General features: G+C 38.8%; 5 protein-coding genes and 1 long non-coding RNA gene across 8 annotated transcripts; 5 read left to right on the top strand and 1 right to left on the bottom strand.

Annotated features, from left to right (window-relative positions):
- Positions 1-3911: 3911 nt before the first annotated feature.
- On the top strand, positions 3912-28025 carry LOC582139. The gene is made up of 2 exons (XM_030992587.1): positions 3912-6293; positions 24493-28025. Exons 1-2 carry the CDS (start codon positions 5001-5003, stop codon positions 24505-24507), a joined length of 1308 nt encoding a protein of 435 aa, XP_030848447.1. The 5' UTR covers positions 3912-5000; the 3' UTR covers positions 24508-28025.
- Positions 28026-33914: 5889 nt separating this feature from the next.
- LOC590856 (KAT8 regulatory NSL complex subunit 3) lies at positions 33915-49000 on the bottom strand. Its single transcript, XM_030992585.1, has 14 exons — positions 48912-49000; positions 47691-48005; positions 46514-46684; positions 45479-45569; positions 44935-45018; positions 44250-44351; positions 43293-43430; positions 42333-42551; positions 41190-41261; positions 40425-40499; positions 39772-39993; positions 38263-38481; positions 37254-37683; positions 33915-36230 (listed from the first exon to the last, which is right to left on the bottom strand). The coding sequence occupies exons 2-14, from the start codon at positions 47909-47911 to the stop codon at positions 34273-34275; spliced, it is 4002 nt and encodes a 1333-aa protein (XP_030848445.1). The 5' UTR covers positions 47912-48005; positions 48912-49000; the 3' UTR covers positions 33915-34272.
- Positions 49001-50304: 1304 nt separating this feature from the next.
- Positions 50305-63164, top strand: LOC115927100 (protein MOTHER of FT and TFL1-like). The gene is made up of 4 exons (XM_030992576.1): positions 50305-50736; positions 51887-51985; positions 52958-53009; positions 62331-63164. Exons 1-4 carry the CDS (start codon positions 50464-50466, stop codon positions 62522-62524), a joined length of 618 nt encoding a protein of 205 aa, XP_030848436.1. The 5' UTR covers positions 50305-50463; the 3' UTR covers positions 62525-63164.
- On the top strand, positions 54187-59124 carry LOC115927103. Of its 2 annotated transcripts, none has more exons than XR_004065408.1 (4): positions 54187-54629; positions 56895-57016; positions 57664-57778; positions 58922-59123. It is a non-coding gene; the product is annotated as an uncharacterized LOC115927103 (long non-coding RNA). The 2 variants fall into 2 exon arrangements; XR_004065411.1 differs by lacking the exon at positions 54187-54629 and adding an exon at positions 56320-56341 and having other exon boundaries at positions 58922-59124.
- A 10986-nt stretch (positions 63165-74150) lies between the features above and the next one.
- Positions 74151-91062, top strand: LOC100888027 (centrosomal protein of 55 kDa). Of its 2 annotated transcripts, none has more exons than XM_003726330.3 (8): positions 74151-74277; positions 76359-76988; positions 78883-79185; positions 85120-85344; positions 86189-86416; positions 88940-89065; positions 89806-89919; positions 90478-91062. In XM_003726330.3, exons 2-8 carry the CDS (start codon positions 76386-76388, stop codon positions 90829-90831), a joined length of 1953 nt encoding a protein of 650 aa, XP_003726378.2. In that variant the 5' UTR covers positions 74151-74277; positions 76359-76385; the 3' UTR covers positions 90832-91062. The 2 variants fall into 2 exon arrangements, with proteins under 2 accessions (XP_003726378.2, XP_011676997.2); XM_011678695.2 differs by having other exon boundaries at positions 76364-76988; positions 90478-91061.
- A 6147-nt stretch (positions 91063-97209) lies between these two features.
- Positions 97210-111109, top strand: LOC592175. Its single transcript, XM_030992444.1, has 9 exons — positions 97210-97841; positions 98625-98878; positions 99559-99766; positions 100136-101007; positions 104580-104690; positions 106731-106863; positions 107143-107253; positions 108074-108226; positions 110314-111109. The coding sequence occupies exons 1-9, from the start codon at positions 97752-97754 to the stop codon at positions 110389-110391; spliced, it is 2010 nt and encodes a 669-aa protein (XP_030848304.1). The 5' UTR covers positions 97210-97751; the 3' UTR covers positions 110392-111109.
- The last annotated feature ends 9525 nt before the right edge of the window (positions 111110-120634 follow it).

The following is a 120634-nucleotide window of genomic DNA, read 5'->3' as shown; positions in this document are numbered from 1 at the left end:
GATGGTATCAAGATAATTATCCATTAAGAATGAATGGAGGGGGGGGGGGTAAATAGTAAGTGCCCCCTTTCGCCCCTGGGAAAAGCCAAAATATTAAATTCCAAACTGAATTCTAACTTATCTCATACGACCGCCCGCCCATATAAGAGTTATGATTTCCACTCATCGTTGCTTAGTTACTTGTTGATGCAATACGATTGTATTATCACGTCTATAACAAGTTTTCCTTGCACTAGTCTTAATTTCTGTAAATGACTATATAGCTTAGAGAATTTAATGCCTTGTAGAAATATCATTGATTTCGTTTACACAAGTAAGCTTTATGAGCATCAATGTTGTTTTCCCCGAGGGCCCTGTCTGCAATTATTATTACTCCAGACATTGCCATTTTTAAAAAAAAATTGCCCATTTATACCTGGGTGCATGGGGAGCGGAAAATATGGATTAATGTCTTGCCAAAGAATGTACTAAGTACCGGGCTGGGATTCGAACCCGTAACCGTCGATTGAAAGTCATGTGAATGAACCGCTATACCCATTTACACCTGAGTGGAGAGTGACACATATAGATTCATTCCTTGCAAGAGAAATTAATGCCTTGTGTAGAAATATTGATTTCGTCAACTCAGGGAAGCATCACCAGTATCAATGCTGATCTTCATGAGGACACTTCCTGCAATACTGCATTACCCACTAATAATGTACCCATTTACACCTGCCAGGTGTGTGGAGGGAGAGGGGCAAATATGGATAAATGTCTTGCCAAAGGAAGTTCGTTTCGGGCTGGGATTCGAACCCTAAGCCCTTAGATTGAGAGTCAAGACAGTGAATGAATCACTATACCACGATCATGTTTGACGAGACCTCCTTGTATGTGATGGATAAAGAGAGAAGTGTTATATTTCTAATACTATATCTTTCAAGTTATAAAGGAGACACTCCTCATTGTTTTATTTATTTAATAAATGGAGGAATTTTGAAAGCGTCTACATCATTCGGGGAATCAATGATGTCAGTGTTTCTAATTATGTTCTTATTCACCCCAATAGTCAGTCGTAGCTACCTCTCTTACGACAATAGTTACCTCTTTTCATGAAATGATTGTTACAATGGTTTATTCTTGGTGGATAAAGTTCATATCTTCAGAACTTTGACTAATCAATACTATTTCTAAGACTCTTTATAGATTGATTACTAAAGTTATGAGAAATATAAACTTTATCTTTCAAGAAGAAACTACACGTAATATTCTCACAATCATTTCATGAAGAGATAATAAAAAAGAACCAAAACAAAACCAGCCATTCCAGTTTGGGCAACAGTTTTGTCATTACCCTTGGTATATCCAGTATTAAGTAAAGCCCACGTTTGAAGACATACATAAATAAACATAGTTTAAAGGTAAAGACCAGTATTGGAAACGCCCCAATTTCAAAAAATGAAATGGAAGCTCTCATTACCAATCATGTGAAAGAATATGTTTCGACTAATACATGATGATAAAAAAAATTGCCGGGAAACTGCCTAATAATTCATATATTTGGTAAATTTGTTTCTCTCATGGTCTGTGAGAGATATAGGGTAGTCCCATATACATCTTTCTGTGTATAGTGCTTGTAACTTTACAAAGAATGGGCCAAATTTCTTATCATTTTGATGATTCCAGAACCTTGCAGATGCTAGATGCTAGATGATCAACCTTTTATGATCGATTCCACAACGTTTCTTTCACAATGCAATCGCATGACCATAACTGGTCTTTACCTTTAAGTAAATATTGACTATACGATTATAAATATTTCGCCCAATCATTTCATACGCCGTCATTTTGGCTATTATTATAATGTAGTCTATATACGCCAAAAAGCAGCCAAACTCATTGATAAATAAACAAACGAACACTGAGCAATGCATTATTACATCTTATTTCTAATCGAAGTATCGAGGGTTAAGGCCTTCGTTGGGTACGTTCTAACAAGAACTACACCCTTCAGTAGGTCTACCTACACCAGGAAAAAATAGATTGATTCAGAAAAAATGTAGGCCTATTTTTTTCCTTTTACAAGTAAATGTGGTATGATACCGTATGGTATACAAGGGATGGTGATAGTGGTAGACTGGATAAATGTATTCAATATGTTTCAGAAGCTAGTATAGTGATAATTGATAGATATGATCGCGAAGACTTTCAAGAAATCATTTTCAGGGTTATTTCAATACACTGTGTTACTGCCTGTAGAAACCATGTTCGGATTACGAATGTCATAAATCAATGGAGTACACTTAGATTGATTTTGCGATCTTTGTGATCTTATTGTTCAACAATTGGATTCAACCATAACTCTAAATCTCTATCAGGTCTTCATTTCGAATATAGTATCTCGAGCAGTATATTAAAAATGATAGTTTTATGTGAAATATTATAATTAGACGTATTACGCTTTGACAATAACGACCGTTTCCAATAACTATTGAAGAGCCTGGTGAGAGATCTTGGAACGAAGAAGAAGACAAAATAAGGGGAAATCACACATTCAGTCGTTACCGGGGCAACGCTCACCAAACGACCGGCTGGCATGGGCGATTATTATTTGCTCTCTCCGTGCTTGCTCGCTCGTAAGCCCCCCGAGCGAGCGAGCGGGCGAGCGATTTTCGACTGTGTTTATTACTGTCCTCATCACGAACGGGTCTATTGTTGACTGTTGTCACAAAGCGAACGAGTTGATTGCTTATGCACAGGTGTCCAAAGTAGAATCTGACTAGTCTGCGCATTCAGCCACGTTGAATCGCATGGCTCATGATTAATATTGCGTTTATTATTTTGTCAGTCGTGGATAGTATATAATAGAAAGCACAGAAAGGCAGTATTTTTACGATTTATAGGAGTTTAGACTAAAATGCTGTCATTGGAATAGCATGTTTATTAGTGATAGCAGTATCATGTTTGTTTGTCTAGCACAGTATTCTCTCTCACCCTCTTTTCAATCATTAATTTTTGAATTTTTAAAGAAGAAAAATGTCGGGTTTCTAAGCTTATCGTTATATAATGCGTATTACATTAAATTAATGACTTTGAGAATTACTAGCTTGCTTGATGAAGCTCATTAACAAAATCAGACTCGGGTCTGAGACTATGCATGTATCCTCAGATCATTCGCTGAGAGCGAATATTATCACAAGCACAATAAAAGGGGGAAGGAAACAAAAAGATGTGTACCTCCAGAGTGGACATACACACTCGAACTCAAATTATACGTCGAAGAAAAGATTACACAATGATCATATGGGATGCATATACACACTCGGTACACAGCTGGGTAGGGATCCTGATAAAGTGATTTCGTCGTTATCTAATGTACAAAGCTGTAACGGGTAATGGTAAAAGAGCACAAGATTAACTCGGGGTGAGATGATAAGCGAGCCAGCCAGCGCTTTGGTAATCAACGATCAACATAAAAATGATAACCTGTTATCTATCGCATTTATGCCCCCCCCCCCAACTCTCTCTCTCTCTCTCTATCGCTGTGTGTGTCTGTCTGTCTCTCTCTCTCTTGCTTTTTCCTCTTCTCTAGTATCTGTCGCTCATTCTCTCTCGTTTCCACCCCTCTCCCTCCCTCTCTCCACATGAAGTACGGTAATGAACCAGCGGAGTGTCGGGCTTTGGGTCGTTTGACATCTGGCGTCGACTGTGGCTGTGGCGACCTCGTATCAAGAGCCAGGGGGACTGGAGTATATAATAATCAGTGATCAGTTTCGTTTGCTGATCGACGGTTAACAACACTGGCTGGCCAGTTGTACTCATTTACGTCCTCAAATGAAGTCCTGGTCGTCGTGCTTATGCCGACATCGCTTCAGAATTTGACCGGTGCTTGGTTGATCAGGGAGAATCAAATTTTTTTTTTAAATTCATCTTTGATAAGCGTACGTGACTGTATATACTCCTTTGACCCGTTCTAGATTTCGAGACAATTTTAACTTAGTGATATTGAGGACTTCATTGCTGTAGCAGTGGATTTTAAACGCTAAGTAATCAAAGACTTCGAACCACTTGAACTGTGACTGTGACTCTGTGAGACGTCAACAATGATTTAAAGACAAATAATTATTATGTCAACGCGATATTATATTTACAACAATGTTGCAAACTTGCAATAACGAAGGAATGTATCAAGACAAGTCAAGGAGTCAATGTCTAGTGATTCATCGCAGATGACTATTATCTTCCGTGATGAATTCGTCGAAATTCCAGTAATGAACTCTCGCCGTCTCGTGTAAGAAAAGGTGGTGGTGGAAAGGGGGTAGTGAATGACCTCTTTGGAGCGGGAGGATCCCCCTTCAGGACCCCTCCAGTGTTGCGGCCAAGAACCCCGACTGGGTCGGAAAAGGGTAAAGCGGAGAGAAGACTTCGGACCCAGCTGAGCTCCACCGCGCCTGATAACAATCGGTGTATTGATTACCTCCGTGCATATTATGCGTGATTTGCATGCAACAAGCAAGCCACTGACACGGAACATCTGGGCAGGGAGAGAGAGAGGGAGAGGGAGGGAGAGAGAAAGAAAGAGAGGGAATGAAAGAGAGGGAGGCAAAGGGGCCTTTGCTAAGGAGTGTTGATTTGCGTGCGTGCTTGAGACCTCGTCTTGCCTTTATTCTCCCCGCTGACTGTCCAGCTATATCTAAAGCCAGCTCCGCTCCGAGTGTTATTTGTTCAGCTTTCTTACAACGATCAGTTTACTCATTGTAAAGGTGATAACAACACAACACAAGTCGGCCAGCTTGCGATGTGCTGTGATTTGGCTTCCAGACGCCCTTTTGCCTACACATAGCGAAGACTCTATTCTTGGTGCATCAGTGTTTCGTGTGTATGGTATAATCTTCGCAGGCTCACTTATGTCTCTGGACGTCATTACACGCAATTAGCATTTTTGACCAGGTGGGCTCAAACTCAAGAATGCGGAACTCGTGGAACCTTAGTCGTGTAATTGCAGCTCAGCAGTGGTAGATATGGCAGAGAACGAGGACGAGAATGATCGCGACATGGATCAAGAAACGACGAAAAAGGAATGCTCTGAGAAGAATGAATCGGAATCAGACCAGATTCTTCCTAGCAGTACCTGTACAGGGGCGACGACGAGCAAAGGGGCGGGGCCGTCGAGTGGCGCTGGTTCGAACAGCCGCAGAAGTCGTCGAAAGCAAAGTGATCCCCGTCGCGTCGGCAGCGAGATGGTGAAAATGGAAGTGGATCTGGTAGAGATTAAATCCGAAATCATAGACCACGGTGATAGCGATAGTCATGGGAAAGATCCGGAAGACCATTTCGACGACGACGACGATGTCTTTCTCAAAGTCAGGACCAATGCACTCGCGCCAATTCCCGACACTCCTTCGAGTTTGGAACATTTGGGAAAATCCCTGATGCACGATCAATCACGTATTCTTATTCAAGATCGAGATCGGAGGGATGTTTTACAGAGAACCGTCGTCAATGACGAGGACTGCCAACCTGAAGATCTTAGCATGAGCAGTAAAAAGCGTGATCATAAGCGTGTCGTCCTTGCAATACCGTCGGTTGTCAGACCAACCAAGGGAACTAAATCAAGGGACCTAGGAAGAAATAATTCTGTAAACTCATCAACCCATTCGCATACATCTCAGAACTCGTCTCATCTTTTTAGAGCATTTTCTCATGATTTACAGGCGGAAGAAAGCCTCGGCCTCGTTGGACTCGAGAGAGATTACTTAATGAAATACAGACACGATTACGACGACGACCATCACGACTCACACTCCCAAGTCAACGACCACCACCGTGAATATTCCACATCTCTGCCATTCGCGATCGCCCACCAACACAAAGTTCTTCTCGAACAGGAGTGCGATTCTCAGGATCTCATGTGTGGTGACCAAAAAGAAACAAACGGGAAAACATCTCCATCGACATCGACTTCATCGTCATCGTCGACTTCGCAATCGTCGAAGGCGATGGGTAAACCCGGGAGGTCGTACAAGAACTTGAGTCGTTCGCGGAGGATCGTCGCGAACGCTCGAGAGCGTAATCGAGTCCACACGATCAGCTCTGCCTTCGAGGGTCTTCGTCGAGCAGTACCATCGTACTCGCACAACCAAAAACTCTCGAAGCTGGCCATACTCCGGATCGCATGCAGTTACATCCTGGCCCTGGCCAAGCTCGCCGACCTCGACTACAGCCCCGAAGACGAGCAACAGATAAGCTTCGAGGACTGTGTCGATCTCTGCACCGAGACGCTGCAAGCAGAGGGGAGGTCGAAAAGACGGAAGGTAAGTGTGATAATTGGAAATGATTTCCTCTTCCTGGTCTCATTTAAACAATACAAACAGTATTTTGGAACTGAGCTGCAGTTTTGTTTTCTTCTTTCTAACCAATAACAACAAAAACAGATGTAACAAACAAACAATAACCACGATATTCCCTTGCAGATAATTACCGATTAAGATCGTTCAGGATTAGTGCTCATAAAATAATTAATACGTAATGAAATGAGGTAATTTGTACATGAGCAGCGTATTAGTGAGTATGCCTTACATGTTTATAGACATGACACACACTTTTTGCTGGATAAGCCAATACATCAAAAAGTGAAATTGTATATTTTGGGCCAAAAAGTGCAGAAAATTTGTCAACGGACATTCAAGTTATCTAGATATTATTTTTTAATTGGATGAAAATGGTTGTCAACGAGAGAATCTTCACTCTACCTGTCAGATTTCAAATCTGGTAATTTGTGTGACATATCTGATTCTCGAGAGCGAATGATCACTTGGGCGGAGTACAATATACCAATTCTGTATTTGAAATGGACTTTGAGATAAGAGATTGGAAATTGAAAGATAGCGCTTGGTATTAATTGGGAAATCTCACAAGCACACTCACTAATCCATTATTGTTATTAAGTATTATTTTAAATCGACACGTGCTAATTATTGCGTGAAACCTATAGGCTAAATGGGGAAACATTTTGGCGCATATAGCGATACAGCTTCATAGGCTTTAGCAAATTAGCATGCACCCAAGATTATTTTTGGCGATTTCGACCTTGTATTTATACGCCTCTCCATTCGAACCTTACTTCCCCTTTCACATTTCCCTCTCTTTTCTTCTACTTTCTGTGGTAATTTTCGATTAGAAATTACACCCATCCATGCCCATGCACTGTTCGCGTTTCTCATTCGAGCCCCTCGCTTATTAATCAACGACTGCCATTTATGATTCAAGCTTCATGCATGAATTCATCTCAATTTGTGTGTGGTTTTCTCAAAATCATTCTCCTCATAGCTCCCCTTGTCTCGTATTCTTTTTTTTTCTCCCCCTCTCGTTTCCTCTCTACTCGTTCATAATTTCTTCTCGATATTTTTGTTGAGCGGGGAAAGAGAATGGTTGTTTTTGAACATAGAAATGAGTGTGAACATATATTATTGAGGTAGTCTGATTCGGGCAACCTCTCCTATCTCTCCCCTCCCTACCCCTTCCCCAACCTCTTTTCTCTCTCGCTCTCCTCGTTCCTTCCCCTCTGTCGTTTATTATTTCTCATAATATTTCTGTCGATTAGGAGGGGAAAACGCGGGAATATAGATTTTGAGAGATGAAAATGTATTGAGGGTGATTACATGTATGTCGTTTGCTTCAGGCAATCTGTCTGTCTTCTTCCCTCTTTCCCCTCACCCTCTCCAGTGTCTCTTCATCTCTCAAATGCTCCCATTTCCCCATCTACTCCCTCTCTTCTTCGTCTCCGTTCTCTTTATCTGTCTCTCTCCCTCCTTCCCTCTCTCTCTCTCCATCTCCCTTTCATTCTCCCCCGCTCATTATTCTCTGTCTCTCTGGCGATGCTTCTTCGCTTGCTCTTTCCCTCCCGTCCATGCCGGCCCACTTCACAGCTGTTTGCCGTGGTCACCACTCATCCCGTATTCGAGTTTCTCGTCGCCTCTTGACAACTCTCAAGTCGGTATAGAGTGAATTGAGAAACTCCTCCTACAGAAATAACAGACGTTTCTTGACGCCATTTTGATCGTGATGTAGTGCAATTCTTCCTGTGAGTGTATAGATTTTAAAAGAAACGCATCTGGTTCTTGTTCGGTTTCTGCCTCTGATTTTCCTCGTTCTAAACAGGGATATTAAACTCACATATCCCTGTTCTAAATATTGCGCTCCTGTGTATTTTACACATTTTAATTCTATGCACCTCGAAAGCGCACATGTCATCAGCTCATTCGGTATCTTTGGTAAATAACCCGATATTCCGCCCTCGTTCTTCATGAAATACAACAGTTGGCCCATAATTCGCAAATGTCACATAACATACTGCGATAGTACATAATTTATTCATCATTCTTATAGAACCATAATAGATAACGATGCGGAAGAAGGAGTTGAAGAAGAAAAAAAAAGAATAAAGTAGAAAATCTGAAAGAACAAAAGAAAGAATGAATGAAAGAAGAAAGATAAGAATAAGACAGAGGGAGAAGAAGAAAGAAGGAACAGAGACGAAGATGTTGGCACTGCTGCTGCTGATGATTATGAGGAGGAGGAGAGGGAGGAAGGAGGATACTGATGGTGGTCACGAAAATGGCGATCAAGACATAGTGATAGCGATCAGAGCCTGACATTGTTAGGCCATAGGCTCAAAGATTCGTGGAATTTAGAAAAATGCTGAGAGTATATGCCTGCAGACCGGTATTGCTTCTAAGCACCATTTCACTCCGAAAACTGTCTGCATCTGTCCTGCTCTGCAACATGCCTAAACCAACTACAAAGCATCGTCATACAGAGACATGTTTAGTAACATGATCCCTAGTCCTACTGAACACAACATTCAAGTCAGCACAGTGTATTAATATCTCAATTGATTAAGTTTACTGTTCTAAAGGTCATCCCAGGCAATGCGAAGATTATAATCATTTTAATCGAAAATTTGCGAAAGCAGCTGTGTTCCAATCGACTGCAGGTACATCCACAAATTATTTTGATCATTAGAGCACTCTTTATGCTCGGAAAGAGAGAGAGAGAGAAACTGGGGTGGAGAGGGAGGGAGGGAGGGAAGGAGGAAGGGTGGAGGAGGGAAGGAGTGAGGGAGGGAGGGAGGGCGGGACGGAGGGGAAAGAGAAAGAAGAAGAAGAGAGAGAGAGAGAGAGAGAGAGAGAGAGGGGGGGGGGCGCCATACAACTTGTAAAGTTTGCACTGCAGTCTTGATAGGAAGTGCGTTACAGATATACTCTAATGACGATTTAAAGTGACGAAAATTGCGATTGTTTTGGTTTTGGTCTTCTTACGTTTTCCTTTTAAAAATCCGAATGCATTGTACTTTGAAATAATAAAAGTCAATATTCAAATGAACGACGGCGAGACAGCTCTATTCAGTGCCATATTATAATGACTCTGTTCTCCATCTATTTCTGTAACAAAACTGAAATGTCAGTCATGACAATGCTGGCTGTTCAAAAGAAGATCGTAGATCGTCCTTTCCCTTTCTGAGATTCATATCGATCTGCTGTTGTCAAAAGACGGTTGCTTGTTGAATGTTCGACTTCAAACCTTGCCCTTCAGCTTGTGGTTGGAAGAAAAGGTCGAGTTCTGCATGGCAACGATGAAAACTAATTTGTGAGCTATCTTATTCTTTGTATGTCAGTTTGGAAGAATATCATGATATAAATAATGTCCTCGTGAAGAAGATTTCTTTTCAAATGCCCACATGTTTGAAATAGAACGAGATAAAAGAGTACAGTTTGGACCATACCAAATTTCTGCGTGTTTTTCGGTAAGCTTGATTTAATTTCTTTAGTAACAATTTGATGATTAAAAACATTCTTTTGATTTAATTTGAATTATTTCTTCTGCATTCTATTTATTTATAAGCAAAATTCGTTAACATAACAAGCAAAAATTACTAAGGGTAAACTTTTTGACAATATAGTCTGTTGGTTACTGGTTTGCGCTTCAACTTGTGGTTGAACAAGAATAATGAATGATACCAGGGGGAAGAAAACTAATATGGATATGAGAGCTCTTCCCGACATCACACCAGTGAATTAAACATGCTATGCGTAGACTGTTGGTTTAATACTTGATTGCGCTTCGGCTTGTAGTTGAACTAGAACATAATGATAACGGGGGGGGGGGGGGGGAGGAGGGGGGCAAGGAAAAAACTAAAACGGCTGCCTGAGAGCATGGATGGTGATAGACTCTTGCCCAACATAACATGACAATCAAGGGAACATCTGTTTGGATGTTGCGGTCGGACTTGAACATTAATTGCGAAATGCAAATTGTGAGCTGAATCCTGCCGTTTGCTGACAGTGTGGTTCTGACAGCTGTATACCGTGTAGTCTGCTTTTCGTAGCGAGATAGAGAAAGAGAGAGAGAGAGAGAGAGAGAGAGAGAGAGAGGGGAGGGGGCAGTAGATGGAGAAAGAGGGGGAGGGGGTGTAGATGTACTGGGATGCACATCATGATCAATTTATGTTTCTAGTATAGGGGAGAGAGGGAATGGGGAAGGAGATGGGGGGGGGGCGCGGTATTCGACTTAACAATGTAAAATTCGGCACTCTTGTTGTGCAAAACCTGTCCGCAACCCCCGCCCCACCTCCCTAAGAGCGATACCTTAATTGTATTCACACTATAGCTCCTTGGTGGAATAGTAAAGTGTTGAAAGACTGATTAAAACTCATCACAGTTCGAAAGCTAGAGTTCTTTTACAATATAAATGAAATTAAAGTGAAACAGATATCGTCTGACGGTAATGATGATGACAAGGTGTTTCCTATGGACTGGGACAGGTGAAAAGTCTCTGTGATGTACCGCCGGCAACAACTTGCTCTGTTGCGAACACCCACAAAATGACGAAAGTGTCAATTTAAAATAAATATATGACTAAGGCCCAGTAAGGGTGTCTTTTCTCTTTAGAGGAAATATAATAATATGCTATCCATAATATGTTTGTATTACTGCCCCCAAGGAAGAAGGCACTTAGGAGAAAAACAGAAATTAATGATATTTTGTACACGACCAACGGGAGAGTTATCCGCGACTACGTCACAAACCACTGACCATACTGCTAATTTGAGATTCGCATAGACTCTGTAATCTCATATTTCAATTTTTTTTAAATTTTAATTATCGGTCCGATTTATTTTATACTTGCGCCATTCTGCTGATCTGATTTTTCTGCTTTTATTCAAATGAACTTATATAACATGCATTGCCCTTCTCTCGAATAATTTCGTACCACGTGAATGACTGACAGTCATGTAGGGGCGGCGGGAGTTTTTTTTTTAAGGGAAAGGGGGATATAGGTATAGGCAATTATGAAGCATGAAGCCCGAAACCTTAGCCTACTAAACAAATCTCAGCAAACTGTAGGCCTATCCTTTTACGAATTAATGAAAAAGTAGCCCCACAAAAAAGAGCACCCGAAATGGAAAAAATAGCCCCCAAAAGTTGAAAAAGTACCCCAAAAAAATTTCCCAAAAATTTGAAATGGAGCCCCCGAAATGAAAAACTTAATTTTTTGCCTGAGGTATAGCCTCCTCCCCCGGGGGTTGCGGCCCATGTAGAACTATAAATTGTCTTGTATGTCTCAGTCAGTGTGTTAGATAAATCAGGGTCTAAAATTGAAGACTAATATTTAGTTGGAGACTTGGACGCTACGAATCTCTTGGAAAAATGCGGAAACGAATGAAGAACAAACAGGAAATTGTATAGGCCGACGCTCGGATCTCCAGACTTCATGCAGTGGTCCGCTGCTATCTTCAATAATTACGTCCTTTCGAAATTTAGGGGGAGATTGCAATAATGTCGTCGACTTCTTAAAATATGTTATTGTAATGTTGCCAATTTGTCAGAGATTGTGTGTATGGATGAGCCGGGGTTATGATTTAGAGCGATAAAGACAAACGAACATCATTCAGGAAAATGATGTTTCACCCATACGTTCGTTTAAATTAGTTAGCATTAGTATACCAAAATGCTGTATCAGATATATTTACCTATTTAATCCTATGGACCAAGAATACCCAAATGATAACGGATATCATAATAATTTACTACGGTTATTGACATGCCAAACAGCTCCCACGTAAATCATTTAAAATGGGTGTCATTGATGTGATATCATTCTCAATTGCGTTGTCCAATTTTGTGTATCCTTATACTTCTAGTTCTGTGTCGTGGTATAGTGGTTCATCCACTTGACTCTCAATCCTAAGGTTGGGGGTTCGAATCCCAGCCCACCACTAATGTCAAGACATTAATCAGCATTTACCACTATCCACCAGGGCCCTCAATAAGAAGAGCACTAATGCTGATGAGGCTTCCCTGGGCGCGTTATTTTTTTCTTCTGCGGCACAGATTAGCCTATGGGAAAGTTTAGGGTTAGGGTTAGGGTTAGGGTTAAACCAAGACCTCTTTAAAAAAAAAAAAAAAAAGCCCCAATCTGTGCAGCAGAAAAAAAATGACGCTCCCTGGGCAAACAAAATCATTATTATTATTATATTATTTTTGTATCGCCCTGTCATGTACGGTGTCTTTAAATGACAACCAAGAAGAAAATTCGTGAGGCGGCTGGAAGCGAGGGTAGGAGGGGTCTTGGGGGGGGGGGGAGGGGAGGGGGATTGCCTGAAGATGGCATTTGAAGGGTCCGGGTGTCACTGGGGTATGTTAACGTGACTGTGAAATCATAGGCTAATCGTTAGTACTGGCAAGGGACCTCTCCAGTTCGAGCAGGTGGGGATGGGAGACCTAATTCACTTTTCGTTTCAACCACCCCCATGGACTCTTTCTTGCCCTTCTTTCTTTACCTACGTGTGTAAATATAGGCCTACTTGTCTCATGTTCTCCTTTCAAACTCTCTCTCAAATGGCACATCCCTCTATTCAATAGCTATCTGTGCATGCCTAAGGAATACACCTCCCTATTTTCTCTCTCCCCCCTTCATTCCCTCACCATCTGCTCTCTCCCTCTCCCATGCCTTCCACTCTCCCTCCCCATTCTCTTCACTTTCTCGCCATCTATCCCCTCTTCATTATGTCTCTCTCTCTCTCTCTCTCTCTCTCTCTCTCTCCTCTATCCCCCCTCTCTCCCCTCTCTCCCCTCTCTCCCCTCTCTTTTCCCTCTCTTCTCCCCTTTCTCTCTCTTTCCCCTCCACCCCTCTTCTCTATCCAAAATGCAAAAAAGGCAAAAAGGAAAAAGTCACTGATACTAATTTGTTATTTCATATTCATTCAACTTACCATTGCTTTTGATTTTATTAACTATAATATCAAATCTAATGGCCATATTCAATTTCAATCCATGCTTCTGTCTTTAAGTCAGGGATAACATGATCAAGGTATGATTATGGAAGTAGATTAAACGGTGAATCCAAACAGGAAGGACTGCTCTCTTCATCGATCTAGATAGGATATTTTATGCGAAATACATATAACAGTTTCGTCCACTACTCCACTCGCCTGAAGCAACCCCACCCATCTTATAGCTTCTTCCAAAGAGCCTCCATAATCTATACAAGAAGAATTGTGCTTTGCTTACAAAATCCAAATCGATGCCCTTTATCGGGGAGTAGCTTGTGAGTCGCCATCTTTGCAACGAGAAACCCAAAGTCGTGTCGCGGTGGCCAAAGGCAATTTTCGTGCACAGGTGTTCTCCGAGTCGAAATGCAATTTTCTCCAAATCGCCAATCCTCGGCTGCTGGCTGGCTCGCGCACCAAGCTAAATGAAAACGCATAATCGAACCAAATGTTGTAGCACATAGCAATATGCCCCGCAATTACATATGTATGGCGTCGTGCTATAAAGACTGGGGCCCTAGTAAGCACAACAGGAATGATTTGTAATAGATCAAAGTGAAGTGGTAGGCTATATGTTGTTGATTTTCAGCTGAAAATGGGCTTGCCAGTTATGGCAAACGATATTGGGTGATGAATTACAAGTTAATTAGATGATGCACTATTTGATGTAGTTGGCTGCATAGCTACAGAATATGAAAATGATTTGCTTGATGTACATGACCGAATTTAAATGATATTTCGGAAGGTAAATGTGAGATGTTTCATAATCATGTGTGGTCGAATCAATCCCACCTCCCTCACGAGTCACGAGCATTAACAATTCGATAGTGCAATAATGGGCATGATGTAAATACGTGTAGCTAAATCAACTGTCAACAAAATATATGCATTTTCCGTAGACGAAAATCAACCTGGCCTCCGTCTTGAATCTAACCAAAGTAAAAATCGATCGTTTTTCCCCCTGAGATGATTTCGAATGCCTCCAATAGCCCACCAGTCCAAATACGTGATAAAACTACTGTTATTGAGATAATGTAATAGCAAAATATATATATATATTTTTTTTTGTGTTTTTATTGGATAATCAAAAGAAATCACAATATGAACAAATAATTTTAATATTAGAAACAAATTCACTAAACAGAATAAAGCAATAACAAGAACGTAAAGTAAATGGTACAAATTAAAATCCCCAAAAGCAGACAATGGAAAACGTTACAAAGTTAACCTAATAATCTTCTCGGAACTACAGGCGTAACCTTTTGTTGATACTTGATTGACAGTTGGCTTTGAACCGAATTCCAACAGCAAGCAGACAAACATTATTCATTTATTTATTTGCTTATATTTATCCATTCATTCACTTATTTACAATTACATATTTGTTTTTGTTTTGGTTTCATTGTGGATAATTTTGAAGAAATTAATGATCATAATTATGCAGATGCCACCCGTAGTGCCCAAAATGTAGGCCTCCTTAGATCAAATGTTGACATGACCATGAATAAAATAGATAAGTTTAATTCTATGATCCTTGCTAGCCTTTCTTCTGGGGGGGGGGGGGGGGAAGAGCTCTTTTTTGCTAGGAGGTCGTTTCTTTCGAAGATAATATATTCATCTCCTTGTGATTATCCTTTGCAATTCTTGACAATGATACCCTTGCTAGCCTTCTTTTTTTTTTGGGGGGGGGGAGCTCTTTTTGCTAGGAGGTCGTTTCTTTCGAAGACAATATCTTCATCTCCTTGTGATTTTCCTCTGAAATTCCTGACAATGATATCCTCGCTAGTCTTTCTTCTTGGGGGGGGGGGGGGGCGGAGATGGGCTCTCAGTTTTTTCCTAGGAGGTCGTTTCTTTCTAAGACAATATATTCATCTCCTTGTGCTTTTCCTCTGAAATGCCTGACAATGATTGATGTGCTTGGTATGGAGCGCCTTGAGTTAATCTTGGAATCCTATACCGATGATGTCACTGACCTCCTCCTTTCTGATCGAGGATTATGGGGAAGAGTGGCCTAGCTACATGGGGGCACGGGGGCACCTCCCCTCACATCGAATGGAAGAGAGATATATATATATATATGTATATATATATATACATGGAGGTAGAGAGAGAGAGAAGGGGGGGGGGGGGCTATGAAAAAGAAGACGTTTGGAATCCCTCCGACACCCTTAAAAATACCATTTTACCGTATCTTAAGATTTGATGTACCAGGGGCAAAATCTTGTCCATAGACGGGGGGGGGGGGGGGGGCGTTGTATCTTGGAAGCCCACCCTCAAGTATAATCCCACTTCACATAGCATTTTTTATTGAACTCTCAACCGGGGGGGGGGGGGTTGGAAGGGGCGTTGGTTAGTCTCGTTCTCTGCTGGATACGCCACATTGCTCCGTAATGTTACCTTTGCTGTCAGCGTCGGGGATTTTGAAAACTTTCTCTTTATCCGATGTCCCCTTTTGCACATAGTCTGGCACCATGGACATGTTTTCATCGTTTTGGGATCTTTTATGTTTGTTAGAAAGTTAAATTTTATAAAGTCTACCACTTTTACCAATGTCGTGGCTATGAGCTAGTATTGTCATCATGTTATCTATGTAGTTCACTCACGGTTGTAAAAAAGTTTCAAAGTTTTAGCTCTTAGTTGTCACTATTGTGATGTTTTCTGCAGGAAGAGTACGAAGTATACGACAAATTATGTACCCTAAACTTCTGGACTACTGAAGCAATAACCTCTAGTTTGGTAGAATTATGAGGAGCTATATATTTGTCTGTCTCGTTACGTTTTCACCGCTTATAAAGCATTAGCCTTAAACACAAAAGCAACAGTTTTCGAGATATCATTGAACAGCATTGTGTATTCAAGGGCAGATTTTCCATCGAGTTACATAATGATGTCAGGCTTTTGAAAAGAGTTTCATTGCTTCAGATATTACCTCTTGAATTTTGACAAAGAATATTCAACGTACCTCGCATCGAATTGAACAAGTAACCTTTACCTGTGGAATAAACATGTACAGTGTACAGGTATCATTGACTTGGCTATACATGGATTTCGGGTGTAAAAATTATGTTTTTGTTTACATTTGTGTACACAAACACAATGTTCGCTAGCAGAGAGAGAGAGAGAGAGAGAGAGAGGGGGGGGGGGGAGGTGTGCTTGTTCGCGATATGGAGAACATAATTATACAAACTATTAACTATTATCAATATCACAATTTTCAATGTGTTGTGGTTTTTTATTATTTCATGGAAAAATGATTTTGCAAATGAAATCAGTGACAGACAGTGAGTGAATCATTTCTTTCCAAGATACCATAGTGAAGATAATAACTGATAAATACACTTTCTCCTAATCGGAACTACGATGTGAACATGAAAATAATTATGTGAAACGAACAATCTATTCTTTGATGGATCGATGGGAGGGGGGGGGGAGGGGTGGGGGTCACGATGGCTCATTTTTTGTAAGAGATCTTTTTTTCTTCTCGGACTTGTGCAACCCCTCCCCTAGCAAAACACCCCTCAATACTGCACTATATGCCAAATACATTTCGTTGGATTATATGGGAATGCGACCTTTCTTCAATCATAGCCGGAATGCAACATTACCTTTAATACCTCATTTCTCCCTGAATTTCCCCGAAAGGGGCACATCCCTAGACGATGGACGCCTGAGGGCTCCTTGACATGTCGTCTCGTCATCGTCATCCTCGTCGACCGTACAACGACAGCGGTAAACCCCGACACCCCCAGGGCGATCGAACGTTTCCCCGGTGGTCGAGAATATGCCATCGTGGTCTAGGAAAAAAAATAGAAACCCGATTGCATTTCAAGTCCATAGGTCCGTAGTCATGATCGTACCCACTGATTAATGATTTGAACAATCTTTTGGCTTTGGTGTAGCTGTATATATGCATTTTGTAAATATGTTATAATTCGATAACACTCCGTTATACAAATCGTGTATTGATAACTGAAATGTATTACTTATCAATGTTGAATATCCGAACGAAAATAAAAATTAGTCTGATTAATCCATTTTCTTTTAAATGTCTACATCCATGAATGTGTCCAAATTGCATTACCTTGGCTCTCGTTCTTTCGTTCAAGTGTCTGCCTTTGCCGTTCCGTGCCCAGAAGATAAATAGGGACCTGGTGGGATACCGGAAGACATTGTGATCTTGTGACCTTGCGGTGACATTATGGAAGATATTATCCGCAGCGAGTAGAGATGGTGCACACGTTGTGTGCGTTATCAGTGTGATAATATCCGTAAATTGCTAAGTGAGCGCCTATGAGACTTTCAAGTGCTTTTTATGAATCCAAATTTCTAATGGTATTGCAGAGTTAAATTTTAAACAAGAATATTGCATGTCTGCGTTACGTAACCATCTTGTTCGTCCTCTTTCATCTTCGCCCCATCTGTCTCCCTCTATCATCAATCTTTCATATTATCACCACTGATCTCTACGATTTTTTTCTTGTAATGTTCCCAGGTAATGTTCGTGGATATAATTATTATGGTCATAGAATATACACAAGATGGTGAGTTAAGATGACTAATAGCATCTTTGGTTGATGGTTAAATCATTGTCTATCTATTCTTCTGCACACCACCCTATCCGTACATCATTCTCCTCCTTCCCCTTCTCCCAATCTTCTTCCAACCCTCTCCTCTTCTATACGGCGGTATGGCCGAGGGGGATTCCACAGACAGAACCCACTTCTGCTTCTCAAGAATCAATCACGATTGTAGAGACCTCCATGAACCCGGTTGAGCGGCACACTCATGCCAAGCTTCGCCGGAAACTCGGCTCTGTCAAGTAGTGAACAGCTGCTCGAGGGGGAAGGAACCACTTTCTTTCTGTTTCCCCCTCTCTCCCTTGCCAAGACACAATCAAGACTTGCTTGCTTGCTTGCTTGTGAGTTGTCGTCTGCGGGGGAATTTGGCGCGAAAAGAAGAGTGTGGACAGAATGATGTGTGCAACATGGATGTTAACATGAGAATGTATTTTCTATGACGTCGCAATGAATGATTGGCGTGTTTTCTTTGCAAAATTACTTTAATTTAAATGGCTATCTAAGTGAAGCAGCCCTCCCCATATTTCTCATTTTCAATATGAAACGAATAGTGTATAGATGCCTACCAAACTCGACTCTGTCTATCTGTAGTATTGAGGACAGTGGGCATTTGCACCAACACTCCCTTCCCGTCGCTCCCTGTAAAACACCCTGTCGGTCAAGAGAAACTATCCCTATCATTTTTTTCATTTTAAAACACTTATGCAGCCGCCACAAATGACCAACATCGTTCAATATTTCATCATTAAGACCAGAGCTCGTGGATTGTTATGTACTTTCGAAGCAGCTCTCCAAAACCCACCTCCCCTCCTCCTCTCTCTCTATTACATCACCCTCAAACCATACAAAGCACACACCCCCGTCCCAAACAAATGCCAGGCAAGTTCACGAATGATCATACCAGTGGAGGATCCAGGATTCTCCGGGAGGGAGGGGGGGGGGGGTCTAAAAACTACGTGACAAGCTAAGCTGTGGTGTACCGGTTTGGCTAAAACATTCTATTACAAGCCAACATTAATAGGCCTATAATAATAATTAAATAAAAGAATACTAAAAGGGCATCAGCCTGCTTCTTCCTACTCCCCCTTTTTCTTTGAGGGGAAGGGGGAGCACATGCCCCCTTCGCCCCCTCCTTATTCGCCGCTACATGCCATAACTTTTTTCTCAAGTGTTTTGTGATAACCGCCGAGTGTTTTCTTACTCATGCACCGCTTCGGGCCCAAAAAATGGAAGCTGATTTTTCCTCTGGTTTATCCCGACTGATGGTATTGATTTTTCTGGGCTCCGAACAAGCCCACATGGTCCTAGCCGAGACTGGTCCTGGGGGCGGCCCTCGCAACGCGGCAGGGTCGAGGGTTGACGCAAGGTGTAGGGCGTTTTGCATATATTGGATATGAAGCATCGGAGGTAAAAGATTGAGCTGGCTGAATAGGCTGATTGATTGTCTGCAATATCTTGCCTTCTTCTCGTCTTCATTACGAGTTCAATTTCTAAACCATTGTAATCGTTGTTTCGATTCTTGCATTACGAAATAATTATAAAGCTAAAAATCAATTATTAATTGTAGAATCGATGGTAACCAATTATTATGTAAATGTCAAATGGTAAAAAAAATTCCCCCAGTTACACATTAAATAGGTTGAAAACGAAAAGGGAGTGTATTAAAATGAGGGGGCCGGGCTGAAATTATACCAGTTGCTTTATAGCCCAATTAAATACATGTAAGCATAACACTGGATAGAAACAGGGCCAAAAAGATAAGTTGAAAGTATGAAAGGAAATACTATTTTCAGTAACAGAGGATATGTTTCCTTGTTATTATTTCCTCCAGTAAAATAAAAATAAACACTTGATCGGAGTCAAATTTGCATGCACTGGACATCGACGTCTCCCTTGATAAACATTGTACTTAAGCGAGTTCACAGTAACGCCTGGGCGTGACAACTACGGTTGACCTCATCTCCCTGTCTATCGCGACCGAGTTTGAGGAATGTGTGAGGGGAAGGGTTCCCGCGGGACTCGTCAAATTGTTCCAGGACCAATCCTTCTTGTCGTCTGAGCCCCTCCTATCTCTCTACCCAGGTCATTTCAGGTCACGGCCAGTCTCTCTCTCTCTCTCTCTCTCTCTCTCTCTCTCTCTCTCTCTCTCACTCTTCCTGGTTGCGGTTTTAGAGCGAGCATCGGCTTCGTGACCCGATAAGGTCATGGCTCGTGAGGTTGGAACAAGAACAATTAGTAACCATGGCGCCAGGATGCTTGCAGATGCCGAATGCCTTCGTCATCTAGTCTGCTTTGGCAACCTCGGGGTTGGGGATCATGGTGGGATTAAACATCTTTCAGTTTGAATACCAGTGGCGTAGCGTTGGTCCGGTCAATGGGGGGGGGGGGGGACCCGTGGAATCCCAAGTCATGGGGGGGGGGGGGCACTAGTCTTAATGGCCATCGAGTGAGAGTCAGGGGAGGTTGCCGGCTGAGATAGTTTGTATTAGGTTCATGGTTTGATATTACTGTTTGCCGTCTTGCTTTCTTTCTTTCCTTTCTGATTCTACTAATCCCCTTCGTCATTCGATTTTTCGAGGGGGTACGGGCGGCTACGCCTCTTTTGGATGTTGGTAAAATACTTCAGCCGTGTGTGGAATACGCCATCAATCAGTATGTTGCCATTGATAATCGATGTTTGTAGAATTTACTCTACGATGTTTCTAGAACGGAAATTATTGTCAATTAAATCCAACCGGATAACAGTTATGATGTTACTATAAGGTTTAATTCTATAGACTAATTCAATTTCTCTCCTGAGACATAATTAAGCATCCAAGTGCGACCGTTACTGTCTCTCGTAAAAGATCAGTATTAGGTTGACCACCCATAGATTGCGACCAATTAGCAGACGACGATATAGGTCATCGATAACTCACCTGTCAATCGTCTGTCAAAAAGTTAGAGTAGGTCCTCAGATGTTTTAGACTTCTTTTTTCTCCTTCAAATCGAAATTACCACATTTTGCTGACAAGCACAGCCAAGGAGATCGTGTCGAACTCGAACTTTACATGTCACGAGTTTTCCCATTGATATAAATTGATTCCACTTTGTCTAGTGATTTCAGTTATTGTAAATGTAAAATATTTCACATTATTGCCCTGCACCAGCCCCTCCCTCTCATGCTCTCACTCACTCCCCTCCCTCACTCTCAATTGGGGGAGGGGTTCCCCAGCCCTCCCCCTCAACAACTTGTTTTATTTGATCTGTGACTTGTCTGAATTCAGAATACCTGACCCTATTACCAGAAATATCCAGAAAATCACCTATTATATTAGAAGACTTTAACGATCGCAAATTAATCTGTCCCAGCCTTCTAGCCGGAGTTTCTATCCGGAGTCTCTATGGTCATGCCATGTTTCCGAGATCGCGAGATGACTAATGAGATGAAATTGACCTAACCACATTGTAAGCCTTGACCCCTCGCCTATACTCTCATAATACGAGACGCACAGGTGGCAGACACTTGGCAGTTCATTTCCAATTTTCTCTTCAGCTCTACCATGGCTGAAAATCTTTGGGGACACATTTGTTTATTGGTTGAACTTCGGCCCGTTAATCCCCAAGTCTTGGCCTTGCCAGTTCATTTCGCACTTGTCGAGAGGAGAGTACATGTGGTGATACTCTTCAAGATCAGACTCTGGTGTTTGCTCAGTTTCAGGAGAATGTGACATTGATGGAAAATAGGTCTTTATTATCATACTTATGACACTTGATAGAGGCGTATCCAGATGTTGTTGGGGAGGGGGTGGGGTGAATTCTCACCCATTTCCGTTACCTTAGATGGTGGTAGTGGTGGAGGTGGTGGTGGTGGTGGTGGTGGTGGTGGTGGTGGGGGGGGGGGGTCATGAATCCGTAGCCCGCTATACGATTATCATCAAATAAAAGGAACAAACAAACGAAGCAAAGCAACAGAAAATAGAAAAATGCTTTCATGATACACAGCTTCAACTTCCGTGTTTGCTGGACATGCCAATACAAATAATGATTCAGGTAATATAACTTTTGTGGCTCATGACAATTATTTGTGTATCTACATTCCACCGTCTCACAAGATAATCCATAGTAAGCCTACGTCAGTAGACATCGTAAAAATATTAATCCCGTTTGGTGTGTTCCTGACTTTTCTCCAGATTTTCTCAATCGCTACAAGCAATCCGGTCATTAGATGTTGTGAATACCAAAACCGGAGGCCTTTCATTTTCCTAATACCTGTCTTAAGATTACAGGCCAAGGAATATTTTTATCATTAGAACGATATTATTTACATAGCCTATCGTTCAAAGTCATGTCCATCTTCATACCACTATCATCCGTCCTCGTGATTATTAAAGGAAACAATAGTATTGTAGGCAACTATAACAGTCATTATATCACTGTTACCCCGCCCCTCCTACCTTCATTCCCGTTATATTAAAAAAAAAATCGAGAAATGGTATGACATTGATCATCATCACCATCATCATCATCATCATTTTTGGACCCCATGGAAGAACTGGACCATTTTGAAAATGGTTCTGAAATGGGCTATCCAACCGTTTGTCTATACTTTACACATTTACTTACTTTCTTATCGTTTGAAATGTGTTTTATATGTATGTTTTTTAAAACTTGTATGTATATATGGATTTCGGAAATAAAAACAAACAAACAAACAATCATCATCACCACCACCACCACCACCACCACAACTACTTCAACAGTAACACCACCACCTTCATCCAAAGTATCACCATCATCATCATCTTCATCATCATAATCATCACAATCATATTCACCATAAATCAGCAGCAGCAGCATCACCATCATCGAATATCGCTGCCATAATTACATAACCAAAGCATTACGATCTTTATCAGCAACATATTCAACGTCGTCGTCATCATCATCATCTTATCAACACTTTCATTATTGACATCGTCGTTAACATCTTCAATATTATTGTCAATATAATTATCGTTATCATCATCATTCTCTCCATCATCATCATTACTTCTATTTCTGTCGTTATTGTCGATGTCGTCTTTGTCCTCGCCATCAACATCATCACTTCCATTATCTCTCATTTCTTATATAGGGCCTGCACTGCGCAATCATTATCCATCTAACCAATGCTCATCGAACCGCACTGGGTCAGGCATTATCTGTCATCAGCGAGTCATATCATCAAATCGTGCCATTATTCAATATTGCCCTTTTTCATCCGTCACCGTTTGATTACACGAGAAGGAGAGAGAGACACGGGAGCGCAGATGTATTTCGCTAATTTAAACCGCCGAACAGGTTCCCTGAATATTGTAAATAATGCGATGCGTGAGCGAGTGATGAGCTAAGATTGGGCTAGTGTATGGAGGAGGGAGAAGGATGAATTTCCAGTTGAATTGGTCTTTGCTGTGGCGTAATTTTGTAGCGACGAGTGTTCAGGTCGCCTAATTATTCAAGGTATATAGATGGGCTGTTTTTGTGCTGCCTGCTGCTTGCTCGCTGCTGCTGGCTGCTGGAGCTTTCGCCCTTTCTTCTGTTCGCCCGGCTGGCGCATTGATCGCGGCCCATCGCCCGGGGGACGGGGCTCGCACGCGATGCAAGAAAACATCTGTCCACATGGCCGCGTGGTTGCCATGACTACTAATGGTGTGCCCGCGCTTTTTCTCTTTCGCCATCTCTCTCCCTATCCATCTCGTCTCCGCATCGCTTTCTCTTGCTCTACATATTCTCTCTCACACTCCCGATCCTCCATCTATCCCTCTCTCTCTCCCTCCCTCTCCCTCTCCCTCTCCCTCTCCATCTCCCTTTTCATCTCGTTGAAAAGCTTTCTATTACACCATTCCCCCTTTCTCTCAACCTACTCTCTCACACATTCTCTCTCTCTCTCTCTCTCTCTCTCTCCCTCTCCTCCCCATCTCATTTCTATTTCATCCGTCCCCTTTCCACGCTTTCCAATCTCTGCATCCAAATTGCGCATTGTGATTTAAAGAGGGAAAGGTGTTTAACAATATATTGCACTGATAGATGGAAGGCAACAGTCACGTTCGATGTTTAATGAGTCTGATAGTGTAGCGATGACCTCATTCTCTTTGTGGGGTTAGATACACGATGTCGCAAACCATGTAGTAAAACTACTGTTCTTGTGTCACTACTGTAAGTAAAATATTCCAGTTAATGGCAGCTGAATGATTAACTACTTCAAATTATAGGCCCTATCAATTTAGGGATATACTGTGGATTTTATTATGAGGCTCTGTATTATTTTCTTATCTCCTAGAATTCTAGTTGTACCATAAAGAAGTATGGTTTATTTCGTATTGTTTCATTAAAATGCATCTAATTCAGGTCTTGTTGACTATAAATTCATCCATATTCAAATTAACTATTTATTCTTCTTCTTCCTCTTTTCCTTTGTCTTCGTCTTCTTTTCCTTTGTCTTCGTCTTCTTTCTTTCCTTTTTTCTTTATCCCTCATCTTCACCATCCCGCTTCCGCTTCTCTCTCTCTCTCTCTCTCTCTCTCTCTCTCTCTCTCTCTCTCTCTCTTCCTCCCTCCCCTTCTCTATTTTCTCTCTCCAATACAGGGTCCTATGGAGTGATGCGGAGGCGATGGAGGCCGCTGGAGGCGCTCTTTACCATCATCTACAGCTGGCACCAGGCAGGAGGAAAAGGAAAATCTAATTCCTCAGGCAAGACCCTTGCATCGAAGAATCATTGATCATAGGTTTCAAGCTCGCTGGTACTAATAGCATTCGCCAAGGAGATAAAAAAATTGCAGAACCAAGCCATTATCCCTACAGGAAGTGAAAGCATGGCCCTTCAACAGTATATCTCAAAAAAGTTTACAGTTTCCAATAGGTTTTCCCAAAATAAATATTTCAATTTTTGTTGTTGATAAATCTTGATAGCTAAGAGTCTTTTATAGCAAAGGACAGGAGGAACAGAAAATTTTATATATATATATATATATATATATATATATATATATATTGTTGGGGTGGGGGAGGGGTTGAATATTTATTGGGAGATACATTTTCTTTAACTTTTTGAGATGCCCTGTTATGTATTACAGGTGTACATTAATTGGCTATCTGAAATAAAATTTGGATAGAGAACAAAACCATAACTTGGCTCACAGAAAAAGGTGGATGAGGCTCTAAAAACTCTGTTCAACCATTAAGTTATGACTTTTTGAAAGTCTAGAATTCTAGGTATATGCATATGGAAATCAATATATAATTGACAAATTAGTTATAGATAAATGTTGATTTAAAAAAAACGTTCTGTTCGTTTTGTTCAATTCCCCCAAAGTTTAAAACCTGAACACACCTATACTTGGCTACTATGTTCGTATTGCCCTTTCAGGTGGCCCAGTCAAAGGAGTCATTACATTATATACCAGTGGCATATCCAGAAATTGATAAAAAGGAAAGGGGGCAAAGTGCCCCCTGAATACTCAATAAATCCAAAACTGTAGGCATATCGGGGCGGCTATGCCCTCTGCTGGATACGCCATTGCTGGCTGTCACGATAGTAAAATATTTAAACTGTAACCTCATGGTGTAAGTGTAGTGATCGTTATGTGAAGAGAAATGAACAGATACTGTAACTATATCGTGAAACATAATTATCCTTATGATTGGACCAATTAGTAAGTAATTGTGACATGTTGGATATTGGACAAGTTGTATTCATGGACGCCATTTAAGATGAAAGTGCATTCAATGTGTTTTTGAAAATATATTATGAAGTAAATTAAACGTATATGTGTGTGATCTTAAAGAAGGTAAATGGTGTTTTTCATTTACTTCATTTACACTGTGAATTCTTTCAAAATGTGATACTTGTTATTTATGTCTAATATTTGCTGTACACAATGTAATTGTATACCAGGATCATAATCCTTTAGACTGTATGTTTTTCTTTCAGGCTTTGTAGATTTATTTTGCAGAGTTATAATCATGCTTTAAAATAACAATTATTTCCTCTCTTTCTTGCAATCGTGTATACCAAAAAAATAAATCCGTATCTATTACTAATCCGGACTAATCCACGTTAGCCTATGCTTTTAGTACAGGTGAACTTGAGATATTTTTTTTCCCGGGGGGGGGGGGGGGGACCCGGGGTGGTCATCTTAAAATAAATAGTAGACCAAGTCTTTTCAACATGTGCAACTGAGTAGGCTGCTTGAGTTTGCAATGGGCTATGTTAACTTAATGCTCCATTGCATCATATTCGTAATGTTAGATGATATTTAATATAGTATCTCCTCCATATTTAGATATGGGGATTTAACTTGTATTTATGAGTATTGATTCAACATCTATGTCAATTGATGGTACTACAAATTCGTTAAATTATTAGTGTTGTACTTTTCTTTCAACCAAGTCATATTATGCACCAGTGCAGTGTACTTCTTTGGCACACTCCAAGTGATTTTGTTTTTCAGCCTGTCTTTTATATTTTTACAAACTACCTCTTTATTCGTTCTATTTTTTATATTTTCAAGTTTTTGTACGTCTTTTGAAATTTTGCATCTCTGTGTCATATTAAAAATGAGGAAATGTGAACTGTTTGTATAATTATGAACCCGATTAGATGAACACTCATGACCAAATGAGTCATATATTTCAGTGAACATATCTTTCAAAGAAAGTTGTAAATGTATATCTAGGAATGAACCGAGTTGTATTTTATAGAATAACTGCCACATTGCAAAATGGCAGAAATGTAATCATTAGACAAAGACCTTTGAGATATTTTAGCTCCAGATGGAGTGACGTCATTGCATTTTTGCATTCTTCAAAATACATTCAAATAATAACTCGTAGTCACGCTAGATATACGCCATTTCAATGAATTGTTCCTTTTACTAAATGCCAATTTGAAGAAATAGAGTTAACCTTTCATTTCATGAGGAACTCATGAGGAAAGGGAATTTTCTTTGGTGAAATATGAGTTCCAAAATGTTTTTGCAAAGTTACTCATAAATTATGTGAGGACTTCACGAAGTAAGCAAATGTTATGTAACATTCGACATAGTTTGAGTAAAACAACAATATTGCAAACTTTCCAAAAAGATGAAGTTCAAATCTTGCGCAAAGTTTCTTATTTTGCCCAGTTTCATAAGAGAACAGCTACTGCAATACCATTCTCTAATGTAATGTGTATAAAGAATACTTTATTAATTATTATTGCATAACTTATCATCATTCTGAATTAGATGAGGGATGGTAACATATTGAATGTCGGAAAGAATTTTATGCTACTCTCATTAATATTATTCAAACATCAAAATCCTTTAATATTAAGTCATTAAATCATGAACCAGTAACCCCTTCCAAGTCTTTGAAGTAATGTTCAGTCCCAGCTATTTTTCATATTTGTTTTGCATGAACTCAGAAAAACAGTAATTGTCGCACTCTGATGCAGATTGTTCTTCAGAAAATCAATGGGTACTCTTTAAAATTAAATTCACTGTTCTAAAGTTGGTTCGCCGTCCAAAATGACAGTACATGTATCTATATCATACGCAAATAATTATTTCATAGTCATGATTAGGAATTGAATTAATTATTATTAACTTTGGCTAGTGTAGGTTGAACTAAATAACATATTTATATGTATAATGTCCACCGCCCCCACCTTATATCTCCACATGGCATATGACCCTAGCACACGTGGCGTTATTTTGATTGCGTTATTATCTGCGCTAATAAACAATGTAAATGCATACGCCAATGATTCAACGCGTGGTTTCCATTTCAATTGGTGCATTTTACATTCAAATTTTGCACGGCGTCAATATTACATGCCGCATTAAAGACGGCGTCAGGCGCTGACGTAGTCCTGCGTCAACAAAATGACGCCTCGTGTGCAACGGATATAATGGTTAACCCATTGCCTACTGGAACCTGTTGGCTCCTGTATTAATCCTAGGGAAAGAGAGAATTCAGTAGTCGATGAGTTAAGATGCGTCAAGAATTTGATTGATTGATGAGGTGCCCATTGTATTGGTCACTATATGATTATTGTTTGTGCTGTCCATGGTGTCGTTGCATTGATTCATTCGTATTATCGAGAATAAAAGTACCTATATTATTTAATGACAATTGAACTCGTCTCATGCGTCTTTCCCGTTTAATTTTCCCCTTCCTATTAGTTCAGAATGGTTGCGAGCGTAAAACGGGGACACATTCGTCTGAAATATCGCCCCCTCTCTGTCTATTCCTCACCCTGTTATATTTTTTCCTTCTCTCTTTTTGCCTTCTCAGTTATGCTATTTTTCCTGTTCAACTGTTACTGAATAATATCTTTCCAATCTGTTTCCTCTCTATCTCCCCTCCCCGCTAATTTCTCAGTTGTGTAGTAATCTGCCTTTCTCACTAGATCTACCCTATTCCTTCTCAAGCTACCCTCCCCCCTCTCTCGCTCTCTCTCTCTCTCTCTCGCTCTCTCTCTCTCTCTCTCCCTCTCTCTATCTATCTCTCCCTCCCTCCCTTCCCCACTCTCCCTTTGGCTGTCTATTCATTATCTCTCCCTATTCATCTATTATATCTCCTTCGCCATAGTTGGGAGCGCATCACAGGGGCCTTATACCAGGAGGAGAGCGAGAAACACCTGGCACGAAGGAAAGGCGTTGATGAAGCGATGGTGATGAAGCTGGACCTCGTTCTCAGGCCAAATGTATTTCATCACGCCACTGTTTCCCTGTTCGCTTGATTAACCCCGGGTTGCATACTCATGAATAAGAGAGCGCAATGAGGGAGGGAGCGAGGGATGGGGGCATTTAGGAGGAGGATGGGAAGATGGTGCAAGGATGAGGTTAATGAAGATGGAAGAATAGTAAATTCCATCTGATGTGAAACAAAATTACAAAAAGATAAAGAGGGGGTGGTTGACTGGGTTGAGATGTGATGGTACTGATGACGATGATGATGATATTGATGATGATTACTGGGACCCTAGTGATAAATAATACAATAAAGCTAAAGATAACAATCTATGCGTGATGATGAGGATGGTGACGACGATGATGTTGGCGGTGGTGGTGGAGAAAAGCGAAGGCAGAAACAGAGAAAGAGACTGAGAAATAAACAACGTTAAAAAGGAAAAGAAAAAGAATGGAGACAGGTGGTAGGAGGGTGAGAATGTAGGAGAAGGCAGTGATGAGAATTTGAAATAGAAGAGAAGAGAATGGGAAAGGAGAGAGGAGCAGCAAAAAAAAACGAGATGAAAAAGAATGACATCACAACAGCAGACGTGACGGAGATGGAAAAGCGGAGGTAACGTAAGGAGAGGAGGAGGCAAGGAAACTAATGACGGATTGGATAGAAAACTAGGCTGTCTCGATGATGATACTGGTCGATGGTTAGTGGTCGATGAGAAGAATGAGTGTGCTGATTGCCGCAGCTGGTGCCTAAAAATGATGTGTTTGGATGCAGGGCAACCCTGGTTGCATGTACATAATGAATGATACCAAATCGCGTCTATTATGCTAATGCAGGGATACTGATGTGGTCATTACGTTATCTCCGTTGTATACTATTTCTTTTTATGTCTGTCTGTCTGTCTGTCTGTCTCTCTCTCTCTCTATATATATATATATCATCTATCTATCTATCTCTCCCGTTCCTCTCCCTCCCCATCTCTCTTCCTTCTTCTCGTCCTCCTTTCTCTCTCTCCCCTCTTCTAATTATGCTAGTTCCCTTTGTATTCTTATTTACATTCTGTATCCATCATTGTCTTTCTCTCCCCATCACTCCCATCCATCCACTTACAATACCAATGGACCTTTATCTTTCGTTGTTATATTTCATTCCATCAAAAAATTCATCGGATTAATATGCTTATTATATAAGCAGTTGCAAAAAGAAGGGAAAAAAAGAAAAAAGAGATTAAATATGCCTCGTCTTCGCCATCATCATCGCTCTCTCGACCTCCCCTTTTTTCTTTTTGGGGATATGGATAAAATATGTTATTCATAAAACGAAGTTAGCAGCACGCCCGTCATATTAAGAAATGAAATTAGAATTTTCGAGAATTGCAGGCTGGAATAAATAATCATTACCACTACCATCACCCCCACCACTACTACCACTACCACCAGCATCATCTACGCACGCCACCACACCACCACCAACAACAACACCACAACCACCACCACCCCACCAATCAATACCACCAACACCACCCCCATCACTACCACCACCATTATCATCATCAACCATCCTCTTTCTCTAGATATCTCGCATATTTCTCATCCCCTGACCGCTTCATTGGATACTCGCAGCGCATCTTCATGAATAAAATACGCCCTATAGTGCAGACCTCTACATCACTGAAGGTCACACTGGCGAAGATGAAGCATTTTAACATGAAGCATATTAAATAGTTGTGTGCGCCATTCCTCTATATTCTGGCCAATCAAATCATAACCATATGCTTTTAAAAGGTTACACTCTTGCAAATATGTGGGTGGAAATTTCGTTTCATCTTTCGATGACAAGGAATTCGTATTGGTTGCTGAACAAGCAGAGAGGTGAAGTGTTTGAGCTCACGCAAAGACAACAGGTGAAAAGACCCCAATTATCCACCCCACCATCTAATCCCTACCCCTCTTTCTTTTCTATTTCTGTTTTTCTTCTCATCTCTTGCTCTCTCCCCTCCACCTCCTCTCCCGCTATCTCTGTCTCTCTTTACCCTCCAACCTCTCTCACGTTCCCTCCCTAGCCCAAAACAAATAAAAAGGGAAAATTATTACTTAATGGCTGCTAATTATTTAATTTACCTTAACCTTTTACAACCTCATTCTCCCTACCAGAACATACCTGCCAACTTCCAAATCGAAATTTAGGATTCTCTTTTGCCAAAATAAGGAAAGAGTACTCTGTATGTTTTTATACAGATGCTTTCAGAAAATTAGATGAATATAGGATTCATAACTTTTCTTTGAAACAGGAGAAAGGAGGACTCGTTCCTCCAAAATATGAAACGGGTGGCAGTTATGTTAAAAAGAAACAAATTGCTTAAACAAGTCTGGGTACTTGAAACAAAAATAGTACTGCTCCATACGAATGCTGCTGCGTGATGCCTGAATGGAGAACTGGGACCTGTTTCACAAAGCCGTTTTTCAATGACAAATGACAAAAAATCAGTGACAAATCTGTTGATAACCAATCAGAAGCAAGGATTTCAGTAGCTTATAACAAAAACTGTCATTTGTCACTGATTTCAAGTTTTGTGAAACGCCCCGTTATCAAAATACCTCGCAAGATATGGTCTGCATTATTTCTTCATGGAAATAAATTGTATTCACGGCAAGCAACACAGGTACTTAAAAAGACGGATTCACAAGACTTTCCAGGTAATGAATAGTTTTAATACAATGTATACAACCAGCAAAACATCAAAATATGTTCCCTTCGAACATTGGATATAACCCCAGACATCTTCAGTTGATTTGTGGTGGAAACCCCAATTTCAAGCATAATTTGTATTCTGTAATGTTTTTGTGTGCTTTACATTGTGGTTACAAACATACGATACTTGGTGCGCTGTGAACTCAAAGATGTGGTTTCGCAAAATGGCAAAGCCTGGTAAAACTCCAAATGGCATACATTTCAAGATCATGTACATTATTGGCTTTCTCTTGCGTCTAAATAGTTAATTTTCAATCAACAATTTCTGAAGTGAAAACTACATCATGTTAAACATGTAAACTGATACCATATCAGCATTTATACATGCATGTGTTAATTGAGAACCGATTTGATGAGATAACCACCTGGCAGTGACCTTGCAAGGAGGTCTAATCCCACCTGCCCAAACTAGTGCAGATGGGCTTCAAATGTGTGAAATATTATACCATAATCATTATATGTTGTGGTTATAATTTAGGCCAACACATGAAAACAAAGCAGCTAAAAATTCAACGCAAACTGCACAACATGAAATTCACAATTATGGATACATGGACACTGTATGTATACTTGGGACAACCTTGCAAGTAGAAAATGTATGTGCCTGGAGCACTGGACATTTCAAAATGCACAAAGATACCGTAATGTTAAGTTCTGGTTGTGAAAACAAGATTGCACGAGCCTTATATCGTCCAATGTGTATGAAGGGATATATGCAGGAGATGTTTTAAAGATAAAGTTGAGTTCTGGTCATGCGATTGCATTTTGAAAGAAATAGTGTGGAATCGTTAAGAAAAGGTTGACCATCTAGCATATAAGTATTGGTGTGTATACTCACTAAACTGCAAGGTTCTGCAATCATCAAAATGATAAGAAAATTGGCCCAGTCTTGGTAAAGTTTCAAGCACTGTACACAGAAATATGTATATGGGACGTTTATGATGTTACATGCCATATTTAGAATATTATAGCATTTGAAGAGCCATGCTTTTCAGGCCACATTTGATATCAGATGTTCCTCCACACTTGCATAATACAATGAAAACACTTACAAATTATTTTTCTTCCCAGAACTTAACCTTCTCTTTAAATTCTGTCCATGAATATATCCAAATGGAACTCAAATCGAGGCTCCTACTCCACTCTGCAAGCTCCCAAGCTCCATGCACAGCAATACAATATAGGTGTGTTGAATTTGAACAAATATATTTACAACCATCTAACAATTTTATGCAAAATGTTGCAATGTCAGAGCTTAAATTCTGGCCTGATGTAGGGTTGGCTTGAGTATTCCATATTATTTGATTCCTAAATTCATAAACTGTTAACAAAAATGAACATGATTGTCTTAATATGTCAATAGTAACAGCAATAATACAAATATTAAACTAGATGGAATTCGACTGCGCGCAGTCGAAAATGATGCCTCCGTTAAAGAGCAATTTTACAAACCAAAACAGAAAAAAAAAATTGAATTCACGTTCAATGGTAATCCATTGACAGGTTCTCAGAATATTGTGATTACAAGCAATTTCTCATATACATATAAAAATATGACCCTTTGATCTTTGACCTCATGACCATAAAATCTACTCAGTTCATTGGCTCTGCAAGATGTTCTGAGTTAAATAGTAATCCATCTGTCAGTTCTAATGAGAATGCGTTCACAAGCTATTTTTGCATACATAATGGGCCCATGACCTTTGACCTTTGACCTTATGAACCAAGAATCTACTCAGTTCATTGGCTCTGCAAGTAACAAACATGACCTAATTTTGGCATGAATCCATCAATCGGTTCTTGAGATAACGCGATCACAAGCTGTTTTTGCATTCATAATGTGCGCTGTGGCCTTTGACCTTTGACCTACGTGCTCCAAAATCTAATCAGATCGTCTTCCTATGGTGATACACACTATCACTAAGTTTGAAGTTTAAATCTCCAGTGGTTCTTGAGATATCATGATAACAATCTCAATGTATGGAATTTCATAGGTTGACCTCTGTGACCCTTGACCTTTGACATACGTGCTCCAAAATCTAATCAGATTGTTTTCCTATAGTGATACACACTATCACTAAGTTTGAAGTTTAAATCTCCAGTGGTTCTTGAGATATCATGATAACAATCTCAATGTATGGAATTTCATAAGTTGACCTCTGTGACCCTTGACCTTTGACATACATGCTCCAAAATCTAATCAGATCGTCTTCCTATGGTGATACATACTATCCTTAAGTTTGAAGTTTAAATCTCAAATGGTTCTTGAGATATCGCGCTAACAAACTCAATACAAGGAATTTCATAAGTTGACCTCTGTGACCTGTGACCTTTGACCTACGTACTCCAAAATCTAATCAGATCGTCTTCCTATGGTGATAAATACTATTCCCGAGTCTTAAGTTTAAATCTTAAATGGTTCTTGAGATATTGTGATAACGGTCAAACGGGACGGACGGACGGACGTACGGACGGACGGACGGACGTACGGACGGACGTACGGACGTACGGACGGACGTACGGACGGACAACCCGAAAACATGATGCCTCCGGCACCACCTTCGGTGGCGGAGGCATAAAAACCCATTAAGATTTAAGAACACACACAAAAACAAAACATGATAACTGCACATGCAAAAATATGTCATGTGTTTGAGCTACTTTACAGCAAAATCCATATTCTTACATTAATGTGAGATTAAAGGCACATAAAACATAATGTGCCCAGGAAGAGGATATCATTTCTATAACAATCATAGAACAGTGTCTTGACAATTAGCCTGATAAGTTTTAGAGAGGGGGGGGGGGGGTTAACTAATATACTTCAATACAGAGTTAATGCCATTCAGGTTCTCAACAGATGAGTCTATATACAATATGTGCAAATATATACTTACATAATTTACACTTTTAAATACATTCAATGTACATTACATTTATCTATCATTCCGAGAGCTGTCTTGGGGCCCTGGCCCGCCTGGTACGACTATTACCAGACGGTTGGACAGTCACAACAGACTCGCGTGATCCCTCCGCTTCTGAGCTTTTGGATGTCTTCTCCACCAGGAATGGGCTGGATAATGGTTGCCTGGATGCGGCGGTAGAGGTCAGGAGTGTCAAACCTGGTGTGGATACCAGTGAGGACATGGATGACGTGGTGGTGGTGGTCATTCCTGCTGCGGTCGATGAAGGTGTGGGTGGTCTGGATGCAGTCGTGACCATGACGGTCTTTTGAGCCCTCGCGGCCCGCTCGGTGCTTGCCTTGAGGCTGCTGGACAGGGCAATGAAAGGGGCTGAGGCAGACAGCTTAGGTTTCTGGGACATGGACATGACTGGATCTTTTGGCCTGGAGACAATCTTGATGGTGGTTGTAGCGGGTGCTGATAATGTCTTAAATGATGACTTGCTCTCCTTCAGATGCTCCTTGAGTTTGGCCAAAGGAAGAGTGTCAAGATCGACTACAGCCTGGGAGCTATCTTCACTTTGGGGGCTTTGGCTTTTCTTGGAGTTCACGCCCTTCAGTTTGGACAATGATACAGAATCAGTGTCCGGCATGGTCTTTTCTCTTACGCTGTCGGAAGTGCTTGTTGTCAATATTGAAGAAGATCCTAAGGACACAGTGACTATCTTGCCTGCAGCAGCAGCCTTATTCAAAGACTCTCTGGCAGGCAGTTTGTTAGTGATGATTGCGGGTGTGATCGTCTTTGAGTGGGAACTAGCTTTCGAATGGGAAATAGACTTGGACTGTAAACTGGTCTTAGACTGCGAAGTGGCTTTTCCTCCTGAGACACTTGGTTCTAATTTGGTGAGGGGTAGAGAGCCATGCTCTAGGTTTTTGAGGATCTTTGCCTGTGTAACTGATTGAGTGCTATGTGTGACAGTCAAAGAGGCTGTGGTAAGTGGGAAGTCGTGAAACTGCAGCTTCTGAATAGCTTGCACCTGTGCATCTCTTTCCTCATTCGAAGACTTCTTTGAAGACTTGGAGCTAGTGCTGGTAATCTGCTGAGCCCCAATTAGACCCAAGATAGATACATCCGATGAGACCTTGGAGGACTTGCTCCCCGTGATGACACCCGATGGGGTACTGGACTTGACTCCAGAACTCCTGGCCATGACTGGAGGAGCTTTAGTCGTGACCAGAGTGACACAAGTCGACTTGGCTGGGGCAGACTGTGCTGCTTTCAGAGCGGTGGAGATCAGGTGCGGAAGGTGCATGGCCAGACTGGATGTCTTCACGTCAGAGTTGGCACTTACAGAGAAGTGGACGCTAGACGTCTTGCCAGAGTACGATGAGGATGATACCGTTGTTGTCTCCGAACCTGCTCCCTTTGGACCTGATGGCTTTGAGGGTCCGCTTGTCTTGCCAGCTCCTGTCTCAGCACTAGTCAGGGCCTGTCCAAAGCCCTGCTTGGTGCTGAACATGCCTTCCAGGACTCTCATCTGGGCACCGGATGTCTCCTTCAGCTGACTCCCCTGGATGTTGAAGCTCAAGCCATGCAGGAGACTACCCTGCGATCCACCAGACGAGGACGATGCCGAAGACACAACACCCATCTGCTGCAGCTGAGTCAAGGACTGTCCAGAATCAATCGTCACCCTTGTTCCTGCAACCGGTCGTCCCTGCACTGTGGTGCTCGTCGATGATCCAGGACCTTGAGAACTTAGCGTAGTTGAAACAAGTGTGTATGTGGTCGGAGGCCTGCCGCTCTGGGTGGGGTTGTGAATAGACACACCTTTAATCTGTGCAGGGGATGGTGACACAGAGACAGTGCTGCCCGTTTGGCCCCTGGTGATGATTGGCAGGTCAGCCATCTTCACCTGCTTCCGTCGTACAGTAGCTGGGCTCTGAGTGGCACTCCTCTTGGGTGCCTGTTTCACTATAATGGTTGTAGCATCAATGCCTGCAAGCAATAGTGGGAAGAAAAAAAATGCTCATTTTCAAAACATATACATTTGACCCCATCATTGAGCCTTACTATTATTCCTTGTGAACTAAAATCATCTTGTATCACCTAATCCAGCAATACACACAAAAAATGTAAATAGGCATGGTTACATGCATTACACATAAACTACAGGAAGCATAGCATTGAATGGACATTTTATTGACAATTTATTTACTTCATTTGTAAATTCATGTTCATGTAGTAACTGCTTACAGTGTTGCAATAACCATTTGAAATATATACATATATATATCTTTTTAAACGGACAAACTTCCCCCCCCCCTCTATTTAGGCATTAGTATTTTATTTTATGATGAATTAAATAAAGATCAATTTCAACTTGTATTTCGAAGAAAGATACTTCCTCCTGTAATCTATAAAAAACCCCACTCTTTTCTGTTCAAGGCTTACAGTAATGTGCTTTTTAATCACTCCATGAAAGAGATCACAGATAAAAGGTAGTGTATCCCTTTTGAAGCCAACATCAAATTCTGTAGAACTTTGCATGAATTATGAATATGTCATGTATGTCCTATCTGTGAAATTTAAACGTTAGCAGTGTCCTCATATTCAAATTATACAAGTAAACCCGTTAACTTTCAAGACTTCACTGTCAGACACTACTGAGTGACTGACTGACTTTCATTTTCTTTGGAACAAATATAAATAAAATGAGCTGTAAAGGATATGAGGTTTTGTACACATCTATAACCCGCTTCTTGTGATTATCATATTACACGGTACAAGGGTCAGAAAATCAGATAGTTTTACTTTATATGCATAATTTTAGGAGCGCATTACGAACATTTCTAACGGTCGATATAATTCCACATAGAGGCAATTACCAGTCCTAATCTTTCAAGAGGAGTTTTTAGTTGGTATTATCTCTCATTTACCATAGGATTTACAGAAGTTATATTTTCAGCCTGCCAAAGGGACACACCACCTTTAAGACGAGTATCCACAGAAAAAGCCTACCTTCAGTGCCAGCGTGTGTACCTGCTGCCTTCGGGCCTCCAAACCTGACCGAACCTTTGGTCTTGGGTGTCTTCTCTTCTTTGCTCTGACTAGCCACCCGGGCCAGGTACGCTGCATACTGCGAACTGAATTCCTTGGCCTGGTTCCCGGATGAGAGCGCGGCAGCGAACGAGGTCTTCTGGGTGGGCGTCGCTTGAGCAGAAGAGGAGGCGGAGGGTTTGAGGCCGGAGGGTGTGAACTGCATGACGGGAGGGGCGGAGTGGGGCTTGGTGGAGGTGGGCCCTAGGGGTGCAGGTGGTGGTGGTGGTGGGGCTATCATGGCGCTGGAGGAGGAGGAGGAGGTGATAGGCAGCATGGGTGTAGGGGTAGGTGTGCGGGAGGTGCTGGCTTTGGTGGCCTTTGGAGTCGATGGAAGGCTGGAGATGCCATGCTGTTTGAGAAGATACAAAAGAATGACGTGTCAATATGTCACAGCTAACATCCTTCTCATGAAACACACTATTTTGAAGGAAAAAAGATCTAACTCGTAAGTAGTTTGTAGTACATGTGCATCTCATGGCAAACATAAAATAAGTAATTATTAGCTTTTAATCTAATCCTCTTTTCATTCTTGTACATACATGTATCCTGAGTCAAGTTAGGTTAAATTGCTTTAGTGATTCTCAAGATATTACAAGTTCTTCACAGATTTGTTTACACTTTTGAACTTTAATCTTTTCAACTCCACCAGGTCATCAGTGTATTTATCCAGGCATATTGTAAATTAAATTTGGTAACAATTTTGAATAAATGGCAGTAAAAAATAATTACACACAAATGCATAGAATGACAGAATGAAACCAAATAAAATACAGTCTAACCTGTCATAGTGGTTACCTCACTATATAGGCAGCCTGTCCATGGTGTTCACTCAAGTTTCCCATGATTGGCTTTATAGAGAGGTTTGAATATAAATTCTTTCTAGATAAGAAATACTTACAGAATTTTCAGGCTAAAATAAAATACTCACCTCAGCAAGGCTTGAAGGAGTGGTGGAACGTCGACCTGGGATAGATGCTGCCACTGGAGGAGTCTTCCTGCCTTTCATCTCAGTGGAGAGGTTCCGCTGAACTCTCTTCTTCTTCTCCTTCTCTTTCTTCTTGGTGTGGTGATGATGTTCACCTTCCGCATCTCCTGCTCCGTGGTAGGTGGATGATAGTACCACAGTCAGGAACTCTGAAACCTCATCCTACAATAAGAGCGAAAGAGTTTTACAACTGGATCGCTTCTAACTTCTAAGTTGGACTTAACTATGGCAGGCCCTTCATGCCACTGTTTGCTCTCACCATTTACTGGCATTGGTCTCCTTAGGAACGTACAATTCATGGTCACAAATTTACAGAATTTACATATTTTAATAATTCATTATTGAGGGAAAAAATAGTATCTAAAGATCATAATGGTGAGACAGAGAGCGAACAGTGGCATGAACAGCTTGCCATAGTTAATTCCAACTTAAAGTCAATCCTAGTCTTTGTGAAACACTCCACAGAAGGACCTTTGACCTTCAACCTTGTGACCCCAAAATCTAATCAGTTCATTGGCTCTGAAAGATACATACATGACCTGAGTTTGGCAGGAATCCATCAACCGGTTCTTGAGATAACGCGATCACGAGCTATTTTTGCATACCTAATGAGCCCTGTGACCTTTGACCTTCAACCTTGTGACCCCAAAATCTACTCAGTTCATTGGCTCTGTTAGATACATACATGACCCAAGTTTGGCAGGAATCTATTGAATGGTACTTAAGACAACGCGATCACGAGCTATTTTGGCATACATAATGAGCACTGTGACCTTTGACCTTCAACCTTGTGACCCCAAAATCTAGTCAGTTCATTGGCTCTGTGAGATACATACTTGATCCAAGTTTGGAGAGAATACATATATTGGTTCTTGAGATAACGCGATCACGAGAACGGGACGTACGTACAGATGGACGGACAACCCGAAACATAATGCCTCCGGCTACTTCGTAACGGAGGCATAAAAACTACCAGCTGCAGGCACCAAAGGTGTTACAGGTACGTTTTTACCTGCATGTTACAAGATATTATTTTGCTTGTTTTGCTCTGGCAGCTGTTTTACTTGGCTTTTCATCAGCCTTTATTCACACCTCACAAAGTTTGAAATGATTAACTGATTGGTGTTCAATTATACTTGAGCAATATGAAAGTAAGTGTGATCATTAATAAAATATAGCTGACCACTCATTTACCCATCGTGGACAAAAAGTACTTGGTTTTCGGAATGTTACTTACAATGTAATGGTTATTACACTTGAAACTGCACATAAACACCCTATCAGAGGAAAAGAATGGGTTCAGGGACCCGTTTCACAAAGCATTTTTTCAATGACAAATGACAAAAATCAGTGACAAATCTGCTGATAACCAATCAGAAGCAAGGATTTCAGTAACTTATAACATTTGTCACTGATGACAAGTTTTGTGAAACACCCCCCTGGCGGACTCACCAGGATGCACCTATCCACCATGGTCTGGGTGACACCTTCATGGAGCTTCTTGGCCTTGGGGAGTCTGAGACGATCGTCTGCCCCTCCTACCACCACCAGGGTGGTGTCGGCCTTCATCCTCTCCCTCAGGTCCTCCAGACTGTCCTGGTTGCACTGGCTCGACTCCTGCCCGATCACAAAGAACGTTGGGGTCTTGCTTTCAAAGAGGGGCTCGTCCAGGTCCTACAAGGAAAAGAAAAGAGAGTTGCATCAGGTAAGAGAGAAACAACTAATACTGACGTAATAGGGCACAGCATCTTGTAATGAAACCTTTTCAATGATATGAAACTCATCAACATAACAAGCCTACCTCCAGGGTTGGCGATCCCGGGATCCCAGAAAATTTGAAAAAGAACCCCCCCCCAAAAAAAATGTATACCAAATACTGACTAGAGACTGCGTCACACTTTCAGGCGCAAACATGCAAAAATCTTGTCGCTCAGTCGCTACGCTCCCTCGCAAAATATCCTTCAAAATGTACAAGGAAGTATCGTAGAAAATCTGTATTCCGTCGGTATCATGTAAGCACATCTTACACTACCGGTATACTCCTTTGTCCCTCGCATTCGGCCCCTCTCCCCCAGTCATGAAAAGAAATCCTCGCCCCTGCTTACCCCTCTATCTCCGGTGATGCCTCTCATCGGGAAGCCCAAGCAGATGACTGCTGAGACAGACTCAACAATAGCTACCTGCAGGGGGAGAGAAAAGATAGTCTTTAGAGTACAGAACAGATATGTTTAGTCAGACACACACAGTTATCCATATTTCTTGTTTTGCAGTTAAGGGTTAGGCTTGATAAGCCTGTGTTCTTTTTATTATCCAGCTCCTTTTACAAACTAATGTTATTTTCATTTTATATGTAAACATCACTGATTGAAAATGGTGCATTAATTTATGTACAAAAAAAAATGAATGCATTAAATTTCCACTCTTTGATTGTTTAAATTAATAACATTGTCCCTGTAATCTTACATTATGTATAGGATGTTAACAATAAAAACAAAAATCATTCATGGCTCCAGGATTTTGAAATAAAGGGGGCACTTCAAGACCTTTAAAGTTCAGGCTACGGGACATAACAAAATATATTTGGCATGTGCAAAACCTCATACACCCATACAGGGGGGGGGGGGGTGTAGGCTTGTGCCTCCTTGAAACTCCCTCTAGATCTGCAACTGATAACAGGCACATGAATGTGGAAGCTGAATTAAAGTTGCTCATGCGTGGGTATATAGAGGGCAGCACACAGACGTACACATGGGAGCGTAATACCCGTTGGCTTAGTGTTATGAAGTTATCGCCAAGTTTCCTACTGCATAAACAACTTTATACCCACGCATGAATATCTTTTACAGAAATTATCTTTTTCATCAACTTACATGGCATGCAACAAGTGCGCCAACAGACCAGCCCAGCAATACGATGGGTCGATTGTGAAAGTTGGTCTTCAGCTAAAAAAAAATGGTAAAGAAAAGAGTACTTGATTGATATGCATGTCAAAATACTGTGTCTAAGACATGGTATCAACCTACAGCATGGTAATGAATATGTAATGAGTTAAAAATCGACTGGATATTGTTTCACTAAACCATCATAAGCACAAGTTCACCGCCACGCCTTTGAAACCTGTGTATCAAAATTCACACAAATTTCAATGGATGTTGTCAAGCTTGTACTTATGACAGTTTCTCAAAACGATGCCCTGGAGTTCTATTAATGAACATTAATTTTCAGAAAAGCAAGCTCAATTTGTCACCAATGGTTTCATGAGTAAAATTGTGCAAAATATAAACAAATGTCTACAAAATCAAAACACTGAAAAGCTTTTGCGAACACTTATGGCACACTGTTTTCTATATAATTGGTATGGTTAAACAAGATTTCCAGTTTGTTTTCTTCTCATTACTCCTTTCTATTTATTTGCTGTCAAATCAGATTATTGGCAGGTATATTTTGATAGAATTCTACAACACTCATCGTGAAATTTGATGCATTACGTGAGAATTTGAGCCTTGTCAAAATCACAATGCAAGACAAACTCATTAAGTTAATGGAGTATTTTAGAGGGCTTGAATAATCAGCAAATTGGCAATATCAGTTCTTTCCTTTTACTGATACACCAAACCAAAAAAATACAACATGAATGAATATTACCCGTGTTAATAATGTCGGAGCGCCAGGGCATCACGGTGTGTGACACTGACAGACATGTGTTCTATATAAGAAGCCATCATTATTATTACTATCATTATCATTTATTAAAATAAATATCTTTTATTTCAAGAAAAACAATAGAGTAACTAAATCTCATTCTTTTGGCATTTGGGAGATCAGGATCCCATCTTACAAAGAGTTGATATCAATGGCAACTATGTATTATAAGAGCTAGGAGACTGCAAACTTGCGATTGATTGGAGGACTTACGACGATTGATTTGGATCAATCGCAACTCTTTGTAAGACAGGGCCCAGTATTCTTGATAATAACAAGCTCTGAATTCCTGCATTCATGCACCTACATACCTCTGCCACTTTAGTCCTGACTGAGCCTATCATGTGTTCCAGGCACTGTGCGATGGTGATACCTGCCCCACCCTCCGGAGCATGGACAGTGACCGGGACCACCTTACCCAGGTTGCCCAGCTGTGAGTTCCAGTACCTGGTGCGGCGGGACTGCGGCATGGAGGGGTGGACGGGGCCGTCAGGGGCAATCAGGAGGATGGGGGCACCTGGAAGTTTTTTCTGAGGGAAAAAATGTTGAGGTCATATAGTTGAAGAAACATAAAGAATATGATACAGAAAAACTTTCTTTGGTTGGGGTAATCATAATATTTGTTCCACCTTAAAATCTAGTAGGCAAGCTCTTGGACTTTTTCAAGCCAAGTGATTATTCACACAGTTTCTATCCGTCTGCTGCCTCAAGATCACAGGAGCGAACATAAATGACAATGAATAGCCAGAGTCCCTATTCAGTGAAGGATTAATACTTTTTAACCAGATGAATTCTTTCAACTTTTAGACCAGGAGTGTGTTTCAAATTCAATTCTTCAATGAGTTGGGACTCTGGCTATTCACTGTCACCTATTTTCGCTTATCATTTGGTGCGATTACTAAATTTTAAGACATCAGACATCAGAGACAGACTTTGTGGTTTAGAAATTGTGGTATTCACCATACCATATAATATAATGTAAATATGAATATAATTCAAAGGGGGTGTAGCAACTGCACGAAAACGAATGGACTTGAATTAATGGTCAGCATGTGCCGCTAGCGTTCGCGAAACAGACCGAAGTTCTCCTCACGCTTCGGTTTCGCGTATGTTGCACGCACGTGAATACTGCAGTCGCGTCGTTCGTAGTCGTATTATACCCGATTGAGTCAGGCTACGGGAAAGACATGAAGTCTCGTCTTGCTACACCCCCTTTAACACAGAATTAACACTGTTCTGGCTCCGAACAGACAACAGAGCTATAGACTTACTGGTTTATGAAAGCTGAGTAGACCAACGGCTGGATCCCATGGCCTCTTGAGGAGGAGAGAAAGGGCTTCGGAGCTTGTCGTGTTGACCTTCCGCGTAGAGGAGGTAAGGTGCACCATCTTATCTATCAGAGTGGGAACCTAAGGTGGTAGTAGAAGAAGTAAAAGATCCAGTAGATATTGTTCATGGACAACAAGTTTCATGATACAAATGTAAGGACAGGGGCTACAGGCAAATTGAAGGAACTTCTAAAGCTCTAGAATTACAAACTTCATTTGGCAACTTTAACAGACCATTGAAATGTACAGAACAGAAAAAGCTTTGTGATATACTAAGTAGTGTAACTCGTTCCTATTTGTACTTTCCACCGTAACCAATGAAGGGAAAAATTAAGAAGTTTAACTGTTTCCTTTATGTAAGCTGCAACCCCACCATGGTATCTGGAATTCTCAGCAAAGCATTAAAGGCGTCGTTTACCAATGTTAAATCTGATATGCATGGCCTTACATTTTATCAGTGTCTGTGATACATGTATGGTATAATATTGAAGCCCTAAAAAAAATTGTGCTTCAAAATGGCCATGAAGTGCCTCAAACAAGTAGAAATCTTTGAGTGACCGGTTTTACCATTCTCATTTTTCCCAATAGACTACAGTGTTATAAAAACCATAAGGAAAACAAAAAATGAAATTTTGATTTCCAATCATAGATATCTTGATAATCAGACAGGCGATTGGCTTGTAAAAGTCTTGGGATTCAGGTATGACCTAAAGGTTTATAATTATGATTGCAGCATGACCCAAATCCAGGATTTTGTTAGACTCTGAGGCAAAGTTACCCATCCCTTTAATAATTTGAAGCTGCTGATTTCAGCAGTGCATTCATATGCAATTCATTCCATTCATCACATGAATTATAGTAATAAATGATGCAACCAAAGGAAGCAATCAAGGAACCCACCTTAGACTTGAGGTTCTGAAGGACGTCTAGATAGATCGCTAGTAACGAGGAACTGAGGTTGTCCACCAAGACTCCATGAAGCCACTGGGTCAGTTTGGGATCCTGGAGGATAGAAAAGCATTGTCACAGATTGTAAAAGGACAGTTACACTAGGGGCCACTGGGTCAGTTTGGGATCCTGGAGGATAGAAAAGCAATGTCACAGATTGTAAAAGGACAGTTACACTGAAAGACGAAATCAAACCTATCTTTAAATCAAATTCTGATATTGAGTCTCTTTTCCTTCCTAAATGTATGTATTGTTTTCTTTGCTTCAGCCTCTCTTTATTTTTCAATGCTTAATTTTCTCTAACTGCCAACATTTTTTCTTTTTTCCTGCTCTCATCTGACGATGGATAGTCAACCTGTTCGAAACGTCAAGCCACTCCTACCACCCATCCTCTCCAACCGGCGCTATAGTTTAGAACTATAAGCTCTAGAAAGATTACCAACAGTCCTTTTCAGGACTACACACACTCAAGAAAGAAAGAATACAGACAGTCCTTTTCAGGATTCCCCAATCCTTCCCCCCCCCCCTTTCTCACATGGTGCAACTGTATAATATCTGTGACAGTTTTTTTGTTGCATTTAGCACTACATAAATCCAGAATGTTATCATCATCTTTATTTCTTGTAGCATCACGTACCCATCCTACTGAAGCTAGGGTCCGTCGTACCAGCTTGGCACACTTATCAACGTGAATCCTCCTCTTCACTGGCTCATTAGGCACCTAAACCATTGAAAATTGAAAATAAAATCATGTGAATTTTTAGGAAATAGACTATCAATATTTTCAAGTACACATTTGTTGGTATGCATATTTACTAAAGGCAACGGTGGGTACTTGTGATAAGTGTGAGACTTGAATGAACACTACAGAAGAATGATGTCTATATCGTAAAGAACAATATTTAAGTTTGTTGCCAGAATTTACCCTACTTAAGTAGTTTGTATTATAGAAATGCATCATATTATATTTTCACTAATTTCTAATACTCTTGCCAAAACTATTTCAACCTAAAAATATGTATTTATTACCAAAAGCCTCCACTTGTGAATATATCTTTTATGTTCTTCAAATATAATGACATACAGGTGTAATACATTATTTATAATATCATGACACAAATGTGCACGTAAAGCCTGACTGGTTAACCTACGGAATCAACAGGGTAGGTATGGAACATTACCTTGTCATACGCCAGTCTTGCCAGTCGATTGGCTTGGAGATGCTTGAGAATCTTGTTGAAGAGTTTACTCTGGTGGGCTGTCCAGCCAACTCTGAAGAAAATGAAGGAGAGAAGCAGAATGTTACCGGGGTACATGAAGTACATAAATGTAAAACCATTCATGCATTTGACAAATAAATTTGCTTCTTTTACACTTGAGTAAATCCCCCCCTTCCCCAAAAAACATAAACAAAAACAAAAAACAATGCAGCAAAATCAAGAATAGTGCATTTCACATAAATTCATCTATATACTCAAAGATCATGAGTTTGTTGCATGCCTTTCTTTTTTTTCAAAGGAAATGTGCCACTTAAATTCAATTACAGGTGAAAATGTTGTAACAAAGAAGGACTATGAGTTGAAGAATATGAAGGAGAAAAAAGATGGAGGAGAAAGTGGACAATAGGATAGTACTAAGATGAGGAGAGCAGAGACGCCAAGTTCAAAGATCGGCAATGCGCGTGCGAGGGTATAACACACGTATAAGGTATAGCGTTTATTCAAAATCTAGCGTGCGCGTCGTGCGTAATAGCATTTTCAGACCCTCGAAATGCGTGATGTCACGCCTAATGCGTGATACTTGGTAGCTCTGGGAGAGTGAGAAAACAAATCGGAAGAACGAAAAGTAGAAACAGAGGGAAAGAGAAGCAGGAGAAAGAGAAAAGAATGATGATGGAGAGACTGATGACAGAGAGAATGAGAATGAGGAGGAAGAGAAAGAGGGATATACAGTTAAAAACTAAAATATTCATACCCCCTGAAAATTTGATAAAGTTTGTGTTTTTTCGATATTCAAGAATGAAAGGTGGACTGGTTAAATTAGGGCCTTTGCTGAATACTTCAACATGTTACATTCTGAAGAACAAAAATCAGTGGAAATCAACTCTTCACATGTACTTAAACAATTACCAACCCTGGTAAGGGTACAAATAATTTAGTTGTTAACTAAATGAGGGGGAAAAGAAAGGGAATGATGATCATATTCATGTATTGTACCTGGATAGTTTATCCTCCCAATCCTCATCGCTACGTACATCGTCAGGGTCTGTCCGTGCAAAGTTGACATAGCGCTCACACTCGTTCATTACAGACTGTGCTTTCTGAAGGTCATAGGGCATGGTATGTGTTTGACCTACTGATACAACATCTATCTCAGCGTCAGCATCACTGTAAAATTGTGGAAAATAAGTCATTTTATATAATCGTAAAATAAATAGTTTGATTCACATATATCGTACAAAGATTCTAGGCTTCTGATTGGTCAAAAACTGCAGGCATGAAATTTGCTACTAACTGCTGGGCAGTGTAGCAAAAAAATTGACCATGCATAGTTCTACTTGCGAGTACAGTGCAAGGATGCAATAGTTGCACATGAAGTAAAACAATGGATATGGGCAATGCTTCCCAATAAATAAATACATTTTGACAGGCATATTTTGTATATATCTCTTTTTGAGAATTGACAAAGGGGATACTGTGTATTACTGGTAGTAAAATATTGACTACTTATTTTCTGGGTCACAGTTGAAACTATTGCTCTTCTGTGATATCAGTACTGCATTAATCACGGTACAGTTTCGAGCTCACCTTGGGCAATAGCTTTGACTGTGCCCCTCAAAGCTGTCAATATTTATATACTTTGTTCATACAAGAACTCTGTTGAAGCTTCCTAGAGCAAAATTTCTCTAATGCACAGACCCTTTATTTCCTACCCCCTACAAGTAATTGCAATGATGACATCCCCTTAGAATTTAACAGCTCTTTCCAGATATCATTTTATGCCTTTATTTCCTACCCCCTACAAGTAATTGCAATGATGACATCCCCTTAGAATTTAACAGCTCTTTCCAGATATCATTTTATGCCGATATTTCCTTGCAGCCAATTTCATGAATTGATGATTTCAATTTCAGAGTTTCAGAGCTTTCCACAGCTTTATTGCTTTATGTTTTCATGTACATCTAGACCCCATTTTTCCTGCACTTCTTGCAATGATGTCACATCTAGAGCTGTAACTAACTGTAGGTTAGGTACATGTACATGAATCGTGTTTGATCTAGGGTTGAAGTAATGAATTAAATGAGTGTAGAATATTGCCTCCAAAAAACTGTTGCAAGAGCATGTGTCGTAAAAGCCATTGCATGTAAGTATAATTTTGCTAGTTGCTACTTACACAATGTTCCGTTTGGAAGGCTGAAGTCGGAGGGTCTTGGGAACAAAAAGCATGCGAGCAGGCTTGGCGTGGCTGGCGTTAGGATGAGCATTCCAAGCCCGGGAGTAGGAATGGTCCAGGCAGACCAGGTCTGATTCCTGATAGTCTCCACACAGCTGGGCCAGAAACGAGCAGGATAGCCTTGACCGGAGGCCATGGTCTGGGGTGGAGGACTCGGACATCCTTGCTGGAGACTTGAAGAATGCTGCTAGGTTAGGCAAGATGTACTGTCAGCTCAATAGAAGACAAGTCTCACCCCTGACTCAAAGGGATATACTTTAACACAAAAGAAAAAAGAGAGGAAAACAAAATCCATTTATAATCGGTGTTCATAATGTCAGTCATTGAGAAGTCTGTGTAGCAAAAAGAAAACAACATTTTTTAATACGGGCGATACAAATATGATATCAATAGAGGAAGCTCGGTTGCAAATGTAGATCTACAATCATGTAAACGGTCAAGATTCAGAGACTTGAAAGCCACATCGCAGATGATAACGAAAGTGAAACTTAGAACAAATCAGGCCATTCATTTTGCCATTCATATTTTTGTGGAGCAAACTAGGTTCTTGACTCTTGACCGAGTCATTAGCGAGTTTTCGCAACTAGCGACGCAGCCTTCTACAACACTGATCTTAGCTGGGGTTTGCGGGGGTCCGCGTAGCGTCCAAACCTACGACAGTATTCAGCCATATTAGCGTCGGGAGTTGAGCTAGTACGGGGTGGCAAATTCATTTAAATACCCCGTAGTCAGCACTTGCATCGCTGTGCGAAAACTCGCTAATGACCGAGCATGAAGAGTCGAGTGTTGAAAAATTGACGAGATCGATCATCCGATTGGAAGAAATTTAATGGTAGTTGGTACGATTCGAATTATTGAGAACAGTCTCCACGCTCACCAGCTTAGAGTCGGCGAGTCTTGCCAGGATATGACTGGTCTAATTCCTTGAAAATATGACATCATTATCAATATTATTATTCGCGATCGCGTAGCTAGCTCACTGAGCTAGCCTAGCTAGATCTAGGCAAAGCCAGGGCCATTACATGAATACATGCGTGTGGGACTGAAATGAAGATAGGCCTACAGCACACTGCATTGTTTTGGCTGTCCGTAAGGCGTGAAAAACCCGCTATATTTTATAGAATTTTGTCAGTCTATCCCATTTCATCATGCAACACTCACCTGGAATCACTATCATGTGAAATTGTAACAATCCCACTCATAAACAACAATGTCTCATCGTAAAAAGATGAAAACAGAAAAGCCACGAGTACGATGACGTCATCAAGCGCGGGGATTTTGCAATAATAATAGATTTAGTTATGAAAGCTCAAAGGGAGATATAGGCCTACAGCGCGTCTCCAAGAAAAAAATGAAAATGCCTCCCCAAATAGATCTAAGTTCTAACCGTCTGATATTTCAACAATAATACAAGAAATGTTAATACCTGAAGATATATTAGGGTGTCTTTTCTCAAATGACACCATGACTTCAGATGACATTTTCGCTTGTTATATAGGCCTAACCTGAGCAGCTTTAATCCAGCTTTAATTATTAGTTAACTTCTGACCGGCATCCACAAATTTTAGAGTCGTGAAAAAGTTTCTAAATTTATGAAACAATAGGATTCCCCCGCATATATATATATATATGTATGTCTCAACCTATCATATCAACATTTGTTACTTGAGTGCATATTGCCCATGCAACTAACTTTTGAAATAGTGCTCTTGATAACATAATTAGGCCTATAGGCATATAGGCTAAATATAATACTGTCAGAAAAAAAAATATAGGCCTATACACCTAGGATACTCTATGTTTTCGTTGATTGTCAAAAGTAGTTTAAGACCTCTACATTCGATTTGTTTTTAAAGAATTATGGATTTTCAACCAAGTTGAAAGTTTGCTGAATACTCACTTGGCATAAAGAAAAAAAAAGTGGACACAATTTATAATTAAGATTTTCAAATTAATATAAAGTTATCTCAAAATAAAACATAAACTAATCCTCTTTAAGATATGCAATATACCGGTTAACTAACATTATATTCATATTGTATGTCAACTTTTTTTTTTAACAAAGGTAGTGTTCTTGACAACCTGAAAGCTTGCCAGAGGCTTCCCGACATAGCACCGAGTAATATATGCAGACTGGATTCGAACTTAGTTTATTCATGAATAACAGGTTAATGGAATATCTCGTCACTGGGTCCCCTGGTAAGAAACATGGGCGTCAATCCTTACATAATACCTATTGTTCAGGGGGGGGGGATGAATGAATAGGTCACCCCCCCCCCCCCTGAACAATAGGTATCAATTACAGATCTACGCCCATGGTAAGAAACATCCATACATATCTTAGTAAACCGGTCTCAGTAGTCAGGAGTGAAATCCTGAAGAAAAAAAAACATTTGAGCATTTTCACCAGATTTTTCCGCATTTGAATAATAAAAATATGACATGTTCTGAATGTAAATTACGCGTCTAGCAATTTTGCATACTCCAGCGCGCGCCTTTTTTTCAGCAAAGTCGTACGCGTGTGTATAACGTGTACACATATTTATTGTAAACATTGTAATTGATAAAGAGCTAGCAAGCTAGAGACAAACATTCCAGACCACACTCCATATACCACTTCTCACCATAAAAGCCCTGCTGGCCTGGCGCCGGTATAAAATTGTGTGTTTAGAAGCCTCGATCTCATTATCTCGTCAACATACTAACTCAACTGATGACAATGTTGAAACAGCGATTTATCGGCAGTATTTCATTTCTCTTGCTCCTGGCTGTTGACATCAGTTTTGGGGGACAGGACATTAACTGTGATGCTGCCCCAAGGGACCTTACTGTGCAGTTCCGAGGCGCCAGCTGCGCATCACATAGACATGGATCGTGTGTGGGTGACCGGTCGTTCGGGCATGGACAGCCTCTCCCTATCGGACTCTTTGACCGCTCACAGTCCGGGGGCCAAGCGCCTGTCGTTGTATATGAAAATGCCGACCCGGTAAGAGTACAAGTAGTTTAATTCAATTCAAAACACAGTAGGCTTTTTAGATTTCTTTATTATATGTTGTTATACATGGTATGATGGGAGTATCGGGACAATTACCCCCTGGACAATCACACCCCGGAAAATGACCCCCTTCGGAAAACTATACCCCACCGCGGACTATACTCCCGGAAAATAACCATCCACGAGGACAATATTACCCCCTGAAAATTACCCCCGTGGACATCCCCCCCCCCCCCCCCCCCCGTCGAACATTACCGTCCCCGAGGACAATTACACCCCCTAAAAATTATACACTAGGACGATTACCCCTCTGTTCATTTAAGAGGAAGTCCACCCCGATAATAAAATAATAAAAGTATATTTTTCGGGAGAAATTGTCCTCGGGGGTAGGTGAGATGATTGTGCAAGGGGGTAATATTCCGGGGGATTATAGTCTCTGGGGGTTTAGTTTTCTAGGGGTATTTTCCGGGGGTGATTGTCCAGGGGGTAATCTTAGAACCATGATGGGGTATTGGGAGTAAGAGGGGTCAAAATAGTGCTAAAGTAAAGCATGATACAAGTCGCCCATGTAGCACACTTTATGGCCCGAATTCACAAAGCAAGGTTTGAGCTCAAACCTCCTTTTGTTTCGCCAAACCTCCTTTTGTTCTTTACAAACCAGGTTTGTAAAAAACGCGTAAAACGCGTCATAATTATGACGTACGAAAACCAAGGTTTGTCGACAAACCTCCTTTGTGAATTCGGGCCTATAAGTCTATAATAAGGGAGTAATTTACAGATAGCATACGGTACAAATGACCCCATCCACAGATCTTTTACACATGGAGAAGTTCTACTTGGAGCATCTCAAACTGCCAAAGTCCTAGATGTGCTTCATGAATACCTTTTGTTTGACCTCTTGAAAAGAATATTTCCACCTGCGTATCATAGAATGTACCGTTGGTGCATAAATGAATAATGTTACATAACTTTCATGAGCGAATATCCAGTATTCATCTCTGTGGGTTTTACCATTTTGGTACAAATGACCTTTATCTGCCCATGCGCAGATTGTATCTGTAAACTCCCTTATAAATTACAGATAGACAATACAAGACATGGGGAATCACATTGTAAAATGCTTCTTTGTTTTCACTGTTAGGATTCATTCTACTCAGTTCTAATGATAGACCCCGATGCCCCTAGCCCAAGCAAACCTACCGCAGCCCCATGGCTTCACTGGTTGGTAGTCAACATTAACGTGAGTGATCAAACAATTATTTTGTTTTTCTTCAATCAATCAATATTACTCTGAATGCGTACATGTATGAGTTTTATGTAGATCATTTGAGCGTGTTATGAGTTATTAATGTGTCGAGCTTCAAAATGTTATCCAGATTACGTTTGTGTCCAGTATAAGCCTATAACAGGATTCTCGTCCCGTTGATTTGCGAGCAAAAGGACTTCTTATAATCATCAAGTCTCAAATTCAATACGAATTCATGAACGTAAGAGCTGGCTAAGAGCAAACCAAACAAAAAAACCCACATAAACCTACAGCTGTTGAAGGGATCCCTATACAAGTCACGATTTGACATTTGTAAAAAAAATATGAGTGTGTATGCAGAATGATGAAGAGCCAACATTTAATTATGAATGTCAGGCCAGATGGTGCTGTTTTGCTTGAATGACATAGAATACCGTTATTTGATTTATATCCATCCCCCAGACTGTGTCATTTGCGATGGCGGCACCAGGAGGGGACATGTGTCTAGGGGGGTGTGACCCCCCCCCCCCCACCCCCGTCACCCACCCTATTCATGTAGCCATTTTGTAGATATTTCATATTGTGAGATGATGGTCTAACTTTGAGTGCTACTTTAAGGTGCACTCCTGATTTCTATTTCATTTCACATCCTAAAAATAACACGAACACAAAGACTTTCGAAATATCACCCCTCCCCCTAAAAAAAAAAAAAAAAGCGGCAACTTCAAGAGCCTTGCGCGTCATCTATGTTGAATGTGTGAACAGCGCAATGACGTATTATGTAATTCGGACATGGTTTCTATGGAATATATACAAAAAATAAGGATATTTTAATTTCCCTGGAGTTGATTTTTTCGAAAGTGTTTGTGACCGTGTGAAATATATATTTGTTTTTAAAGGATTATTTAAAAGTTTAAATGTGGCATTTATTTGCTACGTCTGTTTGTAATTGTTTGACACGTTCAGGGAGAGACTCTTCGCTCTGGTGGCCGTGGTGTTGGAGGTAAAACCGTGACAGGTAATATTATCAAATCATTGTTATCACGTGATGCATTCGAGATATTGTGGGTTCCTCTTTTTTCAGAAGGTTCCTTATTCCGAGTATTGAATACTGAATAGCGTTCATAATTCTGAATATTTGATGCAATACTCAGTAGGTTCGTTATGACAAATTTAATACCGTCCGAAAATGAAAAAGGGTCCATCATTCCGAAAATGAAATCGGGCTAATAATTTCGAAAATGAAATCGGGTTTGTAATTCCGAAAATGAAGGAGGGTTCGCTGGTCCAAATTAAGGTTCGTAATTCAGAAAACAATACAGGGTCCTATTTCATTTTCGGAATTATGAACCCTATTCCATTTTCGGATAATGAACCTTCGGAATTATTTTAGGAACCTTCTGAAACAAACCCACGAAATAGCGATATGTAGCCGATATACAGTGTGTCCCGAAAAAAACTATACACTTTTGAAATGGCTACCGAATAACAAATATATGATTCTAGGGGGAAAAGTTATATATGTATGGAAAACTCATAAACTCAACTTTCATATGACACCAAAAGTTGCGAAAATAATTCATGCTCGGGTGAGCACTGCTCACTTTTGTAAAGGGTATGAAAATTAGGTTGCGCAGGAATTAGCCTTCCAATTTGTGAAAGGTAAATCTTTTGGAGCTTACAACATTGAGGGTGATATGATACATTCATGATTTGATGAGTGATCGATTTCATGGTTTATTAAACTTTTATGCATGGAACAGGAATTTTATCTTTTATTGTAGCATTGTAACTTTCCCTGGTAGACTCAGTGGTGTGTTCATGAGAGTCAGGATGGGGGGATGGTACATGTTGTAATTTCCATGTTACAAACTGTTATTTTTTACATTTGTGACTTTGAATAAAAATTTTCACCCCACATTTCAGTTACCATTTACCTGAAGAATAAGTAGCCGACATCTTGGACATTCCTTTTTTCAACAAACCGTATTTGAATATTCAATTTACATTATCCCACCCTGGGTATTGAGTAAATCAATGAGATTTTCAACTAATCTTAAAATAATTGAAATGTGGGGTGAAGGTTTTTATTCAAAGTCACAGATGTAAGAGAATAACAGTTTGTAACATGGAAATTACAACATGTACCATCACCCCATCCTGACTCCCATGAACACACCACTGAGTCTACCAGGGAAGTTACAGTGCTACAATAAAACAAATCCTGTTCACTCATGCATAAAATGTTAATCCCATAAACCAAACATTTCACTCGGCAAACCCAAACTCATCACAATTGATCATAACTTGGTCATATCGTCACCGTTTTCACGAAGTGGCCTCAGTGGCCAAAATCGTTGAAATTTTTAATTTCGAGTTTTGACCGTTTTTGAGCAATGTATATAAATGTCTACAACTTCAGTAATTTTCAAAGTCTAATCTTGCTTAATTACGTCATACGTGACGTCACGAAACGTATCACAAGCGGTACAACTGGCAAACACCGTTTTCACGAAGTGGCCTGTTACGCGCAAATGTAGTCTGCTATTGATAATCGTACACGAACCGGCTCCGCGAAGCCTTTGTCACAGATGCCGGTGCTTCTGGCGGAATTGTTAGAGGAATCTGACAGCCCTAGGTAATTATTTTCACTTATTTTAAAACAATGTTATGCATCGTTCAATAATATCGTCTGTAGCAGTATAAACAAACTCATATTCTAAACGGATATCAAGTTACGAAATGGCGAGATAGGTCATTACAGTCCCACGCACTGTTTTCTGCGTGAGTTGTATTGTCGGTCTACTAGTATGCAGATCTAGTACTACTCGCCTACTACTACTAGTACTATCAACAGAGTGCTACTAAGTATTAAGTAACACAGTATCTTAGATAAGCTTGAACATGTATAAGTGCAGGAGCAGTTACATGCAATAACAACAATGTCACGAGTCACAAGGCGAATTCGCTGAAGAGTGAAGCCCAGGCCAGGGCGCGCAATTTTTTTTTACACGCTCGCCTGGCCATTTCTAATATGATAAACACCATTGAAACGACTAATATTAGTCTAGCAGCCTACATGCGAGGAGCATGATGATAAACATGTACATCGTGCATGACAATCATCAGATAAAGACATAGCTGGCCCTTTTAAATGAGACGGCCATCTCAGCCATTGGGCGATGGAATTCAAAAACTTAATCTATTTTAATTTAATTTAGGAACTTTACATTAATCTTGATCTAAGCTTGAGACACGAACGACCGAACGTTCAGCTAGAGAGCAATCAAGTTAAACTGCGGTAGGCCTAGTGCATGCCTAGATCTATATGTAGGCTTTACATCCAGCGCACTTTTACTAGTATCACGGCGAAACTGGCCAGACTAGCGTGTAAAAAAAATATTCGCGGCCAGGGCAGGGGAGATATCATTAATAATAATTTTACATTAACTATGTTAACTGATTAAGCAGTACCAGCCCAAGCCTCCAAGGCAAGGCCCAATTAGCCAAGGGCACATTTTGGTTAAAATTCAATGTCAATGTTGATATGACAATGCCAAATCATAAAATGGCAATTGCGACGTAGGAGTTGAGTCTAGATCTACTACGTTAGTACTTACGTACTCCTAGTACTAGATTTAAATGTTACATGACCCCCTGGTAAGCTCTTTCCATGTTCATGTTATAAATACGAGACTGAGACTTGAATAGTAAAGCCAGGTATGCTTGAATGAATAAACAATTTTGTGCTTGCTAATAATTTAAAGGGAAATCCAACCATGAGAATTGAGATGAAGTGGCTTAATTTCAGCAAATGCAGAAAAATGAAGCAAATACATTTCATGTTTCTTCCCGGTTTTACCAGTAGAATAGCCGGCTGAGAGGACCATCACTAGCACTCCCAGTGGCTGATGTCTAAGTAGGAGTTTGACGTGGAGAGCTTTAAAGATGAAGTTGAGTTCTGGTCATGCGATTGCATTGTGAAAGAAACGGTGTGGAACCGACCAGAAAAGGTTGCTAATCTAGCATATAAGAATTTGTGTGTATCGCAGGGTTTTGGAATCATCGAGATGATAAGAAATTTGGCCAGGTCTTGGTGGAGTTACAAACACTGTATACAGAAAGATGTGTATGGGACTACACGAAAACGTGGCGTAAAAAAGCCGGCCCCCGATTTTTACGATGTTACATGCATATTTAGAATATGAAGGCATTTGAAGAGCCACTCTTTTCAGGGAACATGTCTTATCTGATGTTCTTCCACACTTGCATAATAAGAATGAGTAACGCTCACAAATTATTTTTCACCTCTTCCCAGAACTCAACCTTCTCTTTAAGCATGTTGTTGAGGTACTAATGGATGGGGGGGGGGGGGGGGGGTCAACCTAGCATAGGCTGGAGCGGCTTCTTATACACTCGGCTTTATGCTCATAAACGCATGCCTGCTCTTAATTAAGACAAAGATAAAGCTGATGGTATGGGAAGACGTCCACTACAAATTCCTCCCTCTTTATTGTGCATGATAATTTCATTTTGCCATCAAAGTTGTGGTTGAGCTACTTAAGGTGTACCTTTTGCCTTGGACTTGGAGGATGACAGGCTTTTTGTTTTGTTGGGGGGGGGGGGGGTTTGCTTATAATAATAGTACTACCGTAGTTGCTTCTGGTATAGCGCACATGTCCGTCACGTTGTGAGGGGGGGGGGGGGGGGGGAGTTAGCACTAATTTGGGTTGTTTCATCCCATGTTTGCAAGACTGAGACTTAATTATGTAAGGTCTTCTTAATTGCTTTAGATAATGATGTGCTTGCTAATAAGTTAAAGGGATATTCAACCGTGAGATGAAGTGGCTTGTTTGAACAAATGCAGAAAAATTAAACAAATACTTTTCATATTTTTTCATAGTTTACCAGTAGAATAGACAGCTGGGATACGCAAGAGATGAGGGACCACTAGCACCCCCAGTGGTTGATGTCCATGTAGGAGTTTGTGCAGCTGATGTGGAGAGCTTTTAGCAAATTGACAAGGTATGTGTGGTAAGGAAATTAGCTCCAAAAGAAAAGTTATAGATTGGGAGTTGGGCTGGCGAGGGGGAGGGGTCAATCTTTAGCAAACAAATGAACTATTTTCATTTACATAACAATGATCCATGGACAAAACTATGCTGGGAAGTAATTTTCTAATGTGCGCAAAGTGGTGGGGGTGCTAGGAGGGCCCTCCAAAGATGACGGGTTCCCAAACACTCAATTTTTTTTCATAAACGCATGACTGATCTTGCTTTGAAAGGTTTTAGGCAGTTGATGGTATTGTAAGGCATCAAATACAAGTTCCTCGCTCTTTAATGTGCGTGACAGACATTCATTTTGCCAACATGTCATGTTTGAGCTACTTATGGTGTATCAACTTATAAGATGACAGGCTTCATCTTATATTTTGTATTTTTCTTATTGTCTTTTTTTCATAGGGGGAAGGGAATGAAGAAGGAGAGTTACACTAATTTGTGTTGTTTCATCACAGAAAAAATAAAATAATATGCATTAACCTGATGCCTGTAATTTTTTGAAGAGATGCGATTTTAAAATCATATCATCCCAGTATAGCTTCCTGTACGAGCTGTGTTGGGGGTTTTCTACATCCATCATGAGTTATCAAATATATTCTCCTTTTAACCCAGCATCTTCACCCTCTGCCCTTGAACTGATTGCTTTTCCAATACCACGGTTTGGAGGTCAGACCAAACAACTGACAGACCGACCGACTGAATAGCTAAGTCCCCTCAGTCATCAAAGGTAAGTTTTAACCTAATTTGTTACATTTTATATTGTTTATATATGAAATATTTTTATAATTTTGACTGGCTTTAATGGGAATATGAAACTATATTGCCCAAATATAATCATATTGGCCGGGTCAAAGACGAGGGCAATATGGTTATGTTGAGGGCAATATTGTCTCATATCAACCAAAATGTGAGCCAGTCAATGTTATTATTATCAATTATCCTCTTCTTATATTTCAAGTATCACTTATACATGTATCATGTACAAGTACCCAGATGTGAAACGCATGGTAATATGCTCTTATATTACCCACTGCTACATCATGCGTGTCTTTATGCGATAATTGCACCATAAATAATAATGAATGATATTATACGCTTGACTAACTTTGAATATTGATCCTTATTGAGTGGTCTTTCTGAAAGTTGATATAATAAAGTTTCTTTCAATCTGGCAGACAAGTACATGCAAGTGCATTCATTGTTACTTACTGGGTTTATAACATTCATCACAAATTTGCTGATAACCTGCAGATTTTATATCTTCTTTAGATATGAACATATTAATTCAATGATTGACAACAAACCCAGTAATACATATGGAACCCTATCATATCATCTTCAGTGGTTGATAAATACTGTATAGATGTCCGCTACATTTTTTATTGAAATGGAATACAATAGTACCATACAGACCATGGAGTATGCTGTCACAATTTTTTAAACAATATACCAATCCTCCCAACCTAAAAGTGTTGAACACAGGAAAGCCATTCATATTTTTAAATAGGAGTTATACCACTCTGATTTCCTACCAGGAATTTAGTGCCACAATGTCACAAATTGCATTCTAAGTGAATAAATGGTGCAACAGTATTTATAAAACAATTGCAAATCTGCTTTTCTACTCGGTGCATGCTTCGCTTTTTTTCTGTTAAAAGTAGACCTTAAATTCATATTCTGATTTTCATTTATAGTTACTGTATATTTCAAAATATCAATTTAGGACAGAGTAAAACCACTTTTTATTTAATACCCGTTTCTAGGTTTCATTCCTGTTTTATGAAATAAAATTACTATGTCCACTCTACTTATCATTGAACAGAGTTATTGATAACTTGATTGTAACAATCTTTTGTCAATTACCTCTTAGGATGGACAAAAATACAGAAGTTATTGTTAGGTGGGATCGTGATGGAGAGATCAATTGTGGCAAGAAACGAGATCTTCGATATAACGGAAGGCTTAGGGTGGGTTCAAGAGTCACTATGAGCTTGATGGATGTGGACTGGACGGGGACTGCAACGCTGACAGGAGACTCTGACTCCGAATGTGCCTCCATTTATAGGTTTTGTGGTCTAGTGGATAAGTCGTTGGACTGTGGATCACACGATCCATGGTTCAAGTCCCGCCACAGCAGTAATGTCTTTTGGCAAGATATTAATCTACATTTGCCACTCTGCTGTGAGCACCGAAAGCGGCTGCCTAGCAGAGCCAGGGTAATAGTTGGAGCGCCTTGAGCATATTGTTATTATTATTTTGACAGTGACAACCTCCCTCCTTCCTCACTAAGAACAGCACAGACTAAGGTCATCCATCATATGAAAGTTGCATGTAAGAAGTTTTAATCTCATAAACTTACAGTGTTAATCCCATAAACTTACAGTGTTGTATGTTTCTAGAAGGATTTGGCATGTAGGACTAATATTAATTGCTAATAGTTTATATTTCAAAGGGCAATCCAACCTTTGTAACAAGTTGATTTATGTTAAAGCAGAAAGAAATGAGTGTAATAGACTGGTGAAAGTTTGAAAGAAATCAGACATAGAATGAGAAATAATGTTTGAAAAGTTAGATTACAACATCTATGTAAATCTCAGATCTGCAATTTTATGAGGCAACAGGGACGTATGCAGCTGACAACTGTGTATGTCATACACAAAAAATATAAATAATTAATGATTTTTCTTTTAAGCTCCTCTTCCATTGTGGCAGTACTCAAACTATATTGTAACCCTCCCTCCCCCTAATCAGTGGCCTTGTGAATTTGCATTTCAGAATTGTCCAAGAACACCGGTACCCCCTTCTTTATAGAGCTACCATGTTGTATTTTTTGCCATGAGTGTGGGCTACAGTTAAATAAGTTGCAATTTTGATATTCAAACATGATTCATTACACCGGAGTGTTGGCTCAGTCAGTAGAGCGTCCGCCTCACAACTGGGAGGTCGTGGGTTCGAATCCCGGCCGCGTCATACCAAAAGACGTTAAAAGATGGGAGTTGTTGCTACCTTGTTTGGTGTTCAACAATAAGGGATAGAGCAACGTCGATCTGGCGCTGCTCAGTGGCTGCCGGGCTCACGATCAATTGGGCAAAAAGAATTTCTGTTTCGGTTTAATAAAATTTTGAGTGAACTATTAGGCTATTATTATTATTATTATTATTATTATTATTATTATGATTTATCAATTTTTAATGATTGTACATGTAATTGTGAAATGAACTGTACAAAAACGATTCCAGTTACTGTATATTGCAAAGAAATAAATGCAGTCATAATCAAGACAAAAGTATTAATCTTAAGATTTGATTGCTTTGTGCTATTCAACGTTTATTCTTATTTAGTTAGATTTGTTTATAGGAGAAATGTGTCTGAGAGAGTAATGTACTATGTGACAACAAATTGGGGTAATAAACGACAAAAAGAGAGATAAAGAGAGAGAAAGAAAGAGAAGGAGGGGGATGTTCTTGTTTGCATGAGAGAGCTAGAGAGGAGAGAGATAGAGAGAGAGAGAAAGAAAGAATTGAGAAGAAGTTGTACATAGTGCTTGGTGTGCCCCCCCCCCCCAAACAAACAAAAAGTATACAAATATGCTATTGATCATTGACAAAAATATTCAATTAAACTTAAATCACATATGAAGCAGGACAGTATATACAATTTCCATAACAGGCATTCAGAGTCACTAACAAATTATTGCATTTCCTGCATTATGTGAAGGATTCAAGATGAATTTCTGGATGGGGCAGAGTGATGCGAGTCTAACATTGAATATAGTGCTGTGATTTCGAGGAAACAGAATCAGCTAGGTATGACAAATATATTTTTATGGGTGGGGGGGGGGGGGGGTACGCAAATGGGCATTGCTTTGCACAGCGCGCACGTCAACTGGGACGGTTCGTAGAAACGAAATTTCACATAACCAACAGGGGAAACGGGGCCGCGTAAGCTGCGGGGCCACTACGTGAAGACGAGCCTAAGCGTGGATGTCAAGTTTTTCGTTTTCACGAACCGTCCTCTGACTGTCCTCTGTGATTGAGGTCTAATTATTGTTTAAATAAACATTATTTCCACGTAAAACTTATATCATTTCATTCTGTAGATAGTGTACTATCAAGATATCCAAAAAAATGAATACCATCACATACTTTTTCCCCGTGAAAACAGCGATTGTAAAAAAGTGAAACTTTAAACGCGTTTATCTCAAAATTTGTTTCTGTACGCTAAAACGCTCTTGGGACACTTCGTGAAAACGGCGACGATATCATCCTCGATTCCGTAAGCTCCAAAGGATTTACCTCTCACAAATTGGAAGGCTAATTCCTGCGCAACCTAATTTTCATACCCTTTACAAAAGTGAGCAGTGCTCACCCAAGCATGAATTATTTTCGCAACTTTTGGTGTCATATGAAAGTTGAGTATATGAGCTTTCCATACATATATAATTTTTCCCCTAGAATCATATATTTTTTTATTCGGCAGCCATTTCAAAAGTGTATATTTTTTTCGGGACACACTGTAGAGGTATTGTGGTCTAGTGGAAAAGTGTCTGGACTGTGAACCGCCAGGTATGCGGTTCAACTCTCTGCCGCAGACTCTCGAAGATTCTTTTTAAAATATCTTTTTTCTTTGAACTGCACGTCCCCATGTTATACTATCTTTGATAATAATCCTAAATGACAAGTTTGTTTGTTAACGACTTTTGTAATTTTAATGTATACCGGAAATATTAAGAGACGCACGCTCAGGACATATTTATTACGTAATTTGCTTCGGACTTTTGAATAGCATCCCGTTGCACATAGGGCGCCATTTTGCTGACGTATAGGACTGCGTCAGCGAGTGGGGCTTTCTTTGACATGCCATGATGGATTATCGCGCGTACACAAAGTGAGTGCAAAATGACGCATTTTAGACAACTATAGGTAATAACGCAAGTGAATCGACGCCTCTTGTGCAAAGGAGACAGTTCATAAAAATGCTTAATTGGGATTGGACTTTGGTTTGCATCTTTCATTTTCAATCGCCTTTTGCACGGCGCGTCAAAGACCGCGGCAGTCGAAGACGCAACCCTGCGTCATGCAATCGGCGCATAGTGTGCAACGAGCATTAGAAATGCATGTCGACGCGTATCCCAGAGACACACCGTGTACTTAATGAAGACTTGACCTTTGATCCGCCATTTATTATTACCTCATCAAACTTTTCTGGATATAGATTTTGAACGAATGATTACATTTTAAAAATACATTCATGTTGATCTTTTCTTTCTTCTCCGTCAGAGTACGCTCCTCCTACTCCACCATCCGGTATCCACAGATACATATTCCTCCTCTTCCGTCAGTCTGGCTCCATAAGTAACGTGCCGGTGCCCTCTAGCCGTGCCAATTTCGACGTAGGTGCGTTCAAGACGTATTATGATCTGGAATGTGTTGCGACGACTTCTTTCAGAACGGGCAAAGAGATCACGGAATAGAATAAAGTTGTGTTGCATTGTATGATAATGTTGCCATCAGTGTGTAGGTTTAAGCCGCCTCAGCTACATATTTATCTCAAATGTATGTTCAACGTCTTCCGAAATACGACGTTTAGTTAGGCTCTGAGAAGGATACCAACATTCTGTTTCAAGTACTAATTTAAATAAGGAGTTGCAGACGAGAAGCCATTTTGCTCACTGATCACTTAGGACTGCGAGGGACTGGAGGGAAAAAGATTCCTGCAAAATATATCCATCCTTTCTGAAAACATTTTACAGACTGGAACTCTTTATCACCATCCAAGATCCATCCGACGTACATGTGCAACAGCATTTTTCTCCATAGCATTATCTTATTATTTCATGCGCATACCCATGCAGTCCGACTCTTTTTATTCCACCAGGGCCCTGTTTCATAAAACTTGTTATCAATATCAATAAACCAGTTTACAGTTGTGTGCGCCATTTTAAACAAAGCCAATGACCTAGAGGTCATGTATTTATGCGTAAATTAGGATTGCGCCCATGCAAATTTCGATAATATCACTGCCCTACGCGCGGCGTTGTGCGCGCACATCATCATTTGCATGGGCGCAATCTTAATTTACGCATAAATACCAGAGGTCAGAGGTTATTGGCCCCGTTCCGGGCCCAATGACCCGAGGTCAACTGTCTGCGCATGCGCACTGATACAACTGTAAACTGGTGTATTATAAATTTAACTACATTTATGGAGAGAAATGGAGAGGTCCACTGAAAAGCAGAGGACCCCTCGATAATACACTGTCGCTCATAAAGGTGGAATATTTTTTTTATTCCAATTTATAGAATAATTTTAAAAAATAATTTAAAAATAATAGATCTAGATAATAGTGTACATTCTCAGATTTTATTGAATAATAATTTGCCAATGTGTGTTTTGCATGACTGCTAAACCATGTGTATGCTACTATGCTTATCAACTAGGGGACCTATGCCCTTAAGTCATGAATGACAGTAATGAGGATTAATGCCCCACAAAAGGGCACTAATATAGCACATCGACACGGTTTTGATCCTGGGGCCTCACAGTTACGAAGCCATTGCTTTGTCACTGAACCATGACTGTACGCAGCGGGGGCTAGGGTAGGGGGCAGTTTCCATAAATTTAAAAAAACACAGAAAATGCAATAAATTTTCAATAATTTATTGCATTTCACCCCGGTGCCTAACATAAAAAAAAAATTCTGTGTGCCCATGCCTTTAGCCATAAGGCATGGCCGTCCAGAGGATTTTTTGTATGTTGGGGACCGGGGTAAAATGCAATAAATTATTGAAAATTTATTGCATTTTCTGTTTTTGTTTTAATCTATGGAAACTGCCCCCTACCCTAGCCCCCGCTGCGTACAGTCATGGTTTAGTGACAAAACAATGGCCTCGTAACTGTGAGGCCCCAGGATCAAACCTGTGTCGATGTGCTATATTAGTGCCCTTGCGTGGGGCATTAATCCTCATTACCGTCATTTATGACTTGAGAGCGTAGGTCCCCTAGTTAATAAGCATAGTAGCATACACATGCTTCAGCAGTTCCGCAAAACACACATTGGCAAGTTATTATTCAATAAAATCTGAGAATGTATACTATTATCTATATCTATTATTTTTAAATAATTTTTAAAATAATTCCATAAATTGGGGTAAAACTAAAATATTCCACCTTTATGAGCGACAGTGTAGTAATGGCACGAGAAAAGAGGAACTGAATAGAATCGGAGCTTGTAGAAGGGGTTTCGGAAACGAAGCTACCTTTTAGACAGAACACAATATATATATCTGCAGTAAATAACTTCCAGACATCAATTACAATTATTTGCTTTGGTTTATAACAATGTTAACATTTAACCTGTCAGAAATACCACAATACACTGGGGATTTTGTGAAGTAATAAAACTATTAGCATGAATTATTGTGTTTGACTTTTTCTTTGTCATTATTGAAGTCGATATTTGTTGTTTTCGTTGCTGGTTTTGTTGTAGATTATCCCTGTTTTCAGAAGGGTGGGTGGGGATGGTTTTCTCTCACCAGTGCAACTATTTCAATACCTTACAGAAGTATTGGTTTTAAGAATTCTTTTTTTTTAACTTATCTGTGAATTTTATGTGAATTTTGTCCAACATGATTAGGGTTGCTATGCATTATTATTGGTTTATCTCAACATTAGCGTACAATGTTGTTATCCCTGTCCTAATGACGTTTAATATGCCTATACAATCAGGTAGGATTTCTTATATGACAAAATACTTCAGCGGGCGGTAAAAATAAAAAAAATAATGCTACACCAATCTAAACTCTTAAATATTAATAAAGAATCATTCCAAAAGATAAACAAACATGTACATTTCATATTTTTATCCATATCGGTGATATTGTGTTTTTGTTTTGATTATTAAAAAAAACATTTTAAAATTGATATTCCCTTCTTCCTAGAACAAGATGTAAAAACAAAACTGCAACATCAGGTTAGATTTAATTCTTGCTCTTTTTGTTTTAATTCCAAAATGCGATAGAGCAACTATTCCAAAACTATTTAATTGGTACAACATTATGATCAACGTGCGTTGATTTTAGTATTACACTGATATTGCTTTTTGATTTGCGCCCTCAAGGTAGAAAAGCTATCATAATGTTGTCTCGTACTTGATATGCTTCATTGAATATGGTACACCATGATGCAAAGAGCTCTTCCATTTCTCCTATATATACGGTGTTTTATAAGTAGTTTTTTTTAAATAATTATGTCTTATCTTTTCATCAAAATAAAAACTCTTGATGTAGTTAGGAATACGAGAGAGTCGGTAGTAGGGCAATGGATTATAAACTGAGAATGCTTTGTTTATTGTCTCATTTTCTCTTGAAATGGTTTTGATATCACGTGCTTTATTTCAAACTTTGTTTAATCTATATTTCAAACTCTCTCTCTTTCTCTCTCGCACTCTCTCTCTCTCTCTCTCTCTGGATTCTTTTTCTTGTTATAATGATCGTCAAAACCTGTTTTTTGTGGCACAAGTTGTTACACAAATATCGACACTTTTGATGATTCATATAATTTAAAACCTCAAATCGCATCGTATTGGGGTATGCAGTTGTAAAAATGTAGACTCTTAAATTTTCTACAAAGGTACATGCATAATTCTGATTATGAACGTTCTCATACGACATACTCTCGTAGTCACCACCACCATACGTAATTTTCCTAAATATACTCCTTAATCATATTATTTTAAAACAAAACATCTGCCACACGGATGTCTGGCAATTCATGGTAATAAATCTACCCGAACAGATATGGAAACAAAATAATCTCAGACAGTGATGACGTCTGGATGACAGGAAATTACAAAGATGATAGGGATAGGCTTCTTCCAAGGTTGCATGATGGGATGTCATGACGTCAAAGATGCATAATCATAGTATTACCGACGCCTTTCCCCATCATAATACAGAAGGATACAGCCTTTAGATTGTATACATTCGTGGAATATGACAACATTGAAAAGGGAAACGAGGAGCGCAATTCCTGGCTCCATTCCTAAAACCTCTTCCTTCTTCTCCACCTTCAAATTAAAATGAAGAGGAACGGGAGCGAAACTCCTTCCTTGACGCATGCAACTCTTTATGAAATTATTAAATTATTTAAACCTGATTTACATTTAATTGTATCAAACGAGCTGATTCGCCATTCGGGTCGTTACTTTAATATAGATTTTTCTCTTTCTTTTAATGAAAGAGAACATGAATTGTAAGTATATATGAAACTTATAGCTTATCATTTAGACTTTAACCAAGTGGGAAGTTTAGATAAGGATACATTAGAACTGTACTTTCTTCATGATCATTAATTTTTGTATCATTTTCATATTGAACCAGGAAACGGATAACTTGAACACAGATATTAATGTTTAAACACTCATAAAAAAAGAGCCACGATTTATGACTGTAAAATTGTAATAAATCGTGGTTATGATGTTGCCTTAGAACGAATACTTTTACTCCGAATTAGGACGGTGTTATGCAGTGGCGTAGTGGGGATAGGGCATCAGCATTGGGAGGGGGTGGCGTTCTTGTAAAAGATCAATGTGTGATGCACTTGAAATTAACAAGGCGAATGATAAGGGGGCGGGATATCAGGGAGTTGTATCATCTTCTTTTTACCTTCCTTGTCCGCTCTTTCCTTTCTTTTTCTCTCTTTGTACTATCTTTTTTGTTCCCGCCATTCGATAGAACGGAGAGGGGGGGGGGGGTGCATGCTCCCTCACGTCATCGAACGCTTCTTGGCCATTGCATGCTTTGCACTCATGACGTGCGGTGAATGTGGATGGTGCTAATGACAAAATATCACTTGATTAATTGAGGCAGGGGCGTTGCAGATAATTCTTGCTCTCGCATTGTGCATCCGGGTCAACCTCCCCTTGCCATGCTTGTGTTGTTAAATTCGGAGAAGTATAATTCAAACGGGAAGGAAGGCTACATGTACCTTTTCATTATTTATTTGTATTGTTTTGTTCTTCATAGGCGGATCCAGGGGGCCAAAACGGCCGCGGAACCCTTTTCTACTTGAAAAAAAAATAATTCGGAAATAGGGGAAGCATAAGGGACGGGGAAATTACCTTGACGTACTGTTGAATAAATATATATTTTTATTCACAGGCGGATCCAGGGGGCCAACACAACGTGGAACCCTTTTATACTTCTAAACAAATAATGGGGAAATAAGGGCAAAATGAGTGAAAGGGAAATTACCGCGACTTAATGTTGAAAAAAATTTCATTTTTTATTCATAGGCGGATCAAGGGGGACAAAACGGCCGAGGAACCCTTTTATACTTGTAAACAAAAAATTGGGAAATAAGGGCAGAATAAGTGAAAGGGAAATTACCGCGACTTAATGTTGAAATTAATTCTATTTTTTATTCATAGGCGGATCAAGGGGGCCAACACAACCGTGGAACCCTTTTATACTTCTACACAAAAAATGGGGAAATAAGGGCAAAATGAGTGAAAGGGAAATTACCGCGACTTAATGTTGAAATAAATTTCTTTTTTTTTTTCATAGGCGGATCAAGGGGGACAAAACGGCCGAGGAACCCTTTTATACTTGTAAACAAAAAAATCGGGAAATAAGGGCAGAATAAGTAAAAGGGAAATTACCGCAACTTACTGTTGCAATAAATTAAATTCCCGAAGGAAAAATTCTGACGACAGACAACCCAAAATGTTAGCTATATCCATTGTTTTCATGATCCCTCGTAATATTTCCCATTTTTTATTTGCCCCAGCAATTTCTTATATAATCAATCCGCCATCATTGTTATTACGGCATGACGGTGTCAGGTTGTCTTGCTTGTCGTATTATCCGTCTATCATTTTGTGTCATATTTTCTTAAATATCATTGAATTTTTTAAAATAATATTTTAATGTCAAAATCTATGACAAAACAGTTTGCTAATCATGACTGTTTATAGTTTTTAAATGGAAATCCAAACTTGATAGCAAACTACTCTAGATGAAATCAATTAAATCATAAGCAAACTGGTATGAAATCGGACGGAAAGTGAGAACGATGTAGTAAGTTATGAATTTCTGAAAGTGATAATCATTGAACTATAGTCAAAGTGGCTGAATCGGTAATGTCTCTGTGATGTAGTTCATTTGCTCCAACACCGTGACACAAACTAACTAAAAATATTAAGAAAAGTATGACTCCTGAGAGTATTTTGTTACTTTAGATGACCTATAAAATAAAATATCCATAATATATTTTTAACGACAAACGGGAGAGTTATCCGCGATTACGTGACAATCCACTGACCAAAATACCACTTTGAGATTCGCATGGACTAATTCAATAGTGATCTCATATTTCATACATTATAACTTTCATGGTCCGATCTATTTTCAAACTTTCGCCATTTTCTTTATCTTATTTTTCTGCTTTCATACACATGAACTTATTACAAGTCCTTTAATTATGTGAATGCACATTCTTTCTATCAGTTCAAAATCTAAAGCCCCCTTCAAACTTATAGATATGACATGCCAGTATTCCAAATAATGCAAGCAATAACAACGTTTTCATGTTAAATCTCGCATCGATTGAGTAACATTATTAGTACAAACTTTTAAAACTGGGTATTAAGTGTCATTTTTCTATGCCTATATGAATTATGTTTAGTATTGGTACGCGGATCGTGAATTAATACATTAGGATGGGATAAATATTTTTAGAAATGTAGGAGGTATGCTTAACAAAGGAAACACCCAGATCCGGTCCATTTAGAAGGGCCAATATAGTTTTGGAATGTGAACTCCTTTTTCCAATTTCATTTTTTTTCTTCTGTTTGGCGCTGTTCTTATACGCTTTACAATAACCCAAAATTATTATTATATTAAACTGCGTTTAGTACCGGTTTGTCTACATACACTGTACCATGATATGACAACTCGCTGTTACACTTCGGTGCTGGGCACGTTCATTATTCAGGGCTGGTGTGCTCATAGCTCACATCATTGTTTGGCACATAATTGTTTGGAACCAGCAGCCTTGACAACTTTACGATCATGACGTACACTTCGGTACTCTATTATTTGCTAACAATATACAAAAATGCTGTTTGGGAATACACAATTTTGATGCCATGACAATGTGAACAAACCCATAATTGCATTACAATAGACTTCAGAAGTGCTAACGTCATTATTCGCTCGTCGTCCACGTTTCTGGTTCTGAACAACAGAGCGTGCGCACGAGGTTCACCTCGAAATCATTCAAGCAACGGATTGGAGCAGGGCAAATACAATGTTTGGCGCTAATGTGACCTACACGCCATTGTTTAGCACAAAATTGTTTGGAACCAGCAACCTTGGCTAATATGACGGCACACTTCGGTACTTTATAATTATGTACGTCATGAAGTCCGCCCTTGCTTGTATTCAGAGAAAATGAGTAAATTGTAATTTCATAAAGAAATTCTGCATTTTTCGACTGGAAAAATATAATCAGAGGGTGTGTCAAGGAAACAAGCGGTGGCGGGGGGGGGGGGGGGGGGGGGGGGCTCATGAACGAAAAAAGTTGATAGTCATTTTTTTTCTCTCTTTCGGCTTCCAGATTTTTACAAAATCCACGTATAAAGATGTATGACAATCTGAATTTGCAGGAAGCCATGCATGAACCCATACACACGTTCAAAGATGAATGCATAATAATCATCATCACCATCATCCCCACCACCTTCATCATCATCATCATCGTCATCGTCATAGCCATCTTCATCATTATCATCATCATCGTCGTCATCATTGTCATAACCATCGTTGACATCGCCATCATCATCATCATCATCATCATCATCATCACTACCATGCATCACCACCACCACCATATCGATGATGATGATGCTTATGATGATGATCATCATCATTGTCATGATTATCATATACGTCATGATAATTATCATCAGCCAGACTGACAGCTCGCCAGACAATGGATCTCGTTGGTCTTCTGACAGCTTTTTATAAGGGTCCGCTAGACCGATATTTCCGTTTTCTGTACTTGCAATCTCACGGGTCTATTTAATTTCCCAATTATCGTTATGATCAACATTATGATCATCATTACCACTACCATGCACCATCATCATCATCATCATAATAATCATCATCCTCATCATCGTCATCGTCGTCGTCGTCGTCGTCATCGTCGTCGTCATTGTCATCATCATCATCATCATAATTATGTAGAGGCGCTGTTGTCCAGAGGATAAGTCTCCGTACTGTGGACCACAACGTAAGGGGTTCGGATTCTTATCACAGCACTAATGTCATTTGGCAAGACATTAATCTACACTCGTCACACTCCACCCAGGTGATGTAAATGGGTACCTGGCAGGAATTAGTTCGAGCGCTGTAATGGTAGCCATGCTAAAGGCCTGGTTATAATAATGGAGCCCTAGGGGTGGCAGTGTGCCAGACAGCCATACATGACGCCACTATCATTACTATTATTGTTTATAATCATCATCATCGTCATCATCAAAGTCATCATCATCATCGTCATCATCATCATCGTCGTCGTCATCATCATCATCGTCGTCGTCATCATCAACATCATCGTCTTCGTGTTGTTTCCTTAAAGCTAGAATCGGAAAGTGTGTGAGACACTCCATCTTGGGCGGTGGAGAGTCGGGGGGGGGGGGACCACCAAAAAGGGCACTTTCTGTAGAAAAAAGAGGTACTTACAAAGGGAAACTTCAAAGCGAAAATATACAATTGTTAGACATTGGAATAGACCCTTATATCCCTACATCGTGAGTAGATTATCAGGGATGATTTCATTGTTCGTTCCTCTCTTTACATGGTCCAATATACTGCTTAAGCAATCATTCTTTTCAATTGGATGTGATGGTCTGAATATTTATTTGCGAGAGAGTAAGGCAAGCGAGCAAACATTTTAAGATTTGAAAAAGAGCACGTATTAAATTAAAATTCATGATTATCAGAGGTGAAAATGGGGCACTACTCGCATCTAATAAGGGGCACTCACCAGAGGTGGAAAAGTGCACTTATGAGAACGGAAAATGGGCACTTATTACAAAGGAAAAGGGGCAATTATCTGAAGGAAAATGACACTAATTAAAAAGGATAGGGGTCACGTGTCAAAATAAAAGGGGCACTTATCAGAGAGTAAAAAGGGGCACTTATTACAAAGTTAAAGGGGGCACTTCTCAATTTTTAATAATGGCACTCACTGCAGATGAAAAGAGGCACTTAAAACTGTCAAAAAAGGAACACCTCTCAAATTTGAAAAGAGGCTATCAATAGAAGTGAAGGGGCACTTATCAGAGGGGGTATTGGGCATATCTTGTACCTGAAAAGGGTCACCCACCTGAAGATGAATAGGAGAACCTCTGAGTAAGGAAAGGGACACTTATTACACAAGAAAATGGACACTTGTCGAAAAAAGGGGCATTTTAATAAAACATTTATCAGACGTGTAAGAAGGGGCAGTTATGAAAAAGGAGCGGCTCTTATCTTAAAATGAAAAGGGGCATTTATCAGAAGGAAAAAAAGGGGAACTTATTAGAAAGACAAGGGGGCACGTGTCAAATTAAAGGCTGCGCTTATGAGAGGTGAGAAGGGGCACTCATCAAAGATGAAAAGGGGCACTTATCAAAAGGGGAAGGGCACTTCTAATAAAAGAAAAGAGCACTTGTAAAAGAAAATGGGCACCTCTCAGATTTGAATAGGGGTAATTACAGAACATTCATTTGCATTCCTTTGGAACTCGTTGTATCATGACTGTACACATCTGTTTCTAAATTCACTTTTTTAATTCACTTTTTTATATCGTAAAAAATGTTATTTTGTAATCAAAGCATACGTTGGTAGCTGAATTCAAAAATCATAATACTATATTCGGTCATCCCGTTACTCGAATATGGGGATCTCGTTGCCCAAATATATCAATATTTGGATACATCGCTGTCAAATAGAAGGATATTTTGGCACCTCGATGCCCAAATTTGGAAGCACTCAGGAACTTCGCTGCCTAAAATCATCATGTTTCCAAATGATATGAGCGAGCGAAGAAAAACAAACACTTCATCCCTGAATTGTTATTTCTTAACATTTCGTTTTCACAACATTGACGTTATTCTAAAATGTAATAGTAACTTCCCCTCGCGGCACCCCATAGGGATGTCTTGCGACACCCTGGTTAAAAAGCGCTGCCATAGACGATAGACGATATTTTCACTAAAAATCATAAAATGACAACTTGTTCATACAACGATGCATAATATTAATACAGTTTTGCTTTTCATAAGTATCAAATACCAAAAGTATATTTAAATTGAATTATCTCTTTTTCTCGTATGTGTAAAAAATGACTATTTCGTACAAGAAAAACGAGAAAAATCGACAGAGTGATGTGTCAACATTATTTTTCAGTGAGATAATAAAAAGCATGCAGGTAACTCAAGAATATTTCTTACGAAACCTCGTATCAAGGTTTTCTTCCCCTCAAGATTATTTTCGAAATGAAGGGAAGGGGGGGGGGGGGGTTGTATGACTGTAACATTTGCTCTATATCATCAGCTGTTTGTTCTTCTAAAAGTAAACCTTGACACCAGTTACCTTACGTAGTTCCCCTGATGTAGACATATTAGTGGCGTATCAAAAAAAGTGGATGGATATAGGGGGTCGACAAAATTATTTTAGTTTCCACTTATGGGGACGGAACAACCTGATCAACACAATTTTTTTTTTTTATCTTCTCCATGCAGAGAGGGAAGTGGAATATAGAAAATAGGAAACCAAGCGAGCCATGTTATGTACACTGCAAGTGGTGAATGTTTTATCTCTTTATACCAGGGGCGGGATGTGGGGAGGGGGGGGGGGGGTGGGGGGTTAGCGCCTTTCTATATTTATTACACCCCGTAGCGCCACGATGTTGATGAAATGTGTATCAAAGGTCAATTACTCTCACATGATATTGCGCAAACATTAAACTTGTCGCTAGTGGATGTACATGTCGCAATACGTAGACGATAGGGGGCGTGGGATGACCAACATAGTATATATTGAAAACGTTTGAAGACGTGATGGGGGCGGTGATGAAGGGGCGTAAAAGCAAATATACGAACATTAGGGGATGCTGACGGTTGTTTGTTTGTGTTCCGTCACATTATCACCCTTGATGCGTTTAAAATAAGCCAGTCTTAGTTGTGATTGTCGGAATATATATTTTAATGATATTTTTAATGGCTCAGAAAAGGACTAATAGTTATTGCAAAAATGATGTCACTCAATTAATCCTGCTCTAAAAGAGTCACTACCTGTAATAGCCTCATCATCGAGTCCGATTGAAATAATAATAGAGGCGTATCCAGAAATCGAAAAGCGGATGCAGTAAACCGCCTTAAAAAAAAAAAAACAACAAACAAATTATTATTATTATTATTATTATTATTATTTTTTTTTAAATTAATTTATTAATTAATTATTATTTTTTTTGGGGGGGGGGGGGGGGGAGGCTTGTCACAGAATTTTCTGACTTGTGCCCCTCTGCCAGAGAATCCTGGATCTGCCAGTGACAGCTTATTTGGATTTTCTGATCATGACACGATTAATCTTCAGAATAATTAAAGATACTTGAAGCCCCTTATATAGGAATTCTTGTTTTCGAGGTAGGTCTACATGTACTAGTACTATTAAGAGCATTACATACAAAGATAATATAATAAGGTTTAAATGTATAGTCAATAGATGGTATTTATGAGTACATGTATAATAAGCTATATTAAATCATACTTTTGTTGCGCAGTACGTAAAAGGGGCAATGATTATAAAAATGACAATGAAATGTTCCGGGAAATAACCAGGATGCACGCTATGATTACCATCATAAATATTAGAACAAACGATTTTGCTGATGAATGAAATGCTTCAAGTTGGAGAATAGAAACGTCTAGAGCGGCCGCGAGAACTACCTGCAATATAATGGCATTGCGTCAGGGTATTCCCCTCGCCTCGTTTGGCGTATGTGATGACGTCATGCATCATGCAAGCAAGAGCATCGCGCTTCCTGCCTAGCCTGTGCACTACTACTTGCATTCCGTATTTCTGCGCCTTGTGTGATGGCGGCCCACTGATTGTTGACCTGGCTACAGATCCAGAGGTCTGACGTTAAAAGAGAAAAATAATAGCATTCTGCATTGGTAAGTGGCAAAATAACCAGCAAAATAATGCCTGGGAATGATTAGCAAATTATACTTCTACTCTGCATTGATCTTTGCAGGTTTACTTTGAAATATCTGCTGAAATTTGATGACTAACGGTTTGTTGGCATTCGCAGAAAAATGCCTATGTTGTGTGTCATAATAGACCCTATGTATGTGTAAGTGACTAAGTCGTAACTATCGGTATACGAATTATAACAGAAACGCAAAGTACTCGGATAAAGTCAGTAGTTCCCTAACAAGTTATTTAAACGAAAGTACACAGACGTATATTACATGGATTAATGGATGTTTGTCACTCAAAATAAAAAGGTAAAACGTAAGATTAAGTCTAGGAACTAGTTTGTCTTGTTAAATTTTTGACTGAGAAAAATATGACCTTGACACATTTGTATCTGCTGTAGGTGGTCTCTAGTAGAGTGATTGGTATAATTATCTACTGCATATTATTTATCTACTCTAATTAAAGTATGGTCATGATTGATCATTCGATGTTACGTGTATGTTGTACGTGGTATTTCATTAAGAAGTGTCAGACATATCAGGCAAATTCTCAGGACTACAACTACAACAAGCACAAGACAGGCATGCATTTTTTTACGTAGACGACGGTAGATCTAAAAGTATGTATCACTTGGCTTATTTTTTTAACAAGTGTGCAAAAATACAATCAAAGATGATCAAGAAAGGAACTTAAGACCAAACTGATCAGAGCATGTAAAGTATAAAATAAAAATGATAATAAAAAAAAAGAAGGATGCAGCTTTGTTTGATACTGTGACTGTATATACATGTAGGTGATTTAACAGTAACCTTCAACCTAAGCAGAGAGAGAGTAGAAAATAAAGATTGAACTTTTAAAGAAGTTACAGGAAAATTTGTTATTAGAAAATAAGAAAATCCTGGTGCTCTCATTCTTTAATAGTGTATACACTGTACATACATACAGGTGTGTACATGTAAGTGCTATCGATGAAAATCTGTTAACTGTAAACTTTAGTACATAATTTGTTAGGATGAAAGCAGATAAAAGTAAAGCTGTCCTGTGGTACATGTACTGTATCTGAACTTTAGATTCAATCTGATAGAATAATTTGTTTTTCTTTTCAGTTTACATTATCAAATGTATTAACCTTGTGAGACTTTCACCATTAAAGAAAAGTAAATGTAGATGTACAAATGTAAGTTGCAAAGGATTTGCAGTTACAGCACACATCTAGGCCTACATTGTACTACATGTGCATGTATGTATCTGTAGATGAAGTCGGGCTAACTCGGACCAAAGGACAGCTCGGCCCAGCTGCAAAAACGGTCAGTTTTTGCAGGTTTAGGGTTAGGTTTAGGGTGCGGGTACGGGTAAGGGTTAGATTTAGGGTTAGGGATAGGGTTAGAGTTAGGGTTGGGGTTAGGGTAAAATTAACAAAAATGACTGTTTTGCAGCTGGGCCGAGTTGTCCCGGAGGCCGAGTTGGCCCGGATTTCTGTATATGAATCCTATATTATGATTCAGATAAGGCAGAGAATCAGACATACCCTGGATAAACAGCACGTGCATGACATGTATAAAGCACTTTGTGATGGGTGTGAACTGCTGTTCTGTTTTTGTACTTGATCCTCTTCAAGTTCTCAGACTTTATAGTGTTTGTCTTGGATAAAAGCCAAGTCAGATTATAGTGAGCTTAAAAAAAACCCCAGATTATGTGTAAACTGTACCTTTTGTCGAGTGAGTCAATTAACTCTTCAAGGTTTGACTAAGCAAGGTGGGGTCCGAGACTCCGATTGTAAGTCTCGGTTTCAGAGCATTTTTTTGTTTAGGCTTAACCAGGGAGTGTCCTTATGACTGTACATAGATCTTAGTCACAAAGTTCCTGAAACTTTTAGAAAGATATAATATAAATATTTTGCAGTTGTTTGTGTGAGTATCATCCATGAAATACACCAGTGATGGTGCATGACTGAATATTGGAATATTTTCTGGATGGTAGGATTTTATTTTTCCCAGTGCCGTGTTAAATCATAGGATACTAATCTATTTCTTTTATTGAATTTTTTCTTTTAAAGTACAGATAGAAACGTTCTCTTATAACGATGGCTGCTGCTAATGCATCGCCAGTTCACCTCGGTCGGACCCATGGCCAGGCCCAGCAGCGAATTCAGACTTCCGGAGGGGTCAACGCCAGTAGCGGCCAACACCCATGGTCAAGCGTCCCACATCACCTTCCGGGGGTCAACAATGGGACCGTCATGCCAGGCTACAGAAACAGGGACCCATACGTAGCGGAAGATATCGACATGTACGGCCCAAGTAGGACTAATTTCCCTGGCCAGCAATTTCAGCAAAGCTCACCGGAAAACCACAAGGTGACCCAAAGGCGCTCGACGAAGCGATCGCAAAGTCCAAACTCAGATGAAAACTATGAGACACATCATCTGAGGGTGCAGTTAGGAGGGTTAGGGGTACTTCAAGAACTTCTTGAGGATCAAAGAAACGAAATTAAAGATTTGCAAGGGTGTTTGGAGTTGGTTGTAAAAGTCACAGAGGAGAATGGTGTTTTTGTGGATCCGGCTTTGCTTGACAAACTTGATAAAGTGAGAGTGGGCAGTGTTACTTTGTCGGAAGCTCAGTGGTCTGTTGAACTGAAGAGACCACCTCCACTATCGATGCTGACACAAGCAGATGGAAGGGACCAAGTAAGGAATTTTTTCTTTCTTTTTTTCTCTTTCTGTTTTACGAGTGACTGATCATGAGACTAAACAATGGACTGTTTCAGTTTAAAAATGAAACATGATTGTCTTTATGTTTCATTTATAATTTGGCTACCTTTCAAAAAACTATTGTGAAGTAATGTTTCATTTAATTTTTTGAATCAATTTTATAAGGGCTGAAAGCAATAAAAATGAAATGTTTCAATCATCTGTCATCATCTTACTACATGTATGTACATGTACATGTATGTTCATTTTTGGAAACTGAAAATTAATTTATTTTTAATAAAAAAAACCTCCAAATTTGGAGGGATAATTTTCAAATTTTTCATGACACATTTTTGCGAATACAGCAGCTCCAGTTTGATTACGTATCATATAAGCCCTGTTTTAATTTTAATTTTTATTTAAAAATTGTGAAGAAATGGGTATTTTTATGTATTGCCAATTTTCTTGGAATAACAGGTAATTATTTATCATAAGTTTCTAGTATCAGTTTCACTTCCTTCTAGCAATTTCATATTTTTATTAATTAATTCCAGGATCTCCAATGATTCTATTTTAATTGATTTCTCATGTTAAAAAATATTTGTTCAAATGTATTTTTAAGCAATCCTAAAAGCTGTGGATGCATGTATTTACCCTCGCAAATAATATAATGCCGGGTGTTTTTCATTTATATACAGTATATATAGTTTTTTAAAGATACATGCATGTAAACTGCTTCAGGTACAAGTACACACCCCTATTGAAGAAATTAAAACCTAGAATATCTTGTATTTTTTTATATTTCTTATCAAATTTTGGCGGGATGACATGGTTTTCCCCAGCAAATTATTCATAGGGGAAGTTATCATGCGGCGAGTAAATGGCAGTTTAATTTATTTTTTTTGTGCGCAGATGCGTTGCATGTTTTTGTTATCTTTCAAAACATGCGATCTGCTCATACAATATAAATGAGCTGTGGGAATTCCCATTGGGCAAAGTTCATGTTATTAAGTTAGAGTACATAAATGTTCACCTTGTAAATTGTAAATTTTTAGTCTTAACTCAAGGCTAGAGAGGTATTTATTTTAATCCCAAGCTGTGTTGTTTTAGCAGAGTATAAATCAAAAATAATTATTTTGTTTTAATCAAGGTGATATTTAACAATAATAAGCAACCATTCACAAACTGGTGAAAGATGAAATCAAAATGTCTGAATTTACTTTTTCCATTAGCCTAGAAAATGTTTATGTCTGCTGGATCACTTCCTCTCTCACCAGAGACCAGACAATAAGAAAGAAAGGCAGACATTGTTACATTCAATTGTGATGATTTTTTTACATTGTGGTTTTCAAAGCATAACAAAAATGTGTCTAAGCTAATATCATGCTACCCCCTGTTATTACTTGTGCAATCATGATCGATATGATTGTTTTTTTAGGCGGCAAGCAGACTTGGCAAATGTGCCCTAAATGCATTGTAAAAGTTTACTATAGAATATAATAGAACCCATTTTTTCTTCTTTTTTTACACCTTTTGTCATCAAAGAAGAACTACGTATCTGACTATCCAAACAGACAAGACATCCACATATTAGTACCCATTATGTTTGAAAATTACGATAAAAAAAAATGCAGTCCTGTATGAGAACACCCTTCATGCTAGGCTGTCATCCATTGACGTCAACCATTTGTAGGTTTTACAGTTCTTGAGCATAAAATTTTAGAGCTAAAATCAATCAAACTTATCGAAGTAAATCAGATATGGAAATTGAGAATTCAAGTATACACCAAAATTAGTGTATTGGCCAGTCAAAATGCTACTGGTTATAAAAGTGTTTGTAACAAAAGAAAGAAGGTGATTCTGAAACATGAACATTTTGCTTGACCCACAGACTACAAGATTAAAGGAGCAGCTCAAAGCCAAAGACAATAAAATCCAGAATCTTGAGAAGAAAATTATTGAGCTGCGGGAGGAGCTTCAGCTGTCATCGGATGAGAAGTCACAGGAGATAGCAAGGTTACAGGCTCAGCTCCATGTCTATTCCGAAGATGGCCAGACCTCCAAGAATCTTTGCCAATCCTTGACAGGAGAAGCAGAAGTTCTAAGGCACAGGCTTCAGGCCGTGATCAAGGAATGTCAGGGACTTACCTCGGAGCTAAAGGACTTCAAGAGGAATAAGCTCCCCGGTGGTCAGGTAAGTCTCAACTACAAGTTTTATGCTTATTTAGCTTTCTACGTATAAGGGCTATTTGTTTAGTGGGGGTGTCTTTTTAGTCCTGTCCCATTGTTTCTAATTGCACAGACCATGATCAAGCATTGTCAAGGACTTGACTCCGAGCTAATGATCTTTGAGTCAGTGCGAGTTGGTTGATCGTTGACCGCCTAGAGGCAATTTACAATTTGCGGTATACAAACATCTTATTATTATTATCATTAATCTGAATTTGTTCACCCTGGACCCGTTTCCTCACAAAGCCTTTTTCCAATGACAAATGACAAAAATCAGTGATAAATCTGCTGATAACCAATCAGAAGCAAGGATTTCACTAGCTTATAAAACTGTCATTTGTCACTGATGACTGAAGTTTTGTGAAATGAGGCCCTGGGCATTATTTCACTGAACTATCAGTAGTGCGGGTTCCCTGAGATAACTTTGATATTTCAATGGGATGTCGGTGAACTCGTAATTGCATAAAAAATGCTTCATGAAACACTGCCCTGAAAATGACACAGACGGATGCCCGTCGCACGTGGGCTCTCCAAATCTAAGTCCAAAGACTCCAGACTACCAAACTTTCAAAATGTTAACAAGGTCCTCATGCATGTAAACCGTAAAAATTGATTATACATGTACCTACATGTACATGTACGTACAAAAAAAGAAATTGTGCAGCTCTGTGTACTGAAGTTCATACAAATGGATTCTTGAAGCTTTATTCTTATTTCATTTGATTCAGTGTTACAGTAAATGAGAGCTTTTAAACAGATATCTCGTGTGGTTTAATTGCCACTGTGCATATGAATTCAATATTTATATAAAACGATTGTCTACTTCAATCTATGTGAACTATTACAAAATACGAATCTTGCTGTGTATTTTAAATCCTGGTTCTGAATTTTGATCAACACTCATGGTTGATCAGAAATTTAAAAACTGAAATTCTTGTTGATACATGCAGATTTTGATGCGTATGGCTTCAGAATTCTTGAGTATACCTGTTATCTACTCCTTTAATCAATTGATTGTGACTCACATATTTGTTTTTGTTGTCAGAGAGAGATTAGTATTGCGCATAAATGTAAAATACAAAATTCCCCTATATTGGTAATTCTAATCATAATGGTAATCTGTCAACATATGATGCCATAAAAATGTGTTTGTTCATTACATGTTTACCATGCAGTATTTAAATGAAAAATTAGTCTATTTAGTAAGACCAGGGACTTGGGTCTCCCAAGTCCCTGGTAAGACCTGATACATTTTAAGTGGGACTATTTCCAATGCATAAACTCTCTTATTTATCTGGATACCAACATTTTATAAAATGCTTGAGGAAACCCAAGGTATAATATGCAGTATGCCTGTATTTTTCAATTTTCCCTGCATTTTAATATTATTTACAGTAGAATGAAGCCAATTTTTTTTTAACTAGGTCTCTGAATAAGACTAGCAGGTCCGTGATGTGGCAACTGGCAAACAATCAATCCACTAAGCAGATTTTTTAAAGTCCATGTCACTGCCAGTGCCAGCACATAAAACATTTTTATCTTACAGTGTATGTCTCTCAGAAAAAGTGATAAAACAACTATTACAGCATTTTTGTACACAAGTATATATATTACAGCATAGACCTACATTTGTCTATCCCAGTATAGACCTACAATAAATTACAGTGCATTTAAAGAACAGATAAAAGCATATATGGAAATTTGATGTACCTTTAATAATATGCTACAAACACTCTCTCATATTTTTGTTGGTATTCTTATGTATTTGGGGAAATTGAAATCTATTCCCAGGCTCTAGCCCTGGCAAGAATATTGTTTCATTGAATCTACACCTTTTCCTTGCTACACGCAGCTGCAGAATCACTGTGCCATTTTTAACACTTTACTTTGAATGTCCTTTAATACAGTAGTGTAATGGGGAATTCCCCTCCATTGTTCAAGATTAAATTGGCATATGGCCAACTGTACAGCGTATACATGTACTTTGTACAGGGACACGTTATATACACATCGAAAGTGTACATAATATTTCATAGAACAATGCCACATCTACAACTAATATATAATGGCTTTCCATTGGATTGTTTAAAAACAAATATTATGATGACCTGGAAACTGAGGTGGTGTGGAGAGTCCTAGTAGAAACAAAAGAATAGTCATACTTTTTTTTTAATGCTATTGTTATCCACCTTGATAGTATTATTTAGATCTATATCAGAATGTACATTGGTTTAAGTTTGTCTTGAATAATCTCATTTTATTGGACATTCCCAGGGGTTTAAAATTACAATCCTATTTATTAAAAAAAATAATCCAAAACAGAAAAAACAATAACTTCAAATTAAATCCAAAGAGGGGTCCAGTGAATAACTACATTATCAAAACAATATCTTTTAAACTGACATAAATTTGTCAGAATCCTTTTTGCTTTCACACATGTTAAGGTTCTTGGATAATTTCATGATTAAAATGTACTTCTGGGTTTCTGCAAGTTGTTACAAAGGGTACTTTTCTTCAATATTTCGTAAGAATTGCACATGTATTATTTTCTTTCAAAACAAGTCAATAAGAAGTTTGTTTTTGGGCTTGTAGTTCCTCATTTTTAGGGATCTGCCTTCAGCATATTTTCTTTTCAGCACCTTATTGTTGGCATATACATATCATTCCTGCAACTGGCTGATTACATCTGTAGGTAACTTCTCATTAATATTGCTGCAGAACTTCCTCATTTAAGTTAAATGAACCATATCCACAAGGCATTCAATCAGTGTACTTTGCTGGGTTTCGTAAGAGTTGGAGCCTGGCAGTGATTTAAAGGATACAAAATGTTAAGGATTTCCTTTTGGCGTTGGCGTGTGAAAATGTGATTGTTAGGGTTGGTTGTGTGGTTACGTGGCTATGATTTGAATCACTTGTTTGTGAGTTTCCTGGTTCCCGTCCCAGCTTGTTACTGTATCTACATGTAGCCAGTTCTTGGAGTAAGTTTATTTCCCTCTTACTGCTAGGTTAGGTAAGACTTTTTTTGAGTAGATGAGTTGATAGCAGACTTCCAAAAACTAAGAAACCTTAAAGTAATCTGCTGGGATGGGATATACTTTCCAATGGCATCAATTCTTTATACAAATTTGATAAAGCTTTAGGCCTCTTTATCTCTCCTGCCGTTTATGTAGGTATTACCATGGATGAAAAAGCCTAAATTGTAGGCATCAAACCACAAAAGGGAAAAGAAGAGAATTATGATGACATCTTTTCCTGCAATAAGCTTCTTTTTTTTTTCTTCTTCTTTTTTAAAAACTTCATTCAGGTAACCCAACGCTAAAACAAAAATGTTTCCTTCAAGCTACATGTTCAAATTAACTTTTTCTTTCCTTGTTAGTTTAGAGACGAGGAAATGTTTTTAATGATTTAGTTGAATGACATTCTGTGGTATTTTTGTTATTTCCTGATTATTTTTTTCTCAGCCTCAAATATAGAACTTCAAAATAAATATTTTAATGATATCATTTTCTTTTTAATGAAACCATATGGAATTTTAATAATCAAGCTAGAGGGAATGACATTTTGATTTGATTGTATCTGAGGTAAGGGATTTTTAAAGTTATTTTTATATCTATTTATTGTTTTCAATCTTTACTCTGATAATCTAAACAAACTAACCAAAAAACCTTTACCATATAAAGGTGCAATAACAAAATTGTGATGATTGGGTGATTAAATAGTATTTTATGAGTATACATGTCTATATAAACAAGGGTAATAGGGTTAGTGATTCATTCTGACATCAATTGTTCAAACCAAAACCAACTTGGATTACTTTGGTTAATTTGAATATTGAATCACCAGTGACTGGTTTTTACCAAAATACAGGTGAGTAGTCTTGTACATGTAACATCTGAAGAATTTTTGCAAATTTTATAACTGCCAACTACTCTTCTTTTTTCCTGAGGAATGATTCCTGAATTTTTTGACCTTCAAACTCATACTTTGAACCCTTAATTCCTCCCCCCTGAAAACTTGTAAAAAGATATGCAAAATAGACTGAATTCCTAATTTTGCCATGCGAAATTTGAATTTTGTTTTCTCTGAAAGCTTCAAATTTGTTTGTAGTGTAACTAAAATTAAATGATTGGTCAGGATATCTCCAAGAAATTTCTGTTGTAAATATTATTTATCAGATCATGGGGGAGGGGGGGGGTACAGGATTTAGGGTTAGAGGGGGAATGATTAGGGGCTGATCAGTACAGTGTTATACAGTTTCAAACACAAATTTATTCTATATTTGATATTGAGAAAATTTAGAAAATGTAAAATAATAAAAAATACTATACAATAGGTTTATGGTTGCTCCAAGTGACAGAGAGGGGGGAGGATTGGGGAGTCCTGAAAAGAACTGTTAGTAATCTTTCTTTCTTGAGTGTGTGTGTGTAGTCCTGAAAAGGACTGTGTATAGTCTTAAAAAAATATCTGTGAAATAAGATATCGTCGAGTGAACCCTTATGCAATGAAATTCTTAAGTCCAGGGAAAAGTTTTGAAAAACCCGGGTGAATATTGAAGTCCTGCAATTGTTCATGAAGACAATTTGTGCATGACTCTCGAGTTTTGACATGAATACAGCAATGATTAAGTGCATGATGCATCATTCAATTGAGCAATTGTTTCAAAAGTTCATGATGACACTTTTGACAGTACTTGAAGATTGGCCCTGAACGTATCAAGTTAACTGCTTATCAGTTTCGTCACAATCCTCCCATGATGCAATGTACCTTGTTCATTATTGTACTACTCACCAGCATTGCGTAAATTCAGTCTACTGCCCCATTGACTTTCATTGTTGCCAGTTTGAACTTGTGACATGTTTATTTGTTAGTTATGGTGTTGACAAATAAGTCACATGGTTTTGCGTAGATTAAATGGCAGAAGATTCTGGCAGATTGCACAATCATTGGAAGTGCTATTGAATGACAAGTACAATGTATACAGTACGTGTGGATTACATGTATATCATTCAAAATGCCACATGAACCACATGTGATAAAATCCTGATGCGTCATAAAAAGAAAAATCCCTAGCCATCCGATATAATATCTAAATTAGCAGTGATGTAATGTTTGTGTATAAAAGACCAAGCATGTATTTGATTATTCTGATTCTGTTTGAAGGAACGGTTAGTCTCAGAATATTGTAAGTCTTCTACATTACGTGTCTCTTTTTCTGATGATATTGTATAAAATATTAATTATGTTTTGAGGCATAACATTAGGCCTTCATGCATTATCATGATACACATGCTACTTGTATTAAAGTTTTTATGTGATTGTTTCGTTTGTGCTAGTTATTAACTTGTTTTAACAAAATCATATTGTGTAATACACATTTTATTTATGATACTTGAATACTAGAAAAGGGTGCCCATCTACTGTTCATGATTTGATTAAAATGAGTGTGATTTCATGCTTGTTATTTACAGGTTGACTCCACATCAGATATGATGGACAACCCAGTACCCTAATAATCTAAACATGCAATTAATTCGTCGCTGTTTTCACGAAGTGACGGTAGTGAAAAAAAATTGCATTCACTTTGCGTGACGATTTTGCTCACTACCGTCACTTCGTGAAAACAAGGACGAATTGGTTTCAAAAATTGAGTATTATGTGGAAAATTCCTTGCATCTTTCTCACAGGTTTAATCCACACCAGGTTTAACTGACAACAAAGACAAATACATACTTTGTTTCATGACTGTAGTATATAGTGTAAAAGATCTCCTGCTTCTTTTTTACAGGTTGAGTCCACACCAGGCTTAATTGACAACACTGAAAACCTTACTGTATTAAAATACATACTTTGTTTCATGACTGTTGTATAATGTAGAAGATCTCCTGATTGTTTTCCACAGGTTGAGTCCACACCAGGCATGATGGACACCCCGGTGAGCGTAGAGAACCAACTGAAGATCACAAAGAGACAGCTGGAGCAGCTGGAGCAGGAGAAGAAGCAGCTCTCCGACCAATTCAAGGAGGTGACCAGGATGAACAAACGTTGGCAGAGGTACAGTCAGCAGCAGGATGTGGCCAAAGGAGAACTGACCCAAACTAATACTGATTTGAACAACAAGAATAAGGTTAGTTATAACTTAAAGGCATCATTTAACAATGTTAAATCTGAGATGCACGGCCCTACATGTTATCAATGTCTGTGATATGGTGTAATATTGAAGCTCTAAAATAATCGCGCTTCAAAATGATTTAGTGCCTCAAAAAAGTAAAAATCTTTGAGTGACCAGTTATACCATACTCGTTTAACAACATTAGACTGTAGTGTTATGAAATCGTTTGGCAAACAGTTTTCAAAATTTGTAATTCCAATCATAAATATCTTGATAATCGGACAGGCGATCGGCTTGTAAAAGTCAGGGGGTTCCTGACTGACTTAAAGGTTTATAATTATCATTGCAGCATGAGCTAAATCCAGGATTTTGTTTCAGAATCTGAGAAAAAGTTACTGAATCCCTTTAATAGCTTGTGGTACAAAATTAATATTGTCCTCCTTTCCATTGTGATCATTCCACAAAGAAAATATCTGTCCCATTTTGTAGAAATGAATCGTATATGAAACTACATTTTTTCTATGCAATAAATTTCCTCATAATAAAGAGCTGATGTATAGTGATGATGGACAGTCCTTCTGTCAAATGTGGAAAAACATCCTCTTATGGAGATGGTTCCAAATATTGAAAGGAAAGAGCAACAATTATACACAGATTAGCCTTATCTTTGTTGTAAACAGAACTTCATTAAACGAGTAGAATACTCTATAAGCAATGAATATTTTTTGTAAATAACTATTGAATCATCCATAATTTGAAAACATAAGCGGACTGTTCTTTTGCTTTTGGCTTTGACCTCTGGACCGTACAATCTTCAATACAGATTTTTCTTTTTTGATGACAACCCCTTTAAATATAGGTCTTAGAAGTGCAGTGCAGAGACTACGAAGAACTGATGAGCAAACTTCAGAGACAGAGCCAGGAGAACGAGGATTGTACGAGACACCGACGCGTCGACAAGACGGAAGCGGCGCACAAGGACGACATCATCAGAAGACTTCAGAAGGAGGTCATCGACCTTGAACATGATGTCAGGCAAACTAGGCGAGACAGTAGGAAGTATGACACTGAGGTCGTGAAACAACAGGTAAGGAAGGCTTCACTCTAGTTATTATTCCTACTGAATGGTATACCTATGTACTTTAGGTTGGTCCAACGTACATGTCAGAGATGTACAAAATGTAGGTTTAGGGGTAGGGTTGTGATTGTGTTCTAAATGAATGTAGGTTGGGGTTTATAGTCATAGTGATTGGTCCAAACTTAGTGTAGGAATTTACAGCCGAGCAATTGTCTTCAGAGCATATATTTATATTGTGCATGAGAAATAGAAGAAAAAAAAGAGAAATAGAAAATATTCATATTATTCTATATTTAATTAAACTATTTATACAAATGTCATGAATATTCATAGGATGATGAAAACAGTTAGCAGCTTGATTTCTAAAGCACATTATTTCTGATTATACAAAGCACAAATTACTATTAATTCCCAGACTTTGGCTAAACCATAAAGAGATGCTCAAGCATTTCTTCCTATATTTTTACTCCCATTCATTACATATCTGCCGAGAGTTGCAAATGCAGATGAATGCTTTTTTAGAGGACTTCACCGCCTTTGCATGGATTTGAACCCAATATCATGGGGTCAACAGTCCCATGACTTAACCACTAGACCACAATAGATATTACTAATATCCTATATCTCCCTAGTGAGAGTATGTTCAAAGGGGATTTTCTTTTTTGCACAAACTTTTTTAAAATACTGAATTGAGGTCATCTGTTGTGTGACTTCAAGAGCAAAATCATAAAAACCCTGAAGTATCTTCCGTTATCACTTCCTGCAATGAACCACTCACTTCCACACTTTCGCAATGTCTTTTTCATCATTTCAATATGATTAGTACATGGGTTTACTATCATTTACTGACAAAACAAAGGATTTCATGCAGGAACAGTAGTTTATTATCTGAAAGAACAATTTGGAAACCCTGGAGCTGATACAGCTGTGTTAATGTGCAGAACACTTTCCTGTAATAAGTAACAGATGGTCACGCTTTTGTTCATTGTTCAGTGAAAGAGTGTTGCATCATTTTATGGTTTATCAATTTTTACAGCAAAACAAGATAATTTAATCTGTTCAGGGCCAGAAGGGCATTGTGTGAAGTACATGATTTAATGACCTTCTGCGGGCTCCAAACCCGCGATTTGAAAAGGAAATCTCTTTCCTGTCTGGCATGACATTATAAATTATAAGTGGATGAAGCTGTGATTGTATGGAGCACTACTTTCTATGATGAGGAATAGATAAATGATCTTAAAACAATCTGATACCCTATTTGATTGAGAATAAAAGCGGATCTGCTTTGAGAAGCACTCAATGACGTTCGCGCAATAAATCACATCGTGATCATCACTCTCACTAGTCTCAGTACAAGGCAGTTCAAGGTTGCTTCATTTTATCAACTGAGAACCCGGATAATGTCAAATTTCCTATAAGAATCATGACCTATAAGACCTTATTGGACCAACTGCTCCCTACATGTAGATACACCCTCGTCCTCCCCCTCCACCACCCCCTCCCCCATTTCAAAATCCTGTATCTCCTTTGCCGAATGCACACCCACATTGTACGAACAGGATCAAGACTAAGTTACACTCGTGCATCATACTTAAGTGAAGTTCCCTTTCCCACGTGCAAGATTTTGAGATTTTAATTCCTCTCTAGACACTACAATGATGCCCCATGTACATTTACATTCAGTTTTTAATGAATGGGGGATGTTATTCCTTCTTCTTGTCATTGTATACAAAGGATGTTTACATCCTGGTTTAAAGTGCAGTGTTTTCCTTGAATCAAATACCACATCCCATATTGTATTTGATTTATTTATTATTATTTATGGGGATATCATTGGATATGAGAGATTGAGAACAGCAGAGAGAAGAGAAGTGAAGAAAGAATCGTGTCAGTGAACTATGGAAATCTCATGGGACTTTCCATGAAGTACATGAAAGGAAATGTCAATATATACAGCAAGGAAGCATCCTATACAATAATGTTTATATTTAAACATTGTCCTTTACATTGTCCAAGTGTTGTCTGAGCTTATTTCACAAGAGCCATAGGATATACTTGTAGGTTGCAGTACAACAATACATTTCGGGAAAACTTAAGTACAACACTTGTAAAAAATGAAAAAATTTATATATTTCTCTCTCTCTCTCTCTCTCTCTCTCTCCCTCTCTCTCTCTCTCCCTCTCTCTCTCTCTCTCTCCTCTCTCTCTCTCTCTCTGTCTCTCTGTCTCTGTCTCTCTCTCTATATATATGTTATATAGAAATATTACATTTTAATGTTGTAATCAAAGCATCTCAACATTATTCTGAAAAAAGAATTACTGCTTTGGTTTAAAAAGAAAAAAGTCTAAAAGTAGCTGTAATGTTTTATTTCTGACACAAAAACATGTTCAACAGTATAGTCGTTTTTCACATGGAAGACCCGTTAAATTCTTGTCAAAGCAGTAAATCATGATTTGGTAACGAACATGTACGGTACATGTATTATATCTGACTCTCAAACATAAATTTATGATTACTTTTTTCTTGTTACAGCTCAAGCAGTATACTGAAGATTTCCAGAAAGAACATATCGAGAAGGAAAAACTGAAGAGAGAGAACGCCATCTTGAATAGGAACTCCGTGGAAGCTGAAGAACTTGTCCGCCAGCTGAGTAAACAAGTAAGTCAAGTCAGGGGTATCTAGAATTTTAATTATAATAATAATAAAGCGCTTATTAAATGCATTCCGGTCACTGAAGAACATTCCAGCCAGGTGCCATTTTACAGATGCTCACAATGTTCGCATCCTACCGGGTACCCATTTAACACCTGGGCGGAGAGTGGCAAATGTAGATTAACGTCTTACCAAAGAACGTTAGTGCTGGGCTGGGGATTGAAGCCCTTACCTTATGGTCTACAGTCAGTGACTTATCCACTAGACCACAACACCTCTACATGTTTTGAGATAGAGTGGTATTAGTAGATAAAACTCTGGAAATTTGTTTATGAACATGTACAAGTACAAGTACAAGGCCCAATTATTCTTTTATGAGATATTTGAAATCGACTGAAACTTTGGCTGTGCACTGCCGTTGGTTTCATTTAATTTAAATAAAATGGATTTGATGTTATAGTTATTTGATCTGTTTCTGTTTGAATCATTCAAATATTGCTTTTCTTTTTCAATGTTATAGACAGTATACAGTAAACAACATTATTTTGAATATGAAGATGATCAAAAAAATGCAATGTTATTGATTACTACGGTATGAGAGGATAGTGGATAACCATGTTTTTAATTTTAAAAAAAATTTAAAAAATCAAAAAAATCTTGGTCCTTTGAGATTTGCGTCCCAGTACATGAATATGTACAGTCCAAATATTTGTTATGCTATTTCATTATGTTTGCTTTTCTTACAGCTTGATTTGGCAAAGAGAGAAAAGCATCAACTTCAGAGAGAGAACCAACAGCTGCAGGCAGATAGGAGAATGAATGCTGGTTACCTACATGTACTGCCAGATAACCTTCATAGAGTAAGTATTCCTCAAATTTTATAGAGAGATACCAGCTAAGGTGGTAATAGAGTACCGAAGCTGTGACGTCATAAAAATCAATTTTTAGAATTTCTCAATTTTTTCTTCATATTCCGAAAGAACATGAAAAATAATGTCCAAATGTCGAAAACCAATTGCATATGTTAAGTATTAGCTGAGATATGACCCTCTGAATAAATATACTCCCCATATGAACTCAGTGTTATATGCTCTGGCTCCTAATGGTTAGGAGCCAGAGCATATAACACTGAGTTCCCGTAGGACATATATTCATTCAGATGGTCATATCTCAGCCAATGCTTAACATATTCAATTGGTTCTCGACATTTGGACATTATTTTTGATGTTCTTTCGGAATATGAAGAAAAAAATTGAGAAATTCTAAAAATAGATTTTTTTATGACGTCACACTTCACCACTCTATAGAACCATAGTCATTTCACAATGTATGGCATTGTACTGCACCCAAGTAATCTTGCTTCGTCTTGATTTGATGACTTCATTCATGACATTCTCTCTCTCTTCTTTATTTAACAGGAGAGGAGAGAACTGACTCCCCATGGCATGGGTCAGAATCACTCGGTCATCTCGTTGGACAACTTCCCCACCCTGCCCAAAGACGTCCAGCACGACGGACCCTTCAACCACCCGCACTCTGCCCCCTCCCGCTCCCTTGGCCTCGCGTCCCTCTCCATGATCTCACCTCCCATCTCTCCTCCCGTGCCATCCCCATCCCCATCGGACAAAGACTCGGTGGACTGCGGGGTGAAAGGTCAGAAGTCGTCCTGTAGCGACGAGGAGCCTCTGCAGTGCCCTCGATGCCTGAGGGAATTCCCTGTGGTGAAACATTCAGATTTCATGAGGCATATAGAGCAGTGTCTTGATCAGTGATAAAGCCTTGACAGGTGATGTAGGGAGAGTACTTTGACAAAAGGAAGCAAGAAACATCTAAAATCAATAAAAATTGTGTTGGAAATGACTTCACCTCTATATTGCGATCAAGTTTCCAAATATCAGTCACAAATTTAACTTTAAAAAATATGTGACAAATTTCACCTGTAGTGTGCCTTCCCATATTCATTTGTATAAAATCCATTTTGCTGTAGTTGATGATAATCATGATCATCATTAGCCAAAATTCTTTGAAAAGTACCAAATTTGAGAGGTTTAAACTGCCTGTGGTAATGTAAAGGATAATATAACAAAGTATTAAGGACTAAAAGTATGCTATGTTGTTCTACATAGACGAATCAAATTTGTTTACTCTCTTTAGAGATACACTAATCATTTGGAAATGCCCCTTGCTCTAAACAAATGAAATGTTTGAGATTTATGCATTTTGTTTCTTGCTTCCTGTTGTCAAAGTACTCTCTCTACATCACCAGTAAGCCAGTCTACTCTGACGTCCAAGTTGATGATGAGGTAAACTAGTTTTCAACCAGTCACCATGTGTGTATTGTCTGGATCTAAATTGGCAACACTCATGGTGAAATGAAAATACCTAAAGTAGTCTCTTTAAATAACGTATAATCTGGTAACAGGCAAAGAGAGAATTTTTTATAGGAATGAATCTATTTTTCAATGCTTGAAACTTAATGTTAAATTCATTGGCATTGATATGTGATGTATGGATGTATGTTAACAATAATTAAGAGTGATATAAGGATTGGGAGAAGCCTCTGAAACATATAAAGAGAAGAAAAAAATTAGTTTGTGGAATGAGAATAATAGTGGAATATAAAGGGAAGGGATAATCAGACTTATTATTCTATCCGGCACAAGATTAAAAAATTGCTATCTTATTTGAATAGCATGTATTAAAATGCCTTTTTCATTCATCAAAATGCAGTCAGTTTTTCCAAACCTGACAAAAAAGGAATAAGTAAAGGATGAAAGGGGGGAAATAGTCCACATGAATTATCTGCTAATATGTACATTGTTGAATTCTCTTTAGTGTCAACTCTTCAACTTTATTGTTCTCTATCACACTCTTTACTTTTAGGAATTATGTATGTTTTTACAACTCTTCTGGAAGATTGTTATTTTAGTCACTGCCAATCAGCATTTGTAAATCAGAAAAACAATACAGATATAAAAGTGACATGTATAAGGAAATGTCATATAGCAAAATGAGCATACATACTACAAAATGAATGCAGTAATTCTGAATGCAGATAATTCTGAATGCAGTTAATTCTGAATGCAGATAATTCTGAATGAAGATAATTCTGAATGCAGTTAATTCTGAATGCATTTAATTCTGAATGCAGATAATTCTGAATGCAGTTAATTCTGAATGCAGATAATTCTGAATGCAGATAATTTTGACAGCAGAGTTATTTTTGCTTTTGAACATTTCAACATTTTTGACAAAATAAACTAAGATCTTGTCAAATGGCTGAGCTTATAAGCATTATATGCTGCTTGTAAGTGTTGGCTTGCATGGTGATGTAGATATACAGTAGGCTTGCGGGTGCACCATGTGCGAGAGAGAGGGAGAGAGAGAGAGAAGATTGAGGACTCTCGGTAATCTTTCTTGAGGGTGTGTAGTCCTGAAAAGGACTGTTTGTGTAGTCTTGAAAAAGACTGTTGGTTATCTTTCTTAGCTTATAGTTCTAAGGAGAACTATAGCGCTTGGAGAGGATGAGTGGCGGGAGTGGCGGGAGTGGCTCAACGTTTTGAACAGGTTGACTATCCGTCGTCATTGTATCAAACTTGCAATTGCACTTACGTTTACGTCATTGTATCCTATTGAAACTGTCTTTGATTTATTGTATATATGTATTTGACTTTGTTCACTTCAAAGTAGTGTACATACTGACTTTTACCACCAAAGAAAAGACTGACCATGTTCTGCTAAAGTTCAATCGGACACTGGATTTAAACTTGGTCTAAATTCTAGTTAAACAAAAGGATTTAGACCAGGCTCTTGCTTTGCCCTTCGTTAAACATGACTTAGGCCCTGTGTCTTAAAGTGTACCAATCACTTGAAAGATAATTTGTGTGTAAGTAGAATGTGTAAAATCAACCTACGAAAACTTATGAGCTAACAGATGAGGAATATGAAGAAAATAAAATATAACTTGAAACTGCGCACACAGAACCCAGGTACCCGTTTCACAAAGCCTCTTTTCAATGACAAATGACAAAAATCGATGACAAATCTGCTGATAAGCAATAAAAATCAAAAGCTTATAACAAAAACTGTCATTTGTCACTGACTTCAAGTTTTGTGCAATGGGGCCCAGGACAGACTTTGGTTAATTGCCATGCACAGGTGCGTTTAGTAGTCTACTCACTAGGCGCCTTAATTGTAATTGAAAGTGTATCTAAACTTGCAAATTCTCTTTACAGAAGTGATATTTGAAGCTCATTTTTTGCAACATGGAACTACTAACATACAAACCAAAATTATTTCTGTTGATTGGTATACTTTAATTAGTAAAATAAAGAACTTCAAGTGAATGAATCGGTTGCCGCATTTGTTGCATGGCGTGCCAGGGTTTTTGTGAATCAGTACTAGAAGTATTCTGTGAATTGAAATGTAAGCTCAGGTTATGATCCCTGTAGTTAGTTTAATAGGAGTAGATCTAGTGAAAAGGGCTGTAATATTCATGTATGTAAAGGTTTCGTTTTTACTTCCCCTAAAACAAGGAGCTAGTGTTTTCATGGAAAATTGTCTTACTTACAAAGTGACAATTTTACAATGATGATCCTGTCAGTGCAGTTGGGGACTAATCGAGCCTGAAATTCATCTTCTATCCAAAAAGCAGGCTTGCAAAAAACTTGAAATAACAAATAGAAATTGATTAGATGTGATTAGATCAATCAAAGTGTCGTTTCATCTGTGTTAGATGATAGATGAAGAAGCTAGAAAGATATGAAGGGGCAACGATTTTATTAAACAGGAAAATTTATTTGCGAGTGTTACAAACTAGGCAAGATACGCTTTCTCATACAAACCATTTGAAGGAATTGTTTATCAGTGGAAGGAAAGCCATTACTATTCTGGAAAATCTTTGTTCGAAGTTTTAATGATGTACGTAACATAGAAATATTATTTCCAAGTGTATGTCTGGTGATTTCTTATCGATATGCCAATCAGTCTCTAAAGAACTTCAAAAGTTGATTTTGTAATCTTAGGTCCTCTCGTCTGTAATGGTGATTAATTTTTCCAATTTTATTTCAAGCAGTGTAAATATGTATATCTATAATTGCTCACAATCAGAAATGGCATGTAAAACACATGTAAATTCACCACTAAAGAATCAGCTTATTCTAAATTCTTCTGAGTTTTTGTGTATTATTCAAACTTTAATTCTGCACCACTATAAAAATAAGGGTTACTAAACAGTTTTATTTTATGTCAATATCTGTATTATGTTCATTCATATACCGCATATAACATTTATAGAATTTATTGTGGACAATTTTTTTTACCCCTCTTCTTGAGCCCAATAGCAGGCCCCCTCCCCCTCCATTTATGTAATTGATATAAACATGTTTATCCTTCAATATATATTCAAGATGTATCCTTTGTATTAGATCAGGTTTAGGAAGGTTTTTATTTTTATTACATTATGGTCAAATAAGACCTAGGGAATCTCAATTATAAGGCTTGATAGCTTTTAGTTTTGAAATATCTAAATATGTTTATGATTATTTGTATGCCCTGAATTATTTGTAGTAGTATTTGGCAAAACCTATTGATAATTATTGTTTTTATTACTCTTAATCATATATTGATTTACATATAATGTGGTTATAAATCATAATAAATATCTATATAATATGAATACAAATGCACATACAGAATTATCTATGTCACTAGCCAGTCCCTCTAATATTGTATCCAATTGCAAAAACTAACAATGCATAAATGGATAAACTTAATCTCATATATTTTTATATGTTGTACATTTCTTTGTCAGATGTGTGGTTTAGAAATTGAATCCAATGACAGCTGTAATAATAATTACAATGTGGACCACTTGGGAGCGTACTATTATATTCCATAAAAATGTTACTATTATTATTATAACTAACATGTATTCCAAGATAACAGTGTAGAGGGGAATAGTGCATATACTGTAAATGATATCACATTTTTTGTTCAGTTTCTTTATATCTGGTTTTGTTGATTATATGCCCATGTGCCCTACTATTAATGAAGACAAAAAAGGTATTGTAATTGTGCAAATATAACATAACGATATATTTGTTTCTTTCAATTGTAATACATTGTATATTTTCAAATGCCTTGGAGAGCAATCATAACAAACTTATTAGTAAACTTTTAAGTTTTCGCACTTTTTGTGAAATGAAAAAGAAATTAATATATCCTTTGTTAAAGTAAGTCTATCTTTTATCCTTATAACAGACTGTATAGGATTTGAATAATATCAGATTAAAAATACCTATTAATACAGCTAATTGATTTATATAAAATCATAAATACATTTATATTGTTCTATTACAATGGGCTTGGATGTATAATAATTTCATCTGTGTTTTAAAATTTGTAATGTTTTTAAAAATTCTTTTATTATTGTTTATTTAATAACATTTCAATACAATGATTTTAGTCCTTTTCTTCATGTTATTTATCCAGGAACACTTCAGTTATATATTTTTTGCTAATGCCCCTGAAAAATGCAAATTTTCTAAAATTAAACTCTATTTAGGATATGTTTTTAATTTTAAAAAAGTGTATGATACTTCATAGGCCTAATACTCCAATCATATACTTTTATCACACAAAACGTTCGTGGAAAACAAAATGACAGAATAAATATTCATACTTATTCAAAGTGAATAAGGGGAGAAAACTTCATAATTAATTCCAAAGGAAGTGATCCCTAATATGACTCCCGTGTGGATTCCCACTCTTAAAAAGTTGATTCCCACTCCGCTGCATTAAATTTCTATCCTGTATGAAATGTTGGTTAATACGAAGGACAAAAAGCTCTCAGTTTTTCGTTGACATCTTGTATAATTTTTTTACAAATTTACAATTGAGAGTGTGTTAATGAAAGTGCCATCTCTATCTACGATAGAAAAAAACTGTTTTACCAATTGATAGATATTAGTTTTTGTTGTGTCTTGTACATGTAATGTTTTCTCTTGAAATAAACTCTAAATAGGATGCATTTCTTCTGAAAACTACCCCAAATTTTGAACTGTTTTTAATTTTATGTTGAAAAAAATAAATCAGTACTGTCTTCAAGATTTGAAATAAAAAATAGAATACCGTTTCTGAACATGGATTCGCCAGAAGATGGCTCTATTGTTACCCCCACATCTCTCTCTCTCTCTCTCTCTCTCTCACACACACACACACACACACACGCTAGACACTTTTTTTTTAGAATAACACGCCACCACACACCCACGCGCTCACACCCACACACACAAACGCGCACACGTACATTGTTTTCTCTCTCATTCTTTCCCTCTCTCACCCAGATTCACTCCCTCTCTGCGTCTTTCCCTCGATATTGCTTGTTGGAAGTCTTTTTTTTTATCTCTAGTATAATTATATTATTGTCTATTCTGAGCCAGAAGGGCTTTAACTGTTCGTTAAAGTATATGAGGTAATACCCTTCTGGCACCAAACAGACGATCTGAGTGAAAGGGAGGCGGAAGTTAAACTTGACATATATAATTGTAGCTAAAGAGAAGAACTTTCGATTCTGTTGAAAGGATGAAAAACCTATAAGTAATTAATGTGTCAGAATATTAGTTTTGAAAGCCTTGGTTTTGATTACTCGTTAATTTTGTTAAAACTATAACTGTCTGGTTGTCACAGCATTACAGCTCCATTCAGCCTCCATTCACAATCATAAATGACCCGACAAATTGTTGGTGAAGCATTGTATGCGACATACATGTATTTTACTAACCTCTCTGGTTTGTGTCTTGTAAGCGAGAAGTACTAGGAGGAAGTCGAATCGATCTGAGACGTACACCCGGGCTGTACATGTATCTAAAGGAATCTTTGGACACATTATCGAATCACATTTGATCGGGTTTGACTTAGATTGAACGATTTAAATGTTATCAGATCAAATCACAGCCTTAGCTTGATCGTGTGCGGATAATCAAGGACCAATACTTAGTGGTTAAGGAACATGGTTGAGATTGATTAGGCATAGATCCTGAGTTTTCAAGATCGAGTGATGCTGCTTCATCCACACTGATCCAGTATTATAGGCGGAATCGCTAGTAAGAAACACTAGAGAAAAGTGATCCGACTTGATCCACACTGATCAAGAACAATGCTACATTTATCCCTATCATGCTAGCGAAGTCGAGTGAAGCAGATTGATCCAACTCTAATCGAGACCTAGTGAGCGGAATTGATCGGGAATGCTCGCGACCAAGTGATTTGGACCCAGTTTGCTACCTTCAGGAATCCAGGCGCTACTGATTCGGAACAGCTTAGATCAGGACAGTGATCGGGAACCGAGCGGGACTGATCGGGAACAACTTACATCACGTGCTTTAGATCCATCCACTTTTCGGAACGAGGAGGAATTGATTGGGAACAGGTGATATCAAGTGATTCGGATCCTCCTACGTTCCTGAACGAAGCGGGATTATTTCAGAATAAGAGAGATCAAGTGATTCGGGTACATCAACTTTTCTGAACGAGACGAGGTGGAATATTTATTGATCGAGAGCAGCCGAGATCAAGTGATTCGGATCCATATACCTTCCGGAGCGAGGTGTAATTGATCGAAGACAACTGATAATCTTTGGAGAGTGATCCAAAGAAACTTAACTAATTATTAAGAGATAAAGAAGAAGCGATGTCGAAGAAAAACAAGGCACCAGATATTCAAGTGAGAAGTGGAGTCTTGTCCTGCTTTAATTACAAAAAGAAGACTCTGCTGCAAAAGGTATGTCGTAAACCATAATTATATTCATGGGCGGGTCGAGGATTCTGAAGGGGAGGAGGGGGAGGGGGGGGGGGGTCTCAAAATCTTTGACAATTTATTTTTTCATATTTTACACTTGCCTCTTAGGGTCTACATTTTTAAGGGATACAATAATTTTAGGAGGCACATGTAATTAAGGTATGTCAGATTATTATTGTATTCTTTTTTTAAAGGGAGGAGGGGGAACAATTTTTTACACCACCCTGAACAAAGCCAATTCATAGGAGTTTTATTGGGACTTCTGAAAATCATGCAGGGAGGGGGAGGGGGGTGGGCTGCAATATTTCAGAAAGAAAAACATATCTGGCCATTCATTATTTCTATCGCACTCCTGGATACTCTCCTGAAACTAATTAGGCGGCAGTCTTTTGACATACAGTAGTTGGAGTACGTGCCGATGTACGAAACTGCAACCTGGTCTGATTAACGTAATAAAATCATAATTAGTCTGCCATAACATTAATGATGGTGGGCGGCGGGCCCAATATAGAACGGTGGACCTACTAGCATTTCAATCAAAGCTATCTAAACGACAAGACATTGATCTGCGTTCAATATCTTTCTCTGCAATCCTGGACAAAGCAGACGGATTTGTCTGTCTAAACATGAACCTAACCATAACCCTATCCATGAAACAAATTGCCACCTTTCCCTACAACCCTGGCGAAGAAAATCCCGTAGCAATAATATTGTCGGGTCACGTCTTTTTAGAGATTACTTTCGTGTTTCTTTATGCATCATCAGGAAGCATACGAATTGTCGCCAATGTACTGGAAATGCTTCCGCCAGGGGACCAGCGGAACTGTGATCATGCAGGGACATCGGAGTGAGATGTCCAACAAAGGCAAACCTCGGGTCAGCATGGTTGTCAACGGCTGCACGACCGAACTGCTGCCACCCATCCTCAAGTCGAAGGGCACAGATTACGCGGGAAACGATAACTACCTGGGCATCCAAGCAGAGGACGACAAGATTGTGTTTCTGAAAGCTGAAGGGAGGTAGGTACTAGCTTTCTCAAAAGCTCCCTTTAGCAGTTTCCTTTAGTAATCTACTCTTTAATTGCAGTAGCGGAGCGTGGATCCAGCAAGGAGCCCTGCATGATGTCATTAGATCAGGCATCTGTCTTACTAAGAGGAGGAAATGCGAGAAATCAAGGCTATCGAGATTTTAGATGGCGTGGGTTTGATCGTATGCTCTTTGATTATGTTGCCTATGTTGTCCGCCCCTTCCCTTCTCACTTATTTCTCTATCCAATCTCTTTTCTCACTCTTTGTCTCTCCCATCTGCCCCTTGTCACCCTCTTTCTTCGCCATTGGATTGAGGGGGGTGTGCCTTTGATGCTACGCCATTTAGTCGTCGACTTTGTTTCCATTTTACTTATTTTATGACCACAAATATAATCGTCTCTGTGTCTTTTGAGCCAGAAAATCGTTAACTCATGTCATACTTTAACGCAGAGTTAAACCTCTTCCGGCTCCAACAGACGATAATGAAGAAAATATTAAGAAACGGTTTATTGGCATATTGGCATATTGTCCAATGCCATTTGGTCCGATTATGATTTGCTCTAACGGATTATTAAGTGTAAGACCATAATATTTATGTTGATTGGACCAAATGGCAATTTACCAACCGATACAACTATGAATCAACAGTTATGTTTAATAAATTAAAACAGATCGCAACGTGACTTGTGGTATAATGACATCATAGAAGCACTTGGCGATCGAGCTTCAACGACCACGAATACGATGGCGTCGATTCCCGAGCAACGGTCACCGAGTCAAGAACGACCTCCGATGATACCTCTAGAGGATACGCTCGACAACGACAATCTTTCCCTGGGTGGCAAAGCGTCAGGCCAGTCTGACGTGTACACGGTGCCTGTAAGTATGTTTTATGTTTAATGTCTTGTAGAAATCCACAAAGATTTATAATAAAGCTTCAAAATAGTAATGATCTCCAAGATTTGTGAGAAACAAAATGTGATCATGGTAATGAACGTAACTTATCTTTAGCAATCTCATCACCAAACACCTAAGGAAAAGACAAAGTGTCTGTCAAGTTACTAGATCTCAGCAAGGAAATAAACAAGTCCCTGAGTGATTCCCCATGGTGAACCGTACATGTATTACATGTTTGCATGTTAAGTGAAAAATCAGACAATCCTCTTAATTATTCTACAAGCTCGCTTTGATGTAATATTATTTTTACAGTCATTCACAGTGAGTCATGATTACCTTTTAAAATACCAGTATCAGGACTATGAACCGATGCGATGTTCTGTCTCTACCGACGATGACGGATGCTCTTGGACGGGTACCAAGCCTTCACCATCGATAACCACGAAACACAATTCGCCGCCCATCGTTTCCGATGTCGGTGAAGAAGATGGACTCGTTTCCGAGCAGGCCGATCTAGATGAGGATGGGTACGTCTTTCCCAGTGTCTTTGCTAAGAAGACCATTGACGCTGATGTGGTCGAGGATGCCCCGTCGAATGGGAGTTCGCTTTCATTGTCGAAGACCTCACCGTTGAACGTTCCCCGTTTGCCCGAAGCGAAGCCGTTGTTGCCCGAAGCGAAGCCCTTGTTGCCAGCGGCGGTGGACGATCGACCAGCCATTTCATCTGACTTCCTCGAGAGTCTGAAACACGCGCAAGAGAGTAAGCCGCGCCCCTTCGACGGTTCCCCTGAAAAGCCCCGCTATACCGCTGTAACTCGTCGAACCAAACCTCCGCTCCCGGAAACTCCGCCGAAGATGCCTCTAGCGATTCCCAAGGAGCTCAAGCAGCCGACCCTTGAGACGAAAAGTGCTACAGAGGAGAACGTATCGCCGGCGAAGAGTCCAGTCAAGGCGGTAAAGACGCCAGAGCGGGAGCCGGCGAGAAAGTCTCGGCGGAAGCCTTTGAAGATGCCCCCACCATTACCTGCTGGAGGAAACTCTAAGCCAAGGTCTATCATTGGAAACAGCAGCAATGAGAGGCAGGAAAGTTTACCACCGTTGCCGCCGGTGCCACAAGCTAGGGCGCGGCCGAGTCCGGGGGAAGCCACTTCAAGCTCTTCAGAAACGTCACCCGTCAAACAACATGGTGCTGAAACTAATGAGAAAGTCTATCAGTTAGTCAGGTGAGTTCTATGACTACACAAAAGGCATGTATAATATGCACATTTTTAATATTGACTTAAAAGTTTCACCGTGTACAATCGGACTCTTTGGTTCTTTTGTCCATACGCCCTAGACTTGTTTGTCCTTTGATCAGTGGTCCTAAGCGGCCTTGCTTCATGGTTATACCGTCAGTTGGTTCCATACTGCATTGGTCCTACTTTTACATTCATCTTATTTTCCAGTGATCTAGTGAAACCTGACCATATTCGGATATTATTTTGACCAATGGGACTAAATAATTTGCATCTGGACCAAATTAAGACGAAGTGTAAACTTGTAGGACTGTTATAAGAACCCCTTTAACCCCCTAAGTATTGAAACTGAAATATCATTTAAATGCTATCAGTCACCCAATTTATCAATTAAAATTATGAAAGCAAAATTACATTACTCTAAAACTAGACTGCTCCATAAATACATTATGATTAAAAATCTAATCAATGGTAATTCTTTTGCTTTCATTTTTCATCCATAAATTGGCTGGCTGTCACATTCATTGGAGAGTGGTGAAGTGGGAGTTTATTTAGGCCTATCGCTTAATAATTATTACACTGTGTAGTCTCTTTTAGTAGTTATTTCTATTTCGTGACTTTCAATCATAAACTTAATTTCTCTTCATGCAATACCACTCCATTCGCTTGCAACGGAACAACGACGATAAAGTAATTCTGTTAAAGATTATAATTGTCCAGATACGGGGGGGGGGGGCGGCGGACGCTGTTCTGTATAGGAAGTATTGATGCAAAGCGAAGGAACAGAATGATCGAGAAGGAAAAGTGTAAGAGGGGCCCCTTTTTTGTTCCTTTGGCGTTCTTTTGTTCCTCTCCCTTTCTTTATCTCTCCCCCCCCCAACCATTCGAGTAAGCTTTACCACTGAGAGTCTCATTCATTAAACGTCATGATAATTGATATATTCATGTTACCTTTGTCGGTCAATTATTTAAGGTTGTCATTTTATTTAGACTTGTCGACTAAATTATGATAGTTGATAGATAAGGTTTATTTAAAAAATGGCTCGCGCTGAGAACAAGGTTATTAGCAATGCTAAACTTTTAGGAAATTTGGAATCCTGGAAGTTGATTGAAAAGAGAATAAGATTTTGTGTAGGAGACTATGAAATGCAGTGGCGTAGACAGGTTCGTACACCTGGGGGGATGACTGGGCTGCCAACGCTAGTGAGGGCGCGAAGCGCCCGAGCGAGGGAGCGAAGCGACCGAGCGGGGGAGGGTGTGGGAGGGGGGTGTCCCCCTCCCACGGTAGGGAGCTTTTGAAATTTGGAACTTGAAATCGTGCAATCTGATGCATACTTAATGAGGTAAAATAACACACACAAGCGTGCACACACACACTCACACACACACACACACACACATACTACGCCTTGAATGGACAGACATACATCGACAAGATCTACACACCGTGGCATACGAATACAGAATGGACTGACACATAGTATTGCATATTGAACCACACTACGTATTTATTTATCTCTATGAATTTTGCTGTTACACCTCTTCAGAAAAAAAACCAATGTCAACTGTGTACACGCAGGTATAGTCTTTGTTGTCTTGATAGGGGTGGTTATGAATGAAAACAGCCTCTGTGGCCATTTGTGAATAGAACATATAAACAACAAATAAATAACGATTAAACTTTGAACAATATGTCTGTTCATTATAAAGCATAATGAATACGTACATACTATGCTTTTTTTTACCTCAAAGAAACAGGCATAGTATCCATAGATGGATATTGGCTGGCGGCTCATTAACATACAGATACAAAAAACATAAACAGTATCACTATGATCCATGGAGTAACAATACTGCTTTGTAAGTTTGTGAAGAAATCGGAACCATAACGGCATTGCATCGTTTCAAATTAGGGCATTATTTACATCTATTTGATCTCAGTCTTATAATAGTAATAATAATAATAATAATAATAATAAAAATAATAATAATAATAATATAATAATAATAATAATAATAATAATAATAATAATAATAATAATAATAATAATAATAATAATACAAATAAAAAATAATACTAATACAAATAATAATGCTGATACTAATAGGTTCCTTTTATTTCGCATTTCAAGACAGGGTAAATTCACACTGCGCTTTACATGAAACAAACTTCTTTAAACATTTCAAACTTATGTCTTCATGCATCAATCAACATACTTTAAATGAATACAAAACAAAGTGCATCTTAAATAAAACAAAAATAAATAAATGGTTAACAATACAGAAAAGATGTAGCTGCTGCAAGCTTAACAACAAACTAATGTATAACAGTCAGTCCTGATATCAGTATTAGTGTAACAATAGTCATATAGTGGGAGCATGAAGTTGAACAATTCATGATTATACATAATTATATATGTTTGTTTGAATAATACTTGTTATAAAGATAGTAGTATGGTACTCTCTGTCACGAATTATCACATTCATTTTCTATTCTGTTTTAGAATTGGCTTTCACCGTGTGAATGCGGCTAACAATTAACACAATTACAATAATGATGAGGATTATTATTATCATCATCATAATTATTATTATTATTAATATTATAATTGTTATCATTATTATCATTACTATTATTATCATCATTATGACTTATTAAGTAAACAAATATCATTCCCCAAAACCTGGGGGGATGATTGTACATGCCACCCCCCCCCCACCTTGTGAGGTGGGGGGGGGGGATGCATCCCCCTCATCCCCCCCGTTGTCTACGCCCCTGATGAAATGCCTTCAAAACGAACCCTGTTATCATGAATACATGCATTAATTTAGCAGTCACGGTATGGTAAAAAAAAATTATTCTCTAACTATACATCTTTCATGTACATGATAACCTTGCATTGTGTGTCAAATATATCAATATCAAAGCTTATCTGCTAAGGTATTTCAATAATTCGTACTTTCAGAAGTTACCCTTTTCTACTGATATTTGACACTTCCTCATTTAGCATTCTGTAACCTATTAATATTTCATAGCACTTCCTGTGCCTGTTGCCAATCGTACACATACACTGTGTTGATAAATTATACGATTTGAATGAGGCACTATAGCCAAGTAATTTAATTTAATCTCACTTTCGCTTCGCGTCGTCAAAACAATACATCGCAATAACAGCCTTGAAATTAGTGGTTCCTGTATGAATGTGAGAGATCAATTAAGAATTGACTATTCATTTCCGCGTTGATACAATAATATTATATGGGTTATAATAATTGTTATCGTTATTGTATCATCATTGGGTTAAAGGGGATAATAACAACAATATCATCGAAAGAAAATGTTTATGACATAGGCCCTATAGTTTTCATAAACCTTTATTTACATGAGGTTTTTTGTGTGTGTTTTTATCTCATTTGTTTAAACAACTATCTACTGCAGGATAAACAAGCCAGAATGAATAATAGCAATTGTCTCTCAAAATACGATTCCCATACCAGAGCTCAAGATTAGCTTTAATGATATGATATTCATGCATGTTCACATTATGTTGTTCTTTTAGGAGCTTTCGCAGTACACAAATGTCTCATGATGCCAAGGCTGTCGAGATTGCCAAAGACGTCCTGCTAGAAAAGGACGCTTTGAAACTGTCCACCATTAAGGATATCGTTTAGTGAGTCAGTGTCAATAACTTGAATGGTGTTTATGCCACTTAAAGTACTGTTTTTATGGGTTAAAAAAAGGAGTTTTTTGTAGAGTCTGCTGAATTACAGCATTTTGATTGGACACTGCCAGAGTTAAGCGGGAGCAGACTAAATAACTGCAGCCCATAAACATATTATAATCATTGCGTTTATTTGTTTCATATTGTTTTGTTGTTGTTGCTTTTTAGAAGGATGTGAATTGATTGATTGATTTTTATTCGACAAGCTTCCAACATACAACATTATACAAAAATAAAAGATCAAAAGTAAGTCAGCTTGAACAGGATTACCCACGAAAGCTCGAGAGCTTACTGAGATCCAATCAAAAATGTTTCGCCTATATATGTATAGAGATAAAAAAACTGGTAATACTATAGAACCAGTAATCACCCATGATCTTTTGGTTTTGATTTATGCTTCACGCTAGAGTCAAACGTTATAGAGGTTGTGTAGCCTCCGAATGGTTTAACCTTCATTTTTGTTAAAGGCTGTGGGTTCGATCCATCTCGCCTTTCGATTTATTTATCTATTTATCTGCCCCTCTCTCCTATTCTACATAATTATGATTTCATCTTATTTCATTTCATTTTATTTCTGCATTTTCCAAATACAATAAATGAATAACAAAGAACATGCAAACGTAAGGTATCATACAATAATAATCAGGGTTGGCATATTTCCCGCTTCGGAGGCTTATTTCCCGGACGCCGGGAAATAAGCGGTATTTACCGGTATTTACCACTTTTTACCGGGAAATACCGGGAAATACCGGGAAATATATTTTTCCACTCACTTGTTCATAGGGATTGTCCAATTTTGAACATAATAACATTGGTGGTGAGTATGGTTGCTCTGGTGTGTACTATTTTTTTTTGTGTGTGTGTTTGTGTGTGTGTGTGTGTGTGTGTGTGTGTGTGTGTGTGTGTGTGTTTGTCTATGTCTGTTATCATGAAATACAGGAAAAAGATCCCAAATATACACCTAATCTAGATACGATGTTCTTCATTAAAGGGAACCAAAACCTTCACACTAAGTTACTTTTATTGTAAAGTTTAAGATATTTAAAGCTTTTTGAAATGACTAGTCACTAGAGGGCGATATTCAATTTGATGACATCATTTGTGGACAACTCTCCATGTCTTTTGTACATCAAATTTCACAATTCTTTAGTTTTCTTCGTATTTATCTGTGTTCTTGATCCGACTTATTAATATGTGAAGTAGAATATCATTTTGCATTCTATACCTTGCTTTCAGGGGAGTAGATTATCTCAAACACAAAGAAAGAAGGAAAAACATGAAATTTGATGTACAAAAGGCATGGAGAGTTGTCCACTACAGGCCACAAATGATGTCATCAAATTGAATATCGCCCTCTAGTTACTAGTCATTTCAAAAAGCTTTAACTTCCTTATTCCTTTCCCGATTTTGTTCACATCTTCACTGATTTTATTCAATTATCTTAAACTTACAATAAAAGTAACTTAGTATGAAGGTTTTGGTTCCCTTTATTAAGTCAGTTGCTAATTACCATATTCATGAATACCTATTATTTAGCATATATGAACAAAATGCAATGTGTTTGGGTGTACTGTGTACATGTATGCAGTGTGGATTTTATAAATTTGTTTGTGTGTTTCTACTATGAGTGTTGTGCTGCTAATTATTTCAGAACTATATTTGTTGAGGCTAAAAACAAGTAAAATTATTAATAAAAAGAGAATTAAAATCATATTTCCCGTTTTTTTACATATTTACCGGACGCCCATCTTATTTACCGGACGTTATTTACCGGTATTTACCGCCCAACCCTGATAATAACTTCATGTCACAATATGATTTACATAATTGTATACATAATTTATATGATATCGTATTATGAATTCGAAGCATTATCCTAACTATCTGTGGAAAAGTGCAGGAGGCCGCCATCCGTCGCTTATGATTCGTCGCTCAAAATAAAAATCTAAAGGTGAAATTTAAAAATGAAAATGTGTTCATATTCAACAGCATCAGTGGATTCCGGGTTGAGCCGAGCACTTCTGAGCTGCTGGTTGGAGATGAGGTCTTCATGATCAATGACCAGGCCGTGTCCTCGGTGGAGGAAGCCACCAAATGCATCCAAGCTAATGAGGGGGAGACGGTGAGCAATGATTTGTGTTTTTAGTTTTTGTGGCGATAGAGAAAGAGAGGGGGAGAGAGAGAGAGAGAGATAGATAAATAGATAGATAGATAGAGAGAGAGAGAGAGAGAGAGAGAGAGAGGGAGAGAGAGGGAGAGAAAGGAAGGGGTGTGGATAAAGACTGCAAATAAAGAGTGCAAGAGAGGTGAGTAATTCTCTTTTATGACGGATTTAATGATTGTTAAAGTTTTTTTGGGGACAAGCTTTCTATTTATTTTTTTACCCTTTTTTTTGTTCAAGGTGACTTTCTCCGTCAAAAAGATCCCTCATGGGGTGCTGAGCTACATTTCAAGACCGCAGGAACCGACTATTGATCTCAAGAAGCTCGGGCTGACTCTTGTAGGTAACGAAGTAAGTATTGTGCACTCCCATCCAATAGTGTAGCTATGGACGGAGAGGGGGGGGGGGCGATGTGCATGGGGTCTTGCCAGTGGCGGATCCAGGGGGGGGGGCCCCCCCCCCTTGAGAAAAAATCATGTAAAATCACGTGATTTTTACCTTTTTTGGGGGTTGGGCCTCCCCCCTGGCGCTCAAGGGGGGGGGGGGGGTGCAAATTGAATTTTTTTTTGAGGATCCAAAAAAAAAAATGTGCTCACTACCCCCCCCCCCCCCCCCCCCCCCCCCCCCCCCCCCCCCCCCCCCCCCACTGAGCGACTTTTCGGCCGGCGCGATTTTCAAATTTTCGGGAGCAAAAAAAAAAAACTTGGGCCCCCTCCCCTAAGAAATCTTGGATCCGCGCCTGGGTCTTGCTCCCCATCTGATCGAATCACCCACAGTAGAAGAGGAGAGAGAGAGAGAGAGAGAGAGAGAGAGAGAGGGGGAGAGAGAGAGAGAGAAAGAGAGAGAGCGGCGGAGAAAGTTGGGGAGAAAGAAAGATCTTTCATTATGTTCGAAAATGTATATGAAAGTTCCGACACCCCTGCATTATTAAGTATTCTGACAACGTCTCTCGGGTGAGTGTATAGTTACTGCCCCCAAATATGGAATATCTTCCCTTCTTTTTTCCGCACTGCCACCATTCACTCTTTTATAAAGAACTCAAAGACCCACCTGTATGCAAATGAATTGCAAGTTCAAGGTAGAAATATAAAAGTCTTGACATTTCATGAGGATGTATTACTTTAAGGTCCGCTCAAGGTAATATTGTTCTCCTTTATCGTCTTTACAAAAGGTGACGAAGTTTGATTCGGAAGGACTGGTAGCACGTAGTGGTATCCCTTCTCGGCAATTGGTACCTGGCATCACAAACAATGGAGAGTTGGTCAACTGGGCGCTAACGCAAATGAATATGATACCAATCTCTGTCAGCGTCACCTCTGCCCAGGTGAGTAAACCTAATACGATAATAATAATAATAATATTTAATTTTTATAAAGCGCTTAATACAAATGTCTCTAAGCGCTTTACAAATATACTATTACCCCGGTCATTGGATTCAGTGCTTGCCCGCACACAACGTGTGCACAATTTCCACTCCCTGGGGAGCATTCCAGCCAGGCGTTACATGACGCTCAAAAACTGTTTGACCAACAATGACGGTCGCATCCTACCGGATACCCATTTAACACCTGGGTGGAGAGTAGCACGTGCAGGTTAATATCTTGCCAAAGGATATTAGTGCTGGTGTCGGGATTCGAACCCTCGACCTTCGCATCTCCAAGTCAAGCGCCTTAAACCACTCGACCACGACACTCCCGTTCTTGTCTCAAAGAGCACCATTAATCATTAGAGAATAGAGACGGGTCAATGCATTATCTCATATTAATATGTTAATGTTCTTTAGAAATTGTTGTTGTAGTTCGTGTTCATTTCAGTTTTAACTGCCAGACACAAAGATTCTAATGAAACCCATTTATTTATCTATCTATCTGTCTATATCGATCTCTTGGGGGGGGGGGGGGGGGGGGGGGGGGGGGGGGGGGGGGGGGGGGGGGTCTCATAAGTAACATCTAAATAGAAAAAACACAGTAAGATTGTCACATTTCCCGGTGCCTTTTTGGTCTAAATTCTAGAGCACAATTTTTTTTCATACTCGATGTGTGCAATATGACAGAAGACGTTTTTGTTTGCGCCCCCTCTTCTGGCCAATACCGATCATGCTTCAGGATCCATAAATATTTACGCTCTCATTTGAGACGCCCTCTAATTTATGTGTTTTCAATTGCACCCCCTCCCCACCCTCCAGCATCATCCACACTGACTTGTTTTTGTTTCTACACCATATACCTTTGGCGTTACTAAATTTTCGATGCGCCGAAGTTTGAGGGGAGCGGTTTTGTTTCATACGCTCAGATCAACCCCCTCATGCCCGAGCATCTATACCTACGTTTAAACAAAGCTTCACGTCTCAATGAAACTATGGACATCATAGTGAGACCACTTTAGATGTTATAAACGTTGAATGTACTACAGCAAAAAGTTTCTATAGTTTAATGCTAGAAAAGAAAAAAAGAGAAAATTGGTATCCATTTCTGGCAAAATATTTTAGGCCTACCAGAGACATTTGTTTGGAAAGATGTATTTCAGTTCAAATTTAATAAGATAAGAGACAACAATATCAAACAATATAATTTCAAATTGATTCATAGAATATTGCCATCTAAAGACAATCTCTTTATATGGACAATCGTACAGTCTAACGAATGTGAAATTTGTCGTGAAAAAGAAACTATTGAACATTTTATATTTCGTTGCAAGAAATTAAGAGTTTTCTGGAAAATTATCTCAAGAATTATATATTTCATCTTTAAAATAGAAATTGAAATTGATATGAAAATGTTATTGATTGGATATAAAATGGATAACAGAAAATTTACTTTACTTAATTTTTTGATAAATTATGCTCAACTGGTTATATACAAAGACTATGTAAAGCGGAACTTTGAGGAAGTACCAACCAATCCAAAGAGGTATAATAAATGATTTTATTTCATTATTGAAATGTTAATTGAAATACAAAGAAAATATAAGAAACTTCGATAATGAAGAAGTAAAGAAAGTATTAGAAATGTTAAAATGATAATTTTAAGAAATTATGTTGATCTTGTATATAATTCATGTGTTTCATTTGACTTGTTTTGTAAATAATATATATATATATTTTGAAATGGAACAATAAAGTCCCTCTGAAGAGGTAAAGAGAAAGAAAAAAACCTCCAGATTTACTAAACCTTTTGAAAGGATGTACACAATAGGAGGATCCAGGATTTTGTGCAGGGGGCACAATCTAAACAATTATAATGGGCAGAGAAAACAAAAAGGGTTATTGTTTAAAAAAAAAAAAAAAAAAAAAACGGTTGAGGGGCATGACCCGGTTGTGTCCCCCTATTATACATCCGCCAGTGAAAGGACATGGGAAACTCTCACCATAACATTTCGTCACTCCATCTTTCTTTCTTCCTTCCATTGCAGGTGGAGGAGATTCTCGCGGACTGTGGTAACAACGTGGCCCTTGTTTTCCATCCCGCTGACTTCGCAGCCGCCCTATAACACAATGATGTCGAGAATGAACACAGGCATGACAACGATGACAATTGCCATCCATATACAGGGTTTTTGCGATAGCCCCCTTGTTCCTCGCACCCACCATGTTCATAATTTATAGTTTAGGAGCGGACTGGTCATTTTTAGGGACCCCTTTTAGTAGTTTTCTTTTTTTAGCAGTGCGGTCGAATATTTTGGCTCGAAGGCCGATTGATTATTTTTTAGTTAACGAGCCGGTGTGCAGTGTTGGCACCGAAAATTGCGCCTTTTTTTGCGGACCGGTTTTAGCCAATGTCCGCTTATGATTGAAGTACAGATAAAGTTGAATTATTTAAGATTTATGTTGATTGACGATTAATTTTTTAGGATTCTCCTTCGTTTATCTCTATTACTAAACCAGATTCGATATACATCTTCATAATTTACACAGATCCTGAAATCATTTCGAGAAGGTAAACCGCCCTCAAAACCCCCGACCCCCCCCCCCCCTCTCGCATCGACGACCCTGATACTGGATATTGTTTCTCAATTGGTAGTTAAGATAAGTGGCCTTCCGAGCAGTGTCATATCATGAGTCCATCAATTGAGGGGCACATGGATGATTGGGGGCACCACTTTTACTCGGAAAGTGAAATGCGAATTTTCAAGGCTATGCTTGATAATGAGAAGAGGGTCAGGGAAGGGGTCCAGGGACCCGCTTCACAAAGCATTTTTTCAATGACAAACGAAGAAGAAAAAAATCAGTGACAAATCTGCTGATAACCAATCAGAGGCAAAGATTTCACTACTGAGCTTGTAACAAAAACTGTCATTTTGTCACTGATGACAAGTTTTGTGAAATGGGACCCAGGTTTCTTCTTTTCTCATTCCGTTCCCCCCGCCCCCACTCAGTATTATTAAGGGTACGCGTATGCAGGCGCGGATCCAGGGGGGCCAGCGGGCCCTGCCCCCCCCCCCCCCGCAAAAAAGAGAGAGAAAGGGAAAGAGGAGAGAAAGGGAAAGAAAGAAGAGGAAGAAAAAGGGGAAAAGAAGGAGATCGGGGGGGGGGGGCGAAAGGGCCTTACCCCTTAGCTGTTACCTACCCCCCCCCCGTCAAAAAGGAGAAGGAAGGAAAGGGAAAGAAAAAAGGAAAAGAGGAGATAAAGGGAAGGAAAAACAGAGGAAGAAGAAAAGAAAAGAAGGGGGATATCAGTTGTAATTTTCACGCCAACAAGTTGCCCTTGCCTCCCCCAACCCCGCCCCCAAAGGGTGGGGGGGGGGGGGAGGGAAAGGGAAAGAGGAGAGCTAAAAGGGAACAAAAACAGGAAGAAGAAAAGAAAAGGGTGAAAAGAAGGGGGAACAGTTGCGATTAATCCCGCCAAAAACGTGTGTATCGGAGGGGGGGGGCCGAAAGGCCCTTGCCTCCCCCCCCCATCAAAAGGAAAGGGAGAGGAACCCGAACCCGCCAGGGGCCCTGCCACTGTATGCTTGTCTGACCGTTATGAAATGCCTAAAACCCCTGAGCTTCTGGGGGCTCCGCCCCTTGGACCCCACACCCATTTGTTTCCTGCCAGTGTCACAAATAAGGTATCAAAATAATGCTCATCTGACCGTAATTTATTGCCATAAACCCATAAGCTTACGGGGCTCCGCCCCCTAGAACCCCACGCCAATTCGTGACATGCCAGTGTCACAAAATAATAAGGTATCAAAATATGCTCATCTGACGGTAATTTAATGTATAAAACCTCTGAGCTTCTGTGGGCTCCGCCACTTGGACCCCACACCATTTGTGTCCTGCCAGTGTCACAAATAAGGTATCAACATATGCTCACCTGACCGTTAGTAAATGGCTATACCACCTGAACTTCTGGGGGCTCCACCCCTTGATCCCCCGCGGGGCTTCGCCCCTAAACCCACGCCAATTTACGTTACGCTCTACCTGATTGTAAATACCACCCCACCTACTTAGAGAAACGTTCAGCGCGGCCTGCATGCAAGAATGGGGGGATGCGGATTCCCCCCCCCCCCCCCCCGAAAAGAAAAAAAAACATTAACAAAACACGTTTTTGCTCATTTCACCACTGCCGGTGTCACCACATTACGTACCAATATTTTGCTGGCATAATTTCAAATTTGGTCCCCCTAAGAAATCCTGGATCCGCGCTTTGGTATGCCCTAGGTGTGTAGGTTTGGGGTTGATGTGGAATTGGTTTGGGGTACGTGTGACTGGGGTATGAAGTGATGTGCTGATGATGGAGCCTACCAGCTTTGCATCTCCTTTCAAGTGTCCTCTTTTTCTTAAAAACATTCTCTGTTTGTCACCAATAGGTTGTCAATGCGCTTTTCGCGCTTGGCAGGGTATCACAGAAACTAGGAAACAACCTGCCTAGGCTTGGTCCCGAAGAAGCGTAGGAAAACAAACGAGGAGCAGCTACGAGCTGGTGAAAGTTTGATAGGGCTACAGACTGGCTCAAACAAAGGAGCTTCACAGGCTGCTCAAAATTTCGGAAAGACTAGAGCGATTGTATTATTTATTTAATTGATTTGTTATGCTAATACAGTCGGCTAAACATGTTTCAAAACACTGATGGTAATGGCAAAGCATGATGGTGCTTCGAGGTATGCTTATGTAATAGGCTTATACAACATAATTGACTAACTGTGCAGTCAAGCTCGAGATAGAGCCAACAAATTCTTTGGCGTCAGGTTTGTGTTTTTATTATTATTTATTCACTTTCTCACGGTTTATAATAAAATCTATGACATTTTCCAATTGCTTCATCAAACCGTTTTTACGAGATTTTCTCACTCTTAGTTTGGTTTTCAACAGAAAGAGTCTTCATTGAATTTATTAAATGATTATTATTATAAATCTGCTTATTATTGTCTGTTGTTTAGAGTAATTTATTTGTTCTGTTATAAGCAAGACGATATTCGTGACTGCATTTTGAGGCGGATCATTAATAATTCACGAGCATAATATGCACGACAAATTATGATTATGAGACGAGAGATTAAAGAGGGAAATATGAGTGAGAGGTGCAGAGAGAAAGGAGAGGGGGTCACTAGGGTCAAATATTGATGGTACTATTGCGGATAAGAGGGTACAAAGACACAGAGAGAGAAGCAAAAAGATAGATGATAAAACTGCAGATGAAAGGAAAGGGAAGGGTGAGTTGTTTGGGGTGATAACAGAAGCGTCGATTATTGAATGTGAACATCTAATATTAACAACACAAAACTGCAAAGATTTAAAACACTCTTTCATTTTAAGTTTTACCTTAAGATTTTTTTTTTTGAGGCCGCCATCCTTGTCAAGCTTTGTTTATGATTGCGGTCTCCTGCACTTTTCCATCATTATAGTTCGGATAATAAAATTTATGATAATATGTTATGGAAATATTAAGTTTCGTTATTATATGTACATATATTATGTTTAAAAAAAAAATTGACATGAAGAAATTATTGTTGTATATGTTGTATTATACCTATGTTATTTAGTTATGTTATATATTTGGAAAAATGCAGAAATAAAATAAAATCAAAAAAATCAAATCAAAATATATCAGAAAGGGAATAACATCTGATTCATATATTGTTAATATATTGATGTTTAGTATCTACTGAGATTTACGTAAAACATAATTTATTTTTGATGTGAAAGTTGTATTTAATACTCAGATTTGGTCATATGGAAACGTTTGCTGGTATTTGTCTCATAAAAGAATTTGACCACGAACTGACTCCCACACGGTGTTGAGTGCTCAGGGGTCACAGGGCACTGGCTTCATCGGGCAGGTAGTTCCATTATGTGAATGGGTAAATTAACTATTACAAAATGAGGGGACACGTTACATTGTACAATAGGGACACACATTGTTTTTATTGTGCAGAACATACTCTTTTATTGACTTACTTATTGCATGAAACTATAAAACCAAAACGCATTTTGTATTCTAACAATTGGCGTACAAAGAATAATAACAGGTGAATGAAATACATAAACACCACAAACACCTGGGGAGGAAGCATTCATAAATTTGAATACATATAGTTGATAAACGACTCCGATGAAACTATAAAACCAAAATGAAATTTGCGTTCTGGCAATTGGAGTACAAAGAATGATAGCAGGTGAATGAAATGCTTCAACAGCAACACAAACACCTGGAAAGCTAGGAAGCATCCATAAATTTGAATAATTTAGTTGATAAACGACTCCGCATGTGGACGTTTGTTGGAGCAGAAAGCAGTGGATTCTTAACAACACGAACCCATTTAACAGAATGTCAGAACGTAAATTAAATTTTGCGCGGTTGGAAAATGCATCTTTCTACCCTGCGACTTTAATGGTACGATCCAGTAAATTAAAACAGTAAATTGGGTCTTATTTTAAAATTAATCATTAAATAAAACCCCAAACTTCAGTGATATCAGAAAAAACATGTTATATCTTACTAATAATTAAAAAAAAATGTATAAACATTGTGAAAGAGTCGCATTTTACGATAAAAGACACCGATTTAGCGAAGATGACGTCATTAGTGCGCTTGCATCAGGGAATTCAAGGTCAAAAGGTAAATTCAGACGCTGATACGTTATTGGTCGAGCCTTTTTGTTTCCTTTATTCCGACAAAATTATACAATCAATCAAAACAAGTTTGATACCAGAAGAAAGCTAACGATTAGTATTTTCATTAATCGCTTGCCCCAAAATCTCTTGACCACAGTGAAACGAGTGAGAGCTTGCGAGAGCGGCCAAAGTGTGATTAAAACTCGCTATTTGCTCTTCTCCAACGCAAAAAGAGACGACATTGTGCTGGATACATGTATTTTTTCCGGCAAAAGTACAGAAAAATTGCATATGGTCTTTTTATATTATACTTTATGAAATGTTTCCCGAGTGACTTCCGGGCGCCCCAATGCTGGAAAGAAACGCACATTTTAGAAAACTTCACTTTTTCATGGAAAAATGCTTATTTGCTCTATGCACGCAAGTCAGATTGAGCGGATGATACAACGTTTCCATATGTTGGACTTGGGTGTACCGCTCAAGCCTCGAAACCCCTACCCATTTTTAAGGTCATTTGGGGGGGGGGGGGGTTCTCGAAATAAAGGCCCATTTTTCACAATTTTCTAGATTTTTGTGTGAAAAAGTTGCCCATTAGAGCGGCACACCCCCGTATGTATTCTCTCTCTAAAAAAAAAGAGTGAATATTCACTCTATTTTCACTTTCTTGGGAGTGACGTCCGTGATCACTTGTTTAGGAGTGAATATCGATTGATTTTCGAGTGCTCTCTAAGAAGAAAAGAGTGAATGTTCACTATATTTTCACTACATTTTCACTCTCCAGAGGAGTGACGTCCGTGATCACTCGATTTTTTTTTAGAGAGTTGGGGTACGTGTGAATGTGGTATGAAGCAGGGGCGTAGACAACGGGGGGGATGAGGGGGATGCATCCCCCCACCTCACAAGGTGGGGGGGGGGGATGGCATGTACAATCATCCCCCCCAGGTTTTGGGGAATGATATTTGCTTACTTAATAAGTCATAATGATGATAATAATAGTAATAATAATAATGATAACAATTATAATATTAATAATAACAATAATTATGATGATGATAATAATAATCCTCATCATTATTGTAATTGTGTTTATTGTTATTAGCCGCATTCACACGGTGAAAGCCAATTCAGACGGAAATAAAAAGAAAATCTTACAAGTATTTTGTGGTTATCTTGTGGTTTGGAAACCACAAGATAACCACAAGATTAAACAGGCGCGGATCTACGGGGGGGGGGGGGTTTAGGGGGTTTAACCCCCCCCCCCCTTGGGCGGCCCAAAAAACAAACAAAACAAAAAAAAGGAAAAAAAAAAAAAGAAAAGAAAAAAAGAAAGAAAAAAGAACGCACGCTGGAGAGAAACCCTTTCAAGTGCAAATATTGTGAGAAGATATTCAACTCATCTGGTAACTTAACCAAACACATGATAACTCTGGATATAACTGTGTATTTAACTGTTACTTGATTTAAAAAGACGTTAACATGCACTGCTTTTTATGGTCTCCATTGTGTTAATAGATGCCAGGAAAACATCACTTACGGGGTTCAAATAAACACCCCAAAAAAAATCGGCTCGCCGCTTCGCGGCTCGTGGACGATGCTCCGCATCGTCATTATTTTGGTCAACCCCCCCCCTTAGCAAAAAGCTAGATCCGCCCCTGAGTCATCCCCCCAGGTGTACGAACCTGTCTACGCCACTGGTATGAAGTGATGTGCTGATGATGGAGCCTACCAGCTTTGCATCTCTTTTCAAGTGTCCTCTTTTTCTTAAACACATTCTCTGTTTGTCACCAATAGGTTATCAGTGGGATTGACGGGCTTGCCAGGAAATTAAAGCAACTAAGAAAAGGCCTGCCTGTGATTGAATACGATTTAGGATCGACAGCAAAGCTACCAGCTAATAGAGGTGTGATGGAGTTACAGGCTGGCACAAACTTAGGAGCTAATCAGTCTGGTCTATATTTCGGAGAGTCCAGGGAGTCTACGACCAATGAATATATTAATTGACCTTTCTAGTTCTACTGTTCACACTTCATAAGAAAATGAAGCGATGAGTATACTGCCTATCGCATTGTAACCCACATAATTATCACCAAATACAATATTAGCGTATTCGTACCAGTTGATGGAATATAATTTGCCAAAATTGACATATCCAGAAAAGGCAACAGAACCAATTGACCCCCCACTCCTCGAACAAAACCCCCTGCAGTAAATATAACAAACTAGATGCATCTAAGGGATAAGTTTTTGCATAAAGTGTGTCCTATCCCTAACAAGGACGATCAATCAGAAAGCACTGTATAACATTCGTGGCTCCGTGTAGCAGCATGAATTTCTCATTTCTGGACGGATTACTTGTAAATATAAACGTTTTAATTGATTTCTTATTCTAAAGATTCGGCTAAACATTTTTAAAAACACTGATGGTAATGGCAAAGCATGATGATGATTCGGGGTAAGCTTATGTATGTCTAATACATGTACAGCATGAATGACAAACCTTGTAGTCGAGCGCGAGCTGAAGCAAAGAATATTATGTATAATTTTATATTTCTTCATATTGAATAGCACAGGGAATTTGAATTTAAATTTGAATTTATTCACAACACAACTCAATGTTACAAATGTATTCAGGTGGGTAACAAAATAACAATAATTAAACAGTTCATGTCGTATACGTATCCATACATGAGTTACAATAAAAAGAAAATATCCATAGTTGAACCATAATAATTATGTGCAAAATTAATCATACATCATGACATATCAAACCTGTGAATTAGCCATAACGTAATAATGCGTAGAGATTTGGTTGGATTCCTTAAAGATACATAAAAGTGTGAACTGAAATTTACAGAGTTCCAATAGTGTATAAGTGATTCAAATAAAGGATATTTGAAACTTAAAAACTTAAAATGTTGTTAAAGGGAGAACCAAAAGTTAGCACGAGTGCTAGTCGGGATTGGTTTTCCGAGTTTCTAACACGGTATGCAAATTCATATTAAAGTATATGTATATTAACACTCAACAATAATATTAAGCAGGAACATTTATTTTGACTTAATATCATATTATTTGATCCTTATGATTCATTTCTTATTTTTATGGGCAAATAATTATTGCACAGCTTTGCTCCAGTGAAAGAAATTGAAAAAGTTCGATGTGTCGTACTGCATTTAGGTAATCGTAGCAATAAATGTTCTCTCCCTTTTGTTCTATACATGGGATTCATTATTAAAATCAAAGTACTCCATTAACGCGGCGAATGTGGTAAATGTCCTTCATGATCAATAGTATCGAATGCTTTCTTAAAGTCTATACAAAATACCTAGCGTTGGTTTACCTTTATCTATTGATTTATTCTAAGGAAATACGAGTCATTTGAATATTTATAGACCACAATATCGGGCACAGGTTAAGGGTTTTATTTAATTTCCTTGTTGTTTTGTTTTGTTTTATTTTTTGGTGAAAAGTGTCTTTATCTAACCCTTGGTGAATTGAGTATTCGAATTGTACCTTCATGTTTATAATCGATGTACATGTAATCCATATTCATGCTAAGTTTCCAAAATTATGGGCTGAAAACACGGTTGTCAAATCTACATGCTCTATGTCAGGCGCGTACGCAGGATTTTTTCGAAGGGGGGGGGGGGGGGGTTAAAATTTGAAAATCACGCCGAAAATTTCGCAACGACTCGGCTAGCCGCTTAATAAGCGGGGGGTAAGAGGACATTTTTTGGTTGGTCCCAAAAAAAATTGAGGGGGGAGGTTTCCTTCAAAACACACACACACACAAAAGTTTATAGGGGGGTTCGACCCCCCCCCCCCCCCCCCCCCCCTGCGTACGTGCCTGCTCTTTGTCATGCAGTATAAACATAACATTTTCCAATAATATTGCTTCATCAAACCATTTTTACGATTAAAGAGATTTCCTCATTCTTATTTTGGTTTCCAACAGCAAGAGTCTCCCTTGAATTCATTAAATGATTATTATTATAAATTTGCTTATTATTGTTGTCTATTGGTTTGAGTAATTTTGTTGTTCTGTTATAAGCAAGACGATATTCGTGACTGCATTTTGAGGAGGATCATTAATAATTCACGAACATAATTATGCACGGCAAATCATGATTATGAGACGAGAGATTAAAGAGGGAAATATGAGTGAGAGGTGCAGAGAGAAAGGGGGTGGGGGGGGGGGGGTCACTTGGGACAAAGATTGATGGTACTATTGCGGATAAGAGGGTACAAAGACACAGAGAGAGAAGCAAAAAAGATAGATGATAAAACTGCAGATGAAAGGAAAGGGAATGGTGAGTGGTTTGGGGTGATAACAGAAACGTCGACTATTGAATGTGAACATCTAATACTGCAAGGACTTACGAGAAACCTTACAAAGAAATTTCAGTAGCCTAGTGCATCACCTAAATGAAAAATGTAATTCCATATTACATGATCATTATAAATAATGGTTAAAACAAAATAATAATGCACTAGAATTGCCATTGAGATTTCTTCTTTGACTTCGAGTTAAAGAAAAAGAGAAAGTTGAGTTCTAGTAAAAAAAGAAGAAGATGGACATGTATGTGGATGGATACCATTATAGTATAAATTGTATTTTTTTCATATAGGGGAGGTATGGAGCTTTTTTTCATATAGGGGAGGTGTGGAGCTTTTTTTGTTTTCTGTTTTCTTTTTTTGTTTTCTTCAAGGTGAAATTGTGTGATCTGGTGCATAACTTAAGAGTATTTTAACATATAACTAAAGGCAATATGAAGAGAGGAAATTATACAGATTTATATCTACAAGAGATGATCGCCAGCACGAACGTGGGCCGCTGGGCTAGGCGTATAGAGCGAGGTACTGAGGGCCACGCGCTCACTCACTGACACTCACTGAGACAAAGCCACAGGCAAGTTTTCGTTCAAGTTGTTACATAATCACAAATCATTTTTCCCAAAAACTCAATATATATTTTTATTATCCCTCTCATTATATTCTACTGTAAGCAGGCCCCTAGCCAGAGTTTGATGTTTGGGGGGAGGGGGGGGGGGGGGGCACATACATGTAATCGATCGAGGTAAAAAAAAGGGGTCTAAAAAAGTTCAACCGATCTTTGATTTTTTTTTGGGGGGGGGGCACGTGCCCCCCCCCCCGTGCCCCCGTGGCTACGTGCCTGACTAAGTAATATTACTATATTTCGAGGAAGTTAGTATTATATTTTGGTAATGGTTCTACTGTAGAAGTCATGATACGGAGGCTTGGAGGTTAATGTTTACAGGTGTCTTTATTAGAACCAAACTGCGTCATGATTCAATCTCATGAGCCATGTTGAGAACCGTAGTCTATTGTCAAGACTTACATAATATCAGCACATCTCCCTTTCTAAGAAGGGTTACATTCTTTTTCCACAGAAATAACATAACACATTATTTTTAACACTTACTTTTGAACACATCGCTGGATATTAATTTTGGTTTCAATATGTTTTCCAAATCTGGAAACAATGCATATATGGCGAGCGTTGGGTTTGTTTTGATCTGTTTCAAATACTTTTCAAGAAATAAATGATTTTGTGAGTTGTTTCTTTGACCATGCATTCAGAATATTTTGCAACATTTCTTTTGTATGTTATTTCTTTCCAATAACTTTTCAATCCAGTGATTAACACACTTAAGCTTTAACTTGAGCTTGAAC

The sequence above is a fragment of the Strongylocentrotus purpuratus genome, unplaced genomic scaffold (assembly GCF_000002235.5).
Source record: "Strongylocentrotus purpuratus isolate Spur 01 unplaced genomic scaffold, Spur_5.0 spur5_contig_847, whole genome shotgun sequence".
Taxonomy (NCBI): Eukaryota; Metazoa; Echinodermata; class Echinoidea; order Camarodonta; family Strongylocentrotidae; genus Strongylocentrotus; species Strongylocentrotus purpuratus.
Note: the sequence above shows the minus strand (reverse complement) of the source record. Positions and strands in the feature narration are given on the sequence as shown.

What these genes read in the sequence shown, in the direction of transcription:
- LOC582139 (XM_030992587.1), top strand. Translation starts at nt 5,001, where the DNA reads ATGGCAGAGAACGAGGACGAGAATGATCGCGACATGGATCAAGAAACG.
- LOC590856 (XM_030992585.1), bottom strand. Translation starts at nt 47,911, where the DNA reads ATGTCCGAGTCCTCCACCCCAGACCATGGCCTCCGGTCAAGGCTATCC. An exon ending in CCTTCCAAACGGAACATTGT is followed by an intron (nt 46,685 to 47,690) that starts GTAAGTAGCAAC and finishes ACAATTTTACAG; the next exon opens with TGATGCTGACGCTGAGATAG. An exon ending in CTCCTTCAAGCCTTGCTGAG is followed by an intron (nt 37,684 to 38,262) that starts GTGAGTATTTTA and finishes CTTCTCAAACAG; the next exon opens with CATGGCATCTCCAGCCTTCC.
- LOC115927100 (XM_030992576.1), top strand. Translation starts at nt 50,464, where the DNA reads ATGACAATGTTGAAACAGCGATTTATCGGCAGTATTTCATTTCTCTTG. An exon ending in TATATGAAAATGCCGACCCG is followed by an intron (nt 50,737 to 51,886) that starts GTAAGAGTACAA and finishes TTTCACTGTTAG; the next exon opens with GATTCATTCTACTCAGTTCT. An exon ending in TGGAGGTAAAACCGTGACAG is followed by an intron (nt 53,010 to 62,330) that starts GTAATATTATCA and finishes CTTCTCCGTCAG; the next exon opens with AGTACGCTCCTCCTACTCCA.
- LOC100888027 (XM_003726330.3), top strand. Translation starts at nt 76,386, where the DNA reads ATGGCTGCTGCTAATGCATCGCCAGTTCACCTCGGTCGGACCCATGGC. An exon ending in ATAAGCTCCCCGGTGGTCAG is followed by an intron (nt 79,186 to 85,119) that starts GTAAGTCTCAAC and finishes TGTTTTCCACAG; the next exon opens with GTTGAGTCCACACCAGGCAT. An exon ending in ATTTGAACAACAAGAATAAG is followed by an intron (nt 85,345 to 86,188) that starts GTTAGTTATAAC and finishes CTTTAAATATAG; the next exon opens with GTCTTAGAAGTGCAGTGCAG.
- LOC592175 (XM_030992444.1), top strand. Translation starts at nt 97,752, where the DNA reads ATGTCGAAGAAAAACAAGGCACCAGATATTCAAGTGAGAAGTGGAGTC. An exon ending in TTTCTGAAAGCTGAAGGGAG is followed by an intron (nt 98,879 to 99,558) that starts GTAGGTACTAGC and finishes AAATTAAAACAG; the next exon opens with ATCGCAACGTGACTTGTGGT. An exon ending in CTGACGTGTACACGGTGCCT is followed by an intron (nt 99,767 to 100,135) that starts GTAAGTATGTTT and finishes TTAAAATACCAG; the next exon opens with TATCAGGACTATGAACCGAT.